Source organism: Mustela erminea, chromosome 18 (assembly GCF_009829155.1).
Source record: "Mustela erminea isolate mMusErm1 chromosome 18, mMusErm1.Pri, whole genome shotgun sequence".
Classification (NCBI taxonomy): domain Eukaryota; kingdom Metazoa; phylum Chordata; class Mammalia; order Carnivora; family Mustelidae; genus Mustela; species Mustela erminea.
Genome location: NC_045631.1, coordinates 36,878,088 through 37,021,012, shown reverse-complemented (window position 1 = coordinate 37,021,012; position 142,925 = coordinate 36,878,088). Strand labels below are relative to the sequence as shown.

Below are 142,925 nucleotides of genomic sequence, written 5' to 3'. Positions count from 1 at the left end.
TTCAGGCACGAGAACTAGCGGTGGGGAGGAAAAGAGGGGAGGAACTCAGGAAATATTAAGCAGGGAGAATGACCTCGTGCTGGCACTGGATCAGATGGGAAACAGCACAGCAGAGCAAAGTCTCCGTGACTCCCCGTCTCCAGCCATGGCAGCCAAGGGCACTGATGGGGCCGTTCATCGAGTCGGCAGCCCTAAAGGAGGAGCAGGCTTTCGTGGAAGATCTTGCATTCCCTGTTAAGTTGAGAAGCCTGGGAGCCATTCAGGGGAGAAAGGCAGGAGGCATTTGGTTATATATGTGAGGAGCAGGGAAATTCCAGGGCTAAAGTGGAATGTTTTTAATCCTCTGCCAGCCATTGGGTGAGGTCCCTGCTGGACAGAGGGAGGGTGCCCAAGAAGAAGGAGACAGAGATGATCAAGAAGGGCCAGTCAGTGAATGCTTGGACCTTGGAGCATCAAGAAAGCCTAAGAAAGGAGCCAGTTCCCAGGAAGAGGGACAGGTGATCCCCAGTACCACTGCTATGGGGACACCTGGGACGGAGGGGACTGGGATGAGCCACTGGATTGGTGGAGGGGTGCAGGAGACAGATGGCAGTTGTCAGAGGAAAAGGGGGCAGGGAGACAGTGGAACCCCTGTATGGCTTCTCCTAGAAGCTTTGCTGAGAGGGGAAAGAGATGCACTTTGCCTGGAGGAAGGACGTCGCTATGGGGAGGAGGAGGAAGGATGTGATCTCCAAGGTCAAAGAGGGCTGACCTTGAGCCATCCCTCTCCTCTTGGACTCCAAAGCCTGGCTCCATCAGCCCAGCCCCCCTGAGTGATGTCCCACAGCCTCGAGGGGCCAGGCCAGCAAAGGGGAGTGTGCTTTGGTCCTCAGGACCCTTCCCCTCTTGTTGCCCCAACCGTCTCACCCTCCATCCCCCAGCCATTCCTTGGTCCCCCTCTCATCCCTCTCACTGCCCCAGTGCAGGATTAATTGGCAAGAGCCAGAGCCTCTTTCTCAAGGAGCTCCAAGTTCAGTTAAAAGGAAGAGGGAGATTGTCAGAAAATCTACATGGAATCGGCGCCACTGGGAGCCTGGCTGGGAGCCCTGGTGGAGGGGCGGACCGACACGGCCACCCTCCAACCTTGTGCCTGGACCCCTGTGCGTGTCTCCACCTGCGTGCTACTCTGCCAGTCACTCTGCTTGTCACTCTGCTGGTCCATGGAGACTCATCGGGGTTAGAGACCTTAGAGACCTGGCAGGAGAGCCACGACCCAGATCCCTGGTCAAAATGCCACCTCGTTTGAGACTTTGTAAGGAGCCATTGGGCTCTGTGAGTGTCTCACTCACAGGGGGATGACTGGCTGAGAGCCAGGGCAGGAGTGAGAAAGCCGACAGCATTCACACTGGATTCATGCAGAAGCCACCTGGCCGGCTCTGGGCACCAAGGCCTGCCTCTTCCTGGGGTCACACATGGGCTGGGCACATGCCCAGAGAGTGCCACATGCCTGTCAGGCTGAGGCCTGCCTCGCGCCTCTCCAGGGAAGCTGCCAGAAGCCCCGGAGCAAATGACTCAGGCAAGGGGCGGGCCAGATCGGGCACCCTGCCCTCCCCACCCCCCGAGTACCCCCAGCACCAGGTGCAGGCTAGTCAAGGGACCGGAGAGCGAGCATGGGTGCCAGGGATGGGGGCTTGGCCTCCCAATCTGGGAGCATACTACCCTTAATAAGAAAGAAGTGGGCTTGTTGGACTGGCCTAGAGTCTGTCTCGGCCTGACCCACACTCAGAGCTGGTGTCTCCGATGCCAGGCAGCCCTCTGTCAACAGAGTCTCCATCGTGGAAGGGCTGGCACAAAGGATGGGTCTGGGGAGGCAGGGAGCCTGGAGGGGGACTGAAATTCAGTCAGAAGGATGGAGGGTGAAAATAAGCTGACCCCATTTCGAATATTTCCAAAGGCTTGTTCCCCCTCCAGGATCCCCTGCCCCCTCCCACAGAGTGGCAGGGACAGCTGGAACCCACCAGGGGAAGAAGAAAGGGGATCCCAGTTCAGAGCCTGGTGTCTTAACCCTGATGTCGCCACCGAAACCCCCTCTCCTCCGTGCCCAGCCCCCAACCCAGGCTGCAGGAGGCCGGCGCCACTGGGAGCCTGGCTGGGAGCCACATCGGCCAGCCCTGGTGGAGGGGCGGACCGACACGGCCACCCTCCAACCTTGTGCCTGGACCCCTGTGCGTGTCTCCACCTGCGTGCTACTCTGCCAGTCACTCTGCTTGTCACTCTGCTGGTCCATGGAGACTCATCGGGGTTAGAGACCTTAATTTGGGATTAATTAATTAACTAATTAATTTCAGATAAGTCTGCCCTTTCGAGACACCCCACCCCTCCCAACACTGGGCTCTGCTGGATCTCGCTGGGCAGCCCCACACGAACTGTCCCTGAGTCCCTAAAATGAAGGCTCCAGGGCCCTGCCAGAACCCTCCTCCCACCCTTGCCGCAGCTCATTTTGGCTCTGTCACCCAAGGGACACGAGTGGAAAGAGTGTGGGTTTTAGAGTCCCATAGTCCTGGGTTCAAACCCCAGCCTCGCCACTTCCTAGCTTGGGGCTCTTGGGCCCAGTGGTTCGCATCCTGGCAGAGCCTTTGTTTCTCAGCTGTAAAATGGGAATAGATGGTACCCACGTGGGAGATTTTCTGTGAAACTTAAAGTTAATATATGGGAGGCTAGAGCTCGCACAGCCCTGGAGCTCATCTGAGCCATCACCAGCCCAACTCTGCCCTTCCAGGCCGTTTCCCACCCTGCAGCCAGCCTTGCGTTCCCTGAGGACAAGCTGGACTCCCCTCTTGAGGCCTTTATTGCTGTGCCTGCTGCCTGTGGGGGCCCTCTCCCCAGCCCTTTCCTACTCTTCCAGGAAGCCCTCCCGACCTCCCTCTCCCAATGCCTCCAGGATCTCCTCAGTGCTTTGCATACAAAGGACCTTACTCCAAGTGGGCTCCTTGCTTCCTAACTTTTATTAGATTTATATCTTCATAGCTTTACAAAATCTTTTATTAAATTTGAAGCTGATTCCTCTTGGCAAACCTTCCCATCCTCACTGTGAGCCCCTCCCCCTAGCACGTGAGGGGCCATGAGGTGCCCCCAAACCCACAGAGGCTGATTGCCTTCCTCTTCCCTGGAGCGAGCCCAGCCCACCTCCCTTCAACCTGCCTGGACCCACTTCCACACAGAGACCTCACACCAGGGCCCTGCCACTCAAGGGGAAGCTGAATGGTACTTGGCTGGAGAGAGAACTAGTGAGCAAAGAGAGAAGCACATTAACTCGGGCGGCCCTGTGATTTAATCCAGCTTGACACGGTTTGGCAAAAGCCATTCATGGTTGTCCCTCTGGCTCCAGCCTGGGCGGCAGCTCTCGCCTTCCCCCATTCTTGGCTGACAATGTGGAGAAGGAGAAGCCAGCCACAGACACCCGTTTGCAAGACAGACGTAGCCTGCGCCTCCGGGCTGGAGCTGGAGGAGGGCCGTGGGTGGGGGCAGGGAGTAAAGCGGGGGACAGTTCGGAGTTTGGCTGCATTGACAGGGCAGTGGAGACTAATGCATCAGACACCTGTCTGCTTTCCAGACTGCTCTCCCCCACCAGACCCCCGACACAACCCCTTTTAGAATTTTACTAAGGTCCCTTCCTTTCACCTGAACTGTAAACTCTTCGGGATCAAGGGACTGGCTCTTCCTGATCAATCCCTCACACCTCGCGCTGGGCAGGACAGACGGCTATTTGCACAACCACCCCACTAAACAGATAAGCAAACTGAGGCTCAAAGAGTATAGTGAGTCTCCCAAGGTCATGCCATGGATGTATAGCAGAGAAGGGAACCCATCTGAGAGGTTGGCCTTGAAATACCCTGGGCCCTTGTCACCGTCCCCTGGGGGAAGGGGTCTCGAAGGCAAGGTATCTCGGCAAACGAACTCCCAAAGGTCAACAAGTTCTGGAGGATTCCAGGGCAGAAATCAGGCTCCTTTGGCCTGCCCCCAACCTCAGCAGCATGCACCCTGGTTCTCCCAAACTGACCTCCAGCTTAGAAGGCCCTGAGCAAGGTCACTCGCCCCTGACCAGAGGAGCTTCTGTCGGGTTTTGTAGCAAACCCTCACTGCTCCCCCTTCCCATGTTGCCATGGTTCTATGGGGAGGACCCAGGACCCCTGCGGCCAGCGAGGCCCGTGGAAGGCTATGCAGGGCTCTGGTCCCCAGGTGCCAATCAGTCTCACACTCTGAGCCATCCCTGTGTAAACAACAAAGCTCTGATCTCTCCCTTCTGCCTTAGATCTAACCTCAGTGCCTTCTCTTTAGAGCAGATTTTAAAAACTGCTAAGTAGCCCCCAGACTGATGGGAAAGGCATGATTCTTGTCCGTGATCAACTCCCAGTCTGATGGCCCAAACAGGTTCCCCACGGAGGACAGCACAGACTGGTGGGCATCCATGCGGGGGATGGGGGAGGCAGAAGGAAGGCCACAGGGACGGACTGGTCAGCAGCAAAGAAGGAGAGTTGGGTTAGGGGGAGTGTTTTTGGCTGGAGGAAAGGCCCGAGGGAGAAGGGGAGGCTTGCGTGGGTGGGGGCAGAGGCCGCCTGCCAGGACCAGCAGAGGGAGCCCAGGTTGGGGGTGGGTGGGCAGGACCCGGGCCCTGGGGGCCCCAGATCTTGGACTGAGCTCCCGCTGAGAAACCTAAGCCTGGGGGCCCTCCCCCTTCCCAAGGCTCCGGTGCTAAAAAGCCCACGACATTTACGACTTCAGGAGGGTAAAGAGCCTGAGAAACGAATCGCAGACCATATGGATTTGTTTCCTGGGTTTTAAAAAAATCCCTCTAATTAGGCCGGGAAAAGCCATTGGCCTCTGTCTTGAGGCCCCTGGATTCAATTACCGCCCAGCTTCCCCCACTCGTGCGGGGACCCTCCCCACCTCCTCCACGTGCAGGGTCAGGGCTGGGTGCACTGAGCAGGGTGGCCGGAGGGAAATGGGGGGACACAAGGTTTACATTCATTTCTGATGATTCCATATTATATCTCAACCTAGCACCCACTCAGTCTCCTCACCCCTCCCAACCCCCTAGTCTCCCCCAGCCCCTTTGTCTTCCTACCAGTCCCCTGCTCTCCCCACCCTAGCCCCCTAATCCCCTCCAGCCCCCACCTCCCCACCCCCATCTGCTAGGCTCTGGGAGGACCAAGGTCTTGGGACAGGACCTCCTTGGATTCTCTATCCTTCTGCCAGGAAAAGTTTCTTGAATCAGAAGAAGGAATCTTTGAGCAAGTTGAGGGCTGTAATTATGGGTGTTTTTAAAAAAAAAATAAAAAATGTTTTAAGAGTTGGTGTAATACCTTTTCCATAATAAATTTAAATAAGCCATGAAAAAGTCCCTTACTCCTCCACCTGTACTCTGGATTCTCTCACAGTCTGCCCCTGTAGTCTATAAACACTCTCCAACTTCCCTCATCCTATAAACACCTTCTCTGAGCCCCACCACCCTCAGGCCTCTGTCCTCTCACCTTCCCCGTCAAACTCCAGATTTTTGGAGAAAGACATTCCCTCTGTCCTCCCTCTTACTCTCAACCAATAGCACCATGCTCCTCTCCCACCCCAGCTGGCCGTGGGGCCTCTGGAGACCCACCCTCCCAGCATCTGAGGAAGGGCCTCACCTTCCCTGGGCTGTTGTCCTTCCCCGACACAGTTACCGGTCCTCAAGATCAGAGCTTTGGGGTCCCCTTCTGGGCCTTCCCCTCTCTCGAGACCATGCTCTCTTGTAGCTCATAGAATCTACTGCCAGGGTGACCCCCATGTCTATTACCCCAGCCCTCCCACTACGCCTGGTTTTCTGGTTACTTACAGATGCCAACATCTCAAACTCTGCGCGCTCAAAATGCAACAAGAACTCCTTCTTTATCTGCACTGCTCCTCGAAAACCAAACCAACAGTAACACAAGTTCCACCCTCAGGTGCGTTGTTCATTTTTGTATAATTAATAGACCTTTTTTCTTTTTAGAGCAGTTTTAGGTTCACAGCAACATTGAGTGGAAATACCAAGAGCTCCCACCTGCTCTCTGTCCTCGCAACACATGTCTGTTCCCATGATCTGCACCCCACGCTACATGTGCCTTAGACTGGGTAAACCTACACAGACCCACCAAGTCACTGAAAGTCCGTGTCTACACTAGAGTTCACTCTCCATGTTGTACAGTCTACGGGTTTGGACAAACATATCATGACATGGATCCCCCACTGTAAGTATGGAGAAACTGCCTAATCATCTTCCAAAGAGGACGAGCCATTTTTGCCTTCCCGCCAGCAATGTATGAGAGTCCCTGTTGCTCGGCGTCCTCCCCAGCATTTGATGTATCTGGGTTTTGGATTTGGGCCGCTCTATTAGATGTGGAGGGGTGTCTCATTACTGTTTTGATTTGCACTTTCCTCGTGACCCATGATGTGGAATATCTTTTCACGTGCTTGTTTGCCATCTGTATTGCTTTTCTGGTGAGGTGTCTATTCAGGTCTTTTGCCCATTTTGAATCGGGTTGTTCATTTTCTTACTGTGAGTTCTTAAGTGTTCTTGTATATTTGGCATAATGGTTTACTGGATGTGTCTTTTGCAAGTATTTTCCCCCAGTCTGTGGCTCATCTTCAGCTCATCTTCTTGTTCTCTTGACATTGCCTTTCACGTAGCAGAAGTTTTAAATATTTTTTTAAAAGAGTTTATTTATTTGACAGAAAGAGACAGCGAGGGAGGGAATGCAAGCAGGGGGAGCGGGAGATGGAGAAGCAGGCTTCCCACTGAGCAGGGAGCCTGAGGCGGGAGTTGATCCGATGACCCCACAATCATGACCTGAGTTGAAGGCAGACGCTTAATGACTGAGCCACCCAGGCACCCCCAGAAATTTTAAATTTTAATCAAATCAAGCTCATCAGTAATTTCTTTCTTGGGTTGTGCTTTTAGTGTTGTATCTAAAAAGTCATCAGTGGCACCTGGTGGGCTCAGTCGTGGAACATGTGACTTGATCTCAGGGTTGTAGGTTTGAACCCTACATTTGGCATAGAGATTACCTAAAAAGAAAATCTTTTAAAAAATTTGTTTAAATAAAAAGTCATCACTATACTCAAGGTCAACTAAGTTTTCTCCTGTGTTATATTCTAGGAGTTTTACAGCTTCACATTTAACATATAATCCTACCACCCACTTTGACTTAATTTTTGTGAATAATGTAAAGTCTGTCTAGATTCATGTTTTGCAAATGGTTGCCTCTGTCATTCCAGCATTATTTGCTGAAAAAACACCATTATATTGCCTTTGTGCCTTTGTCAAAGATTAGTTAACTGTTTTTATTTGGCTCTGTTTCTGGGCTCTCTATTCTTTTCCTTGATTTATTTCTCTATTCCTTTGCCAATACCACGCTGCTTTGCTTACCATAGCTTTATAATTAAGTCTTTACGTCAAGTATTATTAGTCTTCTTCCTTTGTTTTTCTCTTAATATTGAGTTGGCTATTCTAGGTCTTTTGCTTTCCACATTAAATTTCAGAATCATGTTGTTGATATCCAAAAAATAACTTGCTTATATTTTGATTAGGATTACGTTGAATCTGTAGATCAAGTTGGGAAGAACTGAGATCTTGACAAAATTGAGATTTTAGTCCATGAACATGGACTGTCTCTCCATTTATTTAATTCTTCTTTGATATCTTTCATCAGAGTTTTGTAGCTTTCCTCAAATAGATCTTATACATATGTTGTTAGATTTATATCTAAGTATTTCCTTTTGGGGAATGCTAATGTAAATGGTGATATGTTTTTAATTTCATCCATTGCTGACGTATAAGAAAGTGATTGCCTCTTGTATATATTTTTTAAAGATTTTATTCGTTTATTTGACAGAGAGACAGAGATCACAAGCAGGCAGAGAGGCAGGCAGAGAGAAAGGGGGGAAGCAGGCTCCCTGGTGAGCAGAGAGCCTGATGTGGGGCTCAATCCCAGGACACTGAGATCATGACCTGAGCAGAAGCTTAACCCACTAAGCCACCCAGGCGCCCTTTTTAAAAGATTTTATTTATTTATTTGACAGACAGAAATCACAAGTAAGCAGAGAGGCAGGCAGAGAGGGAGGGGGGAAGCAGGCTCCCTGTTGAGCAGAGAGCCCGATGCGATGCCGGGCCCCATCCCAGGACCCTGGGATCATGACCTGAGCTGAAGGCAGAGGTTTAACTCACTGAGCCACCCAGGCACCCCGCCTCTTTTATACTAACCTGTGTTCTGCAATTACTTATTGGTTTCAGGAGTTTTATTGTCAGTTCTTTCAGATTTTCATATAGATGATCATGGCATCTATGAACAAAGACAGTTTGATTTCTTCCTTCTCAATACCTTTTATTTCCTTCTCGTCTTGCAGTAGCTAGGACTTCTGGGACCATGTTGAAGCACGATGATGAGAGAAGCATCCTTGCCTTGTTTCTGATCTCAGTGGGAAAGCTTCCAGTTTCTCAATGTTAAGTATGATGTTAGCTATAGGTTTTTGCAGATGTCTTTCTCTAGGGGAGGAAGTGCCCCTCTATTCCTAATTTACTGAGAGGTGTTTTTTTTTTAAATCATGAATGGGTGTTGAATTTTGTCAAATGCTTTTTCTGTAACTATTGATACAATCATGTAACTTTTCTTGAGCCATTTGCTATGATAGATTACATTAATTGATTTTCAAGTACTAAAGCAGCCTTGCATATCTCAGATAAATCCTACTTGGTCATGGTGTATAATTCTCTTTACACATTGCTAGATTTGATTTGCTAATATTTTCTGAGGATTCTCACATCTGTGTTCACAAGAGATATTGGTCCATATTTTCTTTTCTTGTGATGTCTTTGTCTGGCTTACATATTTGGGTAAATCTGGTCTCATAGAGTTAGTTACTAAGTATTCCTTCATCTTCTGTCTTCAGGAAGAGATTGTAGAGAAATGGTAAAACTTCCTTAAAGGTTAACGTTCACCAGTGTGGCCCATCTGGCCCGAGTGGTTTCTGTTTTGAAAGGTTGTTGTTGACTCAATCTCTTTAATAGAGATGGGCCCATTCAAATTGTCTATTAGTTCTCTGCTCTTAATTGATGACTCTTCTATCCACACGGGCTTAGGGTCTTGGTTATCATTGACTCCAACCTCATCCCTATTTCTAACTGCAAACTAAGTAGCAACTACCTTGGTTCAGGTCTTCCTTCCATGCTCCAGAATAACCAAGAGTTTGGAAGCCAGGTTCTAGGAGACTAGAAGGAGACAATGTTCTGACACTACTACTTACAAGCTGTGTGACCTTCAACAAGACACTGAACCTCTCTGGTCTCAGTTTCTTCAGCAACTGACTCTTGGTTTCAGCTCAGGTCATGATCTCATGGGTCGTGGGATGAAACCCCACATTGGGCTTTGTGCTCAGCAGGGAGTCTGCTTGAAGATTCTCTCCCTCTTCCCCTTGCCCCACTCACATTTAAGCACTCTCTCTCTCTAAAACAAATATATCTTTAAAAAAAAAAAAAAGATTTTATTTATTTATTTGTCAGAGAGAGAGAGAGAGAGCACAAGCAAGGGGAGCAGCAGGCAGAGGGAGAAGCAGGTGTTCCCCTGAGCAAGAAGTCTGACACGGAACTCGATTCCAGGACCCTGGGATTATGACCTGAGCCGAAGGCAGACACTTAACAGACTGAGCCACCCAGGCACCCCTGAATAAATAAATCTAAAAAAAGAAAGAAAGAAAAAGAAAAGGAATGGTCAAACTGCTTTCCAAAGTAGTGGTACCATTTTGCATTCCCACTAACCGTGTATGAGTCCATTTCCTCTTTGTCCATGTTGATACTTAGTATGATCAGTTTCATTTTTTATAAAAAAATTTTAGCTGTTAATAGGTGTGTAGCAGTATTTCACTGTAGTTGTAATTTGTATTTCCCTAATGACTAATAGTGTTGAATACTTTTCACGTACTTATTTGCTATCCATATATTTTCCGTATCAAAATGTAATAGATGTTTTTGCCACATTCTGCATTCTTTCTTGAGATCTCTCAGCCTCCTAAATGATTTTTAGAATTCGCATATGTGGCTCTTCACTCTTTATAAAGCTCTGTGGGTTTGACGAAGGCACAGTGGCACATCTACCATGACTGTTGTTATAGTTTCTTCTCTCTAAAACAAAACCCTCTGTGCTTCCACCATTCAAGCCTTCCTTTTGTCCCCCACAAACTCCCTACAAACATTGGTCTTTTCACTGTCACCATAATCTTGCCTTTTCCAGAATCATATAATTAGAATCATATGTAGCCTTTTTAGACTTGTCTCTTCAACTTAGAAATATACATTTGAAATTCATCCATATCTTTTCTTTTTTCACTGAATAATATTCCTCTGGATATATATATATATATATAGATAGATAGATAGATAGATAGATAGATATCTCCAGTTTGTTTATCCATTTACCCTTTGAAAACATCTTGATCATTTCCAGTTTGGGGCAATTATAAGGCTGCTAAAACATGTGTGTGGACATAAAGTTTTCAAGTCAGTTGAGTAAATGCTTCCGAGTGTGATTGCTGGATACGATCTTCAGCTTTGTAGGAAACTGCCAAACTGTCTTCCAAAGTGGCTGTACCACTTTGCATTCCCACCAGCAGTGAGTGAGACTTCCTCTTGCTCCCCATCCTTGCCAGCAACTGGTGTTGTCTGTTTTTAAAATTGGAGCCATTCTAATAGGTGTCTTGTTTTTGTTTTAATTTGCAATTCCCTAATGACATACGATGTTGAGTATCTTTTCCTGTGTTTATTTGCCATCTGTGTATTTTCTTTGGGGGAGGTGTCTGTCCAGATTTTCTGCCCACTTTTTAATTGGTTTGTTTGTTTTCTTGTTGAATTTTAAGGCTTCTTTGTATATTTTGGATACAAGTCACTTTTCAGAAATATGTTGTGCAAATATTTTTTTCCCAGTCTGTGGCCTGTCTTTTCATTCTCCTAGCAGTGTCTTCAAAAAGAAGATTTTTATTATGATGAAGTTCAAGTTAACAAGTTGCTTTTTCATGGATCCTGGTTTTGGGGTCACAGCTAAGAAATCTTTGTCTAACCCCTGGTTATAAAATAAACAATATTTTATTAATATTGATCACTAATATTTTATTTAAAAAATTAAAAATACCTTCTCTTGTGTTTTCTCCTGGAAGTATTTTGTTTTCATATATGATGTGATATGTGGTAAGTTTTTTTTTTTTTTTTTGCTTTTTGTTTTTTTGCACTTAATAGATATCTACTTGTTCTAGCACCATTTGTTGGAAAGACTGTCCTTTCTCCACTGAATTGCCTTGGATCCTTTGTCAAGAATTTGTAGCCCATACACATATGGGTTATTTCTGATCTCCATTCTGTTCCACTGGTCTATTTGTCTATCGCCACACCAATATATACACCAATGATTATTATAGCTCTATAATAAGACTGGAAATCAGCTAGTGTTAGCTCTCCAACCTTGTTCTTCTTTGTTCTTTTTTTAAAGTTTTCATTTATTTGTTTAAGTAGTCGCTATACCCAACATGGGACTCGAACTCACGGCCCTAAGATCCCAAGTCACATGCTCCACTGACTGAGTCAGCCAGGTGTCTCCGTTCTTCTTTAACAGAAGCAGGTCCAGAGCTGAGCACTTGGTCCAGGGCTACTTATGCCCCGTTCCGGAGTGTCTCCGCAACGCTGCACGGGTTGTGAGCTTTTCCAGTCCAGCTGGTGGGAACAGACACTATTGCCAAACAGGCACTGTTGTCTCCTCCTTTCAGAGGAGAGATCATCTTTCTCAGCCTTGGGTCATTTCCTCACCCATGTGCACTGACAGATACTCAGCCGAATGCTCAAGGGGTCCCCTCTGCAGATCCCTTCTGTTCAGACCTCTCCTCTGGGGTACTCTTTCCTGCCAACTCTAGACACCGAGTGCCTTGCTCCCCCCCACCCCGCCCAGACTCTCACTTCTACCCCTCCTCTCTGGGAGTCCCCCTACCCCCCCTGCCTGGATCCTACTTTGGTCTCCCCTCTGGGCCACAGCCTGGAAACCCTCTCCAGGCAGGAAGCTGGGGGATCGGAGGGCCCAGCTTGTTGTTTCCTTGTTTCCTCTCCCTCCGGGATTACTGTCCTTCATTGCCTGACCTTGTTTCACACATTCTGTCGGCCTGGTTGTTTTGGTTGTATCGGGAGGGCAAACACAGTCGCTGTTACTCCGCCCTGGGCAGAAGCTAAGGGATCTTAAGGTCTCTTCCAGCTTGAAAGCTTGCAGTTAATTAAGACTCCTGGCTGATCTCCCTGTGCCACAGAGGTCTCCTTGCTAAGTCTAAGGAGACCCTGCCAGGGCGCAGGAGTGGGGATGGACTGGGCAGGGCGAACTTGGTGCAGGGCATGGAGGCGGGGGTTGGGGGGGCGCACTACAGGCAGGGCGTCTGGGGAGACAGGCAAGTAGGAAGCAGGAGAGCAGCCCCTTGGAGGAGCAGAAAGGGAGGGCAGAACCAGGCTTTCCTGGGCCCAGAGGTGCTGCTTCCCTCCAGGAGGCTGAGGGGAGCCCCAGATGTGTGAGAGGCTTGGGCCCGGAGATCCCACAGGAGTCGAGCTCTCACCGAGCCCCGTGTGGTATGGATGACTAGGGGGCAGGGGGACAGCTCATGGTAAATAATTTATTGTGCCCCTGAAGTTCTGAGGTGGGGGATGGTGTGGCCCTATCATGTCAGCCTGGCAACTTGCTGAAGTGCCCTCCCCCCCAAGATTCGGGTTCAGTGGGGGCTGGGCCTCGGAGCCCCAGGTGAATCTGCTGTAACAGGGGGTCTGGGACTCTGGCATGAGAAGCACTGTTCCAAGCAATGGGCCTCTGTCCCCCCACAAGATGCTGGGAACCTAGCAGGCCGGCTAGTCTCCATGCTCTGGGAATCTCCCAGTCAGGAGCCCAGTGGGAAATCAAGGTCTGGGGTGAGCTCTGGCTGATGGGGAGGGAAGGAGCCCAGGCAGGCAGAGGTTAGCCTGCAGGGGAGGCTGTCGGCACCCTTTCAAGTCCCTGGTGTCCTGGGCTCCCTCCCATCCCAGATCTTATCTCTGGGTGCCTGTCCCTGGACAGAGAAAGTTCCGGGGCACCTCTGGGTCCCTGGGGCAGGAAAAGGGGGCAGATCAAAGGGCAGACGCCCTAACAAGGGAATCTGAGATGCCTTCTTTGTCTGCATCCCGGAGAGGCCCTGCCTGAGACAGGATGGATGGGAGCCCTGGGCCACGGGCTGGGGAGGAGGGTGTGAGCGGAGAAACTCAATCCTAGGGTATTCACTGTGGACAAAAGGAAGCTTTTGAAGAGGGGGTCAGGCTCCTCTCACCAGCTGCTCTGGCTGGAGGCTTCCGGCAGGGTCTTAGGACATCTGGGTCAGGTTCTCTTCAGGAGCAGAGAAGACCCAAAGGGGGTGATGTTTGCACCCCTATTGGTTGGGGACCCAGGTCCCTCACCCCCCAGGAGGAAGCCTAGCAGCAGAGCCAGGAAAGGGGTGATGCAGCAGGAAATAGACCCCTCCCAGATTCTCCAATCTCAGACACCCCTGACATCCTTGTCCTTCCTGGGAGACCAGACCAGCCACTTGGGTGAAACACTATCCCTAGGCTCTGGGCTCCCCCACATCTGGAGCCCCAGCTGCCGACCCACCATGGAGGCTGTGAACTCTTCCCCCGAAGCCTGCCTGGTCCCAACAACAGGAGAAGAGCCGAGGGGAGCAGCAGCTGTCTGAGCGGGGCTGTCTGGGCCACAGGCAGGCGCCGGGGCTCTTGGGAGTCGGGGAGGCCAGAAGAGGGGAGGATCCGTGTTTCACCTGCCACTGTGGTAATTTGGGGGCTTACAGCTGGTGTTAGGGTTGGAGGTGGGTTTGGGATACAATTAGCCTTATCCCAGCTTTTCGTGTGAATTCAAGGAAACCCAGAGATGAGGACCCCCAAACCATGTACCCCACAAGTCCCCCACTGAGACCTATTGGACTCCACAGAGGCTCACTGGACCAACACCCCAGTACTGCCAGGCCGGGTCTGGAGGTGGAGATAGGTGGGGTCTGGGGCAGGGCACGGGGTTCCCTCATCCCTCTGGCATTGCTCCCTGAGGTCATTTATTCTCAAGGCCCCCAGATTAGTTGCCGAGTAACGAAGTGCCACGAATTTAGCAGCTTACAAAACAACGCGCATTTGTTATATCATGGTTTCCGTGGGTCATAGTCTGGGTCCAGCTTCACGTCAGGGTCTCACAAGGCTGCGGTCAGGTGCTGGCCGGGCTTCACTCCTTCCTGAGTTCAAGTTCTCTTCTGAGCCCCCTCTTTTCTTGCAAGAATTCGGTCCTTAGGCTATAGGATCAGCTGCCTCCTGAAGGCTGCCCTCAGCTCCTTGCCATGGGGTCCTCTCCCTACAGGGCAGGTTACTTCCTCAAGGCCAAGAAGAGGCTCTCTCTAAACCCCCTCTTAAGAGCTTTCACCTGATTAAGCCAGACCCACCCAGAACCAGCTCCCTTTTGATAACTTGAAATCAACTGATTTAGAACTTTAATTGCATCTGCAAAAACTCCTCACCTGTGTCCTACTTTATTGGCCAGAAGCAAGTCTCAGGTCTGTCCATGCTCAGGGAGAAGGGATTATGTGAAGGTGTGATTCACCGGGCATCCCCCTAACCTTGCCTCTGCCACACCACCGCTGAGGGTCTCCTTCCACAGACCTCTGCCATCTCTGGGCTGTGTGACAGTGAGCGTACCCCAAGCCCAGGGAAGGGGGCCAGGTATGGACCCTTTCTTTTTTCTATGTCTACTCAACAAAGGGCAGTTGAATGTGCACAGGGCATGCAGATTGGTGAGGCCGCATGATGCAGCCTGGTCGCTGGGACCCTCATCCTCAAGCGAGAGGCCAACGCCATGTACAGAAGTCATTTTATACCTTCAGGTACATCTGGGAAGGCTTCTGAAAGGACGGATACTCTGAGCTGGTTCCGGTAGGATTTTGAAGGTGGCCAAGGTTGGGAGTGGGAAGGGGAAGAGCTATTCTGGCAAAGGGACAGCTTGACAGCAGTGAATTTGGGGAGCAACATGGCTGCTGAGCACAGGGCTTCAGATGAAAAGATCAGACCAGAAAGCTGAGATGGAGGGCTGAGAAGATACCAGCTGGGGAGGCAGCAGGGAGCCTCGAATGTGAACTTCAATGAACAGGGACACTTCCTGAGAGTCCCACCTCCCTCTCTGTGTTGGGCCCCCACTACGAAACAGACACTGGGTGCGACACTGTGAGCCCAATGCTGACTCAGCAGAGAGGGGACCTCAGGGATCTCAGACGAGTCAGGGACACGGACATTAACCAAATCATCAGTTACACCTGGAATATGCGCTAGGAGGTGTGAACTGGCTATCGTAAGAGCAAGGACCTGGACCCTGACCTAGACTGCTGAGGAGGCTGGGAGTGGGTGAGGGTAGCCTGTGTGTCACACCCCAGCAGCGCCAAGATCATGAGAGAGCGCCTAGCCTGCTCTCCCACATGCCTCTTCAGTCTGAAAGCAGACTGTCCCTAATGCTCATCGTCTCCAAGCAAAGGCCACCAACACCGCTGTGTGCCCAGCTCTGGGCCAGCACACTCGCTCCCTTTGCCTTGACACACACAGCGCTGTGTCCTCAGGCCCGGGGAGCCCCGCTGTGCCACCGTGACAGCCCCCGGGGGGCGTGCTCCACTGCCTCGTAGCTCTGCACACCCAGACCCAGATGTTCTCGTGCCTCGTCCTCCCAGACACAGCCCCAGACGCTGCACAGCTGGCCAGCTGGCCTGTGGGACAGAGGGCCTACCAATAGTCCTGGGAAGAAAGGAAAAGAGGGGACACCTCAGGCAAACAGAGCCAACTCCCTGAGCCAAAGCACACACCGGTCAGAAGCCTGAGCAAGCAGGCTTTGTGTGTTTGTGTGTGTTGGGGATGGGAGGAGATGTTTAACCCCTTCTGTCCCAGCATGGCTCCAAGGAGTCCCCCACAAATTCATCTCTGCCATTCTCCTGCCTCCGGCTGGATGTCCCTACTCCTTAACTGGGAGTTAAGTCCTGGCAGACTCTTGGGGCTGGACAAGGTGAGTCTTTCCTTGCTCTCCAGCAAGCAAGCTCGCTCATTCGCTCCTGTTTACAAAAACAAAGCACAGTTCTGGTCCCCCAAGGAGCCAGGGTCTGGAAGTTCTTTCTGTTGTCTGACCTTGCTCCCACTCCACTGGGGTCACAGCTGTCCATCCGCTATGGCAGCTGCTGGCCACCCCCCTCTCATCTCTAATTCCCCTCAGCCTCCAACCGGAGAGCTAGGAGATGGGTCCAGGGACAGGAAGACCAGAATCAGTGGGGGCCGGATCTGGAGGAGGCCCCAGGGGTAGCACACCCTAAGGGAGCTGCCTTGATCTGGGGTCAGCAAAGCACGGTGGGGGAAACCTGGGCTCCCACTGCAGCCCCCCAGACCGCTGGCAGAGTGTCCCTGGACAGGCAGCCAAGGTCTCAGCTACCATGTCACCATAAGTGCTCCGCCAGCCTCCTCCGCCATCCTTCCCACAACAGCAGTGCCCGGCTTTTCCAGGAAGAAAGATAGCCTGAACCATTGCGAATTCATACTTGTGGGGCCGAGACGGACCCTGATCGTGTAAGCAACCAGCAAACCAGATCATCCCAGACCGTCACAGGTGATAGGAAGGAACTCAGAAGGTGGCGAGCAGAGCTCTGGGTGGATGGGTGAGAGGCAGCGTGGGGTGGGCTGGGTGTTTAGAGGGAGGCTGTTGGCCCCTCTCTCCAAGTCTGTGTCCTTGTGTGTGGACAGAGATTTGCAGGCGAGCAGGCCCCAGGCTCTGTGTCCGAGACTTTCAGGTCCTGAGGGATACCCAGAGAGACACAGGTTACGGGAGCCCAGGGCAGGTAGGGGGACGAGTGAGGCTTGGGAACCACTGTGGAGAACTTGGGGGTTGGGATGATAGAGGTCCTGTGAGGTTGGGTGTGAAAGGCTCTGAGTGCCAGGCAAGGAGTTGGGATGCTCCTGGGGTCAGTGGGGAGCCATGGAAGGTTTGAGGTCCAGAAGGGATTATTCCAGGTGCGGGTTTTGGAAGGATCACTCTGGCTTCAGTGAGAAGAAAATGGAAAGGCTGCTGCCCCCACCCCAGGGGGTAGGGGGAACCAGAGAGCCCAGGCAGGGGCCATGTCTGTGTGTTTAGGAGGAATCAGTAGCTCCTGGAGACTTCCTGGACCGGCAAGGGGAGCCATGGGTTCCCTCCAGAAGCCAGACTGGGACTCCACTCGCACTGTTCCCTTCATCACCTCTCAGTGAGAGTTTGCGGGGTGGGGGGCGGGTGCTGGTGCAGACACAGCTTGAACAAGTCGGGGATGAGGATCCTGCAGAGATCCCAGCCAGTGTGGGAGACACACATCACACAAACCACACAGGGAAGGATGACTTGATGCATTATTATTTTTTAAAGATTTTATTTATTTATTTGACAGAGAGAGATCACAAGTAGGCAGAGAGGCAGGGGGCGGGGATGCAGGCTCCCCGCTGAGCAGAGAGCCCGATATGGGGCTCAATCCTAGGACCCTGAGATCATGACCTGAGCTAAAGGCAGAGGCTTGACCCACTGAGCCACTCAGATGCCCCGACTTAATGCATTATTAAAGGAAAGTGGTATGGACTGTCTGCTCTAGACCGAGGCTACTTGAGGGCAGGGGCTGTGTCTCCCCTTCACCCTAGAGATCTCTGAGGTCAGGGCAGTGAGCCTGGAGGCTCCCTACAAGGGGGTGTGTTTCCTGCCAGGGCTGGGGTTGGTCCAGCCACTGGGCACCCACCCGCTCCCCACTCCTCCCAAGAGGCCAAGGGACCGAAAAGAGGGGAGCGGGTTGTGTCCTGCCATTTCCTGGACGGAGTTTGTGGCTGGCTGGGGTGGCAGGGCCCAAACCCCCACCTACCTCAGCACACTTCTGGGGTGTGACCAGGCCTGGGGACAGTCAGCTGCCCCCAGAGTCTCCCCCAGGATTCAGCCCTACTGCCCCCTGCCCTCCCCGCTGCTATAAGCTGACTCAGTTGCTGATTTCAGGCAGGGAGCACTCCATGGGGCACCAGGCTAAGACCACAGGTCCACAGTCACTGCTGGAGCAGCCTGAGGCCAGGGGCAGGGTTGGAAGGAGATGGAGGAGAGGTTGCTAGAACAAGGAGGGTCTAGGAACAAGTTCTGGGAGACACGGCCTCTAGCCTCTCCCCTCAATTCCTATGGGCCCCCAGAAGGCCCTCTCTGTCCTATTGGCCTGCTTTCCCAGGCCGCGATGGGCTTAGGAGGGTCGCTACAGTCCCTTCTGGCCCTGTCTACCCCCCCCCTTTTTTTTAAAGTGACAATATATCTTGGAGAACTGCAAGGTCAGGAAACCTCATGTGAGAGCCCCATGACACAAATGAGAGGAAGGGCTCTGGCATAAGAGATCTGAGGCTGATATTATAAAGGACTTCCAGGAAGGAAGGGATAGTACAGGTCCCCAGACAGGCCCTGTGTCACTGCTTCCCAGGGTCCCACCTGGCTGAATAGCAGGAGGGACCTGTGGCCAAGGCAACATTGGGGGAGGGGAGGATGTCTCCAGGCAGGACTGGGTCCTGGTCAGCCTGGATTCCCTTCCTGGCACTCTGATGTTTGTCCTTCGACCTTTGGCTTAATCATGCCCCTCCCCCACTGCAAGGGTTAGGATTGGGGGGGCCCTCCTGCTCTCATCCGGTGGACCATACAAGGCTTCCATCTTCAGGGCCCCCAGTGGAAGGGAAGAGAACTACCCCGGGGAGATAGGATCCAGGAGTCAGACAACCACAAACCCCAGACTCTGGAGACAGCTGGACCCCCCAACTGTGTGTGAACCTGAAACTGGATCTGGGAGGCCGAGATGGCAGCGGGCCCAGCAGTGAGTGCAGTACAGGGGCCAGGACCCCCTGCCCCTCGCTGCCGCCCACCCCACTTGTCTCTAGGCATGTACAGGGGTATAAGGGAAGTGGGATGGGTGAAGGCCTGCTGCAGGCTGTGCACCCCTGTGGGCCGATGTCCGGGTACCCGTGCTCAGGCCTGGGGGACGGGGGTGCCCCGGTGAATTGTTCTAGGTGCTGGAGCAGGCTCCCCATGGAGACTCTGCTGGGCGTGGGTGTCTGGGTGCAGGTGTGTGCACTGTGCATTTTAGGATGTGGGCCCCAGTGAGGTGGGGAACCTGGGCCCACTGAACCCCATGAAGTTGGGCTCACTGTTCTGCATACCCTCCCCTGGCCTGGGGTCCCCTGCACAGAAGGGGGTGGTCAGAGGGCTGTGTGATGCTTCTTCACTCCATCTCTCTGTGCTCTAAGCTTCAGAGAAGGCCCTGGGCCCTGGTCGCCCACCTCTACGCCTTCTGTCTGCCCTTGATCCCCGTCCTGGCGCCCAACAACTGTGTCTGACCATCGGATCCCGTCTGGGCCAGCTGTCACTGTGACATCCATTCTCCTCGGAGGGCTGGGAGCGCCCACCCAGCTCCCAAGCCCCCTCCCTCCCACCTTTCCCCCTTCCCCCTTCCCACAGCACTTCCACAGCTGGGCATCAGGCTGGGGGCACCTGGGAGCCTCCCGTGGCCGTGGAGTCTCTGGGGTTCTGAGCCTTAATCCCTGAGCTGGAAGAGACCAAGTGACAAACAGCTCTGCTCCCAGCACCCCCAGAGCCCCACTTCCCACTGCCCCTGCCCTGAGGACCCCCCCACCTCGGGGCCTCAGCACTGGCAGGAAACACATCTGATCATTTGCATATCACTTACATCTGATTTACATGTGCCTCCTGGTTAGTCATTTCTAAGCAACCCGGGCTTCTGATCTCTAAGGAGGTGGAGCCTTCTCTAGAGGTTTCCTTCTCTCCACCCTCTCCCCCCATGCAGAAGCGGCCTAAGGGAGAGTCACACACACACACCCATAGCCCCAGTACACCTGGCACACGTGAATAAGTGCACGACACATACAACTGAGCTTCAACGAGGGGCTGGGGCCTGCACTGTGGGCTGGCCACGAGACCCCCAAATGGGCAAGACTGCCAGGGGTCCTCACGGGAGACAGCACTCATCAAGCAGCTATTTTTAGGGGCGCCTGGGTGGCTCAGTGGGCTAAGCCTCTGCCTTGGCTCAGTTCATGCATCCGGGCTCTCTGCTCAGCAGGGAGCCTGCTTCTTCTCCCTCTCTCTCCCTCTCTGACTATTTGTGATCTCTCTCTCTCTCTCTGTGTCAAATAAATAAGTAAAATCTTAAAAAAAAAAAAAAGAGGCTATCTTTAGTCACTTTCCCACCCGTGGGTCCCCAGGCCATTGCCATCAGGGCCCCAGCCCTGCAGCTGGAACCTTGTCCCCCCCTGAACTATAGCTCTGCCCGCACTTTCTGGCTTAACGGGGGCCGCCCCTCCCACCCTGCCCAGACTTTTGTCCTAGTAACCCTCACCGCGGCCTCCTTGGGTGGTTCTCCCTTGGGACCGGAGTCACCCTGCTCCCCACCAAGAGCACCTTCCTGCCCTCCTCCACCATAAATATGCCTCTGTGCCTCTGCTCCTGCTGCTCCTTCTCCCCAGATGCGTTCCCCCCCCCGCAACAGCACACGCCCATGCATCTTTTAAGTCCTCCCTCAAATGTCACCTCCTGGGTGAATCAGGCAGAAGTCACCAAACCTCACCCCATAGCTCCAGAGGCCGAGCAGAGAGGGCTGGAAAGACAGGGCTGGCCTGGGCTTATCCGTATGGGGGCGGTAGAGGGCTTCGGGGCCTGCGATCTTCCGTTTGTAAGAAGGGGGCTTGCAGACTGCATGCAGAGCACTTGGGTCTGATTTAAATTTTGCTTATTTTAGGGGGAAGAGCGTGTGCACCCAGTGTCAGACAACGCTGCTTCCACCCTCTCTGCTGTGAGCCTTGGGCGAGTGTCCCGGACTCCGGCCTTGGTTTGCTAATCTGTAACATGGGCTCACCGCGGGGGTTTTGAGGATCAAACAAGAGCTTGAACATTTAGGGTCTGAATTCTCATTTCATCAAATAGTATAGACTAATTTAGCTCCAAAGATTTTTGTTTTAAAGATTTTATTTATTTATCTGAGGGAGAGAGAGAGAGAGAAAGAGAGCCATGACGGGAGCCAAGGTCAGACACTTAACTGACTGAGTCACCCGGGCGCCCCTGGCTCTAAGGATCTCTGCTTACTTCTCTGTCTCCCCACTGGACTGGAAGTTCCTTCCGAGCAAAGGTTCTGTCTCTGTCTTCAGAAATGAAGATAATACCAGGACCAGCTTCGTGCCCTTACAGTGAGGGTCCGGTGAGTTTACCTGGGTACTACTCACTCTCTGCTCTGATGGTTATCACTTCATACTCTACCCTGTGTGACTGAAGATACTGTTACCCCTACTTTACAGGTGGCGAAAGTGAGGCCAAGTGCGTAAGGCTGTCCTTGCCCAGATTTGAGGCTGAATCATCGGACAGAGTCTTCACCACGGTTCCCTCCTGCAGCTCCATCGCCAAGACAGTTCCGCCCAGGACTTGCCGATGCAGCTTCTCTACTCACGCCACATCCTTCACTGTGTCTCTAGGGCACACGGGCAGGAGGAGCTTCATCTGGACTCAGGGACCAAGGACAGTGTAGGACGGAAGCTGCCCCTTGGTCTGATTCCCAGAGCCAGCTGAGGTTCAGCCACATCCTGAGAACTCCACGTGGAGAGGGGGACACAGGAGAGGGCCTTGGGGTGTGGGGTCTTTGTCCACACTAGCCCAGGGTGCTGATGGGTCAGCTCCTCCCCACACATTCATTTGGCCTCCCAGTCCCGAGCGCCTGGCGAGAGAGACACTCTCCACTCCACGTGTCATATGGCTGGGGCTCCTCCCGGGAAGTTTGCCCTGGAATGTGTTTTCCTGAAGCCCCACCAGCCAGGCGTTACTCACACCACCGGACCACGACAGACCCTGGACCCATAGCTTAATGGGGGCCCTTGTCCTGCTGGGGAGTTATCCTGGGGACCACAGAGGGCCAGGGAGGCAGGGTCATGTGGGTTTCCCTTTTGGCAGCTGGGCAATGGCCAAGCCAGAGTGATTTCTCTACATCACACATCAAGTCTGGGCCTGCTCAGCCCCCGGAATCAGTGGGAGCCCCCTTTCCTTAGCTCACAGGCAGCGGGAGTCCCCCATGTTCTTCTGGGGACCTGGTCTACCTATGTGCCAGCTCGGCTCCAGGGAGAGTAGCAAGATGGCCAGAATCCCAGGAGGGACAAATGAGGGATCTGAGAGGCCGCACCACTTGCTCTGATCCTGGGACAACGCATGTCCAAGAAGCCCTGGGTTGGCAGAGCCAATGAGGCATTAAATAGGGAAGGAGGAACTTTCCTGGGACGAGATGAAGCGAGACACGGCAGTGAGAGGCCTGCAGCTCAGGGCTGATCCTGCCTACAGATGTCGGAGCTGGGGCCCAGCCAGCTCTGGATTGGAGGGTGTGTGTGGTGGGGAGACCTCCAGGAAGGGAGAGGAGACGCAGAGATTATTAGATGCAAGGGGCATGGAAGGAATGACTTCCTGAGCCCTTCAGCCTCCAGATCCAGCCTGCCCTCTGCGGCCCAGGCCCAGAAAACCGGAAACCGAGTCCTGTGGACACTGGCGTGATTAGGGGAGCAGAGACAAGGATCCATGGATGGAGAGGCCTCCGCCCTTAGGGAGCGGCTCTGGGTATCGCGGAGCCCGCTAGGTGCGGCGGCGCCGCAGCGCCCTCTGTTGGCCGGAGGCGGAAGCTGCCCGTTCCGAGCTCTGTCTTGGGTCGGGGGATCAAAGCTGCTGCGGGCTGGGCCCCAAGACGCCAGTTCTCTGAGTCCCAGGAGTCAGCGCCATCGATGAGGCCATCCAAGCTGGGAGAACCCTGATGACTTCTGTGTCAATCCCTATGTTATTGTTGAAAAAACTGAAGCCAGGAGAGGGGAGATGACTAGCCCTCACAGGGGCTTGGGCCAGGGACTGGACTCTGGGACCAACCTTGTCCCAGAGCGTAGTGCTGAGGGATGGTCCCGGATTCCCAAGTCACCCCCACCAGCCATGCTCCCCACCAACCATCCCAAATCAATTCACCTCCAGCTGACTCTAGTCACGCCTCCCAGTTCTTCTTCTGCCTCCCACCCCTTCCACCCAGACCCTCCCTATAACAATTCTAGAAATTAACATGTCCCCAGACCCTCTTCTGCCGTTGTACCCTCCATCCTCTTCAGCTGACCCCAATCCCCAGCCTCAGGAGACTCCCTGTGCCTCCACCTCCGACACACCAAACAATTTCCCACGTGAAGCCTTCAACTTTTTTCTTGTGTTTCTCCAGGAAATGAAAGCTTTAATTTATTTCCTTTCGTTTTTTCTATTAACTTTATTGGATTTTCTTTTTAATTAGAAGCCACAGTACGACATGTTCTTTGTAACAGCTTAAATAAACCAGAGGGATCTAGAGAAAACTTTGATAATCTCCTCTCTCTCTTTCCAGCCCCACACCTCTGAGGTCACCAACATGGTTGAAAGAGTGTTGTCTTTGTTTCTCTAAGGCCATTTGCTCAACAAGTAGGAAGCAGTGAGACCCACCACAGTCCGCTGCCTGCCCTGTGAGAAACCTGGCCTCCTAGGGCAAATCAGAGAGTGATCAGGATGTTCACTGCCCTCTCGGGGCTTTACATTCCAGAGGGGGAGGGGAGGCAATAGAGAGGGAGTGAGAATCTTCCAAATGGTGATGAACTTTCTGGGGGCAATAGTGGCGTGATGTCTGGAGGTGATGGCTTCTGGGACAGGCACCAAGCTGCTGCTGGAGGTGGGCTCTGTGGGAAGAAGGGCTCCCTGAGGAGTACATTACCAGTGGATCCCCACTTGAGGGCGCTGGAGACCACTGTGAGGGGTTTGAATGTTATTCTAAGGTCACCAGAAAGCCAAGGTCAGTAGGACTGGGTTTTGGGTTGTGAAGGGATTATAGAAAGCTGTCCCTGTCTTCTGGGGAGGCAAGGGGAAATAGCAAAGTGCAACAGCGCGGTGCGGGGCGGGGGACAGGTGTCTTGCGGAGGAACAGTGGTGGGAGACATGGCAGCTCCATTTCAGGAAAGCTTCAAGAAGGAAATGCTGCCTGAGCTGGGGAAGCCGCCACAGGGAGCAGGTGTTTGCCGGGCATCCAAGAACCAGAGGTCAGGCAGAGCAAGCGGTGTGCATAAAGGCACCAGGCCAGACAAAGCCTAGCGTGTCTGGGGAGCTGCAGGTGGCTCCAAGGCCCCAGCAAGAGGGTGAGGTAGGGAAGGAAAGGGAGAGAGGAGCTGGCCGGGTAAGCGTACTGAATAGACCGCCCTTCTCTGCGCAATGCGTGGGATTATGCCCAACACCTTTTCCATGTCCACGTTCCACCTGTGCTAGCCCATACTTCATGCTTGTCTTTAAGTTAGCTACTTCTTTTCCCTAAAATTAAATACATGTTCTAGGGGCATTTTGTATGACTCCCATAAATGGGAAAACAGTATCCCTTGCTATGGGTAAAGGAAAATAGAAGAAAAGCTGTAAAAAGAAACACTTCTGGGTGCCTGGGTGGCTCAGTCATTAAGCGCCTGCCTTTGGCTTGGATCATGATCCCAGGGTCCTGGCATCGAGCCCCGTGTCAGGCTCCCTGCTCTGCGGGAAACCTGCTTCTCCCTCTCCCACTCCCCTTGCTTGTGTTCCCTCTCTCACTGTCTCTCCCTTTGTCAAACAAATAAAATCTTAAAAAAGAAAAGAAAAGAAACACTTCTATCAAAATCAGAATTGTTCATCTGTGCTATTATAAAAAGGCATCTCCTAACCAACACAACAAACACCTCACTTCAGGACGCTCTGGAAGCCAGACCACCTGTGTTCAAATCCCAGCTCTCAAGAGTCTTTGCCTCTTTGGATCCTTGGGAAAGTCACTTCGCCTCTCGAAGCCTGTTTTCTCTTCTGCAAAATGTGGCAGTAAGAGAAACTACCTCTTTGGGTTGTGTGGTTCAATGCAAGAATTTGGATCATGTTTAGGGAGGGTTCTTGGTCTGGCTTGGCTAGTTTGGGGCTACAGCCAAACTTCCAAGGATTTGAAACAGGAGAGGCACACCAGCTCGTTAGCATCTGGGAAATCAGTCTCCCTCTGGGTAGGGAAGGGTTGCTGGGGATAGACCATTCCAGGTGAGCCACAGGAGACCCATGAAATCTGCAGCGCAGTGGAGAAAATTCTATTGGATCCTGGGAAGAGAGGCTCAAGGTAAGGCTGGCACATCTGATGAGTTGGAGGCTGGGGCCCTTCGTGGAGTGGGGAACACCGGAGACCCCATGTCTGCGGGTCAGCACGTGGGGGTGTGGTTTTGCACTCCCTGAGTTGGCATAGTCTGTGAAATCCTGGAGGTGGCTGACTTCAGGCCTGGCATTCAAGATTGAGGAGGTTATTATGCCTTTGGGCTGAGGTCAGGCCCTCCTGGCCTGCAAGGGCCAAGAGCATGCTGGTGCTGAGTTGGCAGGAAGTGGGTGTGGGCAGCTACACTCCCCTGGTTGTCCAGGACAGAATAGGAGTCAGAAAAACATCTCCAGGGGACATCCTTCCTGCTGCTTCTCCAAGTCTGCTGCTGGTCCTTAGGCCTCCACGGCTGCAGACCGAGGCCCCTTTCAGGTTGTGGCCGTTCCTAGGCTCTGTCCCCACCCCAGCCCCATGCACTGTCCCCACACCACTCCCACTGAAATCTGGGGGCACCAGAGGGGAACCGTGATTACCCCAAATGATGTGGAGGGAGAAAACTAGGGAAGCCTTCCTCTGAACTCTCTAGTGTCAGGTCAGGCTCTTACCCCAACCCCCTGCCCCATCTCTGATTTAGTTTACATGGAAGACCCCAGGTTCCATCTCTCTAACAGAAACCCAGGCCTATGCTGCCCCCAGGAAGCTCTTCTACATTCTGGATCCTCTGACAGTGCCTGCACCCCCAACCCCAGTCCACCAGCTCCCATCCAAGAGCTTCTCAGCCGGGACTCTTGCAGGGCGGAGGTCGCGGTTGTCCCTCCCTCTGCCGCCAGGCGTCACCACAGGCCTGGAAATGGAAGGAGCAGCCCGGCGTGTCCGGACGCCCTGACGACAACTGGCCGGTGAGGGGCAGAAGAGCCCCAAGAGCCGTTTCGGGTGGAGAGTGGTGGGGGGGAGCTCCCCGACTTCCGGAAGTGACTGCCACTTGGCGCTCTGGCCCCATTGTCTGTGGGGGTGTCCAGGGGGCGCGCACCCCTGTATTCCAGCCTGTGTGGCCGGGACTCAGGAGGCAAATCCCGTCTAGAGCTGCGGGAGAACGTGCGGGTCCTGGGGTGCCCTGCCTCTTCGCCCACCCCGCGCCTTTCCGTGAAAAGGAAGCGGGAACTTCTCACTGCAGGTGTTATATTGACCCGTTTCATAAATTCAAAACCCAAGGCACATTTCTGGGCACCAAGTCATACGAAGCCCCTCTCCCCCTGGCAGCTGAGGTGATCTCCCCCACGGAACTGCCCCCATCCCCCGCCCTGCGTCCCAGCTCCCGGCGTTTGAAAATCCGTGGTTGAACGAGTAACTGAGCGCGCAGGTACCAGCCAGCATTTATTGAGCACTTACTATGCGCCAGATGTTGTCCTCAACAACCTGATAACAGCAAGAGGACATCAGTAACAACAACCTCTTACAGATACTGTTACTGTCCCCACGAGGCAACTGAAGCACAGACTGGTGAAGTCATTTGCCCAAGCCCAAGCGGTCCCAGGGCTGGGACCCCCGCCATCTGGCCGAAGACCGCGTTGCTTAACAACGCCTCTGAGTAGCACTCGCCATGGGTTGTTTTAAGGGGTCTTTAGCTGGGCCTCGGCGGGCAGGGAGGTGTGCGCACCAGCAGGGGCTGGGTGGGAGGGGTCGGGCCGTGGGGCGGGGCGGGCGGAGGTCCTCGCCTTCCCCGGGAGCTCCAAGTGCCCACCAGGTGGCGTGCTGACCCCACGCGTCTCCGCCGCGCCACGCCACGCCCGCGCAATCTCTCCATCGCCCCCTGCGGGAGGTGGTGTTGACCACAGCGACCCGGGTCCGGCCGACAGGTGGCGGACAGGTGACCGGGTGCCAGGGGTCGGCTCCCTGCCAGGTGTCCTGCAGTTTAGCGGCCCAGCTCTGGCCTTGTTTTCTCCCCCTTGCTCCTCACCTTTGAAGATACTGAGATGTAACAGCAAGGAACATAGCCAGATGCCTGTGTGTGTGTGTGTGTGTGTGTGTGTGTGCTTCTCTGTTAACAAAGCCCTCTCCACTAGCTCAGTTCTGACTAAAGACCGGGGCGGGGGGGTGGTACTATGAGCCCAGCAGAGAGCCAGATGCTCTTACACTCAGCAGTCTCCACCCCAAGAGATGGGCACTAGGATCCCCCTTAACAGGGAAGCTGAGACCCAAAGAAGTGGAGAGATTCACCCAAGATCACCCCAACAGCCAATCTCAGAGATGCGCCCTGATCCAGGCCTGCTGGATGCCATGTGTTCACCCTCACCCCTCTCGGAGAGCACATGTGGGAGCCTTGACAGCAAGAAGAAGGTCCCTCTTGGCTGGCGACATCCTGTGAGAGGCAGGGGCATAGATGAAGTGACGGCTCAAAGCTTGAAGCGTGCAGGCTTGGGATGTGAGTAGGCACCTCCCCTCAGAGCTCTCAGGCCAGGGTGTCTCCTACTTGCTTCTTTGGCTCCTTTGCCCCTACCCTGTCCCCCTGCCCCCCACGTCCCGCCACTCTCTCCTCCATGACCAGCTAGCCCCTGGCAGCCACATTTTGGACCCTTGCTGCGTTCTGTTCTGTGCAAGCTCCTCCCAGTCTCACCTCTGATGATGCTCTGGGTTCCCACACCTCCCAGTCTGGTCCCTCTAGGGGGTCCTGCCCTCTTCCCCCATCCAGTCCCTGCCCCTGAACACCCCATAGCACGGGATACTCCCCCTGTCGAGGATGGGACTGCCTCTCCTCCAGCAAATCTGATCTTAGTCCCGTCCTTCAGACCGGAAAGCCGGGGGTCATCTTTGCCTCCTCAACCCCATGTCCTGAAGTCAAACTCTTCTCCACCGCACCCCTTAAACATCATTTAAGGCCATCCCGTCCATGCCACACCCCTGCCCTAAATCAGCCCACCCTCACCTCCCAGCCTGCACTTGACCTCCTCCCAAATCCACCCTCCACACTGCTGTCAGAGCGATCTTTCTAGCGACTGTTCTGACTGCAGATCTGTTTAAAACTCGTTCTCAACCCAAACCACCTGAATCACAGGATGAAACCCAAGACCTTTCTTTAACTGGACCCCTAAAGCCCTGGGCCATCCAGTCCCATCGGCACTGCTGGCTCTCTTCTTTCCTCTCCCCTCCTGGGCTATACTTTGAGGCGCTGGACTCTTCCTCCTCCCGGGGGTCCCAGCACACCCTGTTCCTTCTGCCTGGAAGCACCCTCTCCTGCTGTGTGGCAGCCCAGGCCTTCTGGCCATTGGGTCCCAGCTACACCGGCAGCTCTCACAGCAAACCCCCCCCCCCACGCCCGCCCCGGGCCCTCTTGAGCTTCCCACTTGCTCAGAACCTGCTGTCCTGCCCTCACACCGCTTGCCACCGCTTAGAGCTCGTGCTTCTGTGTTCTTGGCTGGTTCGTCTCTGCCTCTGTCAGAGCCCAAATTCTGCGTGCCCATAAGGACCGCCGATCACAGCTGTACCCCCACACCCAGCCCAGGGCCCGACATAAAAGTCGAGGCCCAATGCCTATTTGTGGAACAAATCATCCTTTCATCTCGGCCTCTCAGAACCCCACTCCCATTGCTCTCATGTCTGGCCTTTGCAGTTGCTTCCTCTTCCGGAAAGGTTCCTTCCTTCCCCTCCCACATGGGCCGATCCTCATATCACAGGACCAATTTCTTGGCCAGGAGTCCCTGGCCCCCTCATCTGAATTAGGATTTCCCTCTGGGCTCCCTGAGTCCCCTGTACATAGCACCCATGACAACACCGTCACCTTGCAAATGGCCAGGTAAATATGAGCGATTGTTGCTGGTCACGATCTGTGGCTATCTCCCCCTGCCCCCAGACCTCTTGGCTCCAGCTGGCTCAAGGGCATCCAATCTCTGCCTTTCAAAGCATCAGGAACCCCATTTCCCATCCATTCGATACGCACTGATCAGGGACAGCCTGTGCTGTTTGCTTTCCGACAGCAACGGGGGGTGGGCAGGAGGAGGAAAGGGAGGCAGACATGATCCTGCCCTGGGAGAGGCAGAAGCAGGTGCAAACAGAGGAGATAAGTCAATGCCAATGGCACCCGGTGTGCCCACGGAGGCACCAAGGAGGCTGGGGGCCAGGGGAGCGGGGCTTATGCACTGAGTTCTGCCCCTTCACTGAGCAGCTGCCCTCTGCCCCCGGGCATGGTATGGGAGGAGCCATGGGGACATGGAGAAGTTAGCCATGCTGGCCACCCTCCCCTGGGAGCAGCTAGAGGGACCAAGGTGGGGTACAGCTAGCTACAAGAGGGATCTCAGCCCAACCCGGCGGTTACTTTTCTGTCTCTCTGTGGCTGGGCTGCTCGTCCTCCCCTCTTTCCTGACACTCCCCACACACCAGGGTTTATCAGAGTGAAGTTCAGAGGCAACCTCCATTGATGTCACCTGGGATGGGTGGGGGCGGGCGTGCAGGGCCTTATGGTATTGGGCTCTGGTCTCCTGAAAAGCTCCCTGGGGTGGGATCCTGGAATCTGCATGTGTTGTAAGAACCCCATTCTGCTTGGCACACTCAGTTGTGAGAGCCCCGCCGCAACCCTGGCTTCCAGGACCAGCCTGCCTGCCCTCCTTGCCCCTGGCATCCAGTTCCTCGCTGGGGTCCTTTGGGGGCTGCTCTTCCTCTGCCCATCCCTTTAATGCCAGGGTGCCCAGGGCTCCCCCATCCAAGCCCCTCGCTCCCTTTGTATATCCACCTCTCCTGCACCCCCGGCTAGACTTTATTCCGCCCTTGCATGGCCAGCAGTATCCAGATTTGACCTGACCAAAGCTGACCCCATCATCCTTTCCCCAGAACCCGCCTTCTTCCGCCCCAACCCCGCCTTTGGTGCTCACCTCAGCAAGCGTCCTGCCTTGTTGCCCACACCAGAAACTTGGGGATCATACTCAACTCCTTTCCTCCCTTCCTCTCTCATCCCAGCAACAATCACCTCCTGATTATTTCACCTCCAAAAGATGTTCTTGGCGTCCCCCCTCTTTCCCCAGACCCTTGCCTCCATCCGCTAACTGGTTCCTACCCCTTCCCTCCCTCTAGTCTCTCCTCTTTCCAGTGTGTTCCCCAAAGGCTTTCCAAAATGCAATCTGACTAAAATCACCAGCCCCCTGAAAACCCTTCAAAGGTCCCAGCCCATGACCCAGCACATGAGAGCCTCCCGGTCCAGCCTCTTCTCCCAACCTCACTCCCCTCGGTGCTCCAGGGAGAGCACATGGCTTCTGCTTCCAGCCTTCTACCTCTGACCAGTCAGTGGCCTCTGCCAGGAAGGGGCCTTGCTGGGCTGACTCTTCCTCACATCCTCGGCATCACCTCCTCCAGGAGGCCATCCTTGATTCTCCCGGACCCTGCCCGCACTGTACCTGGTGCATCCATAATGCCTGTTACAGGGATCCTGCTGTTCCACTCGCCACACTGAATTATAATCATTGATTTCCGTGTCTCAGATGCACACCAGCCAGTGAGATCCTTGAGGGCAGGGAGGGTGGGTGTTCCATCTGCCTGTGTATCCCAGGCCCTGGCCTCGAACCTCGCACTGAGGACAGGCTCAGCTAGTGCTCGAGAGTTGAATGCAGAGGGGGGAACTCGAAGGAAGTGAGAGCCGGAAACGGCCAAGAGGGCAGGGAGGGCAAGCCTGGCAGGAGGCACAGCCAGAGCAAATGTGTGGGAAGTAGAAAAGCGAGAACTTCCCTTTATTGCACTCCCACGACTGCCCGCCAGCCATTGTGCCTGAGCTTTGTTTGCACATTTTGTCTCTTTTAGTTCTTGCAACAACAGATCAGGAAACTGGCATCAGAGAACCAAAGCAACCTGCCCAAGGTCACACAGCCGAGCCTGGAGAGGAGTCCAGGAATTGTCTGGCCTGAAAACCTGTGCTCGTTCCCCTGAGCCACACTGCTCTCCTGGGGCTAGGACCTTCTGGGGATGGACAGGGAGTGGGCCCCACTACGCCTCTGCCTGGCTGAAGGCTGGAACCAGCTGCCCACGCTCAGGCCGACAGCTTCTCCCTCCCAGCCGGACCGGAGGCTCAGAGGCCAGACCAAGATTTATCTGCTCCTTCTTCCCCTGACTTTGGGGGTCGTTGATGGACATGCACACACACACAAACACACAGACTCCACCAGGGAAGGGCTGCTGCATCCTGGTACTTCCCAGAGTGCCTGGGGGAACGCAGGGGGCTCTGTGACGCTGTCTGGGTTCTGCAGAATCTGTCTCCCTCATCGCACTTGGCCCAGGCTGATATTAAGATTCATCTGCATTCCCCGCGCACCCGCCTGGCAGATGGTGGGGGAGGAGGCTGGGTGCGTGCTGGGGGCTGCAGCCAGAGACCAAGCTGGGCCTGGAGGGCCACAGAGCACAGTACCCACCCGGCGTGCTCCCTGGGCCCCGGCCCAAGCAGGGGCCCACTCCAGCTGCTGGGGTACCTCCTCACCCTCCCAGACTCTAAGGGGTGCTAGGACTTGACCTTTGCTTTTCCTAAGGACTTTAAAGGGGTTCTGGAATTCCAGCAAGGAAATAAGGGTTATGAGTGGGATGATGGAGGATGATCGGACGCACATTTGGGGATTTCGGATCAGGGTCCTACTCTTCCTCCTTGCCCTGGAGGTTGGCAGAGAGGTCAGAGAGGATGAAGGACCCCGTTGGGGTAGGAGCACCATGTCCCAGCCCGGTCACTCCCTGAGTGACAGGGAGGGGAAGTAGTGAAGATTGCCGACACAGCTCCCAGGGAGACCTTGCCTGCCTGTCCTCAGCTTCTTGGGAGGCTTACCTCTAACCCCAGCCCCAGAATTCCGCCTGGCCCCTAGTGACCTTTTCAGCCCAGGACTCTGGACAAAAGTTTCCTGTCACAATGACTGGACAGGGTGTGCGGGGGTGGGGGGTGGTTATCCGAGACCCTCTTTGAGTAAAGCAGCAGAAGAAAAAATTGATATTGTAACAAGGGAGTAGAAGCTAGACATCTAGAAGAACTTCCTCAGCACAGAAACAAGTCCCGCAGAAACAAAGTGACTTTCAGCTATGGGGATAGGCTCTTCGTTATTGACGTTCTTTATTGGCTGTAGGAATGGGTTTGGAAAAAATAACCTTTCCCAAGTCCAGGTCTCCTGGGGCTCGGGGAGAACAGCGGATTCCCACTACCCGCTGCAGAGGAACGGGCGCCTTGCCAGAGAGATGGAAAGGGCAGGGTCCCCATCCCAGGGCCACCACCCCCGCGTCCTGCCCCCTTCGTCCTAGGTCCCCGGGCTGCGGGCCGGCAGGGGAGGAGTTAACTCCGGAGGTACCGGTTGGGCTCACCGTACCTGCCGCTGCCGCCGCCGCCGCCGCCGCCGCCGCCGCCGCGGGTGGGAGGGACGAGGACGCGGGAGCCGCCTGGGCGCCAGGAGCGCTCCAGTCTGGCAGGGTGCTGCGCGGGGAGCGGGCGGCGGGGCTCCGCGCGGCTAGGGGCTTCCGCCAGGGGGCGCGCCGCGACGGGGCGGGAGGGGCCGTCTGGTCTGGGGAATTAGCGCCAGGGACGGGCGCGCGCGCGGGTCCCCAGCACATCTGGGCGAGAGCGGCGCCGCTGGACCGAGGGGGGCGCCTAGCGCAGATCTGGAGCGGCAGAGGCACCGCGCGACTGGGGCCCTTCGAGGCGTTCGGGGCGCACATCTGGGACCTCGAGAAGGGGCCGCGCCGCGCACAGCTGGGCCGGGGGAGGGGGGCGGCGGCCACACAGCTGGACCGGAGGGGGCGGGGTCGGTCCCGGGCGCCCGGCAGAGGGGAGGGCCGCGAGCCGCTGGGGACTGGAGCATGGGACGGCGCGCCTGAAGGAGCAGGGGCGAGGCAGGGGCCTGGGAGCCCGGCAGCAAAAGAGGAGAGCGAGGGGCCCGAGAGCAAAGGAGGAAAATGCAACTGACTCGCTGCTGCTTCGTGTTCCTAGTGCAGGGAAGCCTCTATCTGGTGAGTGGCCCGCGGGGAGCTGCGCGGAGGGGCGGGGGCACGGAGGACGGGGGAGAGCCCGGAAACTTTCTCCCTTCCCCACGACATCCCCGGGATGGAGGGGGAAGCCCGGAGGCCGGGGGAGAGGGCGGGTCCGAGGACCGAGACTGGCCCGCAAGGGTTAATAGGGGCGGGGAGAGGGTGCGCGGCTGGCCCACCCACTCGGCCGCCGGCGGCGGGAGGTGCGACCAGCACGAGGGAAAAAGGCCAGCAGCGGGGCGCCAAGGTTTCCTCGACCCCGTCCCGGCGCCCCGGGACGCGCGGAAGGGGAATGGAGGTGGGCGGCGGAGCTGACCACCTGCCGGGTCTGGGGCCCTGGGCTCTTCTCTGACCTCGGGGACCCCGAGGGCCCGGGACCTGGGTCCCCCCGCGCGCAGAGCCTGTCCAGGCAGGGGGCGGCCCCCCGCTGCGCCCGCTCTAGCCTTCCCTCCCGCTCCCTCCCTCCCCGCCTGTTGTTTTCCTCTCCTTTCCCGGCTGCGCGCAGCCCGAGCCCCACAGGACCTGGGCAGGCGTCTCCCGCCCCGGGCGCCCGCGGCAGCTGAGCGGAGCGCCCCAGAGCCCGCTCCCCGAACGCTCGCTCGCCGAGTCCCTGCCGCCCGGGACGCCCGGGAGTCCCACCCCGGGCCCCCGCCCCCAGTCCTGCCGTAGGGAAGCCTCGGCCCCACATCGGACCTGCCCTTTCCTCAAAACAATAACAACCCCCCCCCCCCCGTGCCACCTCCCCTTTGCCACAGTGTGGAAGCACCCTTTCCTTCTATCCGCACCTGCGGCCCTTCTCCCCACCCTCCAGCCATTGAGCGGCGACCCCCGGGGGCCAAGTAACGGGGCTGCAGCCTGGGGCCCTCCTGACTGTCCCTCTGCCCTACCCCTGGGGCCTAGCGGGTAGGGTCATTTGGCACACCTCTGCGGGCATAGCTGAGGCCAGAACGGTGGAGGGGAGGAGGGAGGGAGCATGGAGACCCAGGGGTCCCTTTGGAGCCCTCCAGAGACCAGCCCTCCGGCCTCCCTCATCCTCACCCCAGGGGCCACCCGGAAACCCAAACACTGCCCAGCTGTGAGCTGGAGCCCCTAGCGCTGGAAAGACAGACACGCAGGGCGAGTACTCTAGAAGCTGAGTAAGCACACTCCCGCCGCTGCCCTTAGGAGACCTCATCTACTCCCTCATGCCCTCCTGAGCCACTGGGTGTCAGAGCTGGGTCACACTGTCCGGCTGGCCTGCCCTACAGCCCCTCCAGGAGGCCTTTCCAGGTGCTGCCTGTTGCCATAGCCGATCCGGCATTGGCTGGCCAAGGCTTAGCAGTTTGGCACAAGAGTCCCAGTGGGCCTGGGCTTGAGGAGAACCTCCATAAACGACCCTATCTGGTCCCTGAGGCCAGGAGGGAGCCGTGGAATGAAAGGGCTGACCCTGCGTGCTTCAGCCTTGTAGGGATGTCACCTTTGAATCCTGGTGTCCTCATCTGTAGAATGGGCACAGAACTCCTGCCTTGGAAAGCAATAGGGTCCCCGCACGTCCTCGTGGGTGATCCCCTGAGTTTTTGACCTTCCCTATCTTGGCCTTCCTGGTGGTGGAGTTCACTCTAGGGCTCCTCCTAGTCCTCCTGTCCAAACTTAAACTGCATTTGTACATGACCGGAAAAGTCACTGCTTTCTTATTCTGTTGTCTGTTGGGTCTCTTAGCCTCCGAGGACAAAATATCCTAGGGTGTAAGGGTGGTGATGTCTCATCCGACAGAAAAGGACATGCCAAAAAGCAGGGGCTGCACCTCTCCTGCCAACCCCGGTCTCTCCCAGCGTAGGGGTGGAGCTTTCCTATTCAACTCAGGGCTCCTTCAGGGCAGTGGCTATGCCTTCCCATCACCTTGTGAATTTCTCAGAGGCAGGGAATTTCCTCTGTGAAATTGTGACCTTATAACCAATCTCTCCCGTAAGACCGGAGGCTCCGGCAGCACAAGGCTACGCCTCTGACAGGTGAGGACTCTCCCAGGATCAGGAGCTGGGCCTCCCCCATCACACTGGAAACTCCCTAGGGGCAGGGACTGTGTCCTCCTGTCGGCTGGAGGGACTTCTTGATCATCCTTCCAGACTTAAAGTAGTGGCCAAAGTCAGGATGGTGGGAGGGAAGGGTTGGGGGTGACCTGAATGTCAGCAGGGGATCTGGGGCCGTGACACAAGGCAGAGTGTACACTCAACCCCTAGCGAAAGTGGGTGATGTGCAGGGGTCCCTCAACCTCAGGTCAGTGGAAGGGACAGGCTGTTGGTGGGGGACAGGAACCAGAACTCCTGGGTCCTCTGGGGACAGGGGTCTCACTCTCCTCCCAACTCCCTCCACAGGTCATCTGTGGCCTGGATGATGGCCCTCCTGGCTCAGAGGACCCTGAGCGCGATGACCATGAGAGCCAGCCCCGGCCTCGGATGCCTCGGAAGCGGGGCCACATCTCACCTAAGTCCCGTCCCATGGCCAACTCCACTCTGCTAGGGCTGCTGGCTCCGCCTGGGGAGGCATGGGGCGTCCTTGGGCAGGCCCCCAACCGCCCAAACCACAGCCCCCCACCTTCGGCCAAGGTGAAGAAAATCTTCGGCTGGGGTGACTTCTACTCCAACATCAAGACCGTGGCCCTGAACCTGCTCGTCACGGGGAAGATCGTGGACCATGGCAACGGGACCTTCAGCGTCCACTTCCGACACAATGCCACCGGCCAAGGCAACATCTCCATCAGCCTCGTGCCCCCCAGTAAAGCTGTAGAGTTTCACCAGGAGCAACAGATCTTCATCGAAGCCAAGGCCTCCAAAATCTTCAACTGCCGAATGGAGTGGGAGAAGGTGGAACGCGGCCGCCGGACCTCGCTCTGCACCCACGACCCGGCCAAGACCTGCTCCCGAGACCACGCTCAGAGCTCCGCCACCTGGAGCTGTTCCCAGCCCTTCAAAGTCGTCTGTGTCTACATCGCCTTCTACAGCACAGACTACAGGCTGGTCCAGAAGGTGTGCCCGGATTACAACTACCACAGCGATACTCCCTATTACCCCTCGGGGTGACCCTGGGCAGGCCGCAGAGGCCAGGCCAGGGCTGGAAGAACAGGCCTGCCCATGGAGGAGGCCATCTGGCTGGATACTGGGCAGGGAAGGGAAGGGATCTCAGGCAGGGGCGGGGGGGTGGAGAGGAGGAGATACCGAGTGGGGCCAGGGCCAAGTCTCCAGTGGTGGCGGGGAAGGGGTCCCAAGCACTGGCCCAGCTGTGGTTGTGGTTGTGGAGCGACTGGGACATGGGAGCGCTGGAGGAGGAGCGGGTTCTCTGGGCAGCCCCGTGGGGCTTCTCCACTGCACAGCAAGAAGATGCTGGGCCCGGGAGGCTTCTGGGGAAAGCAGACCAGTGTGGCCCCAGTATAGGGCTGGAGAGGAGCCCAAAGCCTGATCTCCCTCCTCGCTGTCCTGAGGAAGAGCAGCAACAAGGAGGGGGCATTTCATCAGCGTGGACACAAGTAGGCCACAAAGGGCGGAAGAGATGGGGCAGCCTGCGAGCCAGCTCTGGGAGGGGAGAGGGGCGGGTGGGGGGGCAGGAGGAACTCTCGCGCTCCACGGAGGGGATCCCCCAGCCCCATAAACCCATGTCCTGGACTGTGGACTGAACTTAGCTTGAGGCTCAAGTGGTGACCCTTGAAGTCTTTTTGATGTCTTGACAAGTAGACCCTCTGATCCCAGCCAGGCCATCCCTTTCCGAAATTCCCTCTCCTGCCACGGCTGTGTCCTCCCTCACTCCCGCCCCGCCTTCTGCTGATGGGACACTCATCCTTAAGCTGAGACAGAGGGTGATCGTGGTTCTCCCAACACCAAGGCCACAGATGGAAGCCCGCCCTTGCGCTGTGTCCCTCTGCCACCCCACCCCCTGCCGGCTCCTCTGGGAGTGTCCTTGTCCAGCCCCCCAGCCTGGGACTCCCCTGGATAGGGTCGGCACCTCCCCCTCTTGGCCTGTGGGGCTGGGGGGCGCCAGACTGTCAAGGGCGTGCTGGACCTGTTCCATGGTGTCTGTCTGTGGGTTGGGGAGGGGCGGGCGGGGTGTGGAATCACCTGATTGTCAATTTCTGTGTGCCGAGTCTTGTTCTGGAGCCGGGAATAAAGCTTTCCCAAGGCATTGGATTCTGAATTGTCCAGGGAGGGAAAGGGCACCCAGAGTCCCACCAACCAACCAGCCTCGCTCAGAGGGCGGCGGGATGAGTCCTGGAGACCAGAGCTGGGGGGGCTCTGCTGGAGCTGTCGCTCCCTGAGGGCTCAGAGCTTCCCTCTCCAGCTGCCTTTCTGGAGCTGTCAGGAAGGCTGGGCCAACACCTCCTGGTGCTCCTGGGGGGCGGGGGTGACAGCCGCAAAGCCACTTGTGGAAGAAAAGCTAGTAGGCCGCATGGCCCCTTGTGTTCCTTGTCGCCTCCCTAGGTGGCCATCTGGGTGGCTCGGGGTGGGGGGCCCCTGCTCTCGCTCTGTCAGTATTTTGCACCGTGGCCTTGGATAACTCCATGCTCCTCTCCGGATCTCTTATTCCTTCTCTGTGAAATGAGATGCTTGCCCAACCCAGAGCTTCTCCCATGGGAGGGGGCATCCGGATCACTGAGAGTGGTGGGTAACACATGCATTTCTGGGCTCTGGAGTTTCTAATCCACTAGGTCAGGGCTGCGGTGTAAGGATGTGCCTTTCTGATGACGACCCAGGGAGACACCAATGCTCCTGGCCCAGGGACCACACTCTGAGGACCACTCGTATGGCCTCTCCTGTCCTCTCTGGCTCTGGCTCCCTAACATGAACAGACCCCTCCGAGGCTCTCTCCCAACTGTGACTTCCAGCTCCTTCTCCTTGGGAAATGTCCTGAAAGGGCCCTTCTGGGGACTCGGGGTGTCAGGAGTTCAGTCTGATAACGTGCTGGTGCAGGAACAGGACGGGTTGGGGGAAAATAGGGACAGAAGGAGGCTTGAAAGCAGTCATTGCCCTGCCCCCGCCGAGAGGAGGGCCTCGGGATGGATGTCTGCCGGTGGCGTCTTGCCTGGGAGTCAGCTGGGCCCTTTGGGGCTCAGTGAGCAGACGGCTGAGCCCCAAATACCAAGATCGCATTACCCCCTATGAGGCCATCCTAGGTCTGCTGGCTTGGGAGGGCAGCACTCAGGTCCCCTGGGTCCCTTCCAGCCAGTCAGCCAGAGCAAGGAACATCCTAGCATATGGGGAAGGTGGTCCCGCCACCCCCAGCCTGCCTCCCCTGCCCACCAGCGCTCAGCACGGCCTGGGGCTCCTCTCACTGCACAGCAGAGCTGGACGAGGCCTTAGCAGCTATCTTGCTGTAAGAAGTGACCCAGAAAGGGCACATGACTCAAGCTCACACTCCAGTTCCAGCGTTCCCCTCCACCATGACTCCTGGGGTCACCTCTCCAGAGTGGAGGTTTGAGACCCCCCCCCCCACTGGGCCATGGGGATAGGTGCTCAGAATTCACACAGGCCCAGGGGCTCATGCTTTGTCCTGGGGCTGGGGTGGGGGGTCTGCTGGGATCTGGTGGACTCTATCACCTGCGGATGCCCTCCAGACTCACCTCCTCCCACAGCCGTGTGGGCGCTGGAGGAAGAGAAGCAGGCCAGCGGTCCTGAGCCCTCCTCACCTGGTCCGGTGGAACTAGCAGCAGGAAGTGGGGGACCCTCTGCCCCACCCCCTCCGGCTCCTCTTTTGTGGGTGGGACCCTCTGCCCCACCCCCTCCGGCTCCTCTTTTGTGGAGAGCCAGATGCTGCGGACAGCTGGAGGGCTGGACCGCCTGGCACGCGGTCTGCTTGGGCAGGGGCTGGGTTGATTTCAATAACTTCATTTCAGCCCCGTGCACAGTCCGCGGCCTCCTCCCTCCTTGTCCGCCTTTCCCGCTAACCTGGCTGCTCCTCTCTGCTAGGATCTTGCTAATAGGTTTTTCTCCTGAGCTGTAATTCTTTTGGAATAGACCTCTGGGCCCTGGTACTCTGGCCACCACCAGATACTTCCTATGCCCCCATGGTCCTCACAAAGGTAAGGGGTCTGTCTATCCAACTGTCTCTCATCACGAAGGCACAACCTCTGCTCCCCTTGGTGAGCGACGTCCATGACATCTTCACGGGAAGATGGACCCCCAGTCATGACCAGGCGCTCTCTGATCGTCTGATCTTGCCATTCAAACACAGGGGAGCAGACTCCTCTGGAATGAACCTGTCTCCTCTCGCAGGAGCAGCTCTTGGTCCTACTCCCACCACCACTGCCCTGCTGTGACAAGGCTTTGGGTCCCGCGGTCCAGCTCCCCCATCGGCTCAACCCCGCTAGGGAGCCGCCCCAGGGCAGAGTCCTCTTCTCCTTCATCCAAGGGGAGCAAGGGTCATGGCTCACCTCGCCCTAAGAGACTGAGGAACCAGGGTCTGTAACCCTGCGGGGCCAGTCTGTACCTCCCCCGTCAGACTGACGTCTCCCGAGGCAAGAACTACAATAAGGGCACGGGTGGGAGAGCTTGCTTTCAGAACCCCTGGAGGCTGCCTCTGCCCTTCAGCCTTGGGCACAGGTATTGTCTAAGCCTCCGCGTCCCCACCTGAGACGGGGTGAATCTTCCCGGCGGCCTGCAAAGCTAACGAGGGAATCCATGGCGGGTCAACAGGCGACAAAGCCGAGTCTTCCTCTGAATGAAGCTTGAGGCAAAAGCAAGAGGTGTCTAGGTCCCTCCTCTCTCCTCCTTCCCCCTCATTTTTCCTCCCTGGGATGAGCAAGCGGGAACTGAGTCACCCCCTTCGCCATCCTTGGCAGGGATGCCGGTGACCTTGCGTGTGGCAGTCTCCTGAGGCGAGGCCCGTTGCTCAGAGCTTGCACGAGGTGGTGGGTGGGAAGGGAAGTAGGGGGGGGAGGAGGAGTGCATGGAGGTGGAGGCAGCTGAAGGTCAGAGGGTGACCGGGGACCTGGGTTATCAAGTTGGGTAGGTTTGGAGGGGGGTGTGGGAGACACAGAGAACCAGTCACTCTGGGCTGGGAAAGTGACTCAATACCATGGCTGGGAGTGGGAGAGAGAAGTGTTACTTCCGGAGACTCTGAGTCCCGTGGTGCCACAAGGAGAATCGGGGGCTGGGGCGACAGGCAAAGAGAGGCCCCAACAGCCCTACCAGGAGGAGGCAAGCTTGAATGCAGGGGGCGCCCTGCCAGTTACACTAAAGTCCCGGAGTGACAGCTGTCGCCATCCTGAAGGCACGAACACCGAAGGGGACCCTGCACTCAGGAGTCGGGGGCTGGGCTCTGGTTCCACGGGACCCCTCTTTGCCATCGGCCTGCCAAGCTCAAAAGCTGACCGGATAGCCCAAGCGACAGATGCCTGCTTCAAAGTTCTCGTTCTCCAGTCCGTCATCTTGGGCCCATCTCCCGAACCACGGAGGCTGCCCCCAAATGGACAACACGTGTGCTTGCAGGAATTGGTGTCCTTGTCCTGACTGGTTGTCCCGATTGGGCAAAGGACGTCATCTGCCGGACCTCCTCAGCTAGAAACCTAGGGATCTACTTACATTGGAGCACTGCGGGGGAAATGAAACGACCTCCTCGACAAATGTTACCTCTTCCTCGTCTGTTTTTGGATGTGGGTTATGTTCGCTTCAGCCTTGCTCCCGGTGTAGCTGGGGGAGGGAGGGAGGAAGACGGAGGAGACCCGGCTTCCCTGCCTGGTTCTGCCCTGTAACGCAGGAGGCAGGGGATTGTTCCCTGTTATCCATTTCCCTTTCTTCCGCAGGAATGGGATCCTCAGGATTAAGCCGGGCTTCTGGCTGCCTGAGATAGATACTACATCTCTCTGCCTCACTTGCGCCTAGATGTGGTCATGTGACTGAGATCTGGCCAGTGACACGTAAGCCAAAGGGCTATTTGGCAACTTCTAGAAAGACAGTTGGTAAGACAGTTTGAAAGACAGTTCTCGCTGCCATCTTAGACCAGGGGCATGAGAGTCACATCCTGGGAGTGGCAGAGCAACGAGCTGGGGGACGTCTTGGTTCCCGAACACCTCGTGAAATAGAAAATGGTGTGCACAGAAACACCATGCCAGCCCTAACCTGCCTCCCTTCTTAGACTTTTACTGTGAGAGAAAAATCAAACGTCTGTCTTATGTAAGCCACCGTGCTTTGGGTCTCCATTTCCTACGTTACATCTATTGCCACCTGCCCCCTTCCCTACCCACCCACCACCTTGCCATCAAACCAAGGGATGGGGGCGTCTGGGTGGCTCAGTGGGTTAGGCCGCTGCCTTCGGCTCGGGTCATGATCTCGGGATCCTGGGATCGAGTCCCATATCGGGCTCTCTGCTCAGCACGGAGCCTGCTTCCTCCTCTCTCTCTCTGCCTGCCTCTCTGCCTACTTGTGATCTCTCTCTCTGTCAAATAAATAAATAAAATCTTTAAAAAAAAAAAATACCAGGGGATGGGTTTGAGCGCTGCCCTACTGTGGACCTGTTTCCTCATCTGGGGAGATGAAAGGATACTCCCATATCTTGCCACACATCAGAGAGGTTTTCTTAGGCCAGTGGGCAAGAACGAACTTGGGAAAGCTCTGGTCCTCCCCCCAGCTCCCTGGCACCGGGGCACGCAGCCTCCATTTTCGGAAGGGGAATGAGTTGCTGCAGCATGGCCCGGAGTCCCTGAGGGTTCCGAAGGATTCTCCACCCCGTCTGAAAGGCCTCCAGTCCCCAAATTCAACCCCCACGCGTCTGAGTCCCCATCCACATTCTGATGTTGGTGACACGCAATCCTCGTTAAGGGCCTGGCTGATCCCAGCCAGATGGGATCCTAATTTAATTAAAACCCTTTAATTACCTGCAACAACACAGCTTTGGAAGTCCGGGGCAGGAGGGGCCTGGTGTTGGGAGGGGAGAGGGCGGGGCAGAGGAATGCCTGCCCTTCCATCACTCCATAAACGCAGGCTTTCGGGATGGTTCTTCACCCGGTGGACACAAACTGCAGGGAACAGACGGTGCAGCCCCTGCCTCTGGCTTGGTCTGCAGCCAAGCCGGGGAGCCGGGCCAAGCAGGCCCCGGGGAGCAGAGTGGCAGGCTCTAGAAACCGATGCTGTCAGGGTTGGTTTGGGGCTGGCGCCAGGATGGCCATAGGGTGCAGAAGTTCAGGTCTGAGCTGCCTAAGACCCCGGCCCTGCCCAGGGCCCTCTGGGTAAGAGCAGGCATGCTTCTGATGCCTCCTGCACTGGCCTGGCTTCAGAAACAGGGGTACCTCCACATCTGCCAAAGGAACTTGGGCACCGTTAAGGTCCTCCATGGTGCTGGGCCTCAGCTGGCTCCTCCCTAGGAAGGCAGAAGGAAGGGGCCCCGGCCAGAGCCCACCAAGCCTTGGCAGGGGCAGATGCTGAAACCCAGGCTCTGTGAGCCGGGCTAGTCTTAAGCCTTGTGGACATCATACACTAATACCCATCTGTTCTCTCCCTTAGTGCTCATTCATTCAACAAATACTGTTTAATAAAGCCTCTGAAAGTTCCAGCAGGTCTCCACGGTGCCAGGAGATCCAGAAGAGGTTTCCATCCACGCTTGAGCTACGGCCTTCAAGGAAGCATTTTATCGAGGTCAGCATGATGTCAGTGGTCGGAATTGGAGCAAGAAACCCCAAGGTGAAGGAGAAATGCAAGGGGAAGGATTCAGAGTCACCAGGCCCTGCCACTCCACACCCCAAATGTTCTCCTTCCAAAGCCAAGCTGGAGACACTCTGTACTTTGCTCTGTTGGACACACTCTCCAGGACCTAGGCCTTTCTGCTTCCACCTGTCCCATCCCTCTCCCCTCTTCTTGTGCTCAGCCTTGCCCCGTGCTCCGTCCCGTGTCCTCTGCTGCCCCCTGACCCCCACAGCTCTCTCTGAAGATCCTGCTCCTATCTCTGACTCAGGCTGTGCCTACAGTGCTATGTCCCTGACAACTTGGGGACTGTAACCATAGGACATGTGGACTTCCCCTCTAGACTAATGAGAGACTGGGCACGGGAGCTGTTGCTCCCTTGGAATGGAGACTCTGTGAGGGTGGGGGTTCCGTGCCACTGGCCCGCTGGCCTGGAGCTCCCCAGAGCCAGAGGCCCCTCCTCCGAGGCCCAGCTAATAATGAACTCCCTGCACCCCGATGTCCTGCATACCGAACCTTCCCCACCCTGGGATGACCACAGCTGGGGAGGGGAAGTGATGACAGGAGGGCAAGTCACTGTCCCCACCTGCCATGCCCGACTGCCTGGCTAGGAGAGAGCCCCACCCCTCCACCCACTTGTCCCCAGGATTGTATGTTGTCTTCTCTAGAAGGGTCTTCAGGGCCCCAGGTTAGCTCCGAGGGCACAGTGAGGTGCAGGGTCTCGACCTGAGTCACTGAGATTCATGGGAAAAGCCAGGGCCCTCTGTATCCTGACCCAGTACCCACTCTTTCCACTAGAACAGGCCTCCGCACCCCAGATCCCCTTCGTGGCTTAGGGTGGAGCCCACAGAGCCAGGGCTCCCCTACCTTGAGGTCAAAGCAAGGCCACGCCCCAGCAACGGTGTGTTTGAAGAGAGGTGGGTTGACCTCTTAGTTGCACGTGATCATGACCCGGTCTCACCAGCCTTCTCTGGGCCACAGTTCTTTCCCCACGCGGTTACTATAAGGGACAAACCGACTGTGTGAACAGCGGCACCATGTCGGGGGAGGCCCACGGGCATGTAGCACCACCTGGCCCTCTGCCCACCTGCCGGGGCCCGGGGGTTTCCCAGAGCCTCACAGGAAGGGGCAGAAAGCTGGTTTCTCTTTCTTTTTGAGGTAGGCTGTGTAGGGCCGTGGTTGCGAGCACAGATCCTGGAGCCAGGCTGCCACTTCCTAACTGTAGACCTTGCAAGTTACTGAACATCTTTGTGGCTCGATGTGCCCATCTGTAAAATGGGGATAATCTTTACCTGTCAGAGGGCCATTGTGAACTGAAAGGTGTGTAGCCATTGGAACTGTGTTTGGTGCTGAACTCAGCTCACAGCAGCTCAGGTGAGTTGCTCTGAGGAGACCCACTCTACGGCCTCCCGCCCCCCTTTTGGGCCAAGCCTGGGAGGGGGGAGCGAGGGAGAACAGCCATGGACACATGCATTCTTCTCTGCTGGAAGAATGTGCAGGAGAAACCCCACAGGGGAGGTCAGAAGTCTGTCATGTCTACAAAAGAAGATGCAAACAAAGGAAGCTACTTTTGTTTTCCTCGATTCTGGCTAAGAAACGGGGCCGTTGGTGGCATTACTACTGTTCCTTGGGCCCAGAAGCCCGCGTCTTCGCTCCAGAAGCCTGGCGGAGCACTGAGGCTCCTCTGTGTTCCCCCCAGCCCCCGCCTGGGACCTCTACTTATAAACGTAACAACAGGCTCAGAGAACGCAGGTGGCCACAGGGTCTTTATTTAGAAGCACAGAATCACAGAGCAGCTAGCCAAGCGTACCGAGGCAGCCTGCCCAGGGCCCCTCCTGCCTTACCTCGCCCTCCCCCCTACCTTGCCTGTCTTCGTCACCTCCACCCGTCCCCTCCATCTGTCACCTCCACCCTACGGATCGGTTTTCTCATCAGCCTGGAGGGCCCGTGGTCCTCTCATCGGTACCCCTGAGAACTGGGCACAGGAAGCACGCCCATCTCGGACGCTACCCCTGAGGTTGAGTCCCCTGGAGGACTGGGCCTTGTGTGACCCATTTCTTCCACACTTTGAGAAGGGCCAAGGGCGTGGGGTACAGACACAACCTAGCCGGTGGATCTTGACTCACAGACGACCCCGGAACTTTAGTGCTATCGTGGGAGTCTCTCATAGGGGTAGGGACGAGAAGAAGAGAGACGCGGGTCAATGGGCGGCATTTACACAAGACAAGAACTGGGCTGGTTAGGGAAACAGGGCCTGGGTGCGGGATCTAGGAGCAGGGAAGGGTATACAAATGCCCCATTTACCAGTCTTGGCAGCACCAGGCCTGGGCCAGGAGGGGCTGCTTACTCAGGCTCGGCCATCTGCCTCAGCTCAGCAGAGATCAGCACTGGAGGGCTCGGTGTAGGCAGGCTTTTTTATTTTTTTAATGCGGCAGGATCAGGCTCAAGATGTCACTCCAGTGAGCCGGACTGGAGACGGGGGAGAGAAATGTCTAGGAAAACAGGGGAGAAAGAAATGGAAGCTTCCATGCTCCAGGAGGAGGGAAGGACAGGGAGTAGAGAAGGAAGGTAAAAGGAAGAGGAGCCCAAGACGAAAAATGGTGTGGAGAAGATGGTGTTGACATCATGCCTCTTTCGCCGGCAACTCAGAAGCCAGCAACAGCCAGAGAAACGGGGCTCCTGGGTCCCAAAGTTACTGCCGCCCCCTCCCCAGTCTCCAGGCTCTCTTCTCACATCTGCAAGCCCAGGGGCTTCTGCCCCGCCTCCTACCTTTCTCTCTGGAATGCCTAATGTCAAGTGCTGCTCGCTCTCGGAGACTGTGACAGTGGTGACAGGGGTGATCCTATGCGCACTATCCCAGGTGACTGAAGGATCTGGCGCAGGCGGACTGCTTCCTGAGGCTTCTGTGGACTCCCCTCCTCCACACACGCCAGCCCCCTAAGAGCCCAGAGCTCACTCACAGGACACCAGGCTAGCCTCTCAACACAGGTCCTCTCCCACAGGTTAGTCTGCTCCAGAAGATTTCCCCATGCTCCCAAAGGTGCCCATTTCGGCGTGTCATCGAAGATTTATATTCATTCTAAGAAATCCTAAAAGCGAACAGACTCCGAAGGCTATTATATAGCATAGGCTGGAACCAATGTGAATTATGTGGTGATAACATTAGCAGTTTACCTTTCTTGTTCAATGGTAGTCACTGGATTAAGGACTTGACATGTGTTTTCTCATTAATTTCCCAAGAGAACTCTATGCAGGATGCCCATTTTACAGATGAGACAATTAAGGCCTACACAGGCAAGTACTTTGGCCAGAACCACAAGTGGTGGCGGGAGTGCAGAGCTCCCAGCAATTCTCAGCCATTAACCTTATTCCCTACTTAACACCGGAATACATGCAAGTCCCCAGGTGCAACCTTGCTCAACTTCCCATCCTCACACAAACGCGCCTGTGTCTGCAGGACTCTCCTCACACCCAGAGAGGGTGTCCCTCCTCCTCTTCTTCCTCAAGCTCCCCAGCCCCCTGCGGGCTCAGAACCTCAGGCCACGGACCACCCCCTCCCTACTGGAGCCTTCCCATCAGCTTTAACCAAATAGGTTTTGTCCTCTGGGAAAGCCCACCTCCCTCTCATTTCCCTCCTGCAGGCACTGCTCGAGTTTCTCCCCTTCACGGCCACACCTGAAGCCTGTGCCTATCTCTCACCTTCTCCCCACTCCTCACCTCCCCCCGCCCCCGGCCCTTCCCTGAATGACTCTGGCTAAGGTCACCAATGATTTCCATGTTGCTATCTCCAATGGGCATTTTAAATCCTTGCTCTTATTTGACGGCATTGGACACTTTTAACTCTTTCGTATTGGTCCTCTTGAATATGATTTTCCTCCTATCTCTGGCCACTTCTCCTTCATGACTTATCTTCCTCCACCAGCCTTCAGAGCTAAGACGCGGGCCCCCTTCTCTCCTCACTCTGTTGGATTCCTTGGATCCAACACACCCAGAGCTTCAGTTCCACCTATAGACCAGTATCTCCAGAACCTTCTCTCCAGTTCCCACCTCCCCTCTGAGTGCTAGGCTCATACATTCAAGAGTCCACGTGATGCCTCCCTTGGATTTCTCACGGCATCTCATGATCAGCAAGTCAGAAGAAATCAGTGATCGATTTTCCCTCCAGCCTGTTTATCTTCCCATCTGTCTCTTTTTGGGGGTCTCCTTCCTGGTGGCCTCTCTGTCCCTACTCCATCCAACCTATCACCAACTTCTGCCAAATCTTCCCCCTAAATCTCTCTCAAATGGATCTTCTTTTCAGCTCTGCTACAAGTTCTGAAGCAAGTTCTGTGATCTCTGGCCTTCCATCGTCCCCACTGCCAACATTAAGTTTTCTAAACTCTAGCCAGAGAGCTTATTAAAATGAAATCTTGTCACCCTCTTCTGCCTACATCTCTCCAATGATTTCCCACTGTTCTCAATTAAGTGCCTAAATCCTGCATGTGACCTAGGGAGGCGCTCCCAGCTCCGGCGTCTATGTCGCTGGTCTGCAGGCCAGCCTGCCAGCCTTCTGGGTTCCTTGAGCGCTCCGAGCTCGGGAATTCACGCCATTTCTTCTGGGCAGAACGTGCCTCCCCCACCTCTCCAGGCTCACAGCCCTTCCCCCTTCAGCTCTCACCTCAAAAGCTGCTTTCTTAGGGAAGCCTTCCAGACCCCTCAGATTAATTCCCTACTCACAGGCCCTCCCAGCGCCCCATACATTTCTTCCAGAGCACTTAGCGTGGTCTGACATCCCGTATTTGTGAGATCATCAGGGACATTCTCTCATCATACTCGAAGCTCCATGGGGGCAGGGAGCAGTTAGCGGAACTCCGTGTTACCGCTAAAAGCTAGTGCAGTCCCTGGCACATTGTATATTGAATGTGTAAATGAATAATTAGCAGAGAACACCGAAGAGAATTCATTCTTGCAAGGCCACACCGAGGCCATTTTCTTAGACTTAGGTCAGAGTGGAAGGCCCTGGGGATAATCCAGTGGTATGCAGACCAAACACTTGCGCTCCTTCGCTTTTCTCCAGATTCAGAGGTCATGGGGGCAGGGAGGATCCTCAGTGATCACATCCCTGGAATGGCTAGAGATGCCACTGGATCCTGTGGTCAGGGGATATATGCCTGTTTTTCCTTAGTGGTTCAATAAAATACTTGTAGCCCTGATAAGAGTTAGAGAGAAAATGTTTCTCTACTCAGAGAGATTAAAATGTGTAATAACACTATTGGCTCACGTATCAGTGTCAGTCTAACTATAGATTTCTTAACGACACGGGTTTGAACTGCATGGGTCCACTCACGCATGCATCTTTTTTTGATACGGTGCGGTACTATAAATGCAATTTCTCTTCCTTATGATTTTCCTAATCATAGTCTTTTCTCAAGCTTACTTTATTGTATGAATACAGCATGTAATACACACACCCAATATGCCCATCATCTGCTTATGTTCTTGGTAAGGCTTTTTCTAGTCGACGGTAGGCTATTCATCATTAAGCTTTGGGCGAGTCAAAAGTTATATGCAAATTCTTGACTCCACAGTGGGGGTTGGGGGTACCCCTAACTTGTTGTTCAAGGGTCAGCTGTAACTTCCTTTCACCATTAAACTAAGGAGTTTAAGGCATTTGCAAGTGCCGTGGGATAACAGGAAATAAGGAGGTGCACAGATGTTGGGAGGACAGATTTGAAACCACACCAGTGGTTCACGCTGGCTCTCTAAAGTCAAACTGTTACATTTTTAGAAATTTTGAGAGCTGGTTGTTAAACAGCCAATTAAAAATTGAATTATATTAATGTACAATGAACAGCAAAGGTAATAAATGCTCCAAATTCATCTCTCCCAAATTCTTTCTCATTCTACCATTGCCTATGTCTGCCAGGTCAGCATGGCAGAAATACTAGGCAGCGGGGAGCTGCGTGCTTTCCGACTCTGTGCCCCTGTGACGTCACCTTTGAAGTGTGAACTGGGCCCGGTGGGAGTATTTACACCACGGAAACTGGCAAAGCTACCAATCACGGCGTACATTTTGGGGTACTGAATGTTATTTTTTGGTAGCTCAATGCTGAGCCAAACCACTGGCTCCTTAAAACATTTTAAAGGTCTCTAGTAAATGTGAGGCAAACTTTTACTTGGAAGATGGATAGGTTGAAGAAGTACAGAAACATATGTCTGTCTAAATTTAGGAAATCATTCTCAAAATTGTGTTAAGGGCTGAAGGTGATTGTTTTCTTCTTCAGCTTAAAGCTGTAATTATTCTACATCCATTTTAATACAAATATCAGTTACTAAAGTGTAATTTTATGGAACAACCTGTACACCATGACTGCTAGACAAAAATAAACGTGTTGACTAAATTGAGGCATAAGTCCTTAAGAGTGGGCGGGAGAGATTCCTTTTCTCTCTCCCTGCCAAACTTCTGGAAAGCGTAGCTTCTACTCATCCTATATTTGCTTACCTTCTCATCAGTCTTGGCTTCTGCCTCCACCATTTGACAGAAACTGCTCTCAGGTAACCACTGACCTCAGGTAACCACTGACCTCCTTACTGCAAAATTTCTGTTCTTCTCTTCTGTTCTCAATGTCATGACCTCTCTGCTTTGTTTCTGAGGGCCACGCCCCTGCCTCCTCCATTAGACTGAATTTGTAAGGCAGAAATCCCACCCTTTACCCCAACCCTACCCCCCCCCCCCATGATGTTTTGGTACCTTCTGGATATTCTGCCATTGTTTGCTGAATCACCCGCCCAAGTTTAATCTGTGCGACCTTGAACATGTCCTCTCCCTCGGCTGGATATCTGTTTGCTCAGGTATCAAAAGAAGGTGAACTGTGTGGGGTGCCCTTCTTTCCCTTTGGCTTGTCAAGAGCTCATCTTAAAGGGTCTTGAGAAAGCTACAACTCTCCCCACTTCAGCGGAGCCTTACGAGCAGATGTGTGTCCACTCCACTGCCAGGCAAACTCTTGGATTTTCATTTTCTCTTTGGGCCTTGGGCCTAAGCCCCAAAGCTACTCCTTTGCCTTCTGTTGCTTCTGAGCTCAGAGCCAGGTTGAGTGACCTTGAGGAAGTTATGTTATCACCTTCCCAAGCTGTACGATTGGGATGAATGGGAACCGTGCAAGACAAGCTGGCAAGTGTTCAGAACTCCTGTGAGATCTGTAAACCGCGGGTCCTGATGCTACATTCCTTACTTGAGTTACGCGTATTTTATCTTCATAATATTTCCCCCCTGGAGTTGATCCCCTTCAACTCCTTAATCATTTCTGTTGCTTGTGCTGAATTCCCTCAAGTCTAAAATTCTTTTTTTTCCTAGAGCTGCAGGAATCAGAACCAAACAGTATTCCAGATGCCACTTTCCACTCCAGCATTACAGGATTTACAGAGGGGGGAAGCGATCATCTTGCTAATGGCTTAGCGGCGTAAAGATCCCATCAGTCAACAACATTCAAGTTTCTGCTCTCATCTGGAGGTCAAAGCTTCTGGTTCTCCCAGCTCATTATCCCAGATACTGATCGTCCTACATTTGCTTTCTTGCTCGCTGCCTCCGTGAGGCGTCCACCTATTGGGTCAAAGGCCCCAACGTGGTACGGTCACCTCCGAAATTAAAAGGGGGAAAACACAGCCACCCTGTGCATGCACGTACCTAAAGAGCAGCCCGACGCTCCTCACCTGAATGTTAGATTAGTCAGCAAGCCATTAGAAATGAATCTAAATGATGTAGGGCAGAGTTCAGTGAAAAGTCATGAGATAAAGGAAACACACGGGGCCCAGGCTGATTAAAAAGATAATTGGTTGTGGAAAATAAGGTTGGGCTCCAGCCAAGAGTTTGTCTTTGACGAAGATAAACGGAAGGATCCAATGCAGTCAGGTTGGGGGATTCAGCTGCTGTTCTTTTCTAGGAGTTGAGGAGCCAGAACAAAGCAACAGTCAGTTTCAAAGTGCAGCGCCACGCCCCCTCTGTTTGTTGTTCGGCTCATAAACATACAAGCTGTTTCCTTTCATCTACACAGGCTCACACAATACAGAGAACCCACAATAGGTTTAAACCAGATTTATAAATGGATGCGCAGAATGGGGAAGCCAGAGATCTTCTGGCCTAAGAAAGGATCTTGACGTTCCTGGCTAGAACTAAAAAAAAAAAAGATTCTCTTCTAAAGATCCGCAAGCCCAGCAGAGTAGCCAGTGAGAGGCCGCTCTTACCTGAACTGTTAAATCCCATAAAGGGGTAGGAGATGCCTAATGGCAACACAGAAAGGGCTCATCTCCACACGAGCAATGGGAAAATTTTCCACGGATGACCAGATACGGGGGCCAACAACAGGGTGGGGGGTGCAGTAGGGACCAAAGCCAGATACTCTATTTGGACCTCAAACCGTTAACTCCAAAGGTTCCAACTACTCGCCTGAAATGTTTTGATAAATAAGCTATATCCTTGTGGAATTGAAATCTCCAACTGTTCCACTGGCGCGGACATCTCTGCAGTGACAGCACATGCCCCAGATTGTGGAGTTAACTTGAATTAAATTTCAGATGTGGGGGGAGCTGAGGGAGGGAGTGGTGGCAGTGGGAGGTTTATGAACAGTATGCTGGGGCTCGGATGTTGTCGTAACCAGATGGCTTCAACTGTATCCTTTAAACAAAAACAAACACGTCCAGAAATAATGTAATAATGACAGGAGAAGCATCGAGCAGTTTCACCTGTACCTGAAATCCTAACAGCTTTGTACCCACATTGGAGATTCCAAAATCCCCAAAGAGACCTTCCTCCTGATGAAGCTTGGTACCAGGACTGCTCCCCTCCCGGGGGCATAGGCCCTGAAACCACCGCTTTCTATGAATCAGAGGAGGAAAGCAAACCTAAAGGCAGACTGTTCCTCCTCGCCCGCTGGAAGAACAGGACAGCAGATGGATCTCTCTAGATAGAGCTTTGCTCTTGCTTTCCTATGTTTCCTATAGGAAGGAAACTTCACCTCTGATTTTGGACCGAAACTTTTCAGAAATGGAACCTCCTCCCTCTACTTACGTAATCTCAGGGTACTGTATATCAGGAGAACTGTCACTCGACAGTTGTGGGATCTGACGCACGTCACTTGACTGCTCTGGGTTTCCACTTCTCTTCACTATAGAATGGGAAGGTGCTGTCTGTCACTCGGTTGTTGGGAAGTTGAAATGAAATACTGTTTGTGAAGGTTCGGTGAAAACCGAGAAGAGCTGAGCGAATGAGGCAATGCAGTGGCCCAGGAGGCCACATGGGCGGAGCAGACTGTGTGCATGCTGGAGCCCTGGACCAGTGTGCTGACCTGGAGAGCCAGGATGAGGTGGCACAGGACGGCAGCCATGATGTGGAACACCGGACACTTCCTCCTGGACGTGAGCCGTGGGAGGAAACTGACAAGTGCAATGGGATGGTTTCTAACAAGCGCATGCTCTGTGTGCCCGTGTCGATGCTCGACCACAGCTGGTCATTCTAGAACCTTGGGCAAGATGAATGAAAACTGAAAATCTGCCAAGGCCAAAGTCACTGGAGAGAAATGGGAGATGGAATATGTTGAGTCTCCATCTAAGGTCAAATGTACACACCTTGGCCACATGGCCATTGCATTTTCCGGTGTGTCCCACTGTCCTGTCCTGTCCAGCACTGTCCTGAGAAAGGCAGAGCAGCCCTGGAGTGTCCTTGTGAGCCCACCGGGTATTCAGACATTAACTTTTCTGGAAACACATCAAGTCAGTGACAGAACCAGTCAGAGATAAATGATTTCCCTTTATTTAATCTCCACATTCATGTCCCCTTGATCTTTTTATAGTTAGCTAGGAGAAGGGAGGTTGGGAGTTAGGTGTTAGAACACGTAGGGGGTAGAAAAGCCCACCCCCATTACTTGCCTTGGCAGAGGCAGGAGCCTGATCCCTCATTAGAATGAGGCCTGTGAGATACTTGAGGAGGACAAGACACTGGTAGATGCTGGGAGCTCCAAGAGGCAGCCCGGGGTGAGGGAGACACAGTAAATCCCCATGGGTAGACATTTCTCATAGAATCTCTGCAAGCTGAAGGCTCAAACCAGGTCTCTGAAATCCCTTAAGGAACTCAGACCCAAAAAGTCAGCCAGGTGAGTGAAACAAAAGACCAGAGATACCACACAGTACAAAATAGTAATTATTTATATTTTCAAAAAGAAAACAATTAACATTTGGAAGTTCTCCCCTGTAGGAAAGGGGTGAGTTGGAAGGAACAGGACTGGCTCCTACGCAGGCGGCAAGTCAGGTATGAACAGCTGAGCAATCTGGGCTGGGATTTTTGTCACACAGCATTAATAATAAAATTTCCTTTTCTTTTCTCTTCTTTTTGTTCTGTTTTTGTTTTGCATTTTATTTTCTTAGAAAAGGGGGGGAGGGAGGAGAAATAAAATCAGAGAAAAATGCCAAAAAACATTTTCCACAATATCTAAAAACAGAGAACCAGAGTTCTTGTCAAGACAGTATGAATTCTGGATGAATTATTTTTTCCAGTTTTCAACACCGATAAAGATTTTTTGCAAAAGCCACCACATGAGAACACGCATCTTCCAGCTCAAATAACCTCCTTCCCCTCTCGCCTTCACTTGTCAATTTTCATAAAAGGATAAAAGGATGTATTCTGTTCTTGCAAACAATAAGTGCTAACAACAAGAGAGCTCTTCTGATACTTGTATGGTGGTGAGGAGTTGTCACAAATATCGAAGTTTTAGCACAGCTGGATGGACTAAAATTTCTCTCAACATAAATACTACTAGAATCCACAAATTGATTTTTGAGAAATTCTGCAAAAATCCTTTCTTCTTTCCTTTCCTTTTCCCTTCTCTTATAACTAAATGTCCTTTTTTTTTTTTCTTTTTTTTTTTTTCCTTTTTGCTCCAGGCACCTGACAATCTGTTCTGCTCAGTCAGATGCAGACAGGTTTCTCTGAAGTACCACCGCTGGGACCTCCTCCGGGCCGGCACCTAAACTGAATCCCCACAGTACCAAAGTCGGCCAGGCCAAAGGGAACACAGTGACGCAGCAACAGGGTTTTCATTAGGTTGAGCAGCCCCAGGTCCCGGGCCCTTCCCACCCCCCGCTTCCCCCAAGTTTATTTAGTGCTGTTTTGAAAGTCTGGGGGCCACGATGCAGTCTTCTGCCCCCACGACAGAGTAAAAGCTCCACAGATTGCGCTGTCTACCTGGTGGTCAGTGGCAGCAACAGTGGCTGCTGCTTCAGGAAAACACACGGAGTCTTACGACAGGCAGGATCTTAGGACTGCTTCAGGCGCTTGCGTGGGGGTCCCAGAAAAGGGCACTGTGCTGAAGCCAGAGAGCGGTAGGCCTCAGCCACCAAGTGGGGATGCGACACCACCATTGACTTCCACCCGGAGGTCTCCAAGACATCTGAAGCATGACTAGGAGAAATGTGGAGAGACGGATTATCAAAGGTGCGAGAGGGCTGAGGTCCACCACCCCTGGGGCAGTCTAACCTCCCGGAGTTTGCTGTAAAGGGTGCCAAACACTCGGGCAGAACCCTTCGTAGACAGAGCCCATCACACAACGTGCAGACAGCTGCCCAGGCTGGGGCTGCTGCAGCTCGGAAAGCCTGGATTTGGAGCCCCCACTCTCTCAAATACAAAAGGCGAAATGTTCCTCAGGCCCTTCTCTCCATCACTGATGCTCCTCACATTCACTGGTGATGCTACTACAGAGAGAGAGCAAGAGCTCTCTTGCCCCGCAGCTCTGAGCTTCCATCTGGCTCTGCCATCGTTCTGGTCCCCGACCACAGACCAGATCATGGCCGCGGCTCTATTCGATCAGCCGGAGGGGACCATACCACACCCTACCGAATGTTAACATCTAAAGAGCACCATGCGAGTGTCCAGCAAGGAGCAAGCCGTCCCTAGAAGGAACATCTGGGGGTCTCTTCCCACCTGCCTTTGCCGCAGTTGGTAAACTCCTTCAAAACAACCTTACAAACAACCTTACATCGAGGAAGTTGATTCCTCTTTAGGGGCATTTTCTATGTTAAATAATGTTCAGCAACCTTTTAAACCGGCCTCAGCCCAGAACTGCTGCTGTGAGGGTTTTTTTTGTTTTTTGTTTTTTGTTTTAAAATTTTATTTATTTATTTGACAGACAGAGAACACAAGTAGGCAGAGAGGCAGGCAGAGAGAGAGAGAGGAACAGGCTCCCCGCTGAGCAGAGAGCCCGATGCGGGGCTCGATCCCAGGCCCTGGGATCATGACCTGAGCCAAAGGCAGAGTCTCTTAGCCCACTGAGCTACTGAGGCACCCCTGTGAGGGCTTTTTAAGGCCTGCTTCTCCCCTTTGGGTTTTTCCCAACTTCTGTTCTCCAACAGGCAAGGGAGCAGAACATGCCCCACTGAGAATTACTGCAGAGAGTAGTATGGCCAGGTCATCTGTCATTTAGGATGACAGGACAGATCTGCTGGAATGAACACTTCCTTTCCATGTAGTATTTAACAGCCTCGACAACTGGTTATCCCTTCTCTTTTCCCCATTCCACAATCAGCTGTCAGACACGTTTTACTAACTCATACAAAACCCACCTCTGTTCTCCCGGAGACCTACATGTCCTCTACTAAGCCCAGGAGTGGGAAGTGAAGGTGCTGCCATTCCGGGAACCCTGCCTTTCCAGGCCAGCCGCTCATCATTTCACTGCTTCCCATCACCGCCAGGAAGGAAGGCACCTTGCTCACCAATCGGGTTAGCCCCACAAGACAGAGCAAAACCATCTCCCGAAACCATCTCCCGTCCAGTCAAGCTGAAGGGAAAGATGAAAACCCTCTACTTACTACAAGGGGCTAACGAAGCCACGTGCCTGTTTTACTCCCTAATTCAAAGTCCCTCTCCTTTCTCTTGCTAGCCTGGCTCTCCTGAAGGGACAGCTTTGAAGGTGCCGACTCACTAGTTGATGAAATCCACTGCCTGAGTTTTCAACTGATCGGCGCTGTGGAGGTCAGCCAGGATGAGAATCTCTGCGGCGTTCTCCACGGAGAGGTTACTGCAGAGGGCGTCCTCGCACATGACCTTCAAGCGCTCCAGGGCGTACTGGAAGACACAAGCACTGCTGTGGTCAGGGCGGGGGTGTCTCTGGGCTGTGGCTGCTGCAGCTGTGCTCCTCAGCGGGACCGCCGCGCAACGGGACTCCGGAGCAGAACTGCACAGCGCGTGACAAGGCCACTGAGCTACCGCAGTGATAAGGCACAAGCACGCCCCAAGGCTGAAAAGAAGACCGCTAAAATAACGTGCATGGCTGCCACTCAAGTTCTAAAATCCATTTGCTGGGAAAATGGCCATTAGGGAGTACACCCACATCCTCAAGGTCACCCTGCCCCAAGAGGGACTCGAGTGTTTCCTGGACCACCACCACCTACCCTCCCTTACGATGAGGCATAACCATGCTTCAAGCCAATGGGACATGACCTTTTACATTCCTGCCATCCTTTGAGTCAGAGCCAAATGAGGGTGAAACACAGTCCTTTCTACTTAAGCAATGTCACCAGCCCGGCAGGTATGCCAACTGGCCATTGGGCTGTGAAAAGGAGCCCCAGGGTGACTTTCACCAGCATCTCTGCCACTAGCTGGTCCTGAATGAGGGTCAACCAAAGGTCTCCTTTTCAAGAGAAAGGGATAAATGGAGTCCTCTTTCCTGAGGCTGAGGTTAAGATTCTCAGGGTAGGAACAAAGCAGCAGAGACCCTGGATCCAGTTTTGATCTAAAAACTTCCTATTTTCCAAGTAAAGAGTATAAATGTTCTAGAAATGAAGGTCTGGGTTAACACTGGGCACATCTGATCTAGTGGATTTGTTTTGATGCCACTGTAGCATGTGCTCTCAAATATGAGATTATGAACTTACTAAGGAACTTCAGGAGCGAGGAGGAGGAGGAAGGTATAAAAGGAGTCACAAAATAAAACATTATTAATCAGTTCATAGGAGAACCTTCTGCTTTAAGGGTATCCACAGTCTCTGTACTGGTCCCACCTTCAGGACCTCAGAACTCAATGACACAATAACTACTTCAGGCTGAATCATGGCAATCAAACCAAGACAATTTTATTTTTATGAATTCTGGGTGAGGAGGCATGTCTGTGGGCACTGTGATCTCCTGCAGCAAAAAGAGAGTTTTATTGGTTTTGGTGCAGCTTTAATTTTTTACATTTGAGTAACTAGAAAACAGTTTCCATGGAAAACAGGAATGACACTAGACAAGCAAGAAATTAGGTTGCCGTTTTGTTTTAAAAGGCTGGAAAAGGTTGAATAAATGTTTGGTCTTTATACAGTGCTGCACAGAACATTCCTCTTATCCTTTCTCGATACATTCTTTTAAAAGGACTTTTTACTGTGAATAGTTCTGATCCCTATTGCATAATTAGACAAAAGTAGCCATTCTTGTCCCTTGGGAGACAAAGTTTTTTTCCTTAATTATGCTTCTGAAAAACCTGCCTAATGGCTGTACTTACTCAGGAGATTGAAATTGTGTCTCCCAGGCCTGGCCAACGTGTTTTGTTTTGTTTTTGGTCTAATTACACGTGTCCCCAGGAGACTGGAAAAGCCCAGAAGAAGCTGTTTCAGCCTCTTGGGTAAATTTTAGATGTTTAGATCCTTCCATGAAAGATTTCTTATTCTGTTTTCCTGAAGCTCACAATGAGGTGTAAAGGTAAAAATGTTTTCAAGTAAGCTTGGAGCAAAGACTGTCTGATAGGAAATTCTGAATGGAATTTGAAAATGCAACCTTCACTTACTTCTCATTCATAAATTTAAAGCACTGCTGCGATTCGACTACTTTGTCTTTTAAAACTGTAAGTTATTACACTATACTGAAGACACCAGCCACAGAATGCCAATTCAGGCTGATCCCCGTGCTCTGCGTACTGACGGGGGCTGCCCAGTACGTTCTCTGGATGAGGAGCAGGAATGAAAACCCAGGAATGACACAGACGTCAAACCCTGGCTCTGAGAATATATACTGCTCAGCCTCAGTATTTCTATCTGAAAAGTGGGCTTTCTGACACTACTCCTCTCTACAGGAGCTAGACGTAGTCTAGCTATACATAGTCATGCTATACTGGCATGTATAAACTTCACTGAAAATCAGAAGGCAGATGAGGCAGGATCATTATAAACGTGTGTTTACAAAAAGCTGTGTCTTCTAGTTCTCCAGAGCTCACAGCAGATAGTTCCTTACTGGCCCCACTGAAAGCAAGACTCCTGTGGTCAGCACGGAGCCAGACTGGAAGCACAGGGAATGTTCGCATTGCCTAACTGGATTCCTAAAATCTTGAAAGGATACAGCTACTATTCAATCCTTTCAAATGCAATCAATGAGGATTTACGTGCCTCGTCCTCTACAAACACTCCAAAAAGCTGATCAATAAATACAAAACTCCACTGTCAAAGCACGTACTTCCTCTGTCCTCGAGGTGCAGAGAAAGGTGGAAGGAGACTCTTCCCACGGGGAAATCCTGGGAAGGCTCTAGTGGCCTCAGGTCTGAGCCACCTCTGCCCCCAGATGGGTGCCAGAGCACCATACGGTAGGAAGAGGAACAACACTTCCAGCAGGGAATGGTCTTTTTCATGGGGTCTGCTGCTGGCCAGGTATAAACCCGTTTAAGAAACTTCCAGAGGAAAAAGAGCGTGTGCTTCCTCAGACCACAGGGCCTTGGAGGACAGGTTACGGAGCTCTTTCTGACCTATCTGCATAAAGAAAGTCAGTTTCCCCAGGTGTGTTTTTGGGGACACTAATTCCCAGAGGTGATTCTTGAGGAAAAGGATTTCAGGGTTGATTAAGCTAGAGAAATGCGGTCTATCATATTTTTTAGAAAACTCACAGTGTACATTAACATACTAAAAAGATTCTGAGAAATCTTGCAGTTAAGACAGCCAACACACAGGAACCCCAATTTGACTTGTTTAAACTCAGTATTTCATTAACATTTCCCTCCAAACTTCTTTTGGGAATCATTGGCCTACTGTTTTTGGTCCTTCCTCTGTTTCCTTGATCCTAAGGTCCATACTTTAATTTTCACACTTCAACATTTCTCAAATCGAAATGAAATGATCAACGCACACATTTACTGCAGTACTATTTCTTCGTCCCAAGAGCTACCGGTCATCTTGTAATTCTGACTGTGGCATATTTCAAGAGCTCCTTAGGTAAAAGTTGAAAATTCTAACCACAACAGTGGGTAAAAGACTATCCTCTTATTGACAAAGTTTAAAATAAAAGTTTATGCACTCAAGGGGAGGCGGGTGGGGGGGAAGGGTAAAACAGGTGACGGAGATCAAGGAGTGCACTTGTCCCATTAGGAGCCACAGAATATATGGGATTGTTCAATCACCATATTATATATATGAAATTACTACAATACTGTAGGTTAACTAACTAGAATTAGAAGAAAAAGTTTAAAAAAATAAAATCTCTCACTATTTAGAAAGAAAAAGTTAATCAACTCAAGAACACTTTGTACATTATAAAGTCAAATGTTAGTATTATCTGAATCTTTAATATCCCTGTGCTTACATGTGAGATGGGGAAGAGAAGGGAGGTGAACATCAAACTTACCCTTCTTTTCTGTAATTAGGGTGACCACAGAAGTTACTTGGACAGCAGGACACTTTGGAAAATAAAAGTGGTGGTGCTATCAATTACTGCAACCCAGGACTGCCCTGGGCACACTGAGATACACGCTTGTCTTACCTACTGTGTAACATAGAGGCCCAGTCATGAAACTCACAAGGTCACAAACACTCCTCCTCTTGTGATTCCTTTTCTAGTCTTATCTCACCTTGTCAGCAGCTGCCAACAAATCATCAGCCATTTTGTCGAGGTTCGGAGCCTTCCCCGTGTAAATGAAGCACATCATTTCCTTAAAAACTTCAGGCTCCACATCATTGATTTCAACCCGATTCTATGCCAGAAAAACTGAAAATGAGAAACATTCCAACAGAACAAAATCCCTAAACAATTTTCATGATTTTAAGCTCTGGTGAGAGAAAGGCTTGTTATCGTCTAAAACTTAACACGGATGAGAATTCTCTCTTTGCCCTATTTCATTAGAACAGCCTTTGCTCCCATCATATGCACCACCTTTATCTTCTCAAATACAAGAGCAAGACAACTGTTTCTTTGATTTTTTGGTGTTTCTTCGCCTGAGTAGAAACACACATCTAAGAACCTCACACAAAACTCGATGATCTACCTGGGATGGAGTGAGTCTGTTTTACCTAGAATGCTTCTGGACCACCTCTCCCTGCACTCAGAAAGTGTTCAGAGAACGGTATTCCATTTTAATAACATGACTGGAAAAATACACCTGGTGTGAAACTGGGAAATCATCTGCACCTAGTCACCTAGCTGAAAAGACATATCTTCATTCTGTCACATACCTTTTTGCTCTCCTCCATTTCATGTTCAAACATGGCACTAAAAACTGGAGAACGAGCTACAAAGTGAAAGGGAAACAGAGACAGATAAGGTTATCACACTGAAACCTCTTGGTTCTTCTGTTATGAAGAGGAGATCACCTTCTTACTTGTCCTTTTGCTATTTGAAAGGGTCTTAGCCTCAAATTACATTGGAATAATAAAATCCCTCTCTTACATTACACCAGAGGAGAATAATATGAGAGAGGGGAAAAAAGAAATCAGTACTTTAAAAATAATTTCTCAGGAGTTCCATTCCAACCATTCATACTGGAACGAAATTACTCAGACTGGAGGACAATGACCTCCTCTGGGCAGATTTGGGGGTTCAAACGGAAGATCCTTCATGGTCTAAGCAAGGCATCCTAATACCCCAATTTCTGCCTAGAACAATGATACTAAATTCTCCAGTTCTAGGGACCACACGGCAAGGAGGCCAAGAACAGGGCTCAGTGGACCTTTAACTAAAGGAAGAGCGTGCTTGTTTACAGCAGGTGCTCTGTTCCTTCAGGCCATGCATTCACAATAGAGATGATAACACCCCAAAGAGGAAAAAAAAAAGAACAACAAAAAAAAAAAAACCCAAAAAACTAGGGTATGACTACCATCTGTGGTCCTTCAAAGTTCCACCCTTCCTGACAAAAACTTAATCCTTAGTATTTAGTATCTCCCATTAGGAATAATTTGATTTTTTTTCCTTGGGGGAGTGGGGATAATGAAAAAAGGCTGAGAAATGGTGTTTTAAGCCCACTGTGGTCTAATGAACACAGAAAAATAAGTCAACTTAATTTCAACCATGAAAGTAATAAAAGGCCTAAAACCCTCAAACTTTATCATGTTGTTGAATAAATCAGAAGTTCTGATGAAGGCGGAGACTAACAAACTTCTACCTGAGAGAGGAGCACCAGATGGAAAACGTAGCAGGACTGTGAGCCACCGGGTCACCTGAACTTGGGCCTACAGTTTATGTCAGAAAGGATTAATTCTGGATCTGTCATTTTCTAACCACATTATCTTGGGCAAATCACTTATCCCTCTGTGACTCAATATTTTAAAATATTCCAAAGGGACATTAATTCTCACTGCTTTTAGTTCAGAAGGCTTATCAGCTATAAGGTACTAAAATAAGTATATCACAAAAGCCGAAGAGTAAAAGGGCTGGTGGTTTTTTTTAAAAAGGGAAGGGTCCCAAAGCAGCAGTATGCTTAGAGGATCTTCAGTGGCTAAACACAAAATGCTGCTATGAGAATAAATAAAACCACCCAGGGGAAATAAGCAGAGGAAAAGAGAACTGAGGCAGGCCCTTAGGGACACCGGTGTTGACAGGGATGTGTGAAGAAGAGGGAGGCCACACATCAGAAGTAGCCAGAGCATCAGGAGAGAAGCAGAAGAAAGAAGTCAAATACTATACGAACTAAGGAATCCCTCAAATTTAGGAATTAGCAGGTCAGAAAACTTTAGAAAACTGCTTTCGTGGCATGGAGGTGAACTGAGGATAAGTGGGAGGAAAGAAGCAGAGACAGTAAATGTGCTAACTCAAGAAACTTAGCTCTATTTAAAGAGAAATGGAGAGAGAGGGAGAGAGAGAGAGACAGAGAAAATGAATATGAATGAATGAATAACTAGAGGGAGACGGCTGAGCCAGTTTCCAGGCTAAGGGTAAACAGACAATCGGAGAAAGAGAGATGGTGGAGATATCAGACAACAAGGGTATAACCGGCAGAGTAAGGACTCTGGGAAGGCGGCATGTGATATGAAACAGAAGGCCGAAGAGACAGCCCGCTCTGGACACGAGGAAGAACACCTCCTCCACAGAGAATGCAGGGAAAATGCACGTAAGGCGACAAGCAAGAGCTGAGGGAGAAGGGCCTCAATTTTCTCTCAGAAGTAGTAGCAAGCAACTCTTTCAGGAGTCCAGACATTAAAGGAGACTGGTAAACAGTCTGAAGTATCTATTGTTAAGGAAAAAGAAAGAGAGCTAACTATGCATCTGTAGAAGAGTTCTTGGCAGTGCCAAGAGCCTAGCTGCTTGTGGAGACACTAACCTAAGAGTAGATGACTTCCTTTGGCAGTAGACAGTAACACCTAGTTGAAAGCAGGAACAGGAAGACAGTTAGATTGAGCCAGACTGAGGTTTTGCCAGGTGTGTATTTTAGAATGATAGAGCTGAGAGTCTTGGTAAAAAAAAATTGTTGCCTGAAAGTTCATGCAATTTCCTCTTATGTCTTACGGTCTGAACAGAAGTCTGTGGCTGACTGCTATGCCTTCGTGGGAAGTAAAGTCAGTCCTGTCTTATCAGCTCCCACTCTTTGTCAGTCTTTCTGGTCTTAAGGACAATGGCCTTGAATAAGACCTAATCCTCCACGTCACGTCTCATTCTTCTGGTATGTCTGTACTGAAGGCTAACACTCCAGGGCTGGGGGAATTAGCTAGATGGTGGTTTAGTCCCACGTCCAGAATCTTCTCCACTACATCTTAAGGCCTTGTCTAGGGTCTAACACCTCCTCTTAACCAGTGTTTTGACATCTACCTTCTAGGTACAAATGCATTCAATATACACATCTACTGCTTGACAATGGTGGCCTAAGTCCCCTAGAGAGAGGAAAAACAGAAACTCCACTTCCACGAAGAGTAGGCTTTTTGGTTATGACAACTAATGTCCTCACCATAAAAATATATATATTTAGCTTTACTTTTTTGTGCACCAGTTTGAAGAGTTGATGTTATTCAAAAGGTGATTATGCAGCCACCATTTTTCCTTGTTTCACCAAAACTAAAGCTTCTCATGAATAAAGACCAACCTGCCAAGATAGCTTTGTGAGCCTGGAACTCCTGGCCGGCAACGCACAGACAGCAGTCCGTGAACCGGGAGTTCTCCCACAGTCCTCCCAGCTCATCTGCCAGCCGGCACTCAGGGACCTTCACCATATTCATGGTGTTCTGGCCGGAAATGTTGACGGAATCTTGCACCACGCTCACCTGTGAAAGACAAGGAAACACAGCCCAGAGGTTTTGTTACCAAGAGTTTTCTTCCCAGCAGGAGAAGAGATGACTTTTACCTCAATGCTGTAGTACATTCAGATACAAACGTTAGTCATGTTCTCTTGAAACCACCTCCACAAATCAAGGCTTTATCCTGTGGATCAAGTAATTTCCAATCTGCCACAATCATACTTATTCTGCACCATTCTAGGATGAGAGGCAAAAGCCCCACAAATCTCCTTCTCCTCCAAATGCTAATGAACTCTGCCTCCCCTGCCTTGAAAACCTGGGCAAAACGGGGGTGGTGGTGGTAGGGGAAGATAGGCATACTGACCTAAGCACACATTAAACCTCAAGTGTTTACCTTATTCTGCTTTAAGCAAAAGGTTAAATACAAAGAATTCCTATGGAGGGGCACCTGGGTGGGTCAGTCAGTTAAGTGGCTACCTTTGGCTCAGGTCAGGATCCCAGGGTTCTGGGATCGAGTCCCGCCTTGGGATCCCCGCTCAGTGGGGAGTCTGCTTCTCCCTCTACCCTTCCCCCCTGCTTGTGATCTCTCTGTCACTCTCTCTCAAATAAATAAAATCTTTAAAACAAACAAAGAATTCCTATGGAAACTACCATTTAAAATTCTCTAAAAGAAAAAATTTCTGATAAGCCTAAAAGCACTTCACTTATTTTAGCTAGGTCTAGAACATGAAAATAAAATGCAGCTTCTCTTGGGCCTGGTAAATAATTAGCATTTCCTCACGGATGTTAGTCTAATGAACAGAACTGGGCTTGGAAGATCTTCCCCAGCAGTTAACAACTCGGTGGGTATCCCACACCACTGACACCCTTCCTCAGTCCCTTGGGACAATGACCTACAAGAGGCCTGGCTCCAGCCCCATGTGCACTTCTAGTCCTAGAACAGAGTGACAGCCACAGATTTACAGAGGGAACCAACTTGCCTGACTTCAACAACAACACACTTTAGTTCAATTAACTGTTCAGTCTAGATAAAAACCAAGGTGGGTCAGTGAAACTCAGATAAACTTGTTAGATGCCAAGTACAAGGATTTATAAATAATGTAGCATTCTAAAATAAATGGAAACTACCAAACTGAAGCTAAGGCCCAGCAGATCAGTCTTCTGCCTAACAACCACTGTTACGCTTTACCTTGTCCATCATATGAGGTTAAAATTGGTAATACCAAAGCAGAATTCACAAACCTTGAGAATCAGCTCCTCACTCTTGCTCTACTGCTACAAGTTAGATGAGAAAGACAGCTTAGGAATATCCTAAATGACCCAAATTTCTCTCAACCTTCAAGATGCAAGTCATCCCTTAACGCAGTCATAAACCCAGAGGCAAAACGAATGCCCTGGCATCCAAATAACCCATAGTCTCTTTTCTGAAGGAGTGAGATATTTACTATCAGGTCGAGAAATGTATTCATTTGTTTCAAACTAACCATTATGATCCCGTGCAGTGAAGCAGCCAAGTTAATCAATTATGAATGTATTTAACATCAATAGCACATTTATCAGAGCCAGATTATAACATTATTTTAATAGCTCAGGACCCAGCATAAACCACCCCACGGAGATTTTCTCTTGTCCTATGTTAAGATCTCTAATTTGGTCCAGCCACTTTCTCATACTAACACCAGAAGTAGAAGTTTCCAGTCTCCAGTTATAGCCTCAAAATACTGATTTTTTAAAAAAGGAGGGGTGGGTGGAGAAAAGAAAAAGACCAATTAAATCCACTTCCTCACAGGAAAAGGCAGGAATCTCTTGGGATGGCCAGTGGAGGGGATGGAGGATGCTTCTGGCACTGGGTTCCTAAGCTTATATTAAACCAGGTTGATAGGAGCCCAGAGTCATTAACACTTGATGGCAATTTACTGGATGGGGTAAAATGAACTGGCAAGAACTAAGCCGAATGTCAAGCTATGGTTACCAGTGGACCCTCTGCTGGTTAGATGCACGCTTGGTAATGAATGGAGCCCAAAGACTGTGATTTGTCTCAATGGGGCAATTCCTCTCTCCAGACACAGACAGGAACACAGCAGGAAGGAGAATGTACCTTTACTGTCTGAGCCAGACTTGTTCTGTAGATATATGGATGCCTGGAGTCTCCAGAGCGCTGAATGTCTGGCACCTCTTACCAACATTAAATACGCTTAATTAAAAATAAATTTTAAATGGCATTCACAAATGAGTCTTCAGAGCCCAAACTTTTAACTTAGGAAGGGATTGTTTTCCTCTGCAAATGATGATGCTAAAATGAGACCATTTTGAGAAAAACTAAAGATTTTTTTAATGCCTATAAAGTTGACTATGGAGACTCATTCAGAATTGCAGCTGTGAAGATGACGTGACTGTGACATTTATGTCGTCTTATAAATGACTACATGGAAATGTCTCAGGAAGGCTGTATAACCCTCTACATTTCAAGTCATAAACGGGCCTCACTTTTAAAGTCAATTTCTTGTCTTAAAAAAGAAAATTTCATAAAAGACTAAAGAGTGTGCCAATTCTTATACATTTTATCTAAACATAAAAAGCCAAACTAAGACCAATGGAAATACATTTTTTAACTTCTATATAATTAAAACAATCAAGGAAAAAATAGACTCTGCATAGAGATGGCTTATAGCAGCAGCATTACTTTTAATCAAAAGACTGGCCACAATCTAAATGTCCAACAAAAGAATGAATCAACAAAATGTTGTACATTCACAAAACACACTATCACATAGCACTAAAAATGAAAGCACTAGAGTTACATCCATCATTATAAATACATTCTGAAACTGTTTTTATAAAGCACAAAAAAACAAGCAAATCTAAACTAGTACATTGTTCAGGCACACACATAGTAAACAAGAGAATGACTGCATACAATTTCGGACAGCTACTTATCATCACTCCCTGAGTGGGGGGACAACAGGTCTAAGGGAGAGTGAAGAAACATATACAGGTTAGTTCCAAGTTATTGGTGATGCTGCTGGGTTGGGTGCTGGGTTTATTACAGTATGTTGATAACCTAAATAATGTTACATATTAAAATCACCATTTTCATAGGTCAAGACTATCAAATATTACCCTTGTCATATAGTTCAATTAATATATCCAAATAACCCCCCAAAAAAGAAGAGACACATATTTCAAATTTGGTAAACATACATATTCCCAGGCTATGAAAGGACATTCTATGTTTGAGAAGAAAAGGGATATTTTAAGAGTCAACTAGTGTCTGCACAGTCCATATTTGATATTTCATATTTCATACGGTATTTCATGTTTCAACTTTAGCTGCAACATCACAAACGGACACTGGAATCTTCCACCTGTCAAAGGTACGTACAGTGAAGGTGGAATATCTGTCCCTTTCTTGTTAGTAGCTATTTGTTTTCAGTATAAACACACAGGGAAGGGCCAATAGAAGCTGAAACATTTCATGCAGATGTTCTGTGAGATGAACTATTAAAGAGAAAATTTAAAGTGTAAAGCCTTCCTGATTCTTTCATTACCAAAGTAAATACTCTGTTTTAGGAAAACTTGCTAGAGCCCATGTTTCCTCGGGAGAATGGCATGCAGCTCACTTAGCACTGCGCGGCCGTCCAGAGGTGGAAAATGCAGAGCTGACATGGCCTGACACTAATTTGCGGTACAATGTTAGGAAAAATTACCTGACCTCCCTAGGCGATGCTTCTCTCCCAGTAACATGAAATGAAGATAACAGTACTAATCCAGCTCAAAGGATTGTGGTAAGAGACAATTCAGGGAATACTTTGAAAATGCTTCTAAATATGTTAACTAAGCCATATCACCTTGGAAGAATGGGCACATTTCCTAATGGACAAAAACATCACTGAGAACTGAAGGTGAACCCAGTGTGGCATATTATAAACAAGACCACCCATTCAGCATTTGGACAGTATGCGATCTAATTTCATTCAAATGTTCATTAACAGTAATACCACTGAAATAAAGCCCAAACACAGACATGTGATTTTTAGTCTTTCACCTTGGGATTCCTTCCTGTGGTCTCTAGGAACAGCCGAAAGAATCCATAGAACTGTTTTGTTTTGTTTTGTTTTTAAATCGCGATGCAATAAACTTATTTATAAATAATCCATCGGCAGATAAGGATGGAAGTGCCCAGGCCAAAGGCTGAGTGAGGAACGGAGCAGTGGAGGGCTCATGACCTAAATTTGTATGTTGGACGTCGACTTCATAAAAGCCTCTGAATAATAATAATAAAAAAACTAGCTCAACCAGTAATATATAAAATAAAATATGAACTAAAATACTTGTTTATAAATAATCCACTGGCAGAAGGCAGCAACAGGTCAAAAGGACAGAATGTGCAGAAAAGAATGATCTAGCTTTGGAAAGCACTAAGAACTTAGATGAGCTGCAGACATTTTTAAAACCCACACATCCAACACACCGCCCCACGCAACCGTCTTGCAATGCTGAATGCTACTAAGTCCACAGAGAGCCTTGGAACAGAAACGAGTCTCACTAGGCACAAGCCCAAGTATGAGAAGCAACACTCAGCACCTGTGGCCAACAGAGAAGTGTGAGAGGAACAGATGGCACACCTGGTTCGATGGTAAGAAACCGATGGCATCAGCAGAACTCAGCAGACGCTTCCCTGTTCAACATCTCCTCATTTCCAAAGTGTCATCTCACTTCCCTTCTAAGTCAGTAAGACAAATCTAAACTTAACCACAGGATTTCTCCTCAGAGAATTTCATATGGGGAAGCGAAGGGAGAGAATTTCATATGGGGAAGTAGAGCCTTGGATTTAACCACAGGATGAGAGACTGCCAAGTGAGGGCAGGCCAATCAGTTTCCAAATCAAGAATGTCAGTGCAGGGGTTGGAGCAGCTGGAATGATCTGCGGGGACGGGGTGGAAGAGGGATCATGGGAGAAAAGGCTGGACCCACTGTGGACTGGAAAATGTGGCAATACAGGGGAACACTTTGCCTAAAACACCAGAGGCCATATTTAAAGGAGAGTTCTCTTTCTTGAGAAGAGTTCAAAGACTGGCTTCCATTTCCAGCAGAAATCAGAATTTTCCACTATTTCTAAATCTTTTTGAAATACCAGTCTCTAAAGTAGGTGAAGATGAAATTGATGGTCTGAAGTTTCCATCGAACCTCACATGAAACCACCTAATTGTTCTCATTTCTTCACTTGGGCAGCTGGGTTTGATCTAGTAGGACTTATATGGAATTCCAAACTCAAGTTCACAGACAAAAACAACTGCAACACTTTAATGTATTTATAGAGATGCCATCAGTCTAGTATTTCCTTCTTTTACTTCACAACAAAAAAGAAGACGTAGTTATTATGCAACTGTTTTATATATTCAGTGTAGTATTTTAATAAACTCTGCATCCAGATTTGTCTAACCCCCAGCAACTATTCTGCAGAAATACTCAGTGAGCTGTGACTGAGGAGAGAAGTCGACTTCTGCTGGCCAGGCCTTTTCCGAGAAAGGGCAAGATCCCCAAGGGACACCGTTCTCTGCTGCACAGGTGGCATAAGCCTTTGGAAGTGTCATTAACTCACAGCTTGAGCCCATTATTTTGGCAGAACACACCGGTAGTTAGGGAACTTGCTCGCATCCTCCCCATGAACACACAGTGGTCACTTGCAAGTGGTGTGGCTCAGGAAGTGGTTCTCGACCACACAAAGTACAGGGAACACAAAGATCCCATCAGACTGGAGGTTTTATTCATTTATTATGCCGTAAGCTTATGAGTATTTGTAAATATACTGATAACAGCATGAAGTGACTGATGAGTACATGTAAGCCCATTAAAGAAACCACTTTCCAACTCACTCTGACTTTGGGAATACTTCAAGGCTTCTCCTGTAAACCCAGACAGACTCTTAGGTCACTGGAGTGAGAGAAACTCTCCTGGCTGATGACAGATAACCCTGCTAGCTAACCACAAGTTAGAGAGCTTTATCTACCCTTCACTCCAGAAAAAACGGTTCTTGCCATCATTTCACAACTACTCCAGCAAGACAAACCGGATATATCCCACTCTATCCCACTCCTGAGACGAGTCATCTAGTGGAGCACAACAGGAAAGTGATCTGAGGTCAGACCCAAGTGGACCTCACACTTCAGAAGTCAGAAAGTTTAAGGGACAAACCCACACACCGAGCTGCCGGCATTCTCCTCAGCTTTCAGTGCCAGTCTGTCCACAGGCTACCTGAAAACACCCCTGATGAGAAAGCCAGAATCCTGACCCAAGCAAGTCCAGAATCGCTCATACCAAGATAGTGCACAATCTTTGTTTTTAAGCACAGTAACAACAAGCAGAAAGGTGACGTGCGCAACAAGCCTGAAATCGTGACGCAGTTTCAGTCACAGAAACCACATTCGTGGAGCACCACTCCACTCGGGGAGTTTTCTCCCTCTCCATCCCTAACACAACATAATGAAGTCTACGGATACCGATCAGGTCTGGGAACTGTGACTTTCAGCGTGGGGTAAAGGACTCACCTCACAGAAGAGGGTAAGCTTGTCATCAGGGAGAAGCCCGTTAGCCTCATCCAAGAGAAAATCTCTACGGATGAATTTTTTGAATCCCCAGTCTTTGCCTTGCACAAACCTATATGCCCGTTGACTCTCTGGAGTGGGAAAAAAAATAAAAGTCATATTTAGATTTACTCAAAACAAAAAACAAAACAAAAAAAAACCCACACCAGATCAAATCCATCACTTGTCTGTGCATAAAGTTGTCTGATGTGCAAATAAAGAGTCGAATGAAGACGAGAACATTTACCCATAGCTTTGGTTTCCTCTCCCTTGGCATTCAGGATGGAGAATTTGAATTTTGCCCGAACTTCACTCTTTGGACAGCTGACCAGTAACAGGTAAAGTGACAGATAATCTTTGCTTTCTTCATCTAGCCCTTTTGGGTTTACTCGCAAACACCTGCCCGAAAGAGGGAAAATTAAAAAAAAGATGTTGGAAGCATCCACATTTATAGGCCTTCTGAAGTGACAGGAAAAACAGAACATCTATTTCTCAAGAAAGGAAGATGTTAAGAAAACCAGTCCGGGCCCCACAGCAGGAGATTCAGATTCAGCAGAATGACTCCTCAGGAACCATTTTTTGAGAGCAACCGGAGTCACCTTTTAAAGAGTAAACAACAAAAGTAAAGAGGCATTCTAGAACCTGACAACACATCCTTTACATCTCTGCTCCCTTCCTCATAATCTCGTAAATCACCTTTTCTCTCCCTAAAATATTTTAAAATTGAGCCTACTTCCACTGTGTTCTAATCCTCAATCTCAGGAAAGGCAGCCCCCCTTCTTTTGTCAGGACTATAATGAAACTATGCAAAACAAAATGTTGGGGGCACATGGGTGGCTCAGTTGTTTAAGTGCCCGACTCTTGATTTCAGCTCAGGTCATGATCTCAGGGTTGTGAGATCGAGCCTTGCATCAGGCACTTGTTGTGGAGCTTGCTGAAGATTCTCCCTCTCCCTCTGCCTCCCCTCCCCCCGCCCTAAAAAAGGTGTCATTGAGCTCTCTATTATCACTTTGAGAGAGAAAAAAAATTCCAGATAAATATGTGAATAGTAAATCATCTTTTAGAGGTATTTTATCAATCTGGCAATAATATCCTAAGATTGAAATAAAGAAGGCAGTATGGAGGAAGCACAGACAAAAGTAAACTCCCATTACACAGGGTAGAGTTCCAAGCTAGGCTTCCAAATGGAGTCAGAGATGACAATCTGTTGCCAATGAATCAAGACAAATTTCAGACAGATTTTAATAGGTTCAATTGAGTTAAGTTGCAAATGTCATTAGTTGAACTGCATGTGGTTCACGCTACTTCTACCACATATAATACACAGGCCATATGTATCCTTACGCCTTGCCAGTGTTACAGCACCTCTCTCAAACAGGTGGCCCAACCCAGTGCCCCTCCAGGCAGTGCATATGCCGTATACACTGTGCTCAAGATGTGAATTTAAATACAATGCCCAAGTAGGGTGCCTGGGTGGCTCAGTCAGTCTAAGAGTCTGACTCTTGATTTCAGCTCAGGTCATGATCTCAGGGTCATGAGACAGAGCCCCACACTGGACTCTGTGCTGGGCACGGAGCCTGCTTATGATTCTCTCTCTCCCACTCCTTCTGCCCCTACCCCATGCTTGCTCATGCTCTCCTCTCTCTTAAATACATACATACATACAGTGCCTAAAAATAAAGCATTCTCTCGGCACCTCGTAATATACTGCTTAATGCACACAGCCAACAAATACTAAAGAGAGTGGTTTAACTCTTCAGTAGGTTAACAGAGATCAAAACTAGGTGGATGGCACACATGTGTTCTGGTCCTGGCAGCAAACCTATGGTTGTATCCTTAACTGCCAGCGCCTCTTCAAGGGGATGCATGGTTTGGATGGGACCGACCCCGACTCTCAGATCATATTCCCCTTGCTCTAGAGATTAATGGAGGGAACCCAAACCTAGGCCAGTCAGTACATGTAGGACATATTCTTGGCCACAGAGTTAATTCAGTGAAAGTTCAGAGAGTTCTGTTGGATGGTAGTGGGTTATACCCATTGCTATTGCCAGTCATCCTTTAACCACAAGGGAAACTGACTTGAGATGTCCAACAGTGTGGAGAACAGAGAGATGGGGTCCTTAACCTCACCACTGGGCTGCTGGATCAAACTACCTTCAAAACCACCCTACACCCTGGGCATTCTGGTTACATAAGCAAATAAATCTCCTTCATTGTTTTAAAAGCAGGCCATTTAAAGTTGAAATTTTCATGCTAAAACCTAAGTTTCTTGCTTTTCTTAAAAAGTCAGCAAATATGACAATGGTCAGCCTTTATCCACACCCAGCCACAGAGAGCTGGAGCTGAGCAGCCACCACCCCTTTTAGAAGGTCACTCAACACTCACACCATGTATGAACATCATTTACAACACTGGCCCTCTTTACTCATTTATATTACCCTACAGCCATCTGAGTTTGCGGATCCCTGATATTACTCACTGAATTAATTCAACAAATATACAGTGAGGGCACCTGGGTGGCTCAGTCGGTTAAGTGGCCGACTCTTGATTTCGGCTCAGGTCATGATCTCAGGGTCCAGGGATCAAGACCCGGGTCAGGCTCTGTGCTCAGGGAGGCATCTGCCTGAGGATTCTCCCTCTCCCTCCGTTCATGTTCTCTTTTAAATAAATAAGTCTTTAAAAATACATTTTTACAATGAACACCTATCATGTTCCAGGCACTGTTCTAGGCACTAGAGAATACGTGAAGAAACATAACAATGTCTCTGCCTTCGTGGATCCTATGTTCTAGTCAAAACAGGTAACTTTTAGAAAAACTTTAACAGCTAGAGATAGTCTTCCTCACCATTTCAGTTTATCATTGGCTCCTGATGAAAAGGTTGAACTTTTAATGACTTCACCCATTTCCTCCCGGCAAAAGCTAAAGTTATTGATGGTCCACATGTAGGAGAATTTCACTACCTTGATCTGTTGACAGAAAACCAAGAAATTAAATAGGAAGTGAGCAACCTGGAAAACAGGCTGCAGATCAAATAATCATTTCCCTTCCTCCCTCCATCTGCATGAGTCCCATAGGAAGATAGCTCTGTCTGGCCGGCACGGTGGCTCAGCTTTTTCTGTCCCTCACCCACATTTTAAGAAATCTCACAGTGACCAACTGCTTTCATAACATTTCTCCACTTCTGAGAAACACTGGGTGGAAAGTGAGAAAAGCATGGACAGGGGTGGGCAAGCAGATAATAAAGCTGTACCTAAAACAAGCCTCTGCTCAGAGCAGTGTTTGACAATTGCTGATGATACTGCTTGGGGCTGCAAACCTCAAACCTGGTTTCCTGTGAGTTGCCCAAAGAGGAACATATTTCCATCAAGGTGGCTGTGAGTGGATCTAGTTTCTGTAATTTCCCCCTGCTTTCAACCTCCAGTGAAAAACCACTGGCCTAGTACATTCAGATGCCATGTGGAAAACCAAAGAATGGAAAGCTGACAAGTACTTTATCTAACCGCTCTTTGACAGTTATGTCCTAGAGAAAGCAGGAAACCTAATGAAGAAAAGAAATCTTCTTCCCTTCATTCACCCAAACCCTACCAAGATACATGATTTACAGGGTGATAACATGAACTTACCTGTGTGTAGCACCAGCTCTCAGCTACAGGGCCACTCGACATTTCTGCCGGAGGTGGAGGACTTGGAACCCTTGACATCGCCAGTTTGAAGGTTAAACAAGATCTCCAAAGTCAGGGGACAAAGATTTCTGTTCTCTCTTCACCCTGGTTGACCCAAGAAGCATGAGGATTTTATTAGATTAATGGTATACTATCCTATTTCCGTTTGACCTTGCAGATTGGAAACTGTGTCTCCTTCCCTGGAATGCTCTACCATATCACTCAAATGGCTCTAGTGTTCAGTGTTAACCTTGAGAAGACCCCCTAATCGGAAGCAGCCTCCTGCTCACAATTCTATCACCCTGTTTCCATCCTCTGCTCAATTCCTTTTTTTTTTTCCCCTCAAGATTTTATTTATTTATTTGACAGAGAGAGAAAGACAGTGAGAGAGGGAACACAAGCAGGGGGAGTGAGATAGGGAGAAGCAACCTTCCCTCTGAGCAGGAAGCCTGATGCAGGGCTCGATCCCAGGACCCTAAGGATCACAACCCAAGCCAAAGGCAAATGCTTAACAACTGAGACCTCCAGGAGTCCCCCAATTCCTAATATTATCTTACCAAATGAATCTTCTCAAAGGGCAGATAAAGCACATCCATGAAAAGGCTGCCAAAGAGGAGACAGCACAGTGAACACCACATACAACTCGGCTCCTTTCTCTGGGGGTACAAACAGTCCACTCCTAAAAGGAAATGACCTTGTTACCTCCCTAACTACTTGTCTCATCTCCTACACTGCAGTGCAAACTTCTTAAGAGAAGTCTTCTATTCTTCAACTCAGTGCTGGCTGCTCTCCTGAAGGGCAGCATTCCCCCCCTTCTTAGATGCGTTCCTTTCTCTGCAGCATTAGAGATCTCCTTGCTTACATACTCTATCACTACCCAATTTTCCAGATTCCTCTCCTTGCTCTGTTTTCTGATCATTCCTCTGTCTCTCTTATTGGAGTCTCTTTCTCCAGTGTTGCTTTCATGGTTTAATTTTCCATCATTTTCTCGATCTACATTCTCTCATTTTATCCACCCCCAGTGTCAGAGTTTTGCTTTTATACAAATGACTCCCAAATCTCTCTGTGACCTGTCTCATAAGCCTCAGGCCACCTTTAAATAACTGCTGTACATTTCAAGAGGGTGTCCCAGCAGTATATCAAATCCAAGTCCAACTTCTCCCCTCCAAGGCCTTTCTAAACACAAAGCCATTCAAAACATTGGTAAATCTGGTTACAATTTTTAAGTACCATAAATAAAGCCAAAAAATAATCTGGGGAAAAAAAAAAGAGTTTGCAATGCATGACGAAGGGATAATTTATGAATTGATATGTAAGTTTTCTACAAAATTCCTAAGAAAAAGGACAACTACCCTGTAAAAATACTGTTCACACAAAAGGAAATAAAATAGCTCTTAAAGTCTTACACCTCTCAGACCAGCAAGAAAAAAAATCAACCACACCATGTGTGGGGCCATGGGGACTCTCCTACACTGCTGGCGAGACTGTAAACTAGGATGTGTATTTTGGGCAGGAACTTTCTGTACGCAGTGTATCCACACACACCCCAAAACTTGGTAATTCTGCTTTTACTGTACATGCACTAGTGTAGGGGTTTCTCAAACATCAGTATGCATCTGAATCACCTGCTGGCCACCATCCCCCAAATTTCTGATTCAGAGATTTGAGCTAGGCCCACAAATTTGCACTTCTAACAAGTTCCCAAGTGATCTTGATGTTCAGGCCCTGGCACCACATTTTAAGAACCACTGCCCTAGAAAAACCCTGCACGTGGGCAAAAGACGACACTGAGAAGGCTGCTCAGTGTGGCACTGCTTGTAACAATGAAAAACTAGAAACAAACCAAAAATCCATTAGGAGGGAAACAGAAAACTAAATTGGGTTATTTCCATTATAATGGAAAACTATATTTCAGGATTTAAAATTAATGAACTAGATCAGCAGCACCATGGAGATGAGATCAAACACAATGCTAGTGAAAAAAAAGCAAATTTTGTAATGTCATGTGCAGTACATTACTTACGCAAATTTAAGGTTTATATATTATTTACAGATATAATATATGCATTCAATAGAAGTAACAAAACACACTGACAAGCTATGCATCAGATCCACAATGGGAGAGCCGGGGAGAAGAATGAGGCCAGGATAAGGATATAAGACATCTCAAGTTGCTCTCTCCTATTTCTTTTTCAAAGAAAATGAGGATGATCTGAAGCAAATATGGAAATACCTATATGTCTGTTAGTTTAGGATGATAGCCTCTTGAGTATATACCATTTTTCCTACTGTTCCGCTTTATTTAAAAAATATATATTGTATTGTAAGAATAGTGCAAGGACGTATTCCATTACATCAAACACTGGTTTATAATATCCAAGGGAGAAATTTCTTTCCTGAACACCTGGTTTGTTTTCAGCTGTGCATAGACAATATGGATAAAACAGATCATGTGGTCCTTTGCCTGGCTACTAGGAAGCCATGAGACATATATGTAAGCCATTTCTTGAAACTCTAGGATCACATGTTCATTCTACAATAGCTTATTTTCTTTTTTCTACTTTTATTTATTCATTTATTTTAGAGAGAACGAGCAGTGGGAGGACCAGGAGAGGGATAAGCAGACTCCCTGCTAAGGGTGCAGCTGGATGCAGGGCTTGATCCCACAACCCTAGATCATGACCTGAGTCAAAATCAAGAGTTGGATGCTTGGGGCGCCTGGGTGACTCAGTGGGTTAAGCCTCTGCCTTCGGCTCAGGTCATGATCTCAGGGTCCTGGGATCGAGCCCCACATCGGGCTCTCTGCTGAGAGGGAAGCCTGTTTCCCCCTCTTTCTCTGCCGCCTGTTTCCCCCTCTTTCTCTGCCTACTTGTGATCTCTGCCTGTCGAATAAATAAATAAAATCTTTAAAAAAAAAAAAAAAAGTTGGATGCTTAACCAACTGAGCCATCCAGGTGCTCAGTTATTCACTTTGCTATATATAATTATATATTCACTTTGATATATATATATATATATATATATATATATATATTCACTTTGCTATATATATATAGCAAAGTATTATTCACTCAACTGTTTACTTTTTTATATGTTACATACTTCTGGAAACTGCCTCAAATCCTCTGTAGAAAGAGGTATAAATGAACAACAACAAAAATCACTCAACTTACACACACTTGCTGGCCACTTAAGTAATAGGCATGAAAGGGGATTAACAGGATACAGCTGTATCCCTACAGAGTAATACCATTGGTATTACCGGAGTCCCCACTGGTTTTAAACACTATCCTACAGACATTTACAACTAAAGCATCCCATGTAATCACAGATGGGAGTTAACAGTTTTATATACATGACATGCTATTTCACTTAAGCTAGCAAACTAAGCAACAGAGTGGCATTTGGGACTCCCTGGTTTGTGCAATTCATGATTCCATGATATACTCAAGAAACGAAACGCTATGCTTGATCACCTGTGATGAAGGTATGCTTCCATTTGATGGAAAACACATTCTCAAGAACTGTTTGTCTAGTAATGAGTAAATGCACTTTAGGCAGTTTTACAAATCCCACTTACCATTACTGCCAGTAGGAGCCAGAATGGAATTTCAAAATTCCCACTTAAAACTATCTTTTGGGCAGATTGACAATGAAGATGTGAATTTTACACATTAGTTAAGAGCATAAAATTTGGCTCTAGAGGTGTGTGGTACAGCTCTACACTGAGGGACCTTAAAATGCTAACTTAAGTTTATTTTGAAGTTTTAAAAAAATACTTCAAATTTATCTAACAATTAATTTAAGGATTCTCTAAGCCTAAAAAAAGACAAGTTTAAAAAAAGTTTATTTTAATGGCTTAATTGTTGTTACTGAACCACGGTCCATTATTAAAACCAGAAAAAAAAAATACTACTTTGGTCTAGATCAATTTTTTCTATCTTTTTTGCTTCTCATTTATTTTGTAGCCAAGTCTTTTTGGCTTTTCTTTTCTTTTTTAATAATATCACTTTTATTCCAATTTTAAAGAATTTCTAACCCAGCAGCTAGTAGCCCTGGAAGATGCGCCTTAGACTCTGAGGAGCTCTAACCACACAACCTGCTGAGAGGGAAATTGACTAGGATAGCACAAGTCTAATTAATTTCACTCATAGCTGGCACCATGGGCAAAGTGTTCATCAGCAAAGTAGCCTAGTGTTACATGAACTCTCTAGCTCTTCATGCCAACTGCTCAGGTGCCCAGCAGGAAAACAATTTCAGAAAAGTGGAGGTCTATTTGAGGATCATGGTTTGAGACCCTTTCTAGGAGGCAACTAGGACCAAAATATAGTATCCCTGGCTTTTAAACAAGTTAGGACAAGACCAAGTTGTCTAGTGAGAAATTTCTTTTCCAAAGCTTAGCAAACTTCCCAGTATGCTGACAAAACTCTGAGGCTGAACATGTCTGTTATATATCAATCATTTATTTTCCTGTTTACTAAATCCTGACCCATGCAGCAACACCTCTTCGGAGCCACAGCAAAAAAATATACTTCAAAATATCTGTCAACGGTAAAACTGGTCAAATTACAATGAAGGTAGTATCAAGTTGGCAACCAATAGCACTCACTATCAGAATGTGTCTTAGCAGGTACTAGTTCATAAAGTTGCTAATTATTTTTGCCAAGAGACTCCAGTCAAACAATATAGTATGATTTCTAACTAGAACATTAAACTCTGGAGAGTAGACAAAAATAAAAAAGAAAATATTTTAATGCTATCATGATGCATATGCATGATTCTTTCAATCAAACCTATACAGTGTACTTCTTTTCTGCCTTCTTTTATACCTATCAACACTTCTGTTGCCTTCAGTAGACTTGAAGCTCTTTAAAAGGAACTTGTAACTCTTCTTTGTGTCCCCTTATCACCTAGCACAGCCTGCCTAAACAAGGCATTCAGCAAAAATACTTTGATGACTGAAACACTTACCCAGTTGCATTCTAGTTCATTAACTTTTCTGCTTGTTTCTCTCACATATCTCTAAAAGAGCCCTTGGAACAGTGCTGAGTATATTAGATTTGCAATGTAATGAGAATCATTAATTTGTTCTTTTGGATGAGTTACACAGAAAGCCAAAAACTCCTAGCTTGGCACTCTCAAGTACCAGCCTTGGTAAAACTAAGGTTCTCATCCAGTACCAACTGTATCTTCATTCTACAAGGGGAAAGAGAACGGATAAAATTTCTTTCATTTTGAAAACATGAATCAGTAATTTGAACTAAACTCTTATGTAATCAGGATTCTTTGAGGACAGAAGATGAATTCCCTTTACAATGGAGAGAAACGTCCCAATAGTTTAACCTACAATATATGCACAGGTAGGCTAGAACACTCTCTGAAAAGTGTTACAAAGACAGCTTCTACAGTTCTTTTTTATCTTTCTTTTATTACCCATAAGCATTCCTCCATCTTCAATCTAATCCAGTCAACCAGCGAAGGGGAAAAAAAAAAAAGAATATCAGCAACAAACACAGGCATATCACATACATGGTATCTGTAAGTTAGCCATACAGGTCCATCGGTCTTAAAAGTACAGGAATTAAAAAAAAATAATAATAATTACAGGAAGGAGACAATATGAGACTGAACCATGAAATTGTTTTGTCAGCCAAAACTAGTCAAACTGGCAATTTCATGTGGTTCAACATAGTGCACAAACATGTACAAGCTAGATGGCTGGGAACAGAGCTTCTTAAAAGAATGGTTTATTAGGGACTTTTTAAAAGCCTATTATTTTTTTTCTTTTGGTTTAAAGCCTTGTACAGTTTCCAAGTAAAGAAAAATCCCAATGTCATACTATCTTAAACCTGAGAGATGTTGCATTTACCCAAACAGAAGATGTCAAAACGATTGTTGACCAAAAATAAATAAATAAATCACAAAACTATGGGAAGAGTTGTATATATTCATTTTTGAGAAAATAATGTGACCTCAAAGTAATGTTTGTATTTCTCCTCTTAGTGTCCTCAATAATATACAGCCTGTAACATAGTAACTTCTCATTACCCTAAGGATAGATTATTACAGGTCATACTGACTTCCTCTGTTGCAAGGGTTGAATGACTTTTGAAAATCTGTCATAGGTAAACTTACTGCAATTCAATCTAGTCTAACAAAATACTAAATGTACCTTTTTTGCTTCTTTTTAAAAAACAGACACTTCTTTTAAAATGAAACTAAGGGCAATCAAGAGAGAGACCTTAATAAACAAAGGAAAGACTGGGGTTTCTCTTATATCCCTTATCAGATTCATGCTTTATAGAATTTACAACTTAAAGAGGACTGCTTTTGTCTTTATTGAGATATAACTGACATACAACACTATTTGTTTCTGTTTTTTTAATTCTTTAACAAAAGGATTTCGTATTAAGGGAATCTAAAGATCAAGAAGAAAAAGTCAACAGCCTAATGGAAAAATGGGCAAAGAACAGCCCATGATTTGCAGAAATGTAAATACCAGTGGCTCTGAAATATACAAAAACATGTTCAACTCTCATTCATAATAAGATAAATGCAAATTAAACCACACACTGATTCACCCAGTGAATTGGCAAAGATCAAAATGTTTGATAACACTTGCTCAGGGTAAGGAGAACATTTCTGATTAGAGTATAAATTGTTACATTCTGCATGAAGGGAAATGTATATCAGAATGAATAAGAAATGCACATACCCTTTGATCTAGCAATTTCACTTCTAGAAATTTACCTTACTGATATATTTAATATGACAAATATAAAAGGTTTTTTCACCGTGGTATTATTTGTAATCACAAAAGAACGGAAAAAACCTGAAAGTCCAACAAGGGTTTGAGTAAATGAATTATGATACAAATAGACAATATAATAAAAATCTGTTAAAAATGGGGAGATTCTATCTAAAGAGGAAAAAATATTATTTATTTTAACATATACATAATATTCTCTGTAAAGTTATATAAGACCCCAGGGACACTGGTTACTTCCAAGGAAGGAAACCAGGGTACTTGGGTAGGAAGGAACTTTCCACTGTATTTCCCTTTTGTACTATGTGAATATATAAATCTTTTCAAATAAAATTTTAAAAAAATTTTAAAGCCATTAGCAGGCTTTACAATTAATTTTTCTAACTGATGTGATGGCTTATAAACCAGAGCCTTATGGAAGACAAGATAGGAATTCTCCATTGGTTTCCACTGCTATCTGAGTAAAATCTACCTCTGTCATGACTGCCAAAACCTCAGTCTATGTCCCTGACCTCATCTAACACTTACCCTTCACAGTCCCTATGCTTTAGTCACTCAGGCCTTTAATTCTACTTAGAGAGCACACCAGGCTCTTTCCTGAGCCTGGAAAGCTCTTTCTGCCTTCAGATCTTTTCATAGCTGGCTCCTTGTCATTTAAGTGTTCTATCAAGTATAGTATCTTGAGAGAGGCCTTCCTTGACTCCCCACTTCCAGGCTGCCCCTCTCATTACATTATCCTATTTTATTTTCTTCATTATCACTACCTGAAATGATCTTGTTTCAAGTTTCTTACCTGTCTAATGTCTTCCCCCCTCCAGAAATTAAGCTCAATCAGAGAACAGCATCCCCCATACCTAACATGGTATTATAACAGGTACTCAGTAAATATTTGTTCAATGAAATTATTGTTGAATAACTAGACTACTGTCTTTGGGGTTCATATTTTTCCTTAATGAACTCCTGTTAGAAGGTTAAAGTTAGGGAGTTGCTGAGTGAATAACAGCTACAGGAATCCAGGCACACTTTTAAAACAATAGAACGTTTTCAAAAAGAAAAGTATCAGTTCATCTCACTCCAATTTTAAATAACTCATTCAGTATGTTCCAAAACTATACTCTTCTTCGATTAAAAAAAAATTCCAAGAAAACTTGGGAGATAAGATAAGCCTATACAGCTAAATGGGGAGTTCTAAATGCATAAGACAACAGCGAAGAAAGCACATTTTCCAGAATAGGGCAATCCTGATCATAAAAAGTACCACTACAACAGCTGTCAGGAATTCAGGCTAGACCTTCCGAGTTCTTTCAAGTTGAAGCTTATATAATAAAATTCCAATGTATTGATAAAACTGAGGCAGATCCTTTGCCTTTTCGTATCTGACATGGTTTGATTCCCTTAAAATTGACATGTAGAGAAAACATATTTAACATTAAATATATACACATGTAAACATGTCCATGTATAAATACAGAGAGAGAGACATACCCCTGAAACATGCCTAAACACATAACTAAGTTTTTTCTATACCAGGCTAATATGTAGAACATATTTCTGCCATAGCCAAATATTTATCTAGTTAAGAGTTGAATTATTCTTGCAACTATTGTTATTTAAGGAAAACTCAGAAACAGGTATACTAGTATGTATGCAGGTCAGCACCTTTAAGATTCCCCAGCTGACAACTATCTTAGGCAAGCATAGACACTGAAATGATCATCAGGATTAGATATACTTTCATTACATAAAAAGGCTACTTGACCTTCTTCTCCTCAATCTAAGTGTTATAAGATGGAGATTTACAGAAACAGCCTGGCTAGTAAGGCTCATTCAAAGCCAAGATGAAGATGAACAAGAAGGTACAGGAAAGAATCTCAAGTCATGGAAAGCAGTAGGATAACCAAAACAACACTGGCTCCCAAACCTTAGTGTGTGCCGGCTGTTTCCAGCCTTACTGCCCTTCTCCATGGGTTATAAATAACTGCAAAGTGTCCTTGTCCCCAAGGAGACCTTTGCAGCCAGCTCAAAGGTTAAAATATGGAATAATTCTCACTTTGGATGAAACTCTTCCAGTTACCAGAAAAATGAAAAAGCCAAAAAAAAATTATCACCAATTTAAGTTAAAGGCTGGAGAATAATCTCCCTCTCCCTAAAAACTGTCAATTCTATAAAAGTTGTTACACAGACATATTAGCATAGTTCACTACCCCAAAAATATATCCAGGGAGAATGCAAAGCATGCTCTCTCTGTTCCAAAAGCAAAAGTCTGTCCTGAAAATGGGCAGATGCCACTCAATAGTCCTGTAGGATAGCATCTTTTCAAGACTTTTTGAATTGTTTTGCTTTTTAATTTAGGTAAAAATGACTGAGTTAAATGCATCTATATATCCACATCTTGTCTCCACCTGGATGAGGGAGATCCAGCACAACCTATCATGGCTACAACAAGCAGAGGTTTCACAAACTCTGGGCTAATACAATCAGGTGATATGTTGCTGTTGTTAATTACTGAAACCCTGCTAGAAAACAAAACAAAACAAAACAAAACAAAACAAAAAAACTCCTCCATCTGCTTAAAAAAAAAAAAAAAAAAAGACAGAGCTCATTAGATTAAGCTTCTCCACACATCACTTTCAAAACCCATCATCTGGGAGATGTCTGTAATGGAAAGACAGGAATCCAAATCAGTAAACAAATCTGATTATAAAGGGGCTATTTCACTTCAAAGTGGATCTCGTTCCAAAGGAAAACACCTTTAGAAATGAAGTTAAATAGGCAGAACCAAATAATCAGCAACTTCTCTCTTTTCACAAATTATAATAATGTGTTGATTCCACTGATGACTTGGACAAAAATCTCTAGGGCCACAAAGAGCAAACTTAGGAAAGATGAAGATTTTAACACATCCCACGTGTTATCAAAGATTTCTCCTCTAGGTTGAGAAAATTCATTCTAAAACAAGAGCTAGAACAGAATTTAAAAAAAGAAGGAGGAGGAGGAGGAAGAGGGGAAAAAACCTTATGGCTAAGAAGATATGTTTATTATATAATTATATTCTCAAAGCTGTTTCAAGATTTGGGAGGTTACAGTTTTTCACCCTCTTCCCTCAACTACAAACTACGAAGAACCTTATAAAATTCGAATAGTAAACACATGAAAGGCTTGGCCCTAATACAATTTAAGTGTGTCCAATCTGCAAGGAATTCAAAAAGAGAAGACTCATTTCATGAAACAAACAGGCAGAGGTTGCATAACCCCACAAGGTCCTCTGGCCTTTCTAGAAGCCAAATTCAAAAATGCTGTTCTCCTCAGCCATCTATACTTTAATCGAACCATTTAAAAATATTTATTAACACAATTTGGCTACAGAAAGAGCTCAAGGAATACACAGCAAAGAAGATCATCTAAACTGGTCTTAGGGTAAACTCTGTGGACTAAGTTCATTAACTTCAAAGCTGAAAAAACCCATTTACTCCAGAAAATTTGGTATACTACAGAGGCAACCAATCTACTTCAGTATTTATTACTACTGTCTAGCATTACAGAATTTGGTATTCTCTGGAGATTCTGTTCTTAATAAGAGACTCTTAGACCTCCCTTCAACTACGAAAGAGAGATCGAAGTGTATTTTTGCTTTAATCTCCTTTAACTGTAGTCTTACCAGAAAAAATCTGATGAATGTTCACATGAGCCATGGACATGCTCCTTACTTTGAAACCATCTGCAGAAAATAAATTCCCTCTTCTTCTAAAGTTATTAAAAATAAGCCAATTTTGATGTTAATGTTAAGGTTCTAACTAAGCTAAATGGAACAAAGGGCAGGCAGGAAGTTCTGTTTTTAAATGTTCACTCCAAAATTCATGACACAAGGAAAAAGTAAAACCACACAGGCAGACAAAACAGGGGAAAGTTAGACAGAATGTCTGTCTTAACAGAAATTCCTGGCTCCCAACAATTTGTGTCAGATTTAAAAAGAAAACTAAAATGCAGTAATACCTATTTTACCCGATAAAACTCTACAAAAACATACATAAACATTTGAGGCATGAATCTCATAGGATACAGTAAAATTTTTAAGATGCTGGCTTGAATGGCAGAAACATTTTTTTTAAGTTACCCATAAAGAGATGAGCTCTACATTCATACACAAACGCAATCTGCTCAGAATCAAATGCCTTGAACAGAGTAAAATGAAGCCCATGACTTACTTTATTTCCTTTTATAAACTGTAATTCCTCATTTCTCTGACGATCTTTTTTCTAGGGAGAAAAATCACCTTACTCTAAGGTCTCTATATCATGCATTAGCAACCACTGATTGCAAATGTAAATCCCAACTTTCTCCCTTCCACCATTAGTGTAAAGCCTTATATTATACGCTGCAGTCACCAGAGATCTGAACGAATAGCTATGGTTAACTCCAGGAACAAATATTTAGAATAAACTTCTTTTGAAGTCACATATGAAAAATATTTAACATCATTTGTAATGCCCATTATTAAAAAAAAAACCCAAACCTTACATGTTTACCTTCCATGACTTCCAACTTTACATATCATTTGCACTGAAGTGAAACTCAAGATGTGCATTTTTTAAAATCATGGTAAATATTTCTGTGCATTTCATTCTGCTTTTTTCCTCATGATCTTAAACTATGTTTAAAATAAAACTATGTAAAAACTCACCAAGTCAAGTCAGTAGGAAGACTCTAATTTGTCTGGTCTAACAGGAAACCTCTGTTGGAAATAGAGACGATGAATCAGACTTACCCAGATTCTGAATCTCATACAAGTCTTTACTCATTTTGGCTATTCCGAAAGGGAAAACCTTACAAAAGCAGGTAATACGTTTGCTAGGATTTCCTAGTTAAAATCACCATTCTTGTATTTTATCACTAGTTCTGGATATTCTATTTTTTTACTCATCTCTCAAAAAGATTATACTTAGATATGATAAAGTCCAAAAAATCCAAGCTAATTCCTTTAATCAACGGGCCTATGAATGCAGCAAAAATGAAACTGATGGATTGCTTTGTATCAACACGTACAAGAGGGGGTCATCATCACATCTGCCAGTTACCTCACAGACTGTTGAAAGAATTATTTTGTTTTTATATAAAATGTCCTTTATAAAAAGTGCTCTGTGAGTCAGTTACACTAAAGCAAGATACACTTAAGCAAAGCAATGTATTCTATGATTTTTAACGAACAGCTACCACAGAGAGGTTCCTGGTGAAGACTGAGATGTCTTGGCTAAACATCACCACCACCCTAATTATCTACCATAACCTACAAAGTTACTCAAAACAGAAACAGGGATAAGAGTGGTTGCCAGGCTTCCGGAAGCCTAATATAAGCAGAAAATTCTAGCACTCTCTTTCCTTTTGTGGGAAAACGAAGTACTATATATACACTGGCTGATTCCATAAAAACAGAATCTCTTCTTGAAAATCTAAACACTAACTTTTACTTGTACACCTACAAATAAGCTTCTCTTATTTTCATAAACCAGTCTAGTAACTATCAATAATGGAAGGAGCCCTCACCAAAAACTGTCCTCAACTACTGATGCTAAAACAGGCCAGTCTTGATCAGAAGATTTAAGAGTAGCAAGAATCAGGGTGAATTCATTTAACAAATATTTACTCAACACCAATTGTGCAAGACACAGTGTTGAAGAAGAAGAAGAAGACGACGGTGAAGACAGACACAGTTCCTGACCCTCTGAGGGTAGACAGACAGATACCTCTTAAGACTCGGTAAGAATTCCTAGGTGGAAGATGCCAATCAACCTCAAGAAATACAAATGCCAAATGTTGGTGAATCTTAAAACAGAAACCAATACCTATAGTCCCTTACTCTCTCTCTCTCTCTCTCTTTTTTTTTTTTCCAAGTGTTAAGGCTTTGGTTTCTCAGTTTGCTACAGTGAACATTTTCAGGCCCAATGGATTGGCAAAATGTAAGGAGTCTGACAATACTGATGAGGATTGAGTGGAACAGGGACACCTCTCACACTGCAAGCAGGAGGGCAAATTAATATGACTACTTTTGAAAAACAGTTTATTTTCTAATAAAACTAAAGATCCAGCAATTCCACTCACAAAAACAGCCCAGAGAAATTCCTACACGTCCATCAGCACACATAAATAAGAATGTTCATAGCACCATTGTTCTTAACAGCCAAAAACATCAAGTAGAATGGATACATAAATTACGGCACATTCATATAGGAAGCTAGATGGCAGTGAAATTAAACCACTGTTCCTCATAACAACATGGTTGAAAGTTACAAACATACTGTTAGGTCCTAAAAGAAAACACGGAAGAACACATATTGTATTATTCTATTTATAGAAAATTCCCCAAAACAGACAAAACTAAATTATAATGGTTTGTAAGGAATTCTAGGTTGTAAAATCATACAGAAAATGATTATCATAAATGTCAGATTCTCTACAAGAGTATGGGTTATGATCTAGAAGAAATACGCAATGTAACAAGCTTCTGGGTGCTGTGAATGATATATTTCTAGGTCTAATTGGTAGTTATATAGTACTTCCTTTTTATAATTCATCTTTAAACTATAGTTATGTTTTATGTATTTTTCTGTTTATATTTCATAATAAAAACATTCAAGACATACATTGAAATAGAGTAGCTACATATGTATATACACATATATACATATATGAATCTATCCTCCTACATCTAAGCATATACCCTTGTTTATTTTTTTGTTCCCAGGCAATTCATAAGGAGAAATCAGTAATAAAGCAGGGCCACCTAGGAATGAACACCTACAGACAGACTTTCCTATCATACCTTCTCTCTTTAAATTTAAATGAAATACCCAAGATCTGTATTTCAGGGAAATCTACAATATTGACACAAATGTTTAAATCTACGTATGGCTACTCACCAGAAGCCATTAGTTAAAACCCAAATTATTATAAAAAATAATCGAAAGCTTCTGAAAGCAAAGCCAAGATACAGTATTTTTTGGTACTGCCTTTTTTAGTTTAATGGCAGCCTCTGATAGAACCTCCAGTGACTTCCCATCTCACTTGGAGTAAAAATCCTTGTAATGGTTGAAAGAAGCCTGCACAATAGGACCTCATTACCTCTCCGGCCTTACCTCCAATTACGTTTTCCTGAGCTCGCTATGTTCCAGTCAAACTGCCCGTCTTTGCCGTTGTTCCTGATACAGAACAGACCCATTCCTGCCTCAGGGCTTTGTACTTGTCTTTTTCTCTACCTGGGTAACTCTTCCCCTAGATATTCTCCTGGCACACTCCCTCACCATTGTTGGGTCTTTCTGTAATAGTCACCATCTCTGTGAGGCCTTCCCTGACACCCTTAAAAATATCACCCTCCCTCCCCCGAAGCCACAATCCTATTCCTCTTTCATTATTTCATTTTTTTCTCTAGCACATAAAATCATCTACCCTACTGTGTCTGGAACGCCTGAAAGGCAGATGCCTGTCTGCTTGTCCCCAGACTGTGTTGGGACAAGGGAAGCCAGAAATAAACATTTATTCAATAAATGGCTGAGTTAATCTCTTTTTCTTTTGGATTTCCATTCTTGAAAGATTAGACGTTATTCCATACATTAAAAAAAAAAAAAAAAAGTGGGGCACCTGGGTGGCTCAGTGGGTTAAAGCCTCTGCCTTTGGCCCAGGTCATGATCCCAGGTCCTGGGATCGAGCCCCGCATCAGGCTCCCTGCTCTCTCTGCCAGCCTCTCTGCCTACTTGTGATCTCTGTCTCTCAAATAAATAACTACAATCTTAAAAAAAAAAATTCCCCTCTATATCAAAGTTATTAACAAAGTTTGTTTTACTAACAAGTTTCAGGTTTATTAGCATTAGTAAGTCACGGATAAGGTAAGGCTATAAGGAGCTGATGCAAACTAAGCTGCATCTTCCCACTACCAAGTGGGCAGTCCCTATGCTAGTGATAACAATTCTGGGAAACTCCTGGGAGGCCGGAACTCTCTTCCAGCGCACTGGTGCAGCTGTGTACTGGTCTACCCATTATGGGAGCTTTCTGACAAGATGGTGCATGAAGACTGACTGCTTCCTTTACTTAGGCTTTTTAAGTTTTCCTTTTTTTTTTTAAAGGAGAATTTCAGACCAATATCCCTGATGAATATGGATGCCAAGATTCTCAACAAGATCCTAGCTAACAGGATCCAACAGTACATTAAAAAGATTATCCACCATGACCAGGTGGGATTTATCCATGGGATGCAAGAGTGGTTCAACATTCACAAATCAATCAATGTGACAGAACAAATCAATAAGAGAAGAGAGAAGAACTACATGGTCCTCTCAATTGATGCAGAAAAAGCTTTTGACAAGACACAGTATCCGTTCCTGATTAAAATGATTCAAAGTACAGGAATAGAGAGAACATTCCTCAACTTCATAAAATCTATGAAAAACCCACAGCGAATATCATCCTTAATGGGGAAAAGCTGACAGCCTTCCCTTTGAGGTCAGGAACACAACAAGGATGTCCATTCCCACCACTGTTGATCAACATAGTACTAGAAGTCCTAGCAACAGCAATCAGACAACAAAAAGAAATAAAAGGTATTCAAGTTGGCAAAGAAGTCAAAAACTCTCTCTTTGCAGATGACATGACACTTTATATGGAAAACCCAAATGACTCCACCCCCAAACTACTAGAACTCGTACAGCAATTCAGAAACGCGGCAGGATACAAAATCAGTGTACAGAAATCAGTTGCTTGTTTATACGCTAATAATGAAAATATAGAAAGGGAAATTAGAGAATGGATTTCATTTGCTATAGCAATGATGCTAAAAGATCTGGAACAAACAATCCTAAAATTTGTATGGAACCAGAAGAGACCCTGAATTGCTAAGGAAATGTTGAAAAAGAAAAACAAAACTGGGGGCATCATGTTGCCTGATTTCAAGCTTTACTACCAAGATGTGATCACCAAGACAGCATGGTACTGGCACAGAAACAGACACATAGACCAGTGGAACAGAGTAGAGAGCCCAGATATGGACCCTCAACTCTTACGGTCAAATAATCTTCGACAAAGCAGGAAAAAATAAACAGTGGAAAAAAGGCAGTCTCTTCAGTAAATGGTGCTGGGAAAATTGGACAGCTATGTATAGAGAAATGAAACTTGACCATTCTCTTACACCACACACAAAGATAAACTCAAAATGGATAAAAGACCTCAATGTGAGGGAAGAATCTATCAAAATCCTAGAGGAGAACACAGGCAGTAATCTCTTTGACATCGGCCACAGCAACTTTTTTCACAACATGTCTCCAAATGCAAAGGAAACAAAAGCAAAAATGAACTTTTGGGACTTCATCAAGACCATTTTTTTCTTTTTTTAAGATTTTATTCGGCAGAGAGGCAGGCAGAGAGAGAGGCAGAGAGAGAGGGGGAAGCAGGCTCCCTGCTGAGCAGAGAGCCCCATGCAGGCCTTGATCCCAGGATCCAGAGATCATGACCTGAGCCGAAGGCAGAGGCTTAACCCACTAGGCCATCCAGGTGCCCCAGGACAATTGTTTTTTAAAATGAGGTTTTATTTTAATAGAAGAAAAAAAAGGTGTCTTTAAAAAGACTTCTGTAAACAAAAGATAATTTCAAGAAGAAAGTTCTTTATATTTTTACTCCCACAGAAGCAGAAGGCTTCTCTTACGTATCCCGATGAAATGTGACTACAGAGAAGAAGGTGACTACAGAGAAAGAAAAATGATTTCTGAATTAGGTACCAAAAATTGTTATAGCAGTGTCCAGAGAGAAAGGGAAAACAAAACTCCTTACTTATTCTAAAGAAAGATTTAAAGTAGGAACATTTCTCTCCAACGTAAGTTGCGGGACTGATGTGATAAAGAGCAGGTAAAGAACTTCATTCAAACTTAGTGAGGACAGTGGCATACGGGCAATAATTCGCTTAACAAAGCTGCCTATCAAGTGACATGACGGTCCGAGCATACAGACAGAGCTTATACTTCTGATGGAACACTCTGCTCAAGTTAAAACCGCAGTAAACTTAGATCCAAAGGTTACTTTCCAGCCACAGTACTTGTGACCTGAACTATATCCTAAGACGTGAATAAATCTGCAAGAAAATACACAGGCATCTGATATTCCATAGTTACACTTATTACTAGGACTTCAACATTAAGGTCTTATCAACTGTTAAAAAAACACTTCACACATAAATTCTTATCAAATTCTTAAAGTCAGTTCACATATCCATGAGGTGAAAATATCATGAATATATATTTGTACAGGAGGTGGTGGCCCAAATTAGTTAAGAAAGGAAGTCCTTCTCAAACACTTGCAGCAAGCAGAGTGTATTATTAGAGAAGAGTAACAGTTTTCATGTGTAACACTTCAGCTTTCCAAGTGCTCAAAGCTCTGAATAGCATCCACGTTTAAAGAGGAAAAGACATGGAACATAAAAATTAAAAATATACTGAACCTTGCAATAATGAAGAAAATAGAGTGGATTAAAGAGTCCAGACAAAAAATTTACAAATGAAAACTACTGACCACTGAAACATATGGTCCCTGAACAAAATTTATCAGTAATCATTCTAATATAAGGTGAAGGTTTATATTTCTAATGCTTTAATTAGGTTAAGAATGCTCCAAGAAACTCATAACTATCAGCTATGTCTGAGTCATGCTGAATTTAGAAGGTAACACAAGAATTCCCTGAACTGGACTGAGGTCAGTGAATAGTCCTACACTTAGTGGGTGGGAAGCATCCTAGGAGTTAAAAAGTAGTAAGAAAGGAAGGGAGAAAAGGAAGAGGTGAGGAGTCACTGACATTTATGAAAAACAGCTACTGGATATGAGACAATAAAAATAAAGAACGCTGAAATGCAAAAGTCGCCAAATTCATCAGATTCCAAAAAGAATCCATAGGAAAAGAAAATTTTAGAACCTCTGACCCTAATAAAAGAAGTTGGCATTCCGAGTTATGAAAGGGTTTCCTCATCCCTCCCTCATCCCCCAAATGAAGATGTAAATACCAAAGTGATGGGCCAAGTGGCAGAATTCAGGTAAGATACTTAGGGAAAAAAAAGAAGCGGCAAGAACAACTGTCACAATAATGAGGAGGAAGAGGAGGACAGGGAAAGCGTTAGGGATCCACATGCAGAGTTGTTCACTGCAGTTCTGTCTTGTAACAGCAAATAAACGGAAACGATTTAAAGATCCATCAAAGGATTTGGAAAAACTGAAATATTCACAGTGATATAAACATTAAACAGCTAAAAAGAGGGACCTAGATTTATATGCATCCAGATGGAAAGACCTTGAAAAACAATAAGCAAAAAAACCCTCAAATGACTTGTTACAAAATTTACATATTCACACACATTCTCTCTCACAAAAACATGCTCACACACTGCACTGCAAGGATGCACACTAAATTCAGGGTAAAGGCTGTCTCGGGGGAGTGAGGGTGGGAAAAAGAACTGAGAAAGTAAATAAAGAGGGACTTCACCTAGAGAGGTTTATCACAATCTCTCCACTTTTTGTTTGCCTTTTAAAAAAATGTTTCAAAAACAATGAATTCAGAAGGAAAAGTAAATTAGAAATGATTTTGTAAAATCAACATCAGAGATATATTTTAAACAGACAATAATACTGTCTGAATCAAACCAAATAAAGCCAATGAATTCAGACCCATATCTTCTTAATAATGAAAAAACTAGTTCTTGTTGGTAAAATGCTCTTCCCCGTTGCCTGGAATCACATAGCACTGGGCTTACTTAAGCAGAGGGAGGAAGAGGCTGACTTTGTATACCTCAGCAAGAAAATATATTTTATTTTATTATTTTTATTTATTTAATTTTGAGAGGCAGAGGAGCATTTTTTAAAAAGGGGGATTGGGGGAGAAAGGAGCAGAGAGAAAGGGAGAAGGAAGAGAGAAAGTGCTAGGCATAGAGCCCCACAAGGGGCGCAGTCTCATGACCCTGAGATCATGACCTGAGCCAAAAATCAACAGTCAGACGCCTAACAGACTGAGCCACCCAGGCACCCCCAAGAAAGCACATTTTACATACAAATAATACTCACAGTAATCCAGGCTATCTTCAGAGACTGTAAATCCTTATAAAGGAACCAGGTTTACATAGAGGACCTTCTCTTTCCTCTCCACCATCCTATCTTCTAACCTCTGAAGACCTGTCCTCCATCCTACTGTAATTTTATTCATTGCCCTCATAGGACTAATCCCACCTTCTTTAATCCCTCAATTTTTAGTGCCTGAACTCAAAGACAGGTTTTTAAAAAGAGAAGTTGAGACTTTTTGAAATGATTTATGCTTTTTCTCCTCTTTCAAGTATGTTTTTTCTTCTCTCTTCCTTTGCTTTTTGCCATCTCCAACTTTTTTTTTTTTTTCCTCTTCCACTCTCTTACTGACCAATGGCTGCTTTCAACTGCTAGCAAGCCTCTGGCATATTTATACTTTTCACTTCTTAACCAAACAAAATCCCATGCCATAGCCCAGAGGTCAACTAAAGGAGAGAAAACTTAAAGTCAAAAATACTAACCATATTTTGCTGCCTTTCATTTTGGCATAAAGACCAGGAATACAGTTCCAACTACCAAATAAGACAGCAAAACCAAACTTCCTTTCTTACATTTTATCATCTTTATAGGATTGAAATGTATCTGGGGCTGTCTGTTTCACAAGACACTTATACTGTAAGAACTGTAAGACCACTAAGAATAGGTCCGTAAAGTTAGGTATGACAACCTAGTGAAACCACAGCCTCAAGATTGACAACAGAGGTACAACCCAAGCACTACCTCCCCCATCCTCCTGGTCTTGGTTAAAAGGACTTCTGAGGTCATCCTGTGTTAAATGTTTTAAGCTATATAACCATTTCCTCACAAACATCAGTCACTGCCTCAGTCTCCAAAGTACTCTGACATTCATGATCTTATTTGGGATTTATAACAGCTCTGTGAGGCATGTGGAGCAAGTATTTTACAAATAAGGAAAGAGAAGCTCGGGGATCATGGTCACATGGCTATGAAAGGATCTAAATTCAGAATTCAATTCTTTGAGTTCTCCTAATCCAAAACTTTATCATTCCTATGACTGATTCTTGGATCAGGTATGGTCAGGCATGGTCAATTCAATTCAATATGTAGGAAATGGGAAAATATCTGATAGAAGATATATTTATATACTTTAGCTTTCAGTTCCCATTTCATTTTCAAGTGGCAACTCTGGTGAAAAGTATGACCTTTTTTCTAACCAATTCTGAGCAATATTATTAAGGGAGACCTGAGTTAATCATTGACAGGCTCATGCCTACTTTCAAGGCTAGACCCTGGGAACAAATCATATGTTCTAATACTGTAAGAAAGACTTTCCATAGCTTAGCACCTAATCATCAATTTTTTAAAATAAAATGTCTAGTGTTCTAACATGCCAGAGCAATTTTCTAGCCTGTTTCCAAGAAACCAGCATCTTTCCCTCAAGATCTCTCTTTCTATTGCCATAAACTCACAGAATTAAAAAGCACAATTTCTATCACTCTTTAATATTGATTTGAGACATATATACCGTGACTAAAATACTAAATAGCACCATGCCCCATCCAATTGCTCAAGCCAAAAACCCTCTTTTCCTAGGGTTCCTATCTATCACCAAGTCCTGTCAGCACTCTTGCTTCCTAACACATTCCACATTTATCCATTTCTATGCCGTTTCCTCTCACCTTAACAGGTTTCTAATTGATCTCTATTATTACAAAGGATACTGGAAACAAACCAGGAAACACACCTACCACTGGCATCCTCCAATCTAGCTTTCCAGTGTTACCTAACATGACTGTTCAAATTCAGTCAACTGTCGGACTATCCAATTCCATTGCTCAGACAACAGTCACAGAGCTAATCCAGCTAATACAGACTGGGTTCCTCCCTAAGGATGTGGGGTTACAAAGATAAATGTGCCACTCTTTGTTCTTGGCCCTCTAAGAACCCTTTTTCCTTTTCAATTCAACCAAACCTTTACTGATCACAACTGCACAGACATGATTTGACTCTGATCCTCAAGATGTTCTTATTTTTTTTAAGATTTTATTTATTTGGCCCCACATCAGGCTCTCTGCTCAGCGGGGAACCTGCTTCCCTTCTTCTCTCTCTGCCTGCCTCTCTGCCTATTTGTGATCTCTGTCAAATAAATAAAATCTTTTAAAAAAAGATTTTATTTGAGTGAGAGCGAGCGAGCGAGCGTGCTCATCAGAGAGAGAGAGAGAGAGAGAATGAATGGGGGAGCAGGAGAGAGAGAAGCTGACACCTTGCTTAGCAGGGGGCCTGATGCAGGGCTTGATCCCAAGACGCAGGAGTATGACCTGAGCTGAGAGCAGACCCTTAACTGACTGAGCCACCCAGGTACCCCCCAACAACTAATCATAACATTAATAAATGTGTTTTTATATTGCCGCAGCCAAAGAGTCCAACAACCATAAAAAATATTCATTGAATATCTCCCATGTTGAACTATCAGCCTTAACACTACCAATTTCTTTGCTTGTTTTTGCTTTTTTAAAAAAGACTTATTTATTTATTTTAGAAAGTGCAAGTGCAAGTGGAGGCTGGAGGGGCAGAGGGAGAGGGAAAGAGAGACTCTCCAAAAGACTGCCCATTGAGCGCAGAACCCTACACAGGGCTCATTCCCATGACCCTGAGCTGCAAGCTGACATCAAGAGTTGGACGTTTAACTGACTGAGCCATCCAGGCACCCCTGCTTGGCTGGTGTGACTAAAGAGAAAATGTTTCTGGCCTGAAGAGCCAGGAAAAGACTCAACTTATAGTTAGAAGAACTGCTCATATTTTCAGGAACTGAGAGCGTCTCCTCAATATGTAAGTTTTCTTCCTTTAAAAAATTTTCCTACCATCTTTTACAGTACACTTTGCCTTTAAATAGCAAGCCCTTTTGAAGTCACAAAAATTATTTCTCCAACTATTCAACCCCTGGATACCAAATGGAAAGAAAGCCCAGTAAAATCAATTTCAGAAATCTAGAAGAGTCAGCGAGGTATTCAAATCAAACAGGGAAGTTTTGGACTCTGAACACAAATTCATTCAAATATTAAAACTTACAGAACTCATAAATAAACTCAGTTTTAAGGGACTGGGCCTCCAAAGTTACAAACCATGGGCAAAAGTTACCACTATCCCTTTATCTTTACTGCCAGAGGTAGTTCCTTTAAGAACTATCTTACAAAGGTCAACTTTTATTGGGTCTTCCAAAATCAATTCTTCACAATGAGAAATGGGCATCGGTTAGATAAATAGAATAAGAATAGAACAAGTCAATATATTCATAAGCTTCTGCTGTCCTTGGGACCCAAATTCTAGTGCAGGCTTTGCAGATGCTTTACTAAATCAGACTTTTCTCAGTCTTCAAATGAGGATAACTGTCCAAGGTCTCTTTCAGAGCACAAGTCTATGCCCCTCTGGAAATAATGTTAAAATTATATCTGCCTTGGGGTGCCTGGGTGATTCAGGCAGTTGAGTGTCCGACTCTTGGACTCTTGGTTTCGGCTCAGGTCGTGATCTCATGGTCAAGGGATCAAGCCCAAGTCAGGCTCTGCCCTCAGTAAAGTGTCTGTTTAAGGATTCTCTCCCTCTGCACCCTCTCCACTCACACACACTCACTCTCCCTCTTTCAAATAAACAAATCTTAACAAAAATATGTATGTGCCGCTCTTCATATATGCTTTCTAAAAACTAAAAGCAATATATATACAGTACAAATAATTCAAAAGTGATAGGAAGCTATAAATGAAAAGTAAAAGCTTTCTTCCAGACACCCAGATCCCTCTTCTAAAGCCTAAAGACCACCACTGTTTTGCAGCTTCAGAAACCCCAAAAATGCACACAAAAAAGGGCATGTATGTGTGTGTGTGTGTGTGTATTCATTCACTCCCTGGAGGCACACATAGACCTATCCTTCCTAAAGATTGTAAAGAATTCCATGTACCCTGATGTGTGGTTTCCAGGCATCTGCTATGGCAAAGAGCCCAGTAAACAGGTATATCTGAACATATATGCAAAAAAGTCCGAGAGAGCCTGTACATTGTTTATTTTGATAGATAATGCCAAATTGCCCTACAAATGTTATATTTATATATATTCCCTGATGACTGTCAGATTCCTTACACCTTTGAGCATATACCCACTTGACAGATAGTCATCCAGAATGGCCAGAGACAGAAAAACAGAAACAAAATGAACCAGTGACACTTAGACCAAAAAAAAAAAAAAAGTCAGAATTATCTTTTATGAATTAAGTGGACAAACTTCAACCAAAAATATAGCAAACATGATATGTGGTACTTGCTTGTTTATAAGATATAAATGCTGCTGCTCCCCTGAGATGTTTGTGTAAAAAGACACTGACAAGAAAATAAATTTCAGGTGGGAAGCAAAAGGAGCATAGGTAAGCAACTTATACTGCAGAGTCTGCGTGAATCCCAAGAACACATGGTTTTTAGATCGGAATGTGGATTTAATAACATGTACCGCTAAATTCCTTCACATATAACCTGGCTATTTTCACCCAGAGAGGTTTATCAACACAGAAGTCAATTTAGTTCCTTATCTTTGTCACTGGTAAAGGATCCCAAAGAGTTCAGCAATTTATCCCCAAATTAAATGGGATAGTATATGATCCAGAGGTGATAAAACTGTTAATGAAGCACATAGGAAGCAACTCTTGATGTATTTTTAAAGTGTTATTCACTTAGACAATTATCTTAGTTTAACAGGACGTATTCACAAAGGACCATGTAAACATCAGGTGACTCTCAAGAGTGTTTGTGTGTGTATACGTGTGTGTATGGGGGTAGCACATGAGTTTCTAAGAACAAAATAAATATATTCAAAAGATCTTATTTTACTTTCCTATAATTTAATATCAGCATTACATCTTCACTGGCAGTATGCTATCATATTTTGGAGGAAAAACAAAAATATGTTAGGGTTACACTGATACGTAAAACAAAACAAAACAAACAACCTTTTTTTACTTTAGTATCAGGGAAATGCAGTATATGTAATGCTGTATGTTTTGTTTTCAGCAGGAGCTCCCTCTAATTTTGTAAGAACACTGGGAAAATACAATTTAGGAACACCTACTATGAGATTATTCCCAACACATTTTTCCTTTCCTCACCCAAGTAAACCAACCACACCCAACACTAAATCTCTCAAAAAAACTGCCCCCAGGTTCTTATATTGTCAGGGGATCACTAAAAAAGACACACACAAAGCCTCACAATCTTAAGCATCAATCAGAAGCCCTCAGAATCAAGGCCAACCTTACATACACCTACACACAAAACTAACCAAGCCCAGCACATCCTACATTGAGAGACAGAAGCATTTCTTTCAAAATGAGAGTGGGGGAAAAAAAAAGAGGGTGGTTTTCTCAGTCCTTGCTCTGACTACACCATAAATGATCAATGGAGCCCAACTCCAGACATTGGACTTGGAGCAGATAGTTCTGGGTATCCAATGAGGCATCAACTGGGAAAGGAAGGGGAAATTGAACTAAATGGGAGGCAAAGTCAAACGGAAAAAGTGCCTGGCAAGGGTCCTATGATATCAAAAAAGTGATATTATCACTTAAGAGGTCCACAAATTCTGCCACTAATGAAGAAGCCCTTACCTGTAAGGCTTATGATTTGGGTAGGCCCTTTAAGACGGCAGCTGTAGAAAAATTAAAATCTTCTCAAAGCTGGCAAATTCTACCTAATGGAGTTCGATGTCCCAGCTACTAGACTGAAGTCCACAGCTTAATAGGTAAAAATTCTAGATTAAGAGTTTTCAAATAAAAATTATAAAACAAACAAAAACAAATATTCTATTCACATAATTAAAGAAGCAGATCTCAGAATGGGACAAAATAATTACGTCCTTCACTGGAATCTACTGTTTCCAAGACACATAAGAATCTGTTTCTTGGATTTCAGATTGGTATTAAGTGGCAATGAATCAAGGACAGAAAAACAAATGACTACTTGAAACTAATCCAAAAACCAAATCCAAAGACATTCAATTTAATACTGAGCTTGCACATACTGTCAAGAACAAACTAAAGCAGTATTTGGGTTGAGTTGCTATGCTGAATGGCAGACTACTATGACCTAAAAGAAAGCAATGGCTTATGATTGGCTACAGACAGTCTGGGAAACCAAGTACGTATTTATTGGTTACTGCCCATCCTTGCCACAAAAGTTTATCCAATCAGATCACGAAATACAAATAACTTCCCAAAGTAAGTAGTTTGAATTTTTTTCCATTGTATCAGTTTTGAATGAATACATCCTCTATACAAGGCACAGCAGCCAAGGCACTGTCCTGTGGGGGAAGGGAGGTATCGTAGTTTTCTACTGTTGTGTAATAAATTGTGAAAATCTGACGTCCAATGTCCTTGAGACTTCCACATAATTTACAATTAACTCAATCACTTCTGTAAGTATCTCATGTCTTTAAACTGACTTTTCACAAGTGATGTTAATTTAGCTAATTCAAAACATCTTCCTAGTTGGCAATAAACATGATAGTTATCCTAATTCTTTCTTTCTTTTTTTTTTTAAGATTTTATTTATTTATTTGACACAGAGAGAGAGAGAGAGATATCATAAGTAGGCAGAGAGGCAGGGAGAGAGGGAAGCAAGCTCCCTGCCGAGCAGGGAGCCTGATGTGGGACTCTGAGATCATGACCGGAGCCGAAGGCAGAGGCTTAACCTACTGAGCCACCCAGGCGCCCCCTGTTATCCTAATTCTTTATTCTAGAATGAAATTATGATCTCTACTTCAATCTCTATAATACTTGGAGATGAAAAATTATTCAAAACGAAAAAATTGTTTGTTTTAAAAAGTACTATAGATATTTACAGTGAAATCATTCACAATTTGTAGGGAGGGAGGGTAGGAGGAGACTGGTGTCGGCACAGTGCTCACCATGCAGTCGGTAGACTCTTCAGATCTTTTCTTGCCTCTCTGCCTTCAAGTAGTGATAAGAGAAGAAGAGATAAATTTAAATCCACCCATTTTAGTACTTGTGAGCTTGGTTAAGGAACTGGAGACTAAGTTTAGAAAAATTTGTTAAAATGAGGTTTTGGCATTATAAAAAGCTTTAACCAGATCCTATTAAAAGGATCCAAACGGGGACACCTGGATGGCTCAATTGGTTAAGCATCTGCCTTCAGCTCAGGTCATGATCCCAAGGTCCCAGGATCAAGTTCTGTATCAGGCTCCTTGCTCAGCGAGGAGGCTGATTCTCCCTCTGCTTGCTGCTCTGCCTGTTTTTGAGTGCACTCTCTCTCTCTGACAAATAAATAAACAAAATCTTAAAAGGGGGGGGGGGGGTCCAAACTCTGGATGTACTTTTTTTTTACAGTTTTTATATGCAATAAAATTAACCTTTTTGTGTACACTCTTGTGAATTTTAACAAAATTCATGTGTAAGACCACTGCAATCAAAATACAAAAGTTTTTATGTAAATTTTAAGACAACCATAAATAAAAGAATTACTTAAAGCACTTACTTCAAAAGACAAGATTTCTACCAAGTCAAAAGCAGACAAAACAGGACCTAAAAATTTAAACAAGGATTTACTGAAAATAGAGGAATACTGGCCCCTGTCCACTTTTGCTCTTGCCTTCTAGCCAATCCCAAATCACTACAATTGTCCCCGTTTCATTAATTCCCACAGCTTCAGTCGCCATGTACATGCCTATCTCTTCTCTACTGCAAACCAACTTCCTGCTACTACGCATCAAGCGCCTATCTCACAGGCATCTTAAACTCAGCAGATCCCAAACGGAATTCTATCCTCCTCCCACCAAAACTGACTGTCTTGTATGATCCTACCAATCACCCAAGTGCTCAAACCAGATATGCTGGAGTTAGCCGTAACTCCCCACTCACTCTCACTGCACCTCCACTTCCCGACCCCAAAATTAGTCTTGTCAATTTTACCTCAGAAATATATTTCAAACCCATCTGTTTCTCTTGATCCCCACAACCAACAGCTTAATTCGTTCAGGACATTATTAGACTGCAGTATTACCCTAATTAGTATAACACTTTCTTGCTTTATTCCTGCAGAGTAAGCTAGTGCTTGGCACATCTTTGCGCAAAGTATTTCCTCCATCCAGAATGCCTTTCTTTCCCCTTTGTAAACGACTAATCTCTCCAAGTTGAATTTAAATGCTTCCTCCTCTCCATTTTCAATGTGTAAATCTCTTGCTTCTGTAATTACCTGCCTTTCTCACTAGACTCTGAGTCCCAAGAGGGCAGCACTCAACTGTGATATTCACCTTGGCAAGCCCAAGTGCCAACTCTAGGCAGTGCCCAGCAAATAGTAGGTGCTTAATAAGTGAAAAAGGAATGAGTGACTGTATCATGATTCAGATAAAATGGCCTCAAGGATTTTTACTTTGCTAAGATTCTACACTTAACAAGTGATCTTCTGCTTAATACAACACAGTATTTACAAGCTTCATGATCTCAGGCAAGTTATTAAAAAAAAAAAACCTCTGTGCCTCACACTCCTCACCTGTAAAATACAGGTAAGAATAATTCCTTCATAAGGTTACTATGAAGATCAAATGACTTATATACATGTAAAATGCTTAGAGCAGGGCCTGGAACACAGTAAGTCCTTGGTAAACATTAGCAATTGTTAGCTTTTGCTAATAATATCCTGACACTAGAAGGGGAATGGACTGAGCAGACATACATTTTCTATGTACGTTAGACCACCCTTCAGTGAAAATTAGTAAAATGGCATTCCTGGGGAACTGAGTTTCTGAGGAACTCAGTCAGTTCAACGTTAAGGGACTCTTGATTTTAGCTCAGGTCATGATCTCAGGGTCCTGAGATCCAGCCCCATGTTGGGCTCTGCGCTGGGAATAGAGTAGGCTTAAGATTCTCTTTCTCCCTCTGCACTTCACCACCCCCATAAATGAATGAATGAATGAATGAATAAATAAATAGATATAGATAGATAGATAGAGGATAGATAGATAAAATGGTGTGCTGGTTTATCTGTCCGCCCCTTGTGAGTTTGTGTAGCACTTTTCCCTGAGGCCAATCAACTCTCATGAAACTGAAGAAACAGTTCACTTGCAAAACTTTAGAATGTACCCTGAATCCTGAAGGCCCCACCCCAACCAAAGCATCCTGAGAGGGCTTGTCAGAAGAGCTAGGTGGTCTGGGCGCCTGGGTGGCTCAGTGGGTTAAGCCTCTGCCTTCGGCTCAGGTCATAATCTCAGGGTCTGGGATTGAGGCCCGCATCAGGCTCTCTGCTCAGTGGGGAGCCTGTTTCCCCCTCTCCTTCTGCCTGCCTCTCTGCCTACCTGTGACCTCTCTCTCTCTCTCAAATAAATAAAATCTTTAAAAAAAAAAAAAGAAGAAGAAGAAGAAGAGCTAGTTGGTCACCTTATGACATCTTACATTGGTTTTTTCTAAAACACAACATTCTGGTCAAAGGCAGTACAGTTCAGTGAAAAGAATATGATGCTAGGTGAGAGACACTTTAAAGTATGCCACTGATTAGCTATGAACCTGACTGTGCACTTTATGAAGTTTTTATTTTAATCCCACTGAATTTAGCCCACACTGTTATATTAGTTTCAAGTGTACAACATAGTGATTCAACACTTCCACACAACACCCTGTGATAATTGTGCACTTTAAATAGAGTCTGAGTTAAAAAAGTACTAGTCAGTTCTCAATTATCCATACAAAAGGGGGTAAAAAGTGGCACAAGTAATTCAAAACAGAGAGTAATAAACAAATCTTTAATATTTTACTTTGGAATGTATTATGTAATCTTCCTATAGATTGATATCCAAAATTGTATCTGGGCTAACCTAATAATAAAATATATTTACACAGCATAGCCATACATTAAAGTCATCATGGGAATGAATTCAAAATAAAAGGAGGAGGCCAGCATGAAATAAATTCCTATGGATAATAACAGGAAGATCATTTAAAACTGATTATTATTATATAATAACTCCTCTCAACCTCACAGCATCCTCTTAAGGCTCAATCTTAGCCATAAAATTCTTTGAAATGAAAATCTCTAAATGTCATTCAGAAATAAAAGGTGAGAATAACTGAGTTCCTACAGGTGAATCATTCTAGAACTGGGGAGCCAGGAGACAATCATCCAACTGAAGATTTTGCTCTCACAGATGTAGGGGTGCATTACTGTGCCTGAGGAGCTAGAAGCAAGTACCAGCCTAACTGCAGGCCAATCTGTCGTAAAACCCAGGTTTTCTTGAAAGGTTCCATATCAACCTCAGCACCAGAAAGTATTTCAGCGACCACCCTATCTAACCTCTTTGAGTCTATAGAAGAAACCGAGATCCACAGAAGTTACAACACATCTGTGAAACCACATAATAAATATTTAAGTACTAGGAAGTTTACCTCTTTATTTATTTATTATATAATTGACATATAACATTGTATTAGCTTTAGGTGCATAATGATTTAATATATGTGTAATACAACAAAATGATCACCACAATGTTAGTTAAAGTGAATAATGACACATGTTACAAAGATTTTTTTCCTTGGGATGAGAACTTTAAAGATCTATAGAAAGTTCATTATTTAAATAATACACTTACATAAATAAATAACATTCTCCTATACTTCTTGTAAGAAAGAGACTTTAATGCATTCAGTTTAAATTGGGCCACATCTATGTATCTGCTCTATCTCCCAGTTCTATACTGAACAACTTCAGATGTGCTAAGAATAAAATCAGTCCTCTGGAATATAACTGAACTCTCATACAAGCTTCTCCACTATACCACCACACGAAGGCTTCTCGCCAATTAGTCTGTCGGTTAGGCTGTAAGCCTGTGTGTCAGCTCATACACACAGTCATGTGCCTTCTTCAAATCTGGTCATACGATTCTGAAAGCCAGGAATATTCTCCTACCTCTTATCTGAATATTGCCCTTCTAGATCCAGATCAAGTTCTATCTTGCCTTGAAGCCTTTCCTGATCACCCCAGCTCCCTCCGAATTCCTATCATACTCATTGTTACTTTCTTGGCAGTTAACAAAGGTTACTTAGAATCCCTTACCTGATAATTAATGTAGGATGCCCAGCACTGTAATTCTGTGTATGTCTCTCCCTACCCCCGAATTCTCTTTAGGTAGATCTAGTGAGACCTAAGGATAGGTACTTAAGAAACAAAACAACATATCAGATGGAAAGGGGGAAATGGCTGACAGAATAATAGATTCTTTCCTTCATTAAAATGTTCTTTAATGCTGCTTAAATATCTTTGCAACTATAAAAATATCTGAAGAATAATTAGGAAAAAATGGAACACTGCAGACCCTTTAACACAAAAATCCCATTTCCATTTTGAGAATCCATCCTAATGAATCAATCTGATCAGTGTATAAATATTTATGTATTAGGATGCTCATCAGAGCATAATTTACAAGCAAAAACTGGAGAAAAAGGAAGTTCATTTGTAGGGAATTGACAAATAATGATGCATTCGTATAACAAAACTCTGTAGAGGAATTCTATCTAGTTATTTTAAAAGATTATTTTTAGTGGCATGTGATGTTTTAAGTTTTTCTTTTTTTTTCTATTATTTTAAAATCAGAAAAAGGAAATCTTTTCATTCTGAATAAAAATATAGCATAGATTTTGCAATCACACACATATCGTTTTAAGGACTACATAGTGCGTTACTCACATTTACTGCTGTCACCACCACTTGAGTGATGCACCAGCTTGTGAAGAGAAGTAGTCCCTAACAAGCCACCAGGGTCAACATGCAGTTCATTTCCCTGCTGTTTCCATGTTGTTTCTTCAAGCCAAAGTTTCTGTAATAATTTACCAGCAGCTTTCAAAAAGGAAGCTTCTCATCTACGCAGAGGACATTTCCCTAAGTGGTGACAGGAGGGCTATGAGTCAGGTTATCACCAAGTTGAGTTATATTCCAAAGGTCGACCATCACCTCCACCACCACTCCATCATCAGAGCACCAACTTGGAGGGGGAGTATCCCTGACTGAGCCTTTCTGGTCAACAGATTTGAGTCCTGGGGAGCACTAAGACCAACACGGTCCTCGGTGTCCTTGTGTGGACAGAATTGCAACACTCTGTGGCTCCCGTCACTATTCTACTTCAGATTCTCATCCACGCTCTCTACCGACTATTCTTTACTCCCCAGATACGAACTTCTGAAGTTGTTTCTCTGAACTCCTATTCCCTCTTCCAAGGGGAAAAGAAGAGTTAAGATGAAAAAGTGCAAAAGCTCTGAAGGAGGACTTAGCTGGATATATTGGAAAAATAAAAAGAAAGCCAGGGCAGCTTGATCATGGTAAACAAAGGAAAATACCGTACACGAAACCGGCAAGAACCACATCACAAAGGACCTAACAGGTTATGATAGAGACTTTGGATGTTTATTTTCATAAAGTTTGCCGCTCCCACGGTGAATCAATTTTATATAAATGAGACCTAGATCTATCTTTCAAACCTCATCTGCTCTTCGAAAACCCAGTGCAATAGATTCAACTGCCTGCCTGCCAGGCAGCCTCTCCTAAATGTCAATACATGCAAAGCCAAACACTATCTTTTTTTCCAAAGCAGCTCCTCCTGACTATTTCATATCTGCTAACAGACCGATCATTCACCCAGGCTTGCTATCTCAAAGCTGTCTTGCGTTCCTGGCCTACTGTCCGCCCCCACTCCTTACAGGCTACCCAGGGCCTCAAGTCTCCAACTTACTCTTTCTCTTCTCTAGTCCCACCGCCACGATCCCAGTTCACACTAGCACCAATCCCTGTGCAGTTTGCTGGAACAGGGGAACCAGTTTCCACACCTCCAGCTCTTTCCATCAAATCTATCCTATGTGATGTCATTTAGATGCTTTGAAGATCATCATAAGCACATGATATACAAATTTATTACCTCAAGTTCTGACTTCACTTCAAGCCCCACTCATAGATCTGCCTACTTAACGTATTTATACTTAGCCATGTTCGCATCTCAAATTTAACATGTCTAAAATTGAACTCCTGATTTCTGATCTTCCCTCCAAATCCCACACCTCCCCCTCCCATTCTTATCTCCCACTCCCATCTCCGTAAGCGGCACCTCTCCACATCCAACTGCTTGAGCCAGAAAGCCGGGAGTCAGTCTTGACACTCTTCTTCCTCAACCCCCACATGCAATCTATAATTAAATGGATTCTTTCTTTAACATACTTCTCAAATCCATCTCCTTTTCTCATTGCCTCTGCCACTGAGTCCCACCTGCAAAGATTCTTAATTCCAGTGGCATGAGGGGCAGCCTAGGCACTGGGATTTGTAAAAGCTCCTCGGGTAATGAGAACATGCAGCTCTGGGCGAGAACCACCGCTCTGCAGGTTCTGGACCACTAGCCTCTCTGAACCCACTTCAGCTACTTTCCCCCTTGCTCCCTCAACTCCAGCCATGCTGGCCTCCCTCCTGTCCTTGAACATCATTCATGGCGTCTGCCTTTGCTCTGGTTCACTCCTTAGGTTCTATAGATATTTACTCAAATACCACCTTTGTAGTGCTTTAGGAAGACTTTCCACGGCTATTCCACTTAAAACTGTGGAATCCACATCCATCCCAACACACCCTATCTGTTTCTTGGGCTTTATTTTCCTCCTTGGGACATACCAACTTCAAACATATCATATAATTTATTTATCTTATTTACTGCCTGAATATGCACTTCATGAGAGCTGGGATTTTTGTCTCTTTTATTCCTTTATATATCCCCAGTACCTAAAACAGCATCTGGCCCAAGGGAGGCACTCAGTTAGTATTTAACTTCCCCAGCAAGGCCTTCCCAGATTCCTCCAACTAAACTGAAGTATCCCATTATTCCCCGATAGGAATTTATTCCTTTCCTTCATTAATAATTTGTCATTACATTTGTGTTTATTTGTTGACGCTCCTTTCCTAGACTGGAAATTCCATAAAAATAGGGGCAAGCTGGTGCAACCACTCTGGAAAACAGCATGGAGGTTCCTCAAAATGTTGAAAATAGAACTGCCCTATGACCCAGCAATTGCACTACTGGGTATTTACCCTAAAGATACAAACGTAGTGATCCAAAGGGACACGTGCACCCGAATGTTTATAGCAGCAATGTCCACAATAGCCAAACTATGGAAAGAACCTAAATGTCCATCAACAGATGAATGGATAAAGAAGATGTGGTATATATACACAATGGAATACTATGCAGCCATCAAAAGAAATGAAATCTTGCCATTTGTGACAACATGGATGGAACTAGAGTGTATCATGCTTAGTGAAATAAGTCAAGCAGAGAAAGACAACTATCACATGATCTCCCTGATATCAGGAAGTGGTGATGCAACATGGGGGCTTAAGTGGGTAGGAGAAGAATCAATGAAACAAGATGGGATTGGGAGGGAGACAAACCATAAGTGACTCTTAATCTCACAAAACAAACTGAGGGTTGATGGGGGGAGGGGGGTTGGGAGAAGGGGGGTGGGGTTATGGACACTGGGGAGGGCATGTGCTTTGGTGAGTGCTGTGAAGTGTGTAAACCTGGCGATTCACAGACCTGTACCCCTGGGGATAAAAATATATGTTTATAAAAAATAAAAAATTTAAAAAAAAAATAGGAAAGAAAAAAAATAGGGATTTTCTATTTGGTTCGCTATTATAGACACTTTTTCGTGCTTAAGTGGCACAGAGTAACTATTTTCAAGAAACAGTTAACGAATTAATGAATGAGGCTGAATACATTTTCTGAAAGCACATTTTGATGTGTTACTTTTCCAATCAAAATCTTTCAAAGTCTCTCCATCACTTACCACGTTAAAGCCTAACAGTCTGGTGTTGATAGAAGACCTTCCGTGATCAGGGCCGATTTCTCTCCTATCTTATCTCCTATTCTCTCAGGCATCTTTTGCTTCAGCTACACTGCACTGTTCATTATTTCCAGTACACACCCTATACTAACAAACACCGCATTTCCCCACCTCCGCATTTTTGCTCACGACATTCCTTCTGCCTGAATCCCCTTCCCATCTCTGCCAATCAAAATTCCAGCCTTCAAAATACCTACCCTTCAAACCCCAGCTCAAAGGTAACCTTCACGAAGACAGCCCTGACTCCCACCCCAACTTCCCCAACTAAATGATCCCCTTCCTCTTATAAACACCGAAATATGTAATAGTGGTTTAATTCTCCACTTTCACCACATACCCCTTCCTCACTTTTCACAAAACCTTTCATTTGTAGTTATTCAGTAGGTATTTCTTGAAATGAAGTCAGTTAATACCACTACTCCTATCTCTATCATAAAGCATATTTAAATGGGGATAGGAGGTGGGGGTACAGCGGTTCTCTTTAGCAAGACCATTAATAACCAAAAGATATTAAGGCTGGAACAGCAGATTCCCAGCCTTAACCTCCCCTTCTCTGGCTTTTCTGCTGAGACAAGATCTTCCCAAATTTTTGGATCTCAAATTTTTTAATGTATTCAACTGCTTGAAAAAATATGTTAAGCTGCACGTGCTACCACCAGGACAGAAATCCCATAAAATATATTAAAATGGGTTATCTTAAGATTATTACATACTTGAAAGAGTATCTAACTGAAAAATCTGGATACCTTAAACTCTGCTGTTTGAAAATGATGACTAGGAAAACGTTTCTGTTCAACAAGAAATCTGAAACTTTTAAAGTATTCCATTCATTTCCACATCATGTTAAAAGATGGCGACGGGGACGCCTGGGTGGCTCAGTTGGTTAGGCAGCTGCCTTCGGCTCAGGTCATGATCCCAGTGTCCTGGGATCGAGTCCCACATCGGGCTCCTTGCTCAGCAGGGAGCCTGCTTCTCCCTCTGCCTCTGCCTGCCACTCTGTCTGCCTGTGCTCGCTCTCTCCCTCTCTCTCTCTGATAAATAAATAAAATCTTAAAAAAAAAAAAAAAAAAAGATGGCAACGAACAGTAGTAGCAATGCTGTAAAATCCTACCACGAAACACTTGTATTTCAAGTAACAGGCCTTTGTTTCCCTACCCACACCCTCTCATAAGGCTGTGGTTCCCAAAATGTAGTCCACAGATCCCTGGAGGTCCATCTCAAGGAGTCCATAAAGTTGAAACTATTTTCATAATACTAAGAAATCTTCTGCCTTTTTCACTACATTGACATTTGCACTAGTGGTACAAAATCAACAATGGGTAAAACTACTGGTGCTTTAGCATAAATCAAGGTAATGGCATCAAACTGTACTAGAGTCCAGTGTCCTTCACTATCATATCCTGGCGATTTTTTTTTTAAGTCAGTTTCACTTAAGAATGTTTTTGATGAAGCAATAAATTTTCATGATAAAATTGAAGCTTTTAATCAAAAATTAGAATTCTGAAAATCTTGTAGCTGCATGACAGATTCCCAATACTTACAGACTTTCCTGATGACTGATGATATTAACTAACGTGTTTTTTTGCATTTGGTTTTGTTTTGTTTTGTTTTGTTTTTAAAGCAGTCTCCATGTCCAGCATGGAGTCCAATTCAGGGCTTGAATCATGACCCTGAGAGCAACACTTGAGCTGAGATCAAGAGTCAGTCTTAACTGACTGAGCCACCTGGGAGCCCCTAACATGTTTTTTTTATATTGCATTATGAAATGTGCCATTTGCAAAATTTGCTTAACTCAATGAACCAATATTTCCCAAATACCAAATGCATATTATCAAATCACAAATGGGTAAAAAACCCATTCAAAGTGCAAGACAGATGAATGGATTTTAATGTAACAGTAACATCAATGATTTCAGTTCCCACACTGCAACTTAATTTTTGTCAAGTTTTGGTGTAGTATCAGAGACAGAGAATACGCACAACTGTCTGAAAATACTCCTCCCTTTTCCAACTACATATCCCTTGTGGTTATATTTTCTTCAAATATGTCAATCAAAACTATCAATCACATCAGACTGAATCCACAAGTAGATATGAAAATCCATCTTCTCTTAAGCCAGATATTTAGGAGATTTGCAAAAGTGTAAAAAAAAAGCCATATTCCTCTAAGTTTTTGAAAAGTTATTTTTCATATCATCTTAACACGAGAAAGGTTTTTTTAGGTAATTATTTATTTATTTTGGAGAGACAGAGAGAGTGAAAGAGTGCATGCTCGCAAGGGGGCGGAAGCTGAGGGAGAGAATCTCAAGCAGACTCCCCACTGAGTGGGGAGATCATGACCTGAGCCGAAACCAAGAGCTGCATGTTTAACCAACTTAGCCACCAAGGCACCCCTAGGTAATTAACTTTTTAAAACTTTTTTTTTTTAAGATTTTTTTATTTTTTTGACAGACAGAAATCACAGGTAGGCAGAAAGGCAGGCAGAGAGGGGGAGGCAGGCTCCCCACTGAGCAGAGAGCCTGATGCGGGGCTCGAGCCCAGGACCCTGGGATCATGACCTGAGCCAAAGGCAGAGGCCTTAACCCACTGAGCCACCCAGGCGCCCCTTAAACTGTTTTTTACTTTAGTTTCTAGTTTGGTAAATATCAATAGATATAAACCACATAAATAAAAGCTCTTATGGTCCTCAAAAATTTTTTAAAGTATAGAGCCACGAGACGAGAAAGTTTGAGAACCATTGCTCTAAGAGAATCTGTCTCTCATTCCAGCCACTGCCAAGATTGCTGTTTGGAGCAAATCTTCCTTTCCCCATCCTCAATCAGAGTTGAACCTAGGGCAGACATCTGGTCCAGGGAAAATCATGCTTTAGACTGGCCAAGTCAGATATCATTTGGGAATCTGAATTAAGCCTCATGGATACCGAGGGCTATTTATGGCAGAACACTAGAGTCCATGAAGTCTTACTGCTGACGTTCTTGGAACTGTTTTGATTCCAGCCCTTTCTAAGGTCTTGTTGTTCAGCTTCTCCTTGGATTCTTCTACAACTATTTCTTTTGGAAAAATCTTTTATATGTTACTTTAAATAGGTTTCTTTTCCTTATGATCAAGAAAGCCTTAACACTACAGAACTTCAATACTGTTACCATGAGTATTTTATTCCGTGTCCTTATCTGAGACACTGTATTATAATGAAAGTTCTCCTTCATTTGAAGATCATATCCCCACATAAAATGAAAATCACTCCAACAAAACTAAAACCTGAATGGAAATTAGAGCCTTATTCGGAACAAGAGACAAGCTTAATGGTCAGCTGTTAGATTAAAGGAAGCTTGGTTTGTTGTTTTTTGTTTTGTTTTATTCTGGAGAAGGCCATTATATATCATGTCAATACATTTTAGACAGCAAATGGCTTCATTAAAATATACTAGCCTGACACAGTTTTTCAGGGAGGCTGATGAACAGAAAAAGAACAAAGTAGAGACTTGCTCTACTACATATGAACAATTACAAAGCTAAGATAATTAAGGCAGTGTCATACCAGTAGGAGATAGGCAAACAGACTAACATTACAGAACAGGGAGCACAGAAACATGTAAATGGCATTATAAAGTCTTAAGGGGCAAACATGACTGTTCGGTTCATGATGCTGGGGAATATAAGACATAACTGTTACCTCAGTATAGGGGAGGATTTCTTCATTAAGACACAAAAACACACATGATAATGGAAAAATGTAATAAACCTGACTCTGTTAAAGTTTAAAACTTAGTGTCAATAAAAGATAAAATTAGGGGCGCCTGGGTGGCCCATTGTGTTAAGCCTCTGTCTTCCGCTCAAGTCATGATCTCAGGGTCCTGGGATCGAGCCCTGCATGGCGGGAAGCCTGCTTCTCCCTCTCTCTCTGCCGGCCTCTATGCCTACTTGTGATCTCTCTCTGTCAAATAAATAAAATCTTAAAAAAAAAAAAAAAGGGTAGAGGTAAAAAGAATTTTAAATACACTCTTGGGCTGGCTACTATCAAAAATACCTCCAGAAAATAATAAGAGTTGGTAAGGACGTAGAGCAGCTGGAGCCCCCGTGCACTGCTGGTACAAATGTAAAAATGATGCAGCCATTACATCCAATGGTAAGACAGTTCCTCAAAGAAATTAAAAATAGAAATACCATATGATTCAGCAATTCCACTTCTGGGTACAGATCCAGAAGAACTGAAAGCAAGATCTCAAAAAGCTAGCCAAGAACCCATGCTCAGAGCGGCAGGATTCACAGTGGCCAAAAGGCGGAAGCAACGCAGAGAACACCGATGAACAGATGAACAAACAAAATGGGGGGTATGCGTACAGCGGAATATTATTCAGTCTTAAAAAGGAAGGAAATTCTGACACGTGCTAGAACACAGATGAACCTCAAACACAGGACACTACGGGATATAAGCCAGATACAAAAGGACAAATACCACATGACTCCACTCATATTAAGTAACTAAAGTAATCAAAACGAGAAAAACAGAAAACAGTACCTGATTCAACACACCAACAAATGTGAAAACCTTAAATTAAGAAGCTGAATGATAACACACATTTTTCTTACAGACAGACAGATATACTAGAGAAGAGAATTAGAGGCTTTTCAGAGAACTACTGCAAGCCCTTCTCTAATGTAGCTAGTGCCTCAGTAGGAAGATTTGTGCCAAGGGCTTCTTAGAAACAAACAGTCAAGAAGAAAGGTCTTCACAGTCAAGTAAGGGTTACTGTCTGAATGTTTAACTCCCACTCTGAGGTCTGCTCCCAGCTCTCCCCAAGCGGCATGACCAGCTTTGCCACACAGAGCAGCTAGGCAACTCCTGCCAATTCTATTAGAACGTGACTACAGTTTTAAGAATGAAGGCCCAGGCATTTCCCGGAGAGATTAAACTTCAGAATCTTTTTTCCTATAATGGGAGCTTGTCAAAAACAAAAGAAGCTATTGGATCTTCTGCAAATGTGTCAGCATAGCCTTTCAGAGTGATTCACCAGGCCTGCAAACAAACACGCAAAAAAACCACCCTGAATACACAACCAGAATTTAATATGGAGCCAGTATTGTCCTGAAACCAGGTTGAAAATAATCTCCTCAAGCCTGGAAGTAAATATGACAAGATAGTAAAAAAAACAAAAATAAACAGAATTTCAGATACATATTATAATACTGTTATTATCAGGCCCCGAGTAACTTGGTATCAGTAAGATTACTCAAAACACCACTACACGGTAGGAGTCTAATAAAACATTTTCTACTAAGACAGGAATTAGTCCGAGCCCTAAAACCAGCTTTAGAATGCAGTTCTACTGCACCTTTTGTTTGCATTAACCTTCATTAGTGTGATGGATTTTTAAGAAAACATGGTAGATGTGCCAACATTTCTCCTGAGTCTACAGTACATGACAGAAATCCACAGGATTCAGCACTATTCCAGACCCTGAGTTAAGACAGCTAGATATCAGAGTTCATGGCCTATCTGAAAAATTTCTCTAATTAAGAACAATTTGTCTCATTCCTTTTTTTTACGATGAAAATCTAGTGATAATGAAAAGAATATGCTATCACAGCATAATTTTACATAACGCTCTAATTGTGTGGAGAACTGTGTAGAAACGAGGAAAAGGAAGGAAAGAAACACACACTTGTGCATGAACATACTAAGATGCTTTTACAGAACACTCAAACCCTACGTCTCCAAGAAAGCTCATAATCACAATTTTCATCTCTAAATTCCATTTTGTATACCTTTCGTCTTGGAAAAAAAGCCAGGCTGTTCATGAGAGAAGAAATTCCCAGTCTCTTCTACAGCTAAACTTACATTGGGGAGGTGGGGGGAAGCAATGCTGTCTTCAGAGGTACTACCAGTCTTTCACAAAGAGTATTCAAAACACGAAATTCGTGAGGTCTAAGACCCAGAATCCAACAATGTCAGTGGCACAGAGGTGAGTCAAACACTAGGTGCATTGTGTTAGAATAAAGGCACCTTCAGTTTTTAGATGTTGGCTCCAGAAGTTCCATGATGAACAACATAACAAAAGGGAAGATGTGATATACATATAAATCCTACATATGGGTGTATACACACAGACGTGTATGTATATCTCTCTCTCTCTCTTTCTCACACACACACACACACACACACACACACACGGTTCCACAACTAGAACAGAAAAAACAAAAAGTGAGGCAGGAACTGCTTGTACCAAAGGGCAAGGAAGCACTCATACATCAAGCTTAAAAGGTCTGCACATGCCAAATATGGAATATTCTGGGCTTCAAAAAATGTCTGTAATTGTTGGTAACATGTAGAATAAATTAAGGTCCTGAATCTACAATGATAATAAAACAAAGAAAGTGAGAAAAAGAAACAATTCATTTGCCACCATTAGAAGGGATTATTAAACCATCCACTTACTCAGGATATTGTTAAAAGGAAAATTAAGAATTTATCTAACTTTTGATAGAAATTATAATTATTCCTAACTGATAAGGGAAATCTTTACAAAAGACTAAAGGCTAATCAATGTAAAAGGGACAGCAGAATTGGAAAATTAGCAATTTGCAACAACCAAAGAAACAACTGGTTCAGACAAGGATCCTCATCATTAGGTGACAGACTGCTGGAAAAGTGGAATAGCATAGTTCCAAAGTGTCACCACTCTACAGATTACTTACTAACTACAAAGGGGGAAAAATGTCTACACTGGAGATTTGGTATTTATCATTTTAAACAAATGATCAAACAAACATCATTAATAATGGGATATTATGACATTATTTCTCTTATTGTGACCCAATGGGAGGTACAGAGCAATACCTATGAAGAATTCTTACCAAAGTATTTAATCTGAATCTAATCAGACCATAGACTTAAATGCCAGTTTATAGGAAATACAAGCATAAAGGAACCAATTAAATGAAACTGTGAAGAAACAATCAGAAAATTCTAGAAGTGATATATTCAGTAAGACAAATGGCTTGGTCTCTTCATAAAGGCAATTTCTTGTGGCTTCTAAATAAACTGTTCTAAATTTAAAAAGACTAAAGATACATGTCTGGAGAAAAATCTGAACATTAACTGGATATTAGATAGTTTTAGGAAATTACTGTTAATTGCCTTAACTAAGACAATGTATTCTAAGAACAATTAAGCAAAACAATCTCTTTAAAAAGATGCATCTAAAGTATTTAAAGTATGAAAGTATTAAGATGTCATGTCTACAATATAAAAATTTACACATTATATATATAAACACAAGTGCACATATATATGTAAAGTAAATACAGCAAAATGGAAACTATGGAATCTAAGGGATAATTGGTATAAAGGTGATAACTGTACTATTCTTTGAATTTTTCTGTATGTTTAAAATTTTTTACACAAACAGTTGTAAAAGGCAGAGTGGGGAAGGGCTCAAAATGCACTTCCTCCAGGAAGACCTCCGAAAGGAACTCTCCTCTAAACCTTATCACTCTCTTACAAAGTCCTCTCAACATGAAACACAGTGTATTGCGTTCCCATTCTAAGTACTCACTTACTATTTCACATATGCAGTAGATTTGGTTTTCTAACAAGACAGTGAGCTCCTTCAGGCCCAGGCATTTTTTTTTTTTTAAGATTTTATTTATTTATTTGACAGACAGAGATCACAAGTAGGCAGAGAGGCAGGCAGAGAGAGAGAGGAGGAAGCAGGCTCCCCACGGAGCAGAGAGCCCGATGTGGGGCTCGATCCCAGGACCCCAGGATCATGACCCAGGCCCAGGCATTTTTAAGTTATTTTCCATTTCCTCACAACTCACAGTGAAACAGTCTACAATCTAGGAGACTTTTAAAAAGTACTAGTACCCATATCTTATGAAAGCACCCAGTAAAGCACCTCTAACTAACTGGGTTAGCTTTTTCATCTCCTCAACAGAATGGCAGTTCGCTTGTACAAACAACTTTGAGTCAAAGCTATCAAAAGGAGATCCTAAAACATCGCTTATGGGCTTACAGAATTTTGCAGAGAAAACAGCATCTAGGAGTTCAAGGAAGCATAAGTTTTACATGTCTTCTGAGGCGTGTCATGGATTTGCTGTGTTATTCAGACCTGTGACTTTATTCTCACGACATTATTCTTTAGTGGAACACTATCTTGAACCACCACTCCCATCTGCAAACAGAAAGTATTTATCCACAACTCTTGCGTATAATGAAGCTTAATGAGCTACATAATGAACTTAAAATCTTAGATAAAAGCCTGCACAAAGAAAAAAAAAAACACTTTGATAATACAGTGCTGGTGAAGAAAAAAGGCAGACTCACACAACTCCTGGCAGGAATATAAATTCATACAACCTCTATGGCAAGCAATTCAGCAGTATCTAACAACATTAAAAATGCATACATCATCTGATCCCGCACTTCTGCTAGGAATTTACCCAAAAGATACCCATGTACCTAAAAAGCGCATACAAGGAATTAGCTGTAGCGCTGGAAACAACCTAAGTATCCAATGATAAGAGCTGGCTGAATGATGGTACATCTGTACAAGGCAGTATCTGTCATCTTTCAAAAAGGAAGAGGTTTTCTATGACTGTATGGAATGATGGCCAAGATTTACTAAGTGACAAAAGCAAAGTGCAGAATAATGGCTACAGTACCTTACCATTTGTGTAAAACAGTAAATAAAAACAAAAACTTAAAAGTTGTATATGCTTATAAAAGCACTGACTATCTCTGGAAGGGTAAACAATCTAAGGGTCACAACAGTTTACTTTGCAGAGGGTTTAACTAGATGGAAGAAAAGAGGACAGAGAAGCAGATTCTTCTCTTCCTGTGTACCTTCTGAATTTTGTTTCATGTGTGTTACCCATCTTATTTTTTAAAATATTTATTTACTTTAGAGAGTGAGAGAGAGCGCAAGGTGGGGAGAGAGAAATGGAGAGAGTCTTCAGCAGACTCTGAGTTGAGTGCAGGGCCCCATGGGGTACTTGATCTCAGAACCCTGAGACAACTGAACTGAGCCAAAACCAAGAGTGGGAAGCTTAACTAACTGCGCCACCCAGGTGCCCCATGTGTTACCCATTTTAAAGAGCCTTTTGAAACATGGCTTTGCACCAATACAAATTAATGAAACTCCTCCTAATCCTAAAAGCAGTCATGCCTTCACACCATAACAATTTTTGAATAAGGCTTCAGTAAATCCAACCAAATGAAACGCTTCCAGATAAAAACAAAGCACCACACATGACAGAAACCTCCTGAAAAATGGCTACTTATTTCTTTCAAGATTTTTACCAGAACCTGATGCAAGTCTGGACACAGGCAACACTGAACATCTTCCAGTTCACTAACCACTATGAAGAGCTCTACCGGAAGTCACCAAAGCTCCAACAGACACCAACCATCCCCACCCTAAGTGTGGAGCTGTCCCAGTAACTTTATACTCCTCAGTCTTCACACAAGGAAAACAAGATAAGTCTCCAGCTCTTTCCAGGAAACAGATGATATATGCCCCCCCCCAAATTCCTGTGCTGCTTCTGTGTCATCTCTTGGGTCCCAATGTAACCATGGCAACAGAAAACAGCACAAAAGACAGCTGAAACATGCAAAGGCCAGGGTTAAAAGGGGAGGCGGAAAAAAAAAAAAAATATATATATATATATATATATATAAAAATACACTTTAAGGCCCCAAAACATAAGGTCCTACAGTTAAGAATGGCAGCCAAAAAAGCCTTGCTAGAATACCAAAGAAAGAACACAAAGGGAAGAAAATAGAAAATAAAATATTACCCATCCCCAGTTATCCAGATAGGAAACCGGTTTGTCAAAGATAACTGAAAAACAAACAAAAAGCTGCCCCCGCCCCCAACAATTCAGTTATTCATTTCATTGCTATTAAGTAAACCTTCTGCCTGTAAGAATTTATCATTTCCTCACCCTGTTCTGATGTCAGAGGGAAGAAGCATCCAAGTATCCAAGAGTGACCATATAGCAGCAAATTAAGGACCATGAAAAATCTGCCAGCTGAAAACCTACGTCCTGGATCACTGAAATAATACTGTACTTTAGAGTTCCTTATTTTATACTGCTCTTCATTATTTGCAAATGGGCAAGAAACATCACTCCCACTGCTTAAAGTTAAAAACACGGGGTAAGTTATCCCCAACTAGTAGTTTCAGATTGCTTTTGTTTTCGTGTGATATTCACAGAGCATCAATAACGTACAGCTAAAACGAAAGTGCTAAGGAAGTTTTGTTTCGTTTTTTTTTTTTTAAAGGAAGATCTTTCACAAAAAAAGAGGCAAATAGGTCACACAAAGCAGGAGGGCTACATAGGAGAGAACCCTGATGTCTTGATTTACAGGTACTGCTCTAAGCCTTACACTGTGTTCTCTATCTCCACCATATCTAGTTCTACAAAGGCAGTTAAGAATTTTACTAAAAGGTAGTCCTTACTTTCTTTTTTGTGACCCTTAGTCCTCCTTAGAAAAGCCACCAAAATCCCCTGCTAGAATAACTGAATGGGTTGGGGCACCTACTCCTAAGTTTAGAGGATGCTTGTATTACAAGTACACCATGACTGTGGGAGGAAAGAAAAGTAATCCTGGAACTAGAAGTTGCAGTGACAGTTTCAAAAGAAGGGTCAGCGTGGGGCACGTTGGCTCTGGAAGGCGTTAGTAGCCTGGGAGTCTCTAGGGCAACATCGGATGCAAATGCGGCTTTGTCAGTAGGTCCGTCAAATAATTTAAACGCTCCCTTTAGGATAGGAGCAACAGGCGCACTATCTGGCAGCCCACTGTCTGCGCAGAAGGCGGGCGCGTGGTCAAGGGGCTCTTTATCCCGCAGGTCCCTGCAACACAGCGATGCGCATGCGCCCCGGGGGCAGCGAACAAGCACCCCTAGCTCTTTCACACTCGCGCATGCGCAGTCACCCATCTCGCCGCAGGCGACAGCTCACTATTTGGCAAGGGGGATGGGGCTGGGAAAATGATGGGGGGGCTGAAGGCAGGGGGCGCATTTGTGTCTCCTGAATGCTTGGGATTGGGGAAAGAACGGCTGATTAGGCTCTGGCATTCCCAGGCCACGTAACCCAGGATGTGGGATATGGAACAGAGAAGAGTATGTGAGTGGCGGGGGGGGGCGGGGGGAGTTGGGGGTCAGCCACCTCTTAAGGGAGGCGCCCCCCCCACACTCCCACAGGACAACCCTCTCCCTTGACTCTCCTCCCCCCACTCACCTGAGAACGGCGGCGACAGCTGCTGGTCCCCGTCCCCCTGCGCTCGCTTCATACTGTCCGCAACATCCGGGACCTGCGGGACCGCCGATACACAAATACACACACACTCGGAACGCGCACACTCACACACACACACACACCGACACACACCGGCCGGGGCGTCATGGCGTCAGCACGTAGACGCAGCGAGCGCGTACCCGCCGGGCCCCACCCCGCGCGGCCTCCGCCCCTCTTCTCCCCTCCCTGAGTTCTCCTGCCCCTCCTCCCTCTTCCTCAAGACTCTGCCTACCTCCCTTACTGCGCGTGCGTCCCGCCGGCTCCACTGGACCGGGGGATTTGAGGGGAAGGAGGGGCTTGACTAGAAAGAGGCGGGAACACGGAGGGGATTGCACGCCCGGCGCGGCAGGCTATGCGGAGGTGCGAGGACCAAAAAGAGGCCTACCAAGGGTGGGGGTCGGGGGGGTTGGGGGGAGTGGGGGTGGGGGGTTAGGGGAGTCGGGGTGGGCAGCGTAACAATAAGGGCATTGAACAATAGCAGTTTATATTTACAAGAAGTGTATGGATTACTGACACCTTTAAGTCGCATTCCCTCACTTTTTCTGAAAGCTTTGTATCAGTAAACTATTTTTTGGATTTCATGATAATTCTAAAGACTTTTAAGTCACCTAGATTTTGGCATTTGAAAACAAAACCAAGGACCATCCTCTTGGGGGAAGGCGGGCATGTGGGTGGCTTAACTAAAAGGGACTTTATTCAGTGACAACTTGTTGTCTTGGACACCCAGGTCCCCAGCTGGCCTCACATCCCGGCTCCCAAGGGCCATCAGTGACTCCTGAGTTGAGTAAAAGAAAAAAAGCCTCCAGCATCTTAGCCCTTGGAGGGAGAAAAAAAAAAAAAAAAGTCATCCCCATGTTAGAATGATAATATGTCAGTGGTGGGATATTTGTGGTTTTTTAAAAGATTTTATTTATTTATTTGACAGACAGAGATCACAAATAGGCAGAGAGGCAGGCAGGGGGAGGGAGAGGCAGGCAGGGGGAGGGGGAAGTAGGCTCCCCACTGAGCAGAGAGCCCCATGCAGGGCTCTATCCCAGGACCCTGGGATCATGACCTGAGCCGAAGGCAGTGGCTTTAACCCACTGAGCCACCCAGGGGGTCCCGAAGGGATATTTATTATTGCTATGATCCTTTCCTTTAGCTTAAACTTTCAAAAATTGTTCCTACAGAGTCAAGCCAAATAATCCAGAGCAGGTTTTGTCTCTTTTCCACACTGAGATAGTATCACTACACAGATACTCCCACTCAAATGTCGGAGGCATTGGACCCAAAAGAGCAGCCAGGTGAACCTGCAGGTCATGGGGTGATGAAGGGTGGGTCCTGCCTTGGGAACAGCTTCCGGAAGCTTTGCTGTCATGGGACTGTCTCCAGGAGACTGTGCTCACTTGTCTCCTGCCACATGCGTCCTGGCGCCAGGTGGCTGGTGAATTTGTTCATTAGGGAAGGCTGAGAGCCCATGAGCAAAGCCACAGGGGTTTGGAAAGAAACCCCTGACGGAGCCAGGCTGCCTTCTACTTTCAAGTACGAGGGCATGCCCTACAATCCCACAATTTAGAATGTCCTAGGAAAGCCCTCCAAGCTCCTAGAGCTTGCTCCAACCGTATTTCAGACAACATAATCAAGAAATGGAGATCCTAACTTCCACCATGATGTGAGTGCTGGGCCTACCTTGATTAAAACAAAAAGAGCTTTCGTCACCTAGTAGGCTGATGCTTGAAACTTTCCAGTGAGGTTCCGCTCATCCTCATCCTCAGTAAACATGCATTCCTTTAGCTGAAGCCAGCAAGGTTTTCGGTTCTTATGAAAATTCAGAGTGCCCCTTGGGTAACCAGGTAACCCAGTTCAAGTAATTGACTCCTGGTGTCACTGAGGCTGTTCAGTTCCTCTTCTCTTCACTTCAGAGTTCACAGGTTGGCAAGGAAGAAAGAAAAAGGGTACCCCTTGGAGGGAGGAGCATAGAGGAGGGGAAGGGGTGCAGAAAAAGGAAACTGGAGGCAGGAACAGCATAGTTTAGCCACCTTACTCTTGGGGCTAATCAATCTGGTGTAGTCAGATTCTGCCTGGCACCCGGGAAGGGACTCCTGGGGTCTAGTGAGTCTGTGCTAGCATCTTGTCCATGCCAGCCCTGAACCTCCAGAGATCTGGAAGGACATGAGTACTACCCCATCTGTAGCCTGGTGCTATGAGGCTCCCGTTCTGCTGTGGAGACCATCCCGCCCACCCGAGATGTGATCCACCAGCCTCTGTACAAAGGGCTTTGATTTGGTGTGGATCTGATTAAATGCCTGTAGATGTCCTTGGAAACACTGTGTGGAAGAATTTTAAACAGCTTCTCCTTTTTAATATGCACTTCCTCTTCGGTTTTAATTATTTTGTTCCTACATTTTCCCTTTCAATTTACTAAAATCTAGAAATGTAATTAGAGCAGAGGCTGGGCTCAGAGAAAGCTGCCAGGATTTCTACAGCATGATTAAATATACGAGGCATCCCTTTAGTGTGGGACTGAAAAATAGGATTCTCATTATTGTCTTCCTCTTATCCAGGAAAGCATCAGCGCCACGTACAGATACGGATTTATTGAAAACGAAGCACTAATTAAAAACTCACCCAGCCTCTTCGCAAGGTTTGGGGGGGAAAGTGTGGTTACTTCATTATTTCCTCCATTTACTGTTTTGTTGTTGTAACTGCTGACAAGCAAGAAGGCCCCCACCCTTCAAAATAAAATTCTTTTTTTCTCCTGAGGGACTTAATGAGGGTTTTATCTATGCAACAACAATCAAGCTTACAATGGCACCAATTCAATTCACTGCTCCTGTGGTGGTAAGAAACGTGCCGAACTGCGTTTTCTTAATTCCAAAACACAAATGACAAAGTATTCATTGGCCAGTGTGAGCCAGGTCTGGGCAAGGGCTCCGTCTCAAAAGACCGCAAGACATCTGGTCTTTATGCTGCCAATGAAGATCTTCTACTCCACTGTACAGTCCAGTAAGCAAAGGCGTGATTTCCCTTGAAGCTGTAGGGGAGGTGGAGGCAGGCAGGGCTGAACAGAAGAGGAGTCCAGGCTCCCATCCAGCTGTAAGCACTGTAGCAAGATACAGTTCTCTCCTCTCTCTCAGTTGGCCAGGCAATGAACCCCAGCCCCAGGCCTGCCATGGTGGAGCCCTGCAGGGACATCAGAGATGTGTATGCAGGAAGGAATATTCTCAGTGGGGAGACCTGGTCCAGTGCTCTGGAGGTTCTCAGTCTAAAAGAACAGAGACAGGTGTCGTACTCTGGGACACAATTGTAAAACCATACGCAAGGAAGCATGCCAACAAGATCACATTGACGAGGTGGTGCTGAGGCCACAAAGGGGTTAATGGAAAATTGGCAGTGGAGAACTATCAATCGATTGATTAAATTTCATAGCAAGGTAGCTATGGCTTAATGAATGAATTCCAGCTTCTTCGTCAGGAGACCCAAGTTCAACATGAACACTTATTATAATATAAACTTGGACAAAACCTCTGTGAGCCTCAGTTTTCCCACCTGAACAATGGAGAAAATAATGTCCACCCTATCATATTGTTGTGTGGGTCAACTGAGATGATATTTGAACGCAGCAGAGTCCCTGGCACAGAGGAGAACCCGCTTATTTAGGGTGTGTTACTGAATGTGGGTTTAGGGATAAGTGTTCATAGAGCTGCTAGTCTCCAAGCCCTGCCTTCATCTGTACACCATGCTCCCTCCTTTTCTCAAATTCGTTCAAGTTCTTTGGGAAGAAGGAAATCAAAGAAACTGCACAAGCTTCTCAGCCAGAACATGGCCACTTGCTAGCTGGGGTCCATGAACAAGACTTGGAGTTTGTTTCCTCACAGATGGGTCAGGCTCTCTGGTCACGAGAACCACACCCGCTTCTAGCTCTCTCAACCCAAACTGGAATTTACTGAAGAAATACCTCTGGCCTCCAGAACTAACAGGACCTCAAGAATCAGATTCTGAAATCTGGCTGAAAATCAAAGGTTCATGGAGGAAGACCAGCCTTCTTCAGCAGGACACTGTGGCCGGGAGGTCCCACGGCTGGCCACTGCCACAGAGTGCCACCGCTGGACACGTGGCTTCCACTGCTACAGAGGCAAAAGATGTCTAAACTTCTTCCATCTTTGTGCCTCGTGCTGCAAACCCCAAACGCAGGCAGCAGCACCAAGTTGACCTGTCTTGGTCAACGTCCTGGGCCCTGACTGCCATGCTGCTACAGTACCCATGGTGAAATGTTTAGCACTCCTTCTTCCTGATGTTATCCACAGCAGAGGGCTTGCAGAGCAGATGCCCGAGAGCAGTTCTCCCATCTTATCTGTGACGTGGGGGCATCCATCGTAGGGTAATAAGTGGCATCAAATGACGTGATGTTTGTTCACAAGGGCTTGGCATTCGAAAGGCATTAGGATACTTTGCTTCCTTCTTTAATAACACGAAAGGATTATAATGGTGTGGTTATCTGAGGATCTGACCCATGTGCTTGCAGATCAATTGAAGTTCTGAGTATGTTTTTAACCCGGAAAAATGGCTGGCAAACATGATGTCTGAGGAGTGGAGCACCAGGCAAAGAAGCAGCTGTGGGAAAGAGCAGAGAGGAAATGGCAACTTTGAGTCCTAGCGTTCCTCTCTGATTTTTGCCTTGGACTGGCAAACCAGTTGTCTCGTGCATCTTTAACTGGATCTAAAAGTACCTTGAAGTCATTGCTTCCAAATAAGTTTTAGAGGGCCGATAGTCATTTTCAGCAAAGAATGTATTGGATGGAGATTATCTAGAATGGAGATTCTCCATAAGAATGGAGATTATATACCGTTATGAATTATTTTCAGTGGGGGTTTTTTTGGTCCTATTCTGAATTGGATTGATCTACCACCTGTTGGCATTTGCCCTAAAATAACATATACCTAAATGTAGATCGTTAGGTTAGCAAAAACACATTTTTTTCCTCTGCCTCAACTCAAGTAGAAATTACTTTAGATTTTATAATTTTAGATTATTCTTGCCATGGCTCTCCTTTATCAAGGTGAATTGATTTCAACTGGAAGTTTACTCTATGTTAGAATCCTATTTTTTAAAAAAAGAATTTAATCTAAAATTCAATTATAGAAGGTCTGTGCCACAATGAACAGTCAACTAGCACTTACTGAATGCTCCCTGGGTACAGAGCTTTAGCAAGGTAACTACAGGAGAAGTCGAAAGAAATAGAAATACTTCCCTCATTCAGATAGGGTTTTCAGTTTAGAATTTAAAGAACTCCAAAACTGGAAGGAACCATAAAGATTCGTCAACCCAGTGGTTTTCTAATGGCCCTTGCTTCTCAAGCTCTGAGCATCTGAAGATTTGCTACAGGGGCTCCAAGGAAAGGGGTAGAGGGATCAGTGAGGCTGGGAAAGGTCAAGTCAAGCCAGCCAGTTCTCTTTCCACTCAGTGAAGCCAGGAATCAGGCATCATCCTTCAACTCCTTTTTCCCCCTGACACCTCACATATGATCCATCAGAAGTTCCCAGAAGCTCTCATTTTCAAAGTATCCCTTGAATCCATCCACTTCTTTTGATCTTCCCAGTTCCATTTAAGTCCTAGCCACCATGCTCTTTTGCCTGAAACACAGTGAGGGGATTCTAAATAGTGTCCCTAGTATTTGGCTAGTCTCTCCATCCATTCTTCACTCAGAAACCTGGACAACCTAATTAAAACTTAAGTCAGATTATGCTGCACCCCTGCTCAAAACCTTTGAATGCTTCTCATGGCACCAAGAATAAAATCCAAACTTTGTACCCCCTGCCTACAAGAGTCTTGGGTTCAACCACATCTCATGTTCCTTTTTCCTTGTCTTCAGCCATGCCAGGTGTGTGTCAATTCTTAGAACCAGTAAAGCCCATCGAGACCGTTCCCTCCATAGATGTTTTCAGTTACTGTTCCCTCTGCATGGAACACTTCCACCCTGACTTCTCACATGGCTCCTTCTTTCAGGTCTCAGTTTAATTTCACATCCACAGAAAGCCTCCTCTGACCACCTATGCTATCCCAGACAAGGACCTTCCATTATCTTCGATGATGGTACTCTGTTTACTTCTCTCACATTACTAACAACAATTTTTAATTTTTTGAGTATTTACTGGTTTATTATCGGTCTCGCTTAATCAATGTCAGTTCCATAGCAGTCTGTTCCGCTCTCCAGAACGTCCCAGCATTGGGCACCGTGCGGACACGTGGACAGCTGGCACTTCGTACACACTCAACAAACGAAGGAGGGAACAAATGAATGACAGAGAGCCCTGGTCTTGTCTGGAATGTGAGGGAAGACTGGATTAGATGTTGGAAGCCTACCTAGAAGGTCGATGTAGAGAAGGAGAATGAGGAAGGAAAAACCCCAGAGATGTGGAGATCCTCAGGCCAGGGGGAGCGTGGAGACTGCAAAACTCAAGGGAAATGAGTAGCCAGAGACAAAGAGCAAGTGGGGGAATGGGGGGTGCTGTGGGAGGTGGGGCAGAAGGGTTAGGCAGAGGGGCGCCTGGGTGGCTCAGTGGGTTAAAGCCTCTGCCTTCGGCTCAGGTCATGATCCCAGGGTCCTGGGATTGAGCCCCACATCGGGCTCTCTGCTCAGCGGGGAGCCTGCTTCCCCCTCTCTCTCTGCCTGCCTCTTTGCTTACCTGTGATCTCTGTCTGTCAAATAAATAAATAAAATCTTAAAAAAAAAAAAAGAAGAAGAAGAAGAAGAAGAAGGGTTAGGCAGAGCCAGCAAGCCTCTTTCCTCTAGGACCCAAACCCAGACCCAAACCCGAGGGCCCAGAAGATGGAGGAATGAATTCCTGAAGGGATATCAGGGCACTCTTGGCAGGAGAAGGATGACCCTTTGTCCTGGTTTTCCTTCTGCTTCTCCAGCTGCTCTTTCTCAGTCTCCTTTGGGGCTCTGCTTTTGGCCATCCTTTTTATATCCATTTTCCTTGGATTCTATTTGGTTCCTCTCTTCCTCACACTTCCCTCACTTGCCTCGAGATCAACCATTCACTTTCATGGCTCCATGACCACCCATCTGCTAAAGAATATTCCAAATCCATCTTGAGCCCGATCTTTCTTGAGCCTCCCACTTGACACACCCAACCAGCCTGGTTCACACTCATGATAGCCTCAGGTGGAGGCTATCACCCAGGCACCTCAGAGCAGATCTAAAACGTGCTTCTCTATGTCACCCAGGCACCTCAGAGCAGATCTAAAATGTGCTTCTCTTCCAGGCTTCTCTGTCCCACCAAGCAGCTGAGTCTGGAAACTGGGAACGACCCCCAATTCCTCCAGCCCACTTCAGACACACCTCCATGTTCTGACAATTCCGTCCCTCAATTATGGCCCGGCTCCGCCTCCTTCCTTCCATCTTCATGGACACTTCCCCAATTCTTCCCTGAATGATGGCCACCTCCTCACTGGGCTCCCAGCCTCTGGTCTTCCCCTTCCAGTTCATTCTCTGCTCTGCAGCCAGAGTCAGCTTCCTTAAATGCCAATCCAATGAACTTACATCCTTGTGGGCAACACTTCCATGGGTATCCATGACCCTCAGGATTAAGTCTAAACTCCTTAATAGGGCGAAAGGCTCTTTACCAGGGACCACGCCTTTGTCTCCAGGGGGCTCCCCTACCCTCCCACCCTGCTTAGCAACGCCGATTACCATCACACACAGAGCTACTTTCAATTCCCACGAGTAAACCAAGTTCTCTCTTTTTGCTCGGGCTATTACTTCTTACCAGAATAGTCTTCCCCACACCTTTCCCTGGCCACCTTCGCCTGGCCAATTCTCTCCTGCTTCTCCAGGCTTTGGTTTTATCCATCTGTTCCTCCAGGCAACTGTGCAAGTAAGAACCCCCCCGAACCCAGAGCTGGGGCTCCCCGCTGTTCCCCTCCCTGCACTTTCCCCCTAAGTCAAACTCATCCAGGCCCCATCTGTGTCCCTCATTAGGTGGAAAGCTCCATGGGGGGTGGGATTTCTTTTTCTTTTCCTCTATCTCATTTCTAGCACCAAGCTGTGTTTCTAGCACGTAGTAGGTATTCAGGTAAAAGCTTGTGGGAAGCATAAACAGAAGAATGAGTGATATAAACATTCCTCTGAGGACCTTGGTTCCTGAGGTTTCAGGCACAGAAGCCTCCAGCATCTTCCTCTTCCTGCCTCCACTGTTTGCCCACAGGCCGGTCAGCAGGCTGGTCTTAGGCACTCTGAGCACCCACTCAGAGGCTTTTTGACTCACACCCTCTGCTTGGGAGCCCAGCCTTCCCTTAAAAGGCCACCATATCGGAAAGTGCCTGTGATGGCATTTATGAGCTCTATTTTTAATCTATGTTGGAAAAGTCTCAAAGTTAATTCCCAAGCCAAAGACATTAAACTCAGGAACGTGGATGAGCAAGGAAGCATCTATGTGACGCCTTTGAGTCACGGCTTCGTTTTCTGTGGCAAAGGCCTCCTGTCTTCCCTGTCGATGGGCCCTTGCTTTTAAGGGCTGGCTAACCGACTCGAACGAATGTGGATCCCACATTCGTTAAAACTAGATCCTGCAGCCCTTAATGCTCTGGGAAATGATGTTCTCTTCCCGAAGATTCTCTTCTGGGGCCCTTGGAGTAGAAGGCAGAATGGATGGCCAAACGTCTCCCAGTTCATTCCAAGCAGTTTTCCACCCCCATCCCCAAATGGAAATGAATCGTGGGTGACAGCATTGCCAGCAGCAGGGCGGCTGGAGGAGAGGGCTCCCCACGAGCCTGGCCAGAGAGATAATTGGATAGAGGCTACAGAATGAGGAAAGTAACCCAGCAGGGCTGGCGAGCAAGTAGAGGGTCTGTGCCAGGGAAAGGATTTGCCATCAGAATCGCAGGGAGAGAGAGAGAGACAGAAAGAGAGAAAGAGAGAGAGAAGGTAAGAGTATGGACAGAGGAAAATGACAGCAAAGGATCCAGAGAGGGCAGGGAAGAGGGAAGCAGAGGCGGAAGGGATCACGTAGTTCATGAAAAAGGTCAGGAGAGAGGGTGCATGAATCTCCCTTTAACCCAAGTAAGGTAGTCTGGGGAAGAGGATGTTGGAGAGTCAGAAAGATGGTCAGTCACACTGCCTTGACCCCCACAGGAGATTAGAAATGAGAGCCGGGGGAACATATCAAAGGTTGTTCTTATTCCCAAATGCAAAGTACTGAATTAGCCACCATCCCTCCCTCCGGAAACATGGAAAAGCTAGATTTCATTAAAGGGTGCTGGAACCCGGAGGAGTCTGGCCACTGTTGAGTCCCCTTCCCCTTTCCCTTAGCAAAAGCCTAAACAATCCAGGGTCTGTACCCCCCATCCTCCCTTTCCTGGCTGCTGAAACACAGCCCAGGAGCACAGCCCCCCTCTGTGCCTCTGGCTTCTCTGGGACAGGGACCAGACTTAAAGCTTGGAGTCTGGGCTGAGTCAGCACCGCCTGTGGGAGACATTGCTTCCTGGAAGTCTTGCTTCAAAGCTTCTGGCTGACCAAGTGCTGGTAGGGAACAAGAAGTGCCCTGCCTGGGAGCTAGAGGTGGCTCTGACTTTCAAGAGACCTCTCACCAGAAAGTCGTGGGACAGAAATTTCCCTGGTCCAGCTTCCAGAGTGAATCCTATGTACTTCAGCCTGCCCCGACACACTCGCTACTCTCGGATTCAGAAAATAGCATTTTCCAGACCTCACAAGAGCTTTCAGGGCCAATATGGAGGCTCTGATTCCCGAATGATCTAGTCACTTCTCCTGAAAATTAGACAAAATGTACTTTCTAAGCCTCAGATGTCTATCTTCCAAAGGTACGTTCTTATTCATCAGGGCAGTAAGAATGCATATGAGATGCTCTGTGTGGGCACAAGGCAGACTCCTCTCTTGATGAAAAAAAAAAAAAAAAAAAAAGGACAGCATGCCATTCGTGGAAATCAGCAGACTGCTCCAGGGGTCAAACTCCTGCTCTGTTTCTGAGGGGCTGTGACGGGGAGTCTAAGTTTTCCCCCACCCCCACCGTCCTTCTCTTTAACTCGCATGTTTTGACTCCCCAATGCCCGGCAAAGGGTCATTTTGATTATCTCGCTCTGCTCAAGCGAGCCCCCCGCAACTGCTTGCTATGCAGTGGGCGCTCTAGCGGGGAGGCGGTGGGTGGCAGCAGCTGCCAGACACCTTCCCCTGAGGATGTATCAGTTGGTACCAAAAGCCTATATAAGCTCTTTCTGATCTCTGTGCCAGCGACTACAGGTCCTGGAAGGAAGCCAGGAGTCCACCGCGAGCCCTGCCTTCTTCTCCTCCCTCCCATCCTCTAAGAATGGGGAGGGAGGGCTTGGGAGCCCACCAAGAAAGGAGCTGATGGTTCTTAGACACATTTTCCAGCTGTCACACCTGCTAGTATGGGAACACACTCACACACACAGGCACTCGCGGCAATAAACTGTCTCAGGCTTCCTTGGTCCATCTGTCCCATGCCCAGAGCAGAAGTAACGAGAACTTCCATCAACAACCTGTTGTTCGCCCATTTGTGTCTCTCCTACCTCCCTCCCTTAGGTCCTTCCACGAACATTGATTGATGTGTAACACCTACCGGGAGCCAGTCACTGTGTTAGGGGAGAAAGACACAAGGACTTGGTCCCCAGGGAAGGAAAAATATCCATAAACATTAATCAGGGGCAAGGCAGTAATTTAGTGTTGCCATAGGGTAGGGGGTGAACCAGTGTGGCCCTGGGCCAAATCGACCCTATCGGCGTGTTTAGTTTAGGGGGCAAAGAATTTTAAAAACTGGGAGAGTTCACGTAAAAATCGGTATTTCCATTTTTTTTTTTTCTTTTTTTGAAATGACAGATTTGGCAACAATCGGGAAGAAGTAGTAAGCCACTGTCCCCTTTGGACAGAACACAGAGTCTCAGTTAGTCAAAGCCACACCCCTCCACCTCTGCACCCCAGCCCTTCCCTATTAACTCCAACTGGCCGGCTTCATTCGTTCAGGCTTCCTGAAACAATTGTGCACAGGTGTTAGAATTCGGGACCCTTAAAATAAAAAGCAAAGCTGTCGGAGGACCAGAGGAGGCAACCATCAACTCTGCTGGAAGGGGTCAGATTGGTTAACCCCAGAACCAATTTAATTTTTTAAAGACTTTATTTACTTATTTTCTACGGAGCCACCCAGGCGCCCCACCCCAGAACCAATTTTAAGTGCCATGTTGATTTGATAACTTGCTGATTGTTCTTCCCCTCCCCACCCCCATCTATGGTGCACAAGGGAGGGGCCGTAGTTGGCCGCCTCGTGCACAGTATCTCCGCGCGACGCTGAGTGCCTGGTACCCGGCTTGTCTCGGAACATGCTGGTGCGACGTGTTGAATGAATGGAGACGCTGGAAGCACCAGGTGGGAAAGGGAATTCCAAGCAGAGGGAACTGTGGGCACAAAGGCATGGCAGTAAATAGTGTACAGGGAAACTGCAAATAGTTCGCGGTGAATGGGGATGCTGGAAGTGTGAGGTGGGTGGGATCACGGAGGGTAGAAGCAGCAGGAGTTGAAGCAGGGAAAAACAGAGTCTAGTGGGATCCCGAAGCCCTTTTCATGCCGCGCTCTGATGGTAACCATGGACCCTTCGAAGAGATTTAAGGAGTGAAGTAACAGGAGCAGATCTTGTTTCAGAGATAAGTCTGGCAAGGTGTGAGGTGGGGAGAAGGGAGCTCGGGAGGGAAGGCAGGAGCAGCAAATAGAATTCCATTCAATGCCCCACTTTCTCTTTCCGAGGCCCCGGAAGCGCCACTGGGGATCTATTTTAAGAAAATGGTGCCCCCTGCCGACGAGGTCTAGGCTTGCACCTCCCCGGGGCCAAAAGGGGAATTCTACGTTTGGCCCTGAGCGAAAAAGTACCTGCAGGCTCTCCGCGCAGGATGGCAAGGGGTGATGTATCTGAGAGGAAAAGAAAGGCCAGCGAGAACATGTGTAATAATGACTAATGCCACAGGCTTGTCAGATAAATACGCAACACTGGCTAAACTTGAATTTCAGATACACAACACATGTAAGTATGCCTCAAATATTGCACACATAATTTGTGATATAAGAATTTAAGTATGTCAGGGGCACCTGAGTGGCTCAGTGGGTTAAAACCTCTACCTTCAGCTCAGGTCATGATCCCAGGGTCCTGGGATCGAGCCCTACATTGGACTCTCTGCTCAGCAGGGAGCCTGCTTCCCTTCCTCCCTCTCTCTCTCTCTCTCTCTCTCTCTGCCTGCCTCTCTGCCTACTTGTGATCTCCGTCTGTCAAATAAATAAATAATCTTTCTTTAAAAAAGAATATAAGTATGTCACAAGTATTAGATGAGACATACTTATACTTTAAAAAAAAAGTGTTGTTAATCTGCAATTCACACTTAGCTGGGCATCCTGTGTTTCTATTTGCTGAATGGGATAGTCCCAGATAAAGTGTGTGGAGGGGCCCGGGAAAAAACAGAAATGACCTTGAATGGATCACTCTAGCTCTGCAACCTCACCCCCACCCCTCCTCTAAGCACAGCTGGGGATGGTGCTTTCTCACATTTTGTAGTGGTGCCCAGTTACACCACTGTATTTGGGAAATGGCTTTGGATTAAATGAGCCCCAGGATGATGGTGGATACTGTGTATGAACCCCTTTGAGAATCTGGAGAGCTGTGGACTCTTCACAGGAAAATGAACCAACCAGCTTAACATATGTATTAGTACTTATACCATTATGCACACACAGACACTTTTATTTTTTCATGCACAGACACTTTTTCTTAAAATTTCAGGGAGTTCCAAGCCTTCACATAAGAGTGACACATTCCTTCTAGGGCTGTGGTCTCGATGTGGCAGTTCTAGACCCTGAGTAGGAGGAAATGGTGTCCAGTCAGAACCTAAACGGAAACGTGGTGGTTCTGCTAGCTCTGGCCACCCACATACCAAGACACAGAAGTGGGCAGCAAGAAACATTCAGTCCCTCCCCTTCGTAAATGCCATGAACCTCTTTCCTCTTCCGCTTCTCCCAGAAAGAACAGAGAATCAGGCCTATTTGGACAGAAAACCCACCAGCCCTTGTGGACTCATGCCTCAGCCAAGCGAAAGGCACTGAATTAAGTCACTCCCTAGTCCAAGACCCTCTTTGTTCCCCTTCCCGCCCTTCTTGCCATGGCAGGCATAGGCTGCTGGTTCTAAGGACTACGTGCGTCAGAAATTGCCTTTAATCAGTAGGTGAAAACCTTCCAGAGTTAATTCTGAGCTCTGAGCTGGGTGATCAAAGCCATGGCCGGAACATTTTGGGAGCAGATATTGGAGCAGGGTGTTCCAACTCTCCAAGTTTCCCTTCTACAGCAGTTACTGGAAAGTTCTCTGATCCCCACAGCCTGCTCTCCTCCTAACACTATAGAGGAAGGCAGAAGTGGCCCAGGTCAGGGGGATGTTGTTTTCAGACTCTCCGAATGCTCTAAATGACGTAAAATCGTTGTGGGCTGCTTCCATCTTTGTCAGCATGTTTGTGTGACGTTCCAGGGTCAGTGGACTGCATGGTGGAGTACAGCCCCTAAAATGACCACGTTGTATTGTGTGAAAAATCATAAAGATATATCCTACAATGTATTATCATAGAAGAGTATTTTATGTTGAACATTTTCTGTAACTAAAAAATTATTTCATCTACACCATCATGATTTCCAACTATAATTTCTTTGGAAGAAGGGTCCTTATCTTGGAGCGCTTCCTAAAATGTTTAGAGTTAAATGGCTTGTTTTAAGCCATATTGGTGATAGATTTGTTTTAATGTCCTTACTTTAAAAAAAAAAAAAAAAAAAAAAAGTAGAAAACCACCCCCCCCCCTATTATTTGGAGATTCTACTGGACCAGGAAATCCAAACGACTGGGAACCAGTGGCTTAGCTCTCTGACCTCGGACATGTGGGAAGTGCAGACTCACTTTCAGGCCCTGCCTTCCCACAGCCATGGGACTTCTGGCTGATGCACTCCAGCGGGTTTTGGGCTCCCTATCCCAAATGTGGGGAGACTTGTCCTGGCCTAAGCTGTCCCCAGGAGGGTTGCTAGGACAAATTCCCGGGAACTAAAGAGCTCTGGGAAAGGAGTTCAATAAATATGTGAGATTGTGGCTCCTGAAGACAGCTGGTGTGTTTTCAGTGGGAAGAGTTGAATGATCCCGCAGAGACCCAGGATAATTTCTCTGCCGCGGCATCTGGAGAAAGTGACCAGCACCACCACTCATAAAATGTGCAAACTGTTCCACTGACAAGCGGGATCAGACAGCACAGGCAATAGGCCTCCTGAGGAGCTCTGCCTCTCCCCCTCTGAGGGCACAGGTCCAAGATGCCACTAGGACTCAGGGAACCTTGCGTTCTAGTTCATCTCGTAAGCACATACCCAGGGACCTACCGCAGGTCAGCCAGCCTTCCCTAACCTGTTTTTCCATTTCTCTAAAGAACAGAGGGGCTTGCTTGGTCCTCTTCGCAAGGGTGTCACAGGGCTGTGGAAAAACACATCATCTGTTCTTAAATGCCTTGTCTGAAAGATGGTCCACAGGGAATGTTTAATTTCTGTCCCTTTAAAAACAATATACTCTTTCTTTCTTTTAATTCTGTAAGAGCTTCCCCCCCCCCCGCCGTTTTCACCCCAAATCACATTGGTGGGTCACTGCCCTCACATGAGATGGACAGACCACTTTTCCATACGCCTGAGCACCAAAAACTGAGGAGACTAACCTTAAGGTTTGACCAAAATAGGCATCAGGTATAATACACCCCAAACTAAAAATACAATGTTTGGGGAACTGGTGCACTGGCTCCCCACCGCCCCCCCGCTTCTACACATAGCTGAGAATTAACTACAGATGAAAAGTCTTTTGATCTTGACAAACCTGAGGCATTGGGCCGCCCAGGGTTAGCGATCAACACCACTTTTGTTGTAACTTGCCTGGTATTTCACATTTATCAGCCCTTATGCCCCAACAGAGCGCTGCTGACTCCGGGCAAACCTGGCACACTGGGCTCCCAAGATCCTGTAGGTAAGCACGTCACCAAGCGCAGCAACAGCTCACGCCATGTCTTCACCTGCTCCCCTTTGGGCTGAACGACAGCCTTAGGGCACAGCCACTGCTCCCACTTGACCTGACTGAAGGCAGGAGCAAGCGGAGAGGCCAGGCAGTTGAAAACCCCATTTCCCACTTGGCTCTGCTTCCACCACCTTTCATCTTCCCACACGCTGCAGCTCAAGCCTCGCCTTGCCCAGACACTTGGTTGTTAGCTCTGCGTGTCTGAGATGCAATGGTTTATTTACCCGTCTCTCTACCAGATTGTGAACCTCCCCAGAGGGTAAGCCCTGGTCCTACTCAGCTTTGAACTCCTAACAAGTTCACGGTGCGCAGCACACAGGAGTGATGCGTTAAGATGGGTGCTGAGTAGATAGACCAGCAGCGGGCTCTTGGCACATGGTAGGTGGGACGCACTTGCTCTAGTAGCAGGTGTAAGCCGCACTGGGCTGTGGAAGATTCTGTCTTGCTCTTTGTGCCTAGCATGAAGCGTCTGTGAGACAGCTAGTTGGGAAGGGCAGAGACTGGAGGTGGAAGGGATTGGTCCGATGGTCGGGACAGCAGGCCCTTAGGTCCCTGGCACTGGCCGCACGCTCTGACCACCCATCCAAGCCGCAGAAGACAGCTTGGAAGAACTAATGATCCAGAAGGGAAGGGGCTAATTGATGCAAGCTTTGGGATGAAAAAAAATCCCAAAAAAACAGAGAGGGGAAAGGGGGTGGAGAAGGAAGGAAGTTCAGCCAGATGTACTTTAAACCTCTTCTCTCAAGGAGCTCAGAATGAGAAGGGGGCCTTTGGGGGCAGAGCTGCAGAGACACCAGCGCCCCTAGAGAGCGACAGGAGCTCAAGTGAGGCTGGCTTGAAAGGCTGGGGAAGGGTGGCAAGGCAGCCGCTCAGGAAGGAGGCTGGGCTCCCAGCTGGAGAGCCACGGGGCTGGGGCTGCGGAACAGATGGAGAGAAAGTTGCAGCTGGTGGAAATGCACTTTCATGTGTAAAGTTTGGTCCGTGGAGGATTGTGATTTCCAGCTCTGAAGGCGGCCGTGGGCAGGTGGCTCCGCTCCATGCTCCGCCTTCTCCCCCCATTGCCACCCAGGAAACTTGATGGGGGCTCTGTGCCAGCACCCTGCCACCAAGCTTTCCGCCAGCATCCCTTTCAACAGGCAGAAGTTGGCATGGGGACACGCTGGCAGGGCCACGACAGCAGAGGACTGCAACGCTTTAGCAGCCGAAAGGAACAGGGGAATAGAATTAATCCAGCCTCCCCAGGAGGAGACCAGGTGGACTGAGAACAGATTCAGGAGACAGGATGGAGGGAATCGACCTTCCCAAGCTGTTCATGATATATACATCGGCTCTCCACTCCTGGTGGAGCACAGACCACACCGGGTCTGCACTCCAGGCTTGAGCTCTGGCTGAAGAGGAGGCCGTGGGGAAATGTGAAACACAGCAGACTCTGAGGCTCTGGGCTCATTTCCACCCCCGCCCCCAACCTCAAGGGAGGTTTCCTGAGGAAAAACTGTATCGGGAGTTCTTAAGGAAATATTTGCCCACCAGAGCTTGAACAGATAAAGTGATTTTGACATTCTCTGGCTCTAACAGCCAGCCACCTGTCCTGGCAGATTCAGACCCTCACCTGCGGGAACAGAGGCCACAAGGCCAACTGCAAATCTATTCAAGGTCCTCCCTGCAACGCTTGGGCTCCCGGGGGAGAGAGCCACCCAGCCAGGTTTCCTGCACCTGAGCGGGAGTTTGGGCAAAGAGCACCAGCCTCTGCCTCTTCCTCCCCCTCCTCCCCTCAAGTTAGGCTGTGCTCCAGGTCGTCCAGAACAGAAACTGCCAACTCTGTCTTATTAAAATCCAAGTGCTTTTTACAGAATATGTGATTTTGCTTCCTTTTCTTAAAAAACAAAACAAAACAAAAAACCCCACAAAAACCAAAAGCAGACTGGAACCCAGTCCTTTATCCTTATTGTGTCCATTTGCCCAAGAGATGTCCGTATTTGAGATAATAACTTAAATACTCTCGAAGTGGAGGTAGTCTCTCTCTTCCTAGTGGGATGTCTTCTTGGCTCCTTTCCCAAACTTGGCATCAAGACCAAGACCTATGAAAAGGGAGAAGATGGGCTTAGCTTTATGACGAGAAATGAAACCTACCAATGATTTTGAGAGTAGCATGGGGGGAGGGGAATGTCAGCTTGGTTCTCCAAAATTAGGGCCTTAAATAAAACTAACTCCAAACACTGGTTTTATAGAACTCCCTCAGAGAAAAAGTAAGGCATCAAATGAAAAAAAATCACCAAAATATAGATAATTACATATGTATTTTTATATATATATATGTGTGTGTGTGTGTGTGTGTGTGTATGTATGTATATATAAAGTTATATATATATTTACATATATATAATAAAATACAATAAAACTTTAAGAAAAAAATGTCAGTACTTCTTAGCTAGTTCTCTCATCTCATCCATAGCAACACAGATTGGTAGGGAATAAGTACAACAATTTTATCTGCTCAGTGTCTGAGGAAACCCAAGTCGCTGGAGGAAGATCACTAAAATGAAATGCTCATTAGGAAGGGTGGATTATGAAAAAAAAAAAAGGAAGGGTGGATTAGGAGCAATGCTTGTTTTTTTTTTGGTTTTTTTTTTGCTTCCTCTCCTTTTTAAAAAACATCTTCTCTAAAATAACTAAATCAGGGATGCCTGGGTGGCTCAGTGGGTTAAAGCCTCTGCCTTCAACTCAGGTCATGATTCCAGAGTCCTGGGATCAAGCCCCGAATGGGCTCTCTGCTCGGCAGGGAGCCTGCTTCCTCCTCTCTCTCTCTGCCTGCCTCTCTGCCTACTTGTGATCTCTCTCTATCAAATAAATAAATAAAATATTTAAAAATAATAATAATAAATAAAATAAAATGAAAGAAATCAATTTCATAAATACATAATTCAGGAAAAAAAATATCTAAAGTTCTGTCGCAGGGCACCTGGGTGGCTCAGTCGGTTAAGCATCTGACTCTTGATTTTGATTCAGGTCATGATCTCAGGGACCTGAGACTGAACCCCAAGTTGGGCTCCGTACTGAGCGAGGAGGCTCCTTGGGATTCTCTCTCCCTCTGCTCCTCCCTGCTCCCTCTCGCTCCCCCCCCCAAAAAAACTTAATTAAAACAAAAAAGGAAAAAGCAAGCTCTGTGACTGCCGTTCCATGTGCCCAGAGATGTGAGCTCCGCAGGGAACTTACCCAAGAACACGAGTATGGTGCCCACCCACTGCAGGGGGCTGATAGGGTTGGCGAAGAGGATCACAGAGGCCAAGATGGTGAAGAACTTTCGAGTTGTGGTGATGATGGAGCAGGTCAGAGGGCCAAAATACACAACTGTCATGAAGATGAAGCTCTAGAAAGACCGAGAAAATGGGGTCAGGCCGGCTCTTGGGGCTCTGCCCCAAGGTCAAAATCTGTGGCAGTACATCAGGGCTAGTCTTGCCGCCGTCTTCCCGGGTTGGTCTTTCTCAGGGAAGCCAGGCTACCTGGTCTTGAGGTACTCACCTGACCTAGAGCACTGGTCAGGCCAAAGAGCAGGATGTTATAGATGATGGTAGGGTATCTTTCGGCAAAGCTCAAGAACTCCCAGAGCTCCCCAGTGAACAGGATTCCTGGGGAGAAATGGTAAAGGATGAACGGAGCACGAAGCCTGTGTTGACACCCGTGTCTGTACAGCCTGGGAAAGGACCCCACAGAATGAGGTATGGACAAATGCAGGGACTGAGTTCACACTAGGTATCCTGCTCCTAGTTTCCCGACGAGAGAAACTAACCGAAGACTCTTCCCAGAAATGCTTGTGAGTCGATTAGCACTTCTGCCAAAATCACTGGAAGCAGAGATCCTCAGGCGTTGGGAAGACACTGACCCACGCATCCCCAGCTCAAGGCAGCCCCAAGTGCTGGCCACTTCCAGCCATCAGCAGCCTCCTCCATTAACCCCACTGTGCTGTACAAAAAATACTTCCTACACGTGCCCAGATTTGAAAAGAGGTTAGGAAGCACTAATTTAAAAGCACATGCATTCGTATTCAAAGTACAGTCTGTATACGCCAAGTACCAGTATCTCAACTCTCGCGAAGGCGAGTTCCCAAGGCACCCCTGTGACCTGCTACCACATGTCCTCCCAGGGAAAATGTCACAGGTCTGCCTATGACCGTGCCAGTCAGGAGTAGGAAGCAGAGCCTGCTGGGAACGTTTCTCCAGGAAGGTTTTTCCAGGGGCTTGGACAGAAGGGTATCTTAGGGCCAAGACAGTCCTTTAGCCTGGGCAAAGTTTGCAACCGGCGTCTGAGCTAGGGATCCGCTGGAGGGTGACAGTCTGCCCTCTGGTGATGTGTGGAAAGAACAGCAGAGCTGCTCCTTACCGGCTCCCAGCAGCAATGTCGACCAAAGGTTGATATTCAGCATCATGTGGTTGGAGCCTGTTTGGTAATGAGCTCGCATGTGGTCCTGGGAAACACCCGTCAGTCCATCCAGGGTCAGAGATAATAACTGGAAAAGAGAGGGTGCACCCTGCAGTGAGAAGGCCACCGGGGCCCCTCCCCAACCCAGGACACAGGACTCTCACTATTCTGAGACTCCTCACAAAGCTGCTGTCTTAAGACAGAGTCCTCAGAACAAACTGCTACCATTCAGTCAGGAGAGACCGTGCTGGCTGCCACTGCCCCACCCAGGCACTAGAACTATCTGAGCCACAGAGTAAATATAATCAGAGTGGGATGGGAGGCAGTGCCACGAAGCTTGGAACATGTGCTGAGCCACGTATTTTTCCCGGGAGAGTAGAGAACAGACACCTGGTACCGGCCTGGTAGCCTCCTGGCCTGGAGGAGTGCTCTGGACTAGATTCTCTGCATCTACTGCCCGGGATTAGAAGCCTGGGCAAAGTGAGCCACTACTTCTGCCACTTCACAGCTCTGTGACCATGGCAAGTGACTTAACTTCTGTCTGTGTCTTCATACGGAAAATGGAACTAATACTACATATACTATAAGGTTACTGTTGTAAAAATTAACCAACTAGGGGTGCCTTGGGTGGCTCAGTCGTTAAGCGTCTGCCTTCGGCTCAGGTCATGATCCTGGGGTCCTGGGATCGAGCCCTGCATAGGGCTCCTTGTTCTGCGGGAAGCCTGCTTCTCCCCCTCCCACTTACCCCTGCTTGTGCTCCCTCTCCCACTGTGTCTCTCTCTGCCAAATAAATAAATAAAATCTTTTAAAATAAAAAAATTAACTAATAGGTAAACCACTGGGAACAATGCCCAATACACAGCAAGCAAGAGCTACTCCAGTGTTATTTTTAAACTCTGGCTTCCAGGTTTCTCAGAAAGCCACAGTGAGAAACATGCCATTCCTTCCCTATTTGCTCTCAGGTCTCTCTGGCCTCACACCAGCACTTAAATGCAGGCCTCAGAGTTACCCCTCAGGAGAGCTGAGATGTTGTTCGAGATTTCAGTCTTCCCGCTGTGGCCTTAGCAGAGCCGGGGGCCATGCAGCAAGAGACAAAGACCCGAAATGGGGGGCAAGGAACATCGCAATCTCTCTCTTGACACATAACCAGCCTTTTGGATGCCCAGGTGGGATGCTCCTTGGTTGTGATTACTGGAAAAGGCTGCCTTTCCCACCAGGATCACATACCAGAAGCAGCTCTCCGTAGCCAACTGTGTGTTCTTCCATCCCAACTACTTTCTTGGGTTTGTACATGAAAAGGGCCACTCCAGCCACAATTAGCAACACACACAGGTACTTGGCCATTGGGTACTTCTTCTTCAAGAGGGTAACTCCAAGGAGCATGACTACAGGGAAGAAACAGTGGAAAATTCAGATACCCACAGGCACTGATGAGCCCAACACTGTCCTCTTAGGAGAAGCCTGTGAGAAAAGAATGTCTGAGAAGGAAGGCCTACAGACGCTATGAGGAAGGTGCAAGACTGGCACCTGGATCGACAGGGTTGAGCAATGGGGAGAACAAAGGGCAGAAGGCAGGGAAAAGGCAGAGAACAAAGGTGAACGGTCCAAGAAGAAACAAGGGAAAGGGTGGGGACAGTAGATGAGTGAGAGGTTGAAAGAAAGAAACTGATGATCAAAATGGGACCTAAATCTAATGACAATGTAAGCACACAGGACACCAAAATGACTGGCATGTGAAGCAGACTTGGTCAGCCTCTAGCTTCCAGCCCATGTATACCCAACACCACCAGAAGTGATACAGAGGACAGGATGGCAGGGGGAAGGGATGGAGGGCTGGCTTTGGAGATAGCTGTGATGGGATGACAATCGGAAGGGACACACAACTCTAGCAGACGAGCAGAGAGCCTACTAGAGGAAGAATGATGATGGTAGATAGAGGGTGACCATCTGCTTCTGCTTACCTGGGATTGGCTTGCAGGATTTACCAAGGACCTGAAATGAAATTCAGCAAATAGTACGTGAGCCTCTGGGATGTGCCAGGCACTGTGCTAGGCACTCTGTTAAGAAAAGTCACATGGGGTCTGCACCAGAAACCACAGCCTATCATGGCCAACCCACCGCCACTAGACCTCAGATCTGTGGTTCTTTGGCCTCTGAAACTCTCCCAACACAATCTCTTTCATTTAAGTCACAGACCTGAGCGAAGAATTCTTAGTTCTTTTCAAACAACTTCTGAGCCAACCCTCATCACACCCTGAGGTTTCACCTGAGTCGGATAGTTGACAAACTGCAGTGCCGAGTTGCTGGAGACCATGGCACCCAGATAGGAGACAGAACAGGCGGCATAGAGCCAGCTCCGAGTGCGATCCACCCTGGCAGTGTCAAAAAACTGGATCACTGGGAAGAGACAAAAAACGTGTAAGAGAAACCTGGTGGGCCCGGAATGGGCCACTGAGCCAAAGCTGAAGCCAAGTGAAAGGAAATGTGTCAAATAAGACGAGAAGCACAAATTATTTCTGTCTTCTTAGACTGGGAAATCTCTGAAGGTTATTCAACTCTCCAATCTCACATATACCTAACACAAGACCACATGCAGAGCAGGAATGGGGGCTCATTCAGTTCAAGGGACGAGTTAGCTCTGCTGAAGCCCCTAGGGAACAAAGAGCAGCTCAAACCATGTTTGAAGCAGACACATAAAGGAAAATCAAAGAGAAAGAAAGAAAAAAAAAAATTAACTGTTCTCAACGGGGATCCGGCACACAGAATACCCATTCTCTGCACATTTCTGACTCAGAAGTTGGGTCTAATTTAAGGAAATAGGATTTCACCCCATTCCAAAGCCATTAGTTCTGAAGACTGAACAGAGAGACTTTGAAAGCACTAAAGAAGGTGGGAGTGTTGGAAGTTAAACCTTAAAGGTGGATAGGGATACTAGATTACTAGATAGGTACTCACAGATCTTGGCAAACACAGCATTGATCACACATTGAATGAAGACCAAAGTTAAGGCAAAAGTGAATGTCTCCTGCTTGGCTCCCTCCCCATACTTTCCTCTTGTTCTAAGAATGAAATTATGAGAACAAAAAAAAAAGAAGAAGAAGAATTAGTGTATTTCACTCAGTGTCATCTAGTATGTCTAGAGTTACTGAAAGCTTTAAAATGATCTTGCTTCTCTGGATGTAAGGTTCACTGGCCTCATTCACAAAAGGGGCTGATTTTATTGGATCTAGAAGCCAGACATCCCAGCCTGCTGATCCGGTAGCCTAGGGAAAGAATATCCGTAAAGGATGGAGCTAGAGGAAACGTGGAAAATTGGACAGTAAAACGAGGTACCCCAAGCAGCAGATGAGGGGATGTGGGCAACACAAGCAAGGCCGAGGGCAAAAGAACCAGCTGTCTGCAAACATCTGGAAGTAGCAAAGAGGAGCTAGTAAGCAAGGAAACCTGTGTGGGAGGCAGACTTCTCAGCCTGTAAAACCCAAGCCCTTAGAACCAACAGGGAGAAAAACAAAGAAGAAAAATAACCAGGTCCCGAGAATCCGGAGACCAAAATCTGAGCAGGCTCAGCCGCAGCTGCAAAGTCGTCGGGGGGTGCTGGGAGGGCGGGCAAGAGGGAACACCCGGGTCAGGGGCCAGAGGCCCGCAAACCGGGCCACGGGGGCGGGGGGTGGGGTAGGCAAGTCTGCGCTCCCGCCCCGGGGATCTGCTCACATCTTTTCCTGCAGGATCCCATAGTAGAAATAGCAGACAAAGACTCCAAGGAAGCAGAGCGGCAGGCGCAGCCGGTCGGGCAGCAGGGAGCTGCTGGCGGCCATGAGACGCCCGGACGACCCGACCGGAGACCCGCTCACAGCCGGCAGCGGCAGCGGCGGCGGCGGCGGCGACAGCTCCAGCCGGACATCGCCGACCGGCGACAGGGGCCTCATAGGAGCTGCATGCGACCGCCGCTCAGTAGGCCCCGGCAGCCACCGCCAGAGCTGCCAGCTCAGAGCCTCCGAGAAGGAAAAGCTTCGAGACCCAAAAAACGTTCCCAAGGAAAGGACACCCTCCCTGGGACCTTGCCTTCGTTCCTGATGGCCGAAAGAGCCACTGTCCCGACATTAGTGCCGAGCCCTTGGGCTCTTCCGATCAGGCAACTCCGAGGACAACTGCGACTCGGAGCGAGGCGGGATGGCCTAGGAGCTATGCGGGCGAGGACTGACAACGTATGTGGATGTGGAGGTCACCAATTGGTTGCGCTGTGCGAAGACAGACAGGTGAGCTGGAAGGAGGCCGGCCCGGCTAATCCGAGTCTCTTCGCCTGTCGGCAGTAAGGCTTCCGCTGGGTCCTAACGCCAAGGAGTCTAGTGGAACCTCAGCGCCCCCTAGCAGCTGCCCCGCGTCGGCGCCTCACCTTCTGCAAGAAGAGCGTTCAAGGGCGGCGTTTGTTTGAGGGCCGTCCTCCTTCTAAGGGCCCTCACTAGGCTTCAAAGGGTTCACTTTGCCCGTCGCCGACAGTTTCCCAGCCCGGAAACTTGGGATAGACAATTAGTAGCACCTCCCTTGTCGCCTCTCGACTGTTCCGAGGATTAAATGAGCTGAGGTTTGTGAAAGTGTTCAAAAACTGCAAAGCGTGGGGCGCCTGGGTGGCTCAGTGGGTTAAGCCACTGCCTTCGGCTCTGGTCATGATCTCAGGGTCCTGGGATCGAGTCCCACATCGGGCTCTCTGCTCGGAAGCAGGGAGCCTGCTTCCTCCTCTCTCTCTCTCTGCCTGCCTCTCTGCCTACTTGTGATCTCTCTCTGTCAAATAAATAAATAAAATCTAAAAAAAAAAAAAACTGTAAAGCGTGCTATGCAAGTTTAAGACATTATTAGTCATTACACGTTCTCAACTCTGATCCCA

At 47.0% G+C, this 142,925-nt stretch overlaps 3 protein-coding genes across 7 annotated transcripts; 1 reads left to right on the top strand and 2 right to left on the bottom strand.

Annotated features, from left to right (window-relative positions):
- The first annotated feature begins 32,609 nt into the window (after positions 1-32,609).
- Positions 32,610-37,365, top strand: NXPH3 (neurexophilin 3). Of its 2 annotated transcripts, XM_032321767.1 has the most exons (3): positions 32,616-33,198; positions 35,111-35,204; positions 35,568-37,365. In XM_032321767.1, exon 3 carries the CDS (start codon positions 35,649-35,651, stop codon positions 36,270-36,272), a length of 624 nt encoding a protein of 207 aa, XP_032177658.1. In that variant the 5' UTR covers positions 32,616-33,198; positions 35,111-35,204; positions 35,568-35,648; the 3' UTR covers positions 36,273-37,365. The 2 variants fall into 2 exon arrangements, with proteins under 2 accessions (XP_032177657.1, XP_032177658.1); XM_032321766.1 differs by lacking the exon at positions 35,111-35,204 and having other exon boundaries at positions 32,610-33,198.
- Positions 37,366-53,709: 16,344 nt separating this feature from the next.
- Positions 53,710-118,683, bottom strand: SPOP (speckle type BTB/POZ protein). Of its 3 annotated transcripts, XM_032320255.1 has the most exons (11): positions 118,495-118,683; positions 84,964-85,014; positions 73,478-73,621; positions 72,699-72,820; positions 70,101-70,252; positions 69,818-69,945; positions 63,119-63,296; positions 60,282-60,337; positions 59,681-59,803; positions 55,799-55,941; positions 53,710-54,282 (listed from the first exon to the last, which is right to left on the bottom strand). In XM_032320255.1, the coding sequence occupies exons 3-11, from the start codon at positions 73,553-73,555 to the stop codon at positions 54,138-54,140; spliced, it is 1,125 nt and encodes a 374-aa protein (XP_032176146.1). In that variant the 5' UTR covers positions 73,556-73,621; positions 84,964-85,014; positions 118,495-118,683; the 3' UTR covers positions 53,710-54,137. The 3 variants fall into 3 exon arrangements, with proteins under 3 accessions (XP_032176146.1, XP_032176145.1, XP_032176147.1); XM_032320254.1 differs by lacking the exon at positions 84,964-85,014 and having other exon boundaries at positions 54,138-54,282; XM_032320256.1 differs by lacking the exons at positions 72,699-72,820; positions 84,964-85,014; positions 118,495-118,683 and having other exon boundaries at positions 54,138-54,282; positions 73,478-73,565.
- Positions 118,684-135,448: 16,765 nt separating this feature from the next.
- Positions 135,449-141,995, bottom strand: SLC35B1 (solute carrier family 35 member B1). 2 transcript variants are annotated; one of them, XM_032322667.1, is made up of 9 exons: positions 141,755-141,995; positions 140,999-141,102; positions 140,310-140,440; positions 140,005-140,035; positions 139,271-139,428; positions 138,005-138,131; positions 137,147-137,253; positions 136,841-136,994; positions 135,449-135,705 (listed from the first exon to the last, which is right to left on the bottom strand). In XM_032322667.1, the coding sequence occupies exons 1-9, from the start codon at positions 141,967-141,969 to the stop codon at positions 135,653-135,655; spliced, it is 1,080 nt and encodes a 359-aa protein (XP_032178558.1). In that variant the 5' UTR covers positions 141,970-141,995; the 3' UTR covers positions 135,449-135,652. The 2 variants fall into 2 exon arrangements, with proteins under 2 accessions (XP_032178558.1, XP_032178559.1); XM_032322668.1 differs by lacking the exon at positions 140,999-141,102 and having other exon boundaries at positions 141,755-141,891.
- Positions 141,996-142,925: the final 930 nt, after the last annotated feature.

Bases quoted from the DNA above. Each gene is read 5' to 3' on its own strand.
- NXPH3 (XM_032321766.1), top strand. From the start codon at position 33,145: ATGCAACTGACTCGCTGCTGCTTCGTGTTCCTAGTGCAGGGAAGCCTC. The intron at 33,199-35,567 runs GTGAGTGGCCCG...CTCCCTCCACAG, and splicing joins TGCAGGGAAGCCTCTATCTG to GTCATCTGTGGCCTGGATGA.
- SPOP (XM_032320255.1), bottom strand. From the start codon at position 73,555: ATGTCAAGGGTTCCAAGTCCTCCACCTCCGGCAGAAATGTCGAGTGGC. The intron at 69,946-70,100 runs GTAAATGTTCTC...TTCCCACTCCAG, and splicing joins AGAGGAAACCAAAGCTATGG to AGAGTCAACGGGCATATAGG. The intron at 63,297-69,817 runs GTGAGTCCTTTA...TGTCTTTCACAG, and splicing joins AGCTTACCCTCTTCTGTGAG to GTGAGCGTGGTGCAAGATTC.
- SLC35B1 (XM_032322667.1), bottom strand. From the start codon at position 141,969: ATGAGGCCCCTGTCGCCGGTCGGCGATGTCCGGCTGGAGCTGTCGCCG. The intron at 137,254-138,004 runs GTAAGGAGCAGC...ATTTCTCCCCAG, and splicing joins GACATTGCTGCTGGGAGCCG to GAATCCTGTTCACTGGGGAG. The intron at 135,706-136,840 runs GTAAGTTCCCTG...CCCTTTTCATAG, and splicing joins CACCATACTCGTGTTCTTGG to GTCTTGGTCTTGATGCCAAG.